Genomic DNA, 144,179 nt, shown 5'->3' with positions numbered 1-144,179 from the left:
CTCTGTAATGATACTTTGAATTCAATCCTGCATTTTCATGAAGATAGTCTACCACTCCTAAAAATTATTAGCAACTAACACTTCTGAAGATTTTGACCAGCATTTTCTCAAGACTTCCTGCCTAAATCATGGCAATAAAAGATCAGAGTGGTAACAAATTTAAAACTTTTGATAAAAACCACTTTTTGTGCAAGGGTTTTACTTTAAGAACTCTCACAGAGTTAGCAGATTTATCATTCTTACTCTTCTACCCCTAATTCCTTTGGGTCCTTCAGCTCCTGGAATGCCCTGATCTCCTTCTTCTCCCTGAAAATAGATTAAATCCAGAATTTATTGGAAAGGAGAAGAAAAACAGAAACACAGGCAACCTTTTATAAAGAAGAATAATGTAAAACAAGACAAAAATAAATGAAACACGCCCATTTAGTCATACCTCTGGACCAGGATATCCTATGAATCCAGATTCTCCCTATGAAAAGAAAGGACAAAGACTTCATAAGAATCTAGAACTTTGTGATCTGGTTAGTGTTTGATGCCTTTAAACAAAAAACATTTTCAAAATTATTCTCAGCTTTACAACTTGTCCGAGCAATAGTGGCTGCTACTCTGGTCTCGAATGACATAATTTTAGATTAATACCTTGTTCATCTACAGGAAGGGTATTTTAAGAATTTCTATCAGTTTCTAAATTTTTCACGACTATTCCAGTTCTCAAGTAAGTGTTTTATCATAACTTATTCACGTCCCCTAATAACATGCAGAGGAATTCCCATGTAGCATGCAAATTCAGATTCAGAACTCAGTATCTGAATGTAGCTTCAAAATTTTATACTACCCAGACTAAACAATGATACCATAATATTCCCTTGGCTTACTAGAAGTCAATTTATCAACTGTTTTCAGTTACTTCAGTTTCTAGTGTGTTCTTTGTTCACCCGTGAGAAATAGGGAAACTCTCACCAAAACCAATCAGAAGTGAAGTGGATCTTTTCTAAACACTGGAATTCACACTACTTATATATTTCCTTGTCCTCTTGTATATAACTCATGTGTAACCTATAAAACCCTGCCATCAAAGAAAACTGTTAGAGCTAAGAAGGTAAGAACAGAGATTGGAAAATAAGAAGTATCAAGAGCCACTTTACCAAAGAGCCATTTAAGAAAAAGGAGTTCATCTACTGGAGAGGCTCCTAGAAAGCCTTTCATATCTTTTCTGCAGCTTTCTGCAGCACTCTGATTCTGTCACAGAAAGGGAGAGTGAAACAGATGGGCCTACCAGTGAGATTCACTGGACTCTTTCTGTTTCACAAGCAACAAGAAGGGACTAGTGTTGTAATATTGCACAAACTCTTTGAAAGGAGATCTGCAGCTGTTTCCAATATCCTGACCACTTTGCTCATGGACTGATCCACTGGAACCATGATTTTGACTTCATACTTTCTGTATACTTTTTATTTTAGCAGAATTCTTGTACAATTTTAGAAAAGAAGGCATTTCATTACTTTTTTTTTTCAGCACTGTGAAGGGAATTATAAGAATTTCTTAACAATCCAGAGGTTAATCCTCAGATCTTACTGCTGACAGTAGGAACACAAGGAAAAAAATTCACACGAAAACAGTGAGGATGTTTGGAGAGTATCACCCCCACCTTGGTAGTTAGGGAATCCCTCCTCTGAAACAAGAAAAATAAAAGAGCCCATAGTGTCCAGCCCACCAACACTTGTTAATAGCAATGTTCAGTCAGGCAGGCTGAAGTGGGAAGAAAGCACTGTGCACTGCAAGTACAATCCTCCACATATATACATACACACATCAGGGAAAGAGTAAGAGTGAGTGGTCCTCAAAAGAATATCCTATGGAAGTATGTCTCACAACGACTGTGGTAATCTTGAGCCTCTCACTGAACCTTAGGAATGCACTTTGCATGTCTTGCATTTTTCTTTTTAATCAAATATGGATGATCCTGTTTGGTAACACAGTAGAATGGAGACTGAGAGGCTCTCTGACTTGAAGCACATACCTTTGCTCCTTTGCTTCCTTCAGGACCATAGACATCTCTGCCATCCATGCCCTGTGTAGGTTAAATATGCTATGAGTTAGCTTTTAATCAAGGATTAGGTTTATATCCAGTTTCATTTTGGAACTAAGATTGTCCCATTACAATGACTTGCCCAAACTACTAAGCTTCATGAAGTTGGACAAGCTATCAAAACACAATCTAAAAACACTAGCTAACAATGGCAAAAACTGTAGAGGAAAAACAAGGATAGTGGTCATAGTTTCTTTCCATGGTGTGTCCTTCCTTTTACATACTTTCTCTCTTCTGAAGAATTTGAGGGGAAAGAGGATACTGTCTCTAGCCCACAAGAAATTTGGTGTCTATAAGGAAACTGAGAACCAAAAGTGAAATAATTTTAATTGTATCAAATAGAGAAAATAGAAGGGAATGGACATTACTGATTTAGATGGATAGCTATTAAAATACAGGGGTCCTGAATTAGGGCAGAAAACTCACAGGAATGCCTCTCTGTCCAGGGGGTCCAGCTAAGCCCTTCTCTCCAGGGTCACCAGGTTCACCCTGTTATAATTGAAACACAAAAGACATTAGTTTGCCTCATTCAAGAGAATTCTTCTTTCTGAAATGCAAACCTGCCTGTTAAACTGAAGGGTGCCTATACATTTTATAGACTACTTGATGCTGGGCAAAAGTATTCTATTGCAGACCATGTTTCATGGACTGTTCCTGGTGGTAGAACTGGAAAGGACTTGGCAAATCAGAATATGCTAAGCATTCATGCAGCTAACCCCAAAGTTCAATAAAACTCCCATTGTAATACAGAATTACAAAGTGGGGTTTGGAAAAAATTATATTAATGGTAGCAGGACATATTCTGGAATTCTACCAGTCTGAAGCACCTATTGATAGCAAATTATATTTCTCAGGCAGGCTGTCTGGACTGTGCTCTTAGCCCTCTTGCAGGCTTTCTTTTCTTCAGTTCCACTTTTAGTTTTCACTTGCTAACTGAACATTTTTCTAACAAAGGCCCTAATATTAAATAGCACAAAACCAGGCTGAAAAAATGGAATGTATGATGGAAATTCCCATATATCTTCCCAATGTTAGTCACTGTTTTAATTATGTTTTCACACAGTGATTCTTTTCATGGCAGCACTTTGACCTTCTGATAGCTCTCTGTTGCTAAAGGTTCCAACCCTTGAAAGAAATGGAAAGACTTAGCTGGCTGGTGTTATTTGTGATTTTTAGATTCAAATATACAACAGCACCCAAATTTAGTTATTTCTATTAAATAAAATCTCATATATCAACAAACATAAATGAAAGGTAAGTAAGGATAACATTTATTATAAGTAAGGGAACTCCAGTGTCAACAACCTGTTATCATAAGCCTTTCTGTTTGCCTTCATGTTTATTCAGTTCTTCTCAACATGTGCATTCCTTCAAAATAGACACCATAACAGCAAAAGTTCCTTGGACTGGTTTGGAATCTTTAGAAAAACAAGATTAAAATAAACATCTATGGTTCTTTGAACTGAGAAGGTCAGATTGGACATTAGGAAAAAGTTCTTCACCTAAGGGTGAAGTCACTGATCCAGTGTTGGTCACTGGAACAGGCTCCCCAGAAAAGTGGTCATGGCACAGGGCCTGTCAGACTTCAAGCAGCATGTGAATGATCCTATTTATGGTTTAGTTTTAGGTAGTCCTGCAAGAAGCAAGGAGTTGGACTTGATCCTCATGGATCTCTTCCAAGATAAGATATTCCATGATTCACTGGTGAGTATTTTCAATGGATTGGACAGACTCTAGGAATCATCAAAAAACCACAAGGGTCTGCCCTGCCTTATTTCTGCTCCATTTTGTGAGAAGGCAGGTCCCATTCAGAACCATTACCACAAGAGCAATTAATGACAGTGATCATGGCAACGCTAAAAACTTCTTAGTGTAGTTCTGATATGTGTAAGATTACCCTAAGCACATCATTTGTCTTGCCATGCAAGTGAAAAATATCTTTAAAATGTAACATTTTACACATGTTTCACAGCACTGAACTAACTCTTTGTTAGTCCATGCTTCTTTGGTCTGTCTTGAATGAATGACACCATTAGATTGCTGCAATTAGATACTTTGAAAATCTTTACCTTTGCTCCTCTTACACCTAACTTTCCAACAGAGCCAGGTGAACCAGGCATGCCCAGACTACCCTGTAATAAGAAGCATCAGTTAAAAGGTATGCAATGAAAAAATCAAGGGCTCACTCACTCAAGGATTCATTGCCGCTTCAAATTACTATAGAAACAGTAAAAATATTGGGCTTTTGAGGACCACAAGTAAGAGTTACTGGTCAAACTATCATTCTACTTATTTCCTGTCATCTGTAAAACTGCCATAAAATTCTCAAAATTTCATCAAGTATGACATAAATGTTATTTTTCCATCTACATATATAGATAGCTAGCAAATACAGGCATATGTGTAAAAAATATTAATGTACATATATAATTGGTTATGTAAGCATGAGCATCATTAGTTGACTGAAACAGATGATCAAGGCTGACAGCATAGGACATTCAGTCCTGAGTTACAATGGTGTAATTCCAGAACAAGAATCCCCAAAATCAACAGCATCACAAAAGTGAGAAGTTCAGCAGACAGTTCAGCAGCTCAATAGTTGCAACCTCATCACAACCTAGCACTTGCTATTCACACACCTAAATTTATTTTCAAGGCTGTTATTTTACCATATGAGACTCTAAATCAGTTTCCTTAAGTATTACACCAAAAACCCCTGTTTCTACTTTTAATAAGCTTTTTGAAAACTCTTTATAAGAACAACCCATCACTGATAATGAAAAAAAGGGTAGAAGTGGAATATATTATTTAAAACTAACCAGAGGGCCTGGCATGCCTTGTGGTCCAGGAGGTCCTCTGATCCCTTGTGGTCCTCTTGGGCCCTGATGTAAAGAAGACATTGAAAGAAAAAGTCAGTTCAATGCTAACAGCCCTTCAATGACTATCATATTGCTGCAATGACCAGAACCCCAGTGCCTGTTTCACAAGCTTTATTTTACAGGTGAAACTTCTTGCTGTTTTGTTATAAGGATTTGCCCGTTTGAAGCACCTGAGATGGCCCGACAGTCTGATTCAGAGACCCACTGAGGTGTCTAAGGATACCAAGGGAGCCATAAGCAGCCTTCTATCAACCAGGCATGCTTTCTCCGTCCTAAAATGCAAGTTAAAAGCATCTTTAAACTTAAACATCTTTGAAAGTTAGAAGCATCTAAGAGCATCTTTAAACTCAAAGCTACTATAAGAAATCTATCACAATAATTCTGTTCAAAATTACTCCACCTAGCAAATATTTTTAATACAAGGCTTTTCTCACTGGTTTTGTCAATGGAATAGGTTTTATGTATTTATTGTTGGCAATTTCTAATAAATTCATTTTGACAATTTCTGCTTGATAATATTATGTAAGTTGGAGACGTGTTGGCTAAATTACTTTTTTTTGCTGCTCATGCTCCTCTTTTAATTTCACTAGAAGTTGCAGCTGTGTAACTTGTCACGTTTAATTCCTTAGGCTTACAGAAAAGATTTGCCAAGAAGGAGCCTTACTCATAACATTCATTAGTTGAAGTTAGCAAAGCTTTCCAAAACACAAACAAAACATCAAGGCAGAAAATTTATTTTCTCCATAACTAACATAAAAACAACTCAGAAGTTCTATTAGTTACCTGGGGGCCTGGAAGACCAGTTTCTCCTGGGTAACCTGTTTCTCCCAGATCTCCTTGCTCACCCTGCCAGAACAAAACCCAGGAAAACAACAGTGAACACAGACAAATTAGTATATCTCATTTGTACATCAAAAGATAATAATCTATATCTGTAGACCTCTATAATTGTACAGAGTAACAGTTGATAGAATGCTTTTCAATGCTCTCAAACAATTTTCAAACAGCTTCAAATTCCTATTAAAGAAAACTCAAATAAAAAGCAGAGGAGTAGCTTTTCTTTGGTTTTTTGGAGGGTGTGATGAATATAAAAGCTGCAGCAGAAGAGGTCAGTTTTATTTTGCTGAATACATTTATACCATGTCTCAGCAATATTTGTGCATTACCTTTGTCCACTGGGGAGACCAGAAGTCATAAAGCCAGGCCACAAGGCCAGATCCTCTTTCCCCTTATCCATTGGAAATGGCTCTGGGGGGAATCATGACTTAACAATCACACTAGAATTAGACCCCTTTTTACTCCCCATCTTTCACTCTGGTTATTCAGTGAGGCAAATAAAATCTGCTTTGATGATGGAAAAAATAATTTCCTGCTCCCATCTCAATAAAGCTGCCATCTGAGGATGAGTCAGTTTAGCTGATGTCCATAAGAAATACTCACTGACTTCTGGATTGAGTAAAATGGTGACAATTAGCACCAAGATATTACAGGCCTTGTAGATCCCCTTTCACTGGAGAAATCATAAACATATGCCTGAAGATTCTTGGGAAACAGATGGTTCTGGAAAGAATCTTCTGAGGAAAAATGAATTTTAAAGGCTGAAATTTCATGCTGCACCATATGAATGAAACAAAAGATAACAACAGGAAAAAAAAAAGCTGAAAGCAAAAAAGAATGTTAATTTATTGCCAGAGTAAGAACACTGTAAAATAGAACAACAGCAAGTATATGATACTGACAGATCTAAAGTCGAAATAGATTTCCACAAAAATAATTTTGACTATAATAAAAAAGGATACATATCTTAGGCACATTCTACTAAAATTCAAAACCAATTTAAAGTTTTCAGCTACTTAAATTTACTTTGAATCAAAACCCAGAAAAATTGCTGTCCTTTTTTTCTCCCCTGCCTTTTCCTCTCTCTCTTGCCTTTCTCTAAGTTAATCTCCTTTTTCTCTTCACTATTTTGCTTTATTTCCATCACACAGATTGCAGTGCTGTTCTTGTCTGTGACCAACACCTCTCTGATACCACATCACACCTTCTATTCCTTCTGCCTGCTGAGTGCTTCTGACTGTTAAGAATGGCTATCTGTGCTTCTTTAGGTTATTTTAACTATTTGAAAAAATTAGCCTCCTTTTATCACAGAAAGGCACAGACAATTGGAACTGCCAGTCCTGGGAGGAGTCCTTTTTAGTATATGGTGAACAACAGTGTGTTCATGCTGACTGCAAGAGAAGTTAATTACTTTGTTGATGAAGGTGTTATTTCAGTGCTTTTTATTAACAGCTGAACCTAAAACAAGTCCTTTTGTGTTAGGTGCGTGAATTCTGGCTCCCTGTCTCTAACTTGATTATTTGTCTCTGACTATGTCACCACCAATATCTACCTGATCTATCTATCTATCTATCTATCTATCTATCTATCTATCTATCTATCTATCTATCTATCTATCTATCTATATCTATCAATCTATCTTATCTACGTGAAAGAGGGATTCTTTTTTATCCCATTTCAGCACAAAACCTTCCTCCTCCAGAGGGACTGGCCCTATCTGATTTCCCTACAAAGCAGAATACTGTGCTCCACAGAAGGGCCCTTGAAAACCCCACAAATATCAAGACTAAATGGATCTGCTTCCTGGCCCAGGGACACCAGGAGAGCTTCACAGTGAAGCTCTCATAACTTCTGCTGATAGAGCTATGCCCTGTGGCAGCTTTGTAACATCCTGCTATGAAAGAGATCTCAGTGGATGGACACAACACCCACAGTCTCACCCAAAGATGGATGCCAGTGTTGTATTGCAGGGTTTACTGTTCCATCTTGCTTCTCCAGGAATGTGGAAGATAGAAGTGTGCAATTCTCTTTGCCATTTACTTTTTACAGCTTTTCAGTGATATCTACATTATCTGCATTTGATCATTGATTGTACCTACCTTTCAATGCTCAACTGACCCAGACAAATGTTTTTTACATGCTTTTACAAGTCAAAGCTGATCATCAAGTACTTGAATGAAAACAGTTTGAAAGCTCTCTGTTGCTGTGAGTTTCAGTCATTTCTCTTGTTCCCTGCCATTTTAGAAAAGTGTGGCTGCATGACTGGCTAAGGGGGCTTCCCTGGAGATGAAGAGGGTTGTCTCAACTAGGATTCAATTAGTTGAAAAGGTTCAACTAACTCTGTACTCTGTGAATTTACTAAACAAGCTGAACATTCTCTTTTTTTAACCACATAAGGTTCTTGTGCTTATTAGTACAACCAAGATGTAGTAAAGATCCATTCCTACTGACTTCAATTTTGGTCCTGTTACCAACCCATAGCTTAGTTGGACTACTTCTTTTTGTTGGCAGGTGACAGAATAATGCAAACATTCATGAGATATCAGCTGCAATCCAACAGGGAAAAGAAAAAAAAGCACCAAATTTCCTAATTACCCTAGAAATGGATTTCTGAGTGATCAAGCAAGGATTGGAATAATTAAGAGGCAGACTTGATGAATATTCTTCAATATTTTAATCTAAAATGTCTTCATAAACCCTGTAAAGAATTTCTGAGATAGAAATAGGAAACAACTGCAAAATGCTTATATTCTTTCTAGTTATGCTGATCCTGGCAATAGCCAAAGCATGGTGCTTTCTTCCTGCTGGCAGATAGAATCAAAATCTTCCAGTCTATTCCTGTCTGCAATGCCTCAGTGAAAATTTTGGATTCTCAAAGTGAAATCTAAATTGGGGCTTTCAGAAACCAGGTGGGGAAAAGGGTTTTGGCACATAGCATACATGTGTATTGCAAAAACCTGGGAAGTGACCAGACTGTAGTTTAGGGAACTTGTAGGACTCTCCCTTCTGACTGACATTTCCCAGTGAAATATTAATCTGAATCATTCTAAATGTAAAAAATCTGCATTATCTGGCTACCACACAGAGGAAAAATGTAATAAAGGTATAGCAAAAACCTCTAAACAGGAGAGGGACAGGAAGCCCAGAGACAAATCAAATACTGTGCTGCTGAAGAAATATTATTGCCATAAAAGACAGTACTTTTTCTTCACTGAAATTTATGTTCTATATTGCAATTTATGTTCTATATTGCAATAACTATGGTTATTCTTGCTATTATTTATTAACATTTTACACCTGACCTACTCAAAATACTGGTTGACACTCACTCAGAAGCTGCAACTCTACCCATTCCCCAGACTCAAACACACATAAGAACTTCAAGGTGTGTTCCATCCTGTTGGTACCGTACACAAAATTGCAATGTTTCCTTGGATTTATATGCACTAAGATAAAGAGGGAAATGCTGTATCATGGCATATACCATCTTCCTTATCTGTGTTAGCAACTTGGCAAAGAGATTGGGCCAAATGGGAACCACTTGTGCTAAAGCAAGGTTTTCTGGAACAATCATGTAAACTATACTTGAGAATACTTAGAATTTAATTTTTACTTGCACTAATCCACCCTTGAATATAGCTGAGTTTATATTTGCTTTGATAACTGTATTTTGTAATTCATACCCTGGAACAAACAAGTTTTCTTTTCCAAGAACATTATCTGGATCATCATTCAAGAGAATTGCAGTGATGTCTTTACTAAGTACATCTCAGAAAAGTTTTCTTTCATTTTGACTCTGTGGGGTATAAATTTAGGAAAACCAGGGTTACCACCTAACAATGAGAGAGATTTTGTCATCTCTCAATTACATGAGAGATTTTTCTACCAGAGGATCTTCCTGGAAAGATCAGTCAGCATGTAGTGGGTTTGACCTATTCTGTACATCCTATATTCTTCTAGATATTGACTTGGGAAATTATTTCCAAACTCTTGATTATGTTGTATGTTTGAGCCAATTGTCAGAGCTGCAGTTAACATTATTCTGAGCAAAGCATTGTGTAGAACTTGCCCTAATTCTATCTGTGCTGCATGTGTGTATCACACTTATCTCTGTGCATGCAGCAAAGGAGGAATAAACTGTCAGACTTTGCAGCCTGACTTCTCATGCTTGTCATCTTTAATGACAGTCTTTTCTCTAGCTGCATTCCCATACTTGCCCTAATAGTAAAAGTAACTGTCCTTTTATTTTGACTGTCCTTTCATCTCTTCCAATTCTAAATCCTTCAAGTCAGGAGGGTCTCCACTACATCCACCTGAGATTCAAAAGCTGCCTCGGCTTGAAATAGAGTTTTGATTGTTAAACACCTGTGTCTTGCCTCACAATGAAATTTTTCCCTAAGAGGAGCAAACACTCAGGCTGGACATGTAGCTGCATACAAATAGGTAGCAGCAGTGTCAAACACTCACCTTTATACCTGGAGGGCCTCTTCGACCTGCTGCACCCTAGGAAGGAGTGGCAGGAGAGATTACCTTCAGAATACTGATCAATATGTGAAACAGCTGTTTATCATAAAACACATTATGCATACAATAAAACCAAATACAGCTTAAAGAAAGCAGAGAATATTTCCACAGAAAGACTTAAGGTTAAAAAAATGAGAAAAAGGTGGATTTGGGACAGAAATTCTTACACAAGTAAGTCTTTTCAAAAAGAAAAAATATTTTAGATTCTTAATGAGTGCAGAGAGAAGACATTTCAACAAAATTCTGGAAAACATCTTCCCAGTCAATTGCCCTTTGGCTAAAATAAAGAGAACAAAAGCCCCCTTTTCCCCCTGTGAGCCCAGAGGTTTGCACCACCTCCTGCTGCACACTGCTCAGCAGCTCTAGTGAATGTTACTGCTAAACCTCACAAACTTAAGGAGGTCTTTAGGATGTTTTTGCAGCCTGATTGAGGAGTGATCATGCCAGACTTTAGCATTAGACACAATGCTGACACTAGAAGAGGGGCCTTCACAATTTCCAATCTCCAGTGAACTAAAAAGGAGCAGCTCAGCTGCCAGTGAGCTTATCTATATGCAGGAACAGACATAGAAAACTTGTAGTCTTGGGCAGAAAGAAGACATAGATTAATCTAGGGTGGAATCTTGAAGCATTTAAGGCTCATTGAAAAAGAAATTGAGTTTAAGGTTTGTTACTTCACATGAATCAGACCTGGAATTAACAGGAATGCAAATTCCTGATTTTAAAGAAAAGAAAACACATTGCAATATATATAAGCTACCAGAATTGAAGCCAAATGTGTTTCTCTTTGAAAACTTTAGAAGATTTTTCTTCTCTCTCCTTGCAGGAGTTTGAAGGGTAGTTTAAAAGGAAGAAGGCAAAAATTGGTTTTCTTGGTGGGAGCCCCACTGTGTGTTTTTATCAGTTATTTCCACCTCATATTGATTGTTATTCTTACATCTAGGCCAGCACCACCCTGCTCTCCTTGGGGTCCTTGTGGGCCTGGGTCTCCCTGCAAAGAAAAGTAATGACCAAGATCTTTTAACACTCCTTTTTCTTGTACATGCACATTATTTTTTATACACTCCTTTGTTTCTTCTTCTAAGTATTTTCATTGCAATCAGTAGTGTCATACTAAGGTTGATTCTTGCTTTTTACAAATCATTTATACTCAAAAATTATAAACCAGATAGATCATGTCTGTTTTGGATTTCCAGTCACTAACAGCCTATAATAAGTCAAGGCTTCTGTGAAATCATTTCTGTTGACTTCAGCCTTTCAATTGGACTACTTAAGATGAGATTTGCTTCCAAAGCATCATCAAAACCCAATTATTCTTCCAAAAGTAAACCTCTGAATTTTTCTACTGCTTTCAGCACATTCTGCATAGACATACATGTATGCATACAATCCTACTTGTTCAGAGAGAGACTTCTGAAGCAGTGGATTTTCCCCACATGTTTGCCATCCTCTTAAGCTTTCATTCACCATCATTTTTTGCTACTGTCCAACTACTTATCAGCTTTGTTTACTCTTTCCAAACAAATTGTAATGGTAATGCAAGCCATGCTTTTCTGTTACGCTTCTTTCCTCGCAGTTTTGCTAAAACACCTGTTAAAAACTCAAATATCACTATATAAGCACATATCCCAGCTCTTATATTCTATTTACAGATCAAAATGGAGTTTACCCACCACCCTGAGGCAATAGCAGCTCCATAACAAAATGAGTGTAGCCTGTTGGTACTCCATGAATTTTTCCCAGCACAATTTTTAACAGTATCCTTACAACCCATTACTGGAAGCCTTTCAGGCTACTGATGTAGATTTGTGGAAGAATAACATATTTATACTAAATCCATGTTTTCCATTATCTCTACATTGTGAGAATATTTCCATAGTCTTTGTAAACGTGTTTAATTTTTTTTTTCTTTTTTTCTTGTATCAAGCAGTTCCTAAAGCTTTCTGTGTTGCAGACAAACAAAAACCTCCTTGGTGATTGGACAGCCAGTAGAAATTAGTCATTATGCAAATTCTCTCTCCACAAAATAGAACAGCTTGCTTACCTGTGATGCTAGGTTTCCTTTTTCACCCTTAGGGCCAGTAACATTATTGTTAGCCCCAGGATCTCCCTGAAAAGATCAATGGGAAGCTCAGCATTTTCTGTTACCATACCTTTATTACTTTGACTATAGCAGAGGGATATAGAAATAGAATTAATTAGATTTGTAATTGCAGAGAGCAAGGAATAAAAAGCCTATTTTAAATGATGATGCTTGTAAGAGCTCAATATAGGAAGTTATGCAAAGTCCACCAAGTTCTTTTCCACAGGGATTAAAAGCAAAATGACTAAAGGACAACAAATTAAACTGAAAATGTGAAACTGTTCTGGTTGATTTGGTATAGTTAATTGAGTTACGATCATAAGTCATGACTTTCATTTGGGGCTTACACTAGAATGGAGTTCCATTTAGCCACTTAATGCTAGATCAGGTGAAATCCTGATCTCTCAAAGAGGCAAATTACCATGTCACTGGAACTCTTTTTTTTTTTTTCAATATAAACTTTAAAGACAGGAGTCAGCACAATATATGACTGTTTGGAACAAAGTATTTGAAATATATGTGAAAAGACAAAGCTGTGTCTTTTCAGGACAAGAATTGTGGTATCTGCACTGGAATTTTAGTCCAGGGAATGCATTTATGTAGATCTCTGAAACATGCAAAGAAAAAATGTGAATATAAAGAAGTAACTTGCCTTTGCATCATTAAAAATTGCTAACCAAGAGTCATTGCATAGGGCTTTCAAGTGATCCAGAATTCCTCTGTAGGGTGGGAAGAAACAGGGAAGACTGACCTAGTCCTTTTCTTTTCATCAGACTGTCTGGTCTAGTGTGAGGTGTCCCTGCCCATGGCAGGGGGGGTGGAACTAACTAGTTGATCTTTAAGGTTCCTTTCAGCCCAAGCCATTCTAAAATTCTATGATAAGCAGCTCCAAAAGGAGTTATGTCGCCTACACTGAAAACAAACAAACAAACAAACAAACAAAATCATAAACAAGCAGGAGTCCTGAGGCTTAAACATCTGCTTCCAAGCAACACATCAAAACACATCAGTCCATCTACATCTAAAGAGTTCAGGACTCCTAGAATATGCCATTCTTCTTGTAGGTACTGCATTTTCTAGGACTGTGAAAAACTCTTCAAATCCTCAAATATTTCAGACCTCTCCATCACAAAATTGAGGAGCAAATCAGTGAAATATAGTAAAACAGGAATGCACTTACATGATCTCCTCTTAGACCAGATTCTCCTCGTTCACCTGGTTCTCCTCTGGGGCCTTTTCTGCCCTAAATTCATAAAAAGAGCACAAACAATTCAGGTACAATTATAAATAGTTTCTCTGGCAGCAGAGGGCCAGATCTGTTGAAGTCAGTGGAGCTACACTGATTTAGAGCAGTAGTGACAGCATATTAGAGAACAGGCAGCTATTAAAAGCAACTCACAGTGATTACAGACAGCATTACACTTTGGAAAGATGTTTCCATAAAATGTAAACATTATTGTAAGGGGTACATCACCCATTTCCCTCTGCTGCCTTTCTCTCCAGAAGGTCCAGGAAATCCACGTTCTCCCTAGACTCAGAAAGGGGAGAAAAAGAATAAAAATTTATATTTGCTCTTTCTGCTAAATCAGGTTCTCACGTTTTTCTGGCAGAATCCAACTTCATTCAGATATACAATTCTAGACTCCCAACAACAGAACTACTGCTCAGCATTAGAGCCCATTCAAAGCACAAAATCTGTACCTTTGAACCCTGAGGTTGGTGTCTTTAGTAGCACTGCACATTTAAAGTAGTGTTTACCTGCTCTCCATCAGTGCCATCAAATCCACTCTCACCATGTTCACCCTGTAGGAATAAGGAAAAAAAAAAGCCAGTTAGCATTAATCCACTTGTCTGTTTGAGCAAAGAAAGTTCACCCTGCATTTGAAAACTTGAATAAGACCTGTGGTTTTAATGGTTACCAAGAATAATAAATTTTAATTTCTATAACACTGTCTAAAACAAGTAACTGTTAAGGATGCTAAATAAAAAACAGCTATTTAAATTTTAGATTTCCATCAGGATTTAAATTCTGCTTCTCCTTGTTTTAGCTTTCAAATCTTTTCCCAGCACCTTCAAAATCCAAATATATTCCAAAATAAATTACTAGTATTTGATCTATCATGCTGATAACCTTGTCATCTTGATTTCAGCCATCATATGTGTTTGTACTGTGCTTTTTTGCTTTTTTACATCATTTTATAACATGAACAGTGGATTTAAAAACCAGAAAGAATTGCCATGATGCCATGATTAAAAAATAATTACAGAAGACTGATCTTAGACATTAGGACTTTTTAAAGAAACTTCATAACTCTTTCAGCAAGAGTACATAAATACCAGGGCTACATGAATATCAGTCACCTTCACTTTCAAATTCACATTGTTTTTCTCTTCCCTTTGCCTGCAAAAATTATACACCCCATTTATGGAAGTGTATACAAACACGTATGGAAGTCATTTTCCTACAAAATACTCATCCCAGACTTAAGGAGTTTGCAGTGTTTACTTGTGTGAGGCATCTAAATAAAGTTATGACTGTGAGACTCTTATTTCATTTATGTATGCTCCACAATGTTTCAGACTCAGCCAAATAACAAACTCAGTTTTTACAGGATATTTTAAAACTTCTTCCATCTTTCTTTACTAGGATAAAAATGAAGGAATTAACTGTGCTGGCTTAATTTGTAGTGAAAAATTAATTTAGCAGAGACAAGTAACCAGGAAGCTGAAATGATATTCAACAAACACTGAAAGTGGCACAAGATAAAACCATGAGCACCCTCACTCTGATAGAGACCACAGATATAATTGCTTTGTAGGTTTTGATGCTAAATTGAGTTTGCAAAACCTCCTAGTTAAAGTTCCTGAGGAAGAACTTCTTTCATTTAAAACAGTTCTGTGCCTACTACAAGTAAAAAACAGCTGGTTGTACATTTTGATTAGATTAATACGTCACAAACAAGAATTTCTTGAATAAGCATTCCAGAAAAATTTTGAGCACTAAATAAGTAATCATGACTTTTATTGAAGTGTTAATTTTTCTATCAGCCATTTCCTACATCAGAAAACCTGAGCCAAACTTCGTACTATTAAACATTCAGCATTTTCTTTTATTCAAATAGCTACACTAAAATGCCTTCCAGACTTCAGTAACTTCAAAAAACTGCTTAAACCTTACTAAGCTGGCACAATTGGATCACTTTTTTATGTCCTGAAAGTTTCATATTTTTATTTTAAAAAAATTTGTGGATATAATGACACAACATAATGAAGATATTCATGTATTCACTGGATTTCAGTAGGATGTGTGCAACTGCTAAGACCTACTGCACTATTTAACTTTGACAAATTGAAATCATCAGCAAGTACTCTCCCTCTTCTATAATCAGACATTTTGAACATTGGAAGAAGGACAAATTAATTCAGAGAATGGAGAAAAAAAAAGGAAAAGAGAAACACATGAGAAGATTTAAAAGTTACTACAGAGTAGTACTTTAAATAGAGCTGAGGTTTCAGAAACTCTCTGAACTTTCTCCAAGCTGCTTAATTGTCGAGGCAAACATCTTCTGAATCTTTGAGGCTCATAATTCATTTTTAGAAGTGGTTTTGTATCAAAGAATTCAATACAAATTAATTTCATTTTAATCACTGTAGCTTGGAAGCTATTACTTCTATAGATAATTGTCTTCCAGGCTTCACTTTTTATTATCGAATTAGTGACCATATCTTCTTCATGTTTGAAAGGTTAAACAAGCAGACTTGAAATATCAACAGATGAGATGACAAACACAGCTTGAAAAGAAGTTTGGATATTGAAAACATGTCAATAATGATCTAGGGAAAATGATGTCCAAATCCCCAATAAGTATTAGTTACAACCTTTTTTTTCCCTCTGCTTCTCCTCACAATTAGAGTGAGATTCAGATAACCAGAATTACCACCTTAACAGATTATCAGACTAGTCAGTAAATAAATCCTTTTCCTGTCAGTTAGACTAATAGACTGCAATCATATAAAAATACAATTACGACTGCTGATTTTGATTAATGTGCTAGGTATCATAAATCCATCCTTATAGAACCATAGCAAAAGTAAATTGAATGCTGTTTTCACACTATTTTCACACTAAGTTGTTACGCTATTTTTACATTAAATTTTTACACTATTTGCCTTCCTTGTTGATTAATTTACAGGGTAATGTGAAAGGGAGCCAAACTCTGTTCTCAAAGAAAATGGATCACACATGAAAATACATACCTGACTTCCTCTATAGCCTCTGGCCCCCTGAAATTGAAAATAAATATAGATGAAATTTGGTTAAAGTGTTTTTATTGAGCTTGAAAAGCAGGGCAAAATAGCTTGTTGTGCAGAGGTATGCTGAGCTCAGTATTGGTAGTCCCTACTGTAAAACCTTCTACTGTCACATATGGGATTTCTTTTCCTCTGGGAAGACAGAACAGGCTTAATTTTCATTCCCACTCCATAAAGCTTTATAGCTTTAACTAAGGTCAGTCTGGAGTTGATGGTGAAAAAGTCATCATCAAGTTGTTTAGTCAGCAAAATCCTGAGCCATTCAACCATGCTCAGGTTACACAAAATACTTCTTAAAATTAGACAGCAAACTCTATCATTCCTACAGCTGGATCTTGATGTTCATCCATGCTTCAGAGAGACAGCACAGGGATTTGTTCCCACTACAGAAAACAGGTTTATGGGAAACAAATTAGGAAATGTTTCAAAGTTACACACTTGCCTTATGGCCTCTGACACCTGGACATCCCCTGTCTCCTTGAGTCCCACTGAAACCAGTTGGGCCTCTCTCCCCCTAGGAACAAAGGAAAATGTTCAATCTCATCCATACAATGATGATTACTGGTTAATTTATCACACAAGACTAAAGCAAGACAGAACTGCACCATTCACTGCACTAAGAACACAAATGCAAGTCCTCTGGAAAATTTAATTCAGGCCATAAGAGAATATCAATTACTAATTTGAGTTGCATCTGGTTCTTTGCTCTCACTGTCATGCCATGTTTATACTGCATTACCAATCTCTAACTCAAGCGTCTGTACTTGAAGGTGGGTTGGTTTTTTTAACTGAATAACTAACCCACTTTTGGTGAGTGGCTTTTTTAACTGTGTAACTATATATGGTGAAGTGCAGAGGCACAGAGAAACAGATCTGTCTATTTACCTGTTCCTCTAACACATTTTGGGTTAACATTGATGGGTATTCAGGGAATAAGTGCAGACAGGCTCAGGCACCAACTAACATCATCATAGCAGGAAGACAAATGTTTACTTACAATCCCACCTTCCTCACCAGGATGGCCAGGAGATCCTCTGTAACCTGTACTTCCCTGAAAAAGAAGAATTTAAAAGTAACACTGTTCTCCAAGCACACTGAGTTCATCTCTATCAGATTGTCCTGCACATAGAGATAGAAAACATTCCCTGAAAATTAGATCTGGTTATGCTAAGGAGGGCAGGCTCTCTGCATTTACACAGACACTCTGTACTGTCCTGTGTATCTGACATGGCTGGAAAAAAACCCCCAAATATAAACCCAAGAAAAGAACAATGGTTAATACACAGTTTCAGCTGTTATTTCAGGAAATTCTGTGGTGGCTTAACAAAGCTCATTGGGATACCTGGTCAAATTAAACATCTTTCTAGTGATTTGGAAAAGAAAGCATTACAGTAATGAAATTCTAAGGAGAAATGAAAAATATGTGGAGTTGGAAACTTGTTAGGACAAAGTTATTGCAATGCCTTGCAAACACATAGGAACGTTTCAACTTTATATTGGAAGTCATGCAAATATCATTACCCTTAAGGCAAAATTTGCACAGAGAGAAACTGGAACACAGGGAATTTCTAGTTGCAAAACAACTATGTTTACATTCTGAACTGTCTAAGCACCTTAATCTAGTCTTTTAGTAAAACAGAAAGGTATAATAAAAGCAACAAGAGCAATGGAAACAAACAATAATTTGGTTTATGAAGTATTAGAAGACTATACTTTTCTTAAGAGATAACCAAAACTTCATTTAACTGCAACCATATAACTGAAGAGTGTGAACTGCAGATATCAATTATCTCACATGCTGCTGGAATAAGTAGAAATAACGGAATTAATAGTAGTCAAATGGAGACTACATGTATTAAAAACTTTAATAATTAATTCCACTAGTATGCTGTAGAAGTAGTGGTATCTGTAACATTCAAAAAGGCTTAAAAATCCAATTTTAAATCGTAAAAGAAGTAATCCTTCTGGATCAAAACAGGCTTACAGAAGAGGACATTTGGAATAACCAGTCACAAAAGGATAAGGCACATATTGAGTGAAAAATTATCATTTTCTACTCTCAGCTTGTCAGTTGGAAGTTTCTCATTCCCAATAGATAATAAGCCTCTTGATTAATCAGGCTTACTTTTTTTTAATCCCTCTCCATTTTCTGCTGAATTGGGGCAGTAGAGTGCTTAATGATTTTTATATGTACAAATCATTTTCATTACAAAAATTTTTTGCACAGGAGAATGCAGCAGAGAAAGGATCACATTTCATGTTTCTCCTTCATCTGTCTTAACATTAAATGGTATGGAAACACGTATGCATGCTCTGAAATGCTACAAAAAGCCAGAAACACTTTGAAAAATGAAGAAGTTCTTATGTGATCTCTATCTTAGACCTCCTACCTTCCTTCCAGGATTTCCCCGGATACCATGATCACCATTTTCTCCAAGACACTTACAAATAACCTTACAGCATTTTCTCTCTGCAACAGTATCCTGAAAAATTACAAGAAACATTCCATTTACATATACTAATCATAAAAAAAGACTGATTTCCCCCTGCCTTTTATTTATATCACAGAAAGACTTACAAGGTTTCTCTGCAAAATGTTTGCAATATCTGCAAACCCAACACTCAGAGGTTCATTGTATCCAAACCCTCTGCCAAACTCTATTTCCCAAAATTCAGTCAAGTTCTGTGTATTGTCCAGGCCAACTAACAGAAGTGCATCAAGACCTTCAACATAAGAACAAATTTAAATTAGTGGATATCTGAAACATACAATTTAACCAACAATATAAACTTGAATAGCAGCAATCCCCTGGAAGACTTACATTTTATGTCTTCAATACAATATGTTAAAAGAAATCAAGCTATTGAGAAAAATGTGCAAGAGAAAAATCCACAGCAGTAATTTTCCAATTGACTTTTCTCCCCAGCTGTCACACCAGAATGTTACTTGGTGCCCAAACACGAGTTCAAACCTGCTTTTTCCTAGTGAAGTCAGAGTTGTATCTAACCTCTGGTGTTGTTCTCATCAGTGAGAAGGGTCCATCCTGAATTGCTCCAGCTGCTGGAGCTGGACTCCAGAAAATAGAACCTCTCCACCCCTAGGCATGTCTGGCATCATCTGCCATATAGTGACAAGTCAACATGTACACTGCTTCACATGGAGAAGCAAATACTCTCCCAGGGACTCCTGAGCAATTCCACATGAGCATGGAAAGGCAGGGTTAAGTGGAAAAGTTGCAATGGAGGAGCTGTACATCCAGACCTGCAATAGTAGGAGGCAGGAACATCAAAGTGGTACTGTCATACCTTTAAAGCGAAGTGAGTCTGCTGCTTTCTTCAGGTCTTCCAGTGAATCATCCAGCCCATCTGAAAATACTAACAGAACCTGGCAGGAAAGGGTGTAATGACAAGTCAATTGCAAAGAAATGGAAAGTTCAGTCTTTGTAAGAATTACAGCTCACATTGAGAAATGGCTATGAGATGGTCAAATTGCACTACACTGTGGTAGACCTGAAATGTGTGCTGAAAAATGGTAGTGAGGAACAATGAGAACAGAACACAAAAGCCTCTCTTCCCTGATAGCACTTCCATTTGAGGGATTTTTCTTGCTGAATATAGCATAGCCGTTATATTATATCTATCAGCTTAGCATGTGAAGTAGAAGACAAATTCTTTTTTAACTTACCCACTGAAAAACTTTCTCTGGTGTCTGAAGAGTTCTCTTATACATGAATATGGAGAAGAATGAAGAGCAAATTCTCCCATTTCTGCAAGAGCAGCTCCTGTTGGCTGTCAGCTGAGCCATACCAGGAAGTGCATCCTCTCTGGGTCTAATCCTCCCCCCAGGCAGATATTTATGTCCTTTTGTCCTTCCATATAGGCAGGTCATCACCCTTCTCTGTTCTCTGCCCTATGTTTGTTTCTCATAACATAAGGTTTAGCTCACTTCTGGATGCTAATAATTTGGATTTGTATTGGATACCTTTCCATCTTTTCAGGCCAAAGAGTTACAGTTCAGTTTCATCCAGTATGGAGGAAAAGCACAGTTTCTTCGTTCCCCTTCAAGCTGCCAGTCTCTTCCCATTTCTCTCCTCCTATTTTCTCTTCAAACCAACAGAGGACTTCTCAGGTCCCACTCACAGAGTGGATTAGTTTGCCCAGAAAGAAGCTTCACAAGTAAATTGTGTCCTATCACCAATGGCAATGACTTAAACTCCTCCTAAACTCTCTGACCAGCAAGTACACAAAGACAATCAGAGCTTTTTCCCCCCCACCCCTATTTTACATTCCCTATGCAAGGCACAGCTTCGACCAGTGCAAAACCTGTCACTTTGGTTAAGGTAAATTTTTCCACATGTGACAAAAGCAAATGAAGTGACTGCCACACCAAACATCCCACTTCTGTACTAAAGCAGTTAGGAGACAAGAATTTAAGCTGGAACTAACTGGTAAGTTACCAAAAATACAATATGGAGGCATTGGTACAAATTCTATGCTTGCTCAAACACTGTGTGATACAGTGGAGAGCTGGACCATGGATGGGTAAAGTCATCACATATTGTTAGAGACAACACTGTAGGCCTGGATTTGGCTGTTTTTTCTATGTTTTTTACATTTTAAAAACATGGGGAACAGGGAATGTGGGGTGTTACTGTGGGTGTTATATGTAAATATATGTAAAGATATGTTATTATGTTTACAAAGCATTTGTTTATATCAAGCTCTTGTTGGAACATATCCATTGTTGAAAATGCTGGAATTAGGTCCAACTTTTTTGCTGCTAAGCAAACATATAACAAAGAAAAGAAGAAATTCAACCAACAGATAATCATGGTCCCTGGTGAGTTTTATAACTAATAATCTTTACAGAACAAGCATGTTATTGCTCAGGATCCTAGGAAGATTAAATTGTGATTTCATGTACATTCTAAAGTCTTGTACTTTCAATTTGTACATAAACAGTGTCAGAGAAGAATATTAATCCACTGGTAAAGTGCTGAGATATGCAGCATATTTATTTATAATAATAATAATGCCTAAGCAGAAAGAAGCCTTTCTTGATGCTGATCTCCAGAACTGGCAATTAGGAGGGGAAAAAGCACTGCTTTTACTTTTATGTCAAACAAGTTCTTTCTCTGAGACTCAAAACAAGCAAAACCTTATGTGGTCATGTTCCCTGTTCAGACATTTTAAGAAATCTATGGAAAAAACTCATTAAATGTGCACTATATTGGTGCAACTTAAATTGGTAAATCAAACACACCTATGCAATTGCTGTAAAAAATAGAATGCCAACTTTCATCTGAAAGCAGAGGAGTTTGTCATATGGCTTCCTCACTCCATGCCAGATTAAAATTGGCATTTCATAAAAGCAAAAATAAAGTTGGAAGAGGAAACCCCTTATGTATGTAGCAAGAGCTAACCAGTCCTTCTTTAGTAGGAAGGTCTCCCTTCATGGAGACCTTAGTAAGTGCTGGTATTCAAACAGCAACTACAGGACATACTCAGTGCCTTATACAGTCAGTGCCTTATCAAGAATAAACTGTAAAGGCATTGACCCTGAAACATTCCAATGAGATCTGAATTGCTTGAACTCAAGTTGAAAGAATACCCATTCGTTTCAGGAGAGATTAGATGAAGCTTTATGCTTCTCCCTTCACTTCACTTCAAGATGGATAAATTCTGCATCTGGGCAGAATTTCCTGATCATCAGTTATCTGTAAGTAGAACTCAGCTTTGTGTTTTGAAATTATTTGACAAGTTAATGACATGAATAAATTTCTGTAAGCAAATTTCTCAGATGACCTTTTTCTGTGACTTCTGTTTCGATCTGTCACTATTCTGGAGAAAGATACAGAATCAGGAATAAGAAAGTAGTTTCCTTTTAGGAATAAGAGTTCCTGAAAGAAAACTACTTTCCACTCCCCAAAGTACAATAATTCCATGGTAGATATAAGAAGGTTATCTGTAGGAATACTCATCACATGTATTAAGCTAAAAGTTCTGGGTACCATCTCACTACAGGAGTGCCTAGGGAACTGGAATTGATATATCAGGTTACATCAGGTCAACAAAATAATGAGAGGTTCTGTATAAACTTAAGAAAAGACAAGGCGACTGAGCACTAGCATTGGCTGTCTGGAGACATTGAGGAGTCTCCATTCTTGGAGATACACAAAAGCCATCAGGACATGGCCCTGGACAGCCTGCTTTAATTGACCTTACTTCAGCAGAGGGATTGAAGAAGGTGACTTCCAGGGATTCCTTCTAATCTCTACCTTTCTGTGATTCTGTGTATTAGCATCATCTATTCCTGAACTTCTTTTTGTCTTCCTGGAGTACTCAGCATCAGAGTCTGTAAATATTACACTGCCTAATTTTTCCAAGATATATGTTCATACCATTAAGTTACCTTAACTTTAGCAGAAGTCACATTAAAGAAGTTCTCCTCAAGTGCCTGCAAAAAGTCTGCATTCATGTAGGTGTCCACAGTGGTCTGTGCACCTAAGAACTTCTGGATGATCTCTTCATTATAGTCATCAAAACCAGAGTCAAAGATTAATTGTTTATTCTGTGCCAATACTTGGAACTTGAACCCAATTTCGACTGGAGCATCACAGCTGGTATTTGGCAGTGACTTCATCTGGAGGAGAAGTCTGGGGAGGAATGCTTGCAGTCTCTGTTTCAGGAGCATTGTGGCTGCTGGCTGCACGCTTCTTGAAATATCAATTGCTATAGAAAGATCTATATTGCAGTCTGAAAAAAAAAAGGAAACAGGAGACTATAAACATACATGCTTTGTGATCTTCTTTTCTGTCAGAATCATGGAACTAAATTCAATATAGTAGATTTAAAGCCAGAAGAATTGGTAAGACAGATTTTCCATACAGGTAAAATGTCATCAGCCCACAGGTGGCTATATGAACTTGCAAATACGAAATTACTCGACACCTGCACATTCCCAAACTTCAAAACATGTCTGTTCTCCAGCTGCCCAGTGCCCTCAAAGGGATTAATCTTGAAAATGTCTCTATGAGTTTTGCTACCAACTGGGAATGTACCACACAAATTCCATTTGTGAAGGGAACCTAAATGACTGACTGTGCTTTGTCACTTTGTCACAAGACCAGGTGTTACATGCAAACATAGAACAGGCCATAGAAACAAACATGAGAGAGAGAGGCAGCATTGCCTACATGAAATGTCATAACCATTGTGAAAAACAGCTGCTGTAAGGTGATGGCTACCTCAGCTATAGAATTGCTTGCATTTTTTCTTGTAATAACAGCTAATAGTGTGACATGGTTAATTCTTCCCCCTGTCCCAATCATCTTGCCCTCATTAAAACCTCAGCTAAACCACATGGTTTTTTTCTTCTCTATCTTGATTATTAATTTCTCATGTTGAATTTTATTCTGTGATCCTAGATGCATTATTATTCATTGTTGTACCTCTGCAAGGAAGTCAGAGGCATGCAATTTTAGCTTTATAACAGCACTCTACTTAATTTTATTCTCTTTTCATTCATTGACTCTGAAACCCTTAGCAATCACAAGATTGCTTTCCGTGTTCACTAGTTTGGGCTTGTTCCTATTATTCTACATAATTTTTCTGGGTTTTCTCTCTCTCATGGAAGAGATAAATGTATTCAGTTCTTTAACTAAATACTTCTAGAAATAATTTCATCTCAGAGGGTCCAACATTATGTTTCAATATGTTCACTTGTGGTACAAACTGCCCCCTAGAGGGTGCGATCTGCCAGAAAGCATTGTGAAAATCTTTGAGTGTAAAAGGTCCCATTGAACAAGATTTTATGGCTAAAAAAATCTAACATTCAGACCTCAGAGCAACACCAAAAATCTATGTCTCTTATCTTTTCAGCTCACAACAAAACAATCAGTTAAATATATCTATACATGCATACAAGTCTACACATACATGTGAACACAAATCTAATGGATATGTCTTCCAGTATGTGTCGTTGTACAGGACACAGAGTGTGTGTTCACAATGAGATTCTTCTAAGACCTGGGTCTTTTTAGCCACACAGTTTGGAGGTAGTGTGAAGGGGAAGCATGAACTCAACAGTTTTGCCCTGACAATTGGTCATCCACACTGCTCAGCTCTTTAAATGTTCTCTGTCAAGTCCTCATTGCACCAGCAAGAACAACAAAACAGCAGTAAATAGTTCACTTTTTGTGTTACTATGTTGTGCATGGGAATGTGTAAAACATCTACTGGTGGGTATCCTATATCTTGTTGATAATCTTCATTTATTTTCAGGAATAAACCTCTCTGTGTAGCCAAACTCTTTTTCTCACCACCTGTTCTCCTACATACATCCACATTGTTAAATATTCTATCTTACTGCTGTAAAGATATCTTTTTTTCTGCTGCCAACATGCTGTCCCTGAAATGCAATTCTTTAAATTGAAAAATCTGTCAGTTTAAGAGAAGGTGACTGGAGACAAGGGAATTAATACATTTATTACAGGAAAGAAGGTCAGTGAATATATTAAAACAGATGACAGGACAAGATAAAACAGGCTTCACAGAAAGCTGATCTTCATTTTATGAGACAAATTTATGCAGATCTTAGCAATAAATATGTGCATCACTGACATGAAACCCAATATGCTTTCCTTAACTTCTCTCTCTCTAAACAAGCGTGTACCTGTGTGTATATATATAAAGTTTACTGCTGTATCTCCCATTAAATCTCCCTGTTCCCTGCCATGAAACACCAGGAGGTGCTACTGTGTCAGCTACGGTCATACTGTTCCATGGCAGCACACTCCCCTTCCTCAGCAGCCCTCTCTCTCTGCTTGCAGGGAATGCTTTTTCACCTGGGAGTCTGCTCAGCTCTTGATGGGATAAAGAGTGGGTGGAAGTACAGAGCTCATACTGAATCAGACCCAGCTGTCCTCTCTGCAAACTACCTGAGCAGATATAATTCACACAAGGTTGCTTCTGCCTTTAGGAAGCAAGTTCAGCTCTTCATTTTGGCCCCCAACACCCTGGCAAACACCAGCCAGTTTTGGGGTGTTCAAGGTCTCACTAGCCTGGGATGTTCAGCTGTTGTTACAAAACACCTTGGACAAGAGTGTGGTCATCCCAGTATTCCTTTCTGACTAAGTTTCCGATTACAAAGGGAACAAAACCTGGAGAACTGGGTTGGATCAATTTTATGGCATAACAAGGAGAACAAACATGCAAAATATCACATCTATGTGAACATAACACACAGGAAAACAACAAGGAGCTTGAAAGGACGGTCACAGTCCCTATAAGGATAAGCAAAGAGAGAAAAAATGCTCCAGAACTGTCTTTTCTTGCCCTACCCATCCAATGTCATGCACTTACACCAGTCAGAAGATATCAGCTTTTTGATTTGTCACGCACTCCATTTTCCTTTTTTGCAACTTAACAAACACATCTACAGTATTATCAATTATTATCAAATTATCAAGCTACATAGCTGGCATGAATATGTAATGTTAAAGAGCAACTGTGTTTGTTCTGTACTGCAGTCTTCCCACATGATAAGGCAACTGGTAATGCAGCACCAAGTTAGAATAAACTCAGACCCAAAACCAGTGTGTGATATTTGATAAAAGTTATGTTAACTGAGGCATCACTGAATCTTTATTTTCTCTGGGGTTGGCAGCCTCTCAGGCTGTGTGGCATCCAATCCATTGTTGTCATCTAAAAGATGTAGTAAGAGATACCACTTTCTCTTTCTCATCTAGGAAAAACTTTTGGGTAGCACTTCACTGTTACCATGGGTTTCTTATTCATATCTTGCCAATACCTCCTACAAATCCATGGATGGATTTTCTGACACACTCGCTGCACAGTGGCTTTGTGAGGCTTCAGTTTTGTTGACAGACAGTGGCTGCTGACAATCCCACTGAAGCAGTATGGTCAGCTGGAGATGGCAAAGCAGTTTCTAGGAAGTTCTTTTTAAAGTATCACTGAATTGCCTGTTTCCCTCTTGTTTATTAAGATACCTGCTGGGGGTATCTGCTCTGGCTCCCTTCAGACACTGAGGAACTATGAGGGCTTAATGTGAAGCACTGTCTTACTTCAGAAGTTATTTACCATAGGAAGGAGTGTGGTGGCTCTTGACTGAAGTAAAGCGCTAACTGCGAATTTTAAATGTGGGCAGTACTCTTTGGTAAAACAATTGCACTGCTGTGCAGTTAGCTCGGGTACTTTTATCAGGGACTGCAGAAAACTGTATGGATATTTGTCATTATATACCCAACAAAAGGTTTGTTCCTTACCCTGACCAGGGAGATGTTTGCATTAACAGACCTGATTGACATTATTTATGATGGTTTTCAGTGCATCAAGATTTTTCACTGTGAACTCTCCCTGCATCATCAGCTATTAAAAACAGTTCTCAAGGGGGATTTTATCATCCTTATGTTCGCTTCAAAGACATAGATCCCATTGCTCCTTAAAGCCATTGCTGCATCCTCTACCCTCTAAGCAGAGTGCTCACTGAAAAAGGCTTGGGACAAGCCTCTTTTTGGCTACCAGCACTTGCTATGAAGTGATTCTCTAGCACTGGAGGCTCTGCCCTGCTTTGGTGCCTTCTTCTTTGTAATGTATTTTTTGTATCTTCTATAAGGAATAATTTTTGTTATAAAAAGTGTTCAACAAGAATTCAGTGTATGTCACATCACTGTGCTGAATCACACCAACACAGATTTTGTCCTCCCATTGATCATTGTGCATGATCATGAAGTTTTGTCCCTGTACTCCAGAATCCATCTACCAGGAAAATTATGTCTGTCATGGAAGCTTTCCTGCTGACTGAAGAAATATGTTGTAAATTTCCTCTTTCCTTAAAGGTTGTGTAATCTAATAGAAAAGCAATTTTGAATCCTAATTGCTTTTCAGAATCCAAGACTTATTGGCCTTTAGCAGAAAAACCCTTCCATCTATTCTTCTAATTTGTTGTCACCCACTAGTTCCTTTTCCCCTGATTACCATACAGAGGGTCAGAAGATACATCCTTCTGCAACACCATTCATGGGAAAAGGAGAGGTGCTGAAATGCACAACAGGATTTTCATTCACAGTCTGCTCAGAACTTATCTGCAGTTAATGCATATTAAACACACCTGTATGTGAAACACAACCATTGGAATGTGTTGGCTTGCTCTCAAGAGTGCAAAGGAAAAGTTAGTCATGCACTTTGAGCTCCATTCTGCATGCATACATTACTAATCAATATTTATTTTCTGAGGGGAAAAAAATAAGTTCACATTAACTTAAGGAGTACTAAGCACATTTCTTTGTAGTAGATGTGAAACTCATGTGTTTCCACAAATTCCAGAAGCATATAACACTAGCAGAGCATGGAAGGAACAGTCATTATTTCCTCAAATCGACTGTCATGCAGAAAATATCCTGCAACTGGGCAGAACTCTTCTCAAATAGATCTTTCAGAAGACCTGACTACCAAAATGGAACTGCTAAATACTGTGACTTATCTTGCTTTTGGCAGTCTTACAACTGTAAGAGATTTATATTACTTTTGCAAATATGAAACTTTAGCATGTATGTACAAACAAAATGTAATGAGCTGTACCATTAAATTTGGCATTTTTAGGAAAACCATCCTATTGTAGTTATAAGTTTCATAAAAACCGACCACATTATCCCTAATTATAATTAATAGTTAGAAAAAATGTTCGCCAATTCTTCATTTCCCGTTGACATTGGTTGCAAATGTAGAAAAGGAATATTACTATTAACTTGAAGAGTAATTTCTTTAGTGTATTACCAGACTCCTCTGCCTCTGTAGAGAAGGTGAAAATGTAGAGAAGAAGAAGTGGTTTCCAGGCATCCATTTTGAAAACCTTCCTAGGGAAAAAAAAATCAAAGCAAAAGGTATAAGAAATACAGAGCATAATTCCCTAAAAAAGAGACTTTTAATTCTGGAGGAATGGGATAAGTGCATTTTATTCACAACATGCAGGCTTTCTAGCTGTATGCAATTCAAAGCAGTACTTTAAATTCATAATTTTTCCCCTTAGTTTTTAACATACAGGCTTTGAACACAGAGCTGTAGGAGTTTGACACTGATGTACAGCATATAACCCAATGGAACTGTTAAGTGCTTTGCTCTCACAATCATGCTTTGTTCTGATTCACACAGCTATATTTACCATGATCTAAAATTCAACTAAAAGCAAGCTATTCACAGTGCAAGAGTAATGGGAGTTATGCCTTTAAGATTCCCTTCTAGCCTTGAAATTTCCCATCCCCACATCAATTTAAAGGAAAACTTGGTGGTGTTATCTATATATGATACACATAGATAAGAACAAGCACTCATTTACAAATGAAATACACCAGTGGGCCAGTAATAGACAGTTGTCGTAGAAAAAATGGAAATACAGTATAAAAATCTCCCAAAAGCCAAAACTCAATGCTGTGGATAATGGGAATGAAAATTTCAGAAAATACAAAATTAAGGCATGCTGAGCTTAAGCACACTAAACAAATGAGAACAGAACAGCTCTGAATAGCTTTCTATTCTAGGACACAAGCACACTTGATTCTGACTTTAACAACTAATTGCACTGTTTATTCTGTGCCTTAGATCTGCAAAGACAACTTAGTAGAAAGATTACAGCTGGTCTAACATTACAGCAGGGGCCTCAGTCCAGGTTCTTAGGGTAACAGCATGTAATATTACCCTGGGTGTTGAAAATAACAAAAGGCAATGAATAGAAATTATCTGATTGAATCTATATTCTAATCTCAGGCAAGAGCAAAATTTCATTTCCAAGTATTGCCACACCAAGCTGCACTGAAGTTCTTGAAGAGTTCTTTGCAACCCTTAGGGGGAAAAGCACCACATTTCCTATATCTCAAGGCATTTATCAGATACTGGCAATTTTCACTTTCATTACAACTGCAGTAACACAGAAATTCCTGCTGCAACTGAGGTCCCTATGCAACCAAAGAGGTTCTAGGTATTATGTAGTCCTCAACAAGAACAGACAGCAATGCTGGGGTTGGTGCATTGAGAAAACCTCCTTCATGCCTCTGCACACCACAATTTTCTTGCATAAGCATTACTAACATAAAGGAAACTGTTTTGTAACCATTTTGCATGCTATGTCCATAATTAAATTTTATCTTGGATTTAATTAATTTTTCTGCATACATTCCTGAGAGTTAATAAATCTCTTAAGAGCTCCCCTTGATCACTTTGACAGAGATTTATCCCTGTTATCTATTTTCACTACTACACCTAATTATATGAGCCTATTTTTTAGATGTTAATAAGCTAAAACTTTATACTGAGAGACAACTAAATATTTTAATGGTAGTGCCAAAAAATAATAATGATTTCTAATTTGCATTAGTGTTACACAGTTCCTGCTTTGATAGCACAGTTATTATGCCAGAGCAGCATTAACACCTTGAACTCTCGTTTGAATAAATTGCACACAGATCTACAGACCCAGCTAGATATGTACATATTCAAAAGCAGATAAGTAAGTTGCTGCCAGTATTTCCAAAGCCTCCAATTAGTGTTTTGCTCTAGAAATTTCCATGACTATGAGTATGTGAAAAACTCAAGAGCACCAAATAGCAGCAAGCTTCTAAAGTATATGTGGCTGCTCATACTCAGATGAGTAAAATACAGTTGGTGTTTTAGCAAGGGGCTAGACTTTCCTCAAATATGCAAATATTCAGATATCATACCAAAATCTAGCTCTTGCCATCATAATATATAAAATAATCTGTGACTGTTTAGCCATGCATCTATTTCCATGCCTCCCCACAGCTGTGGTCTCTGCCTCCTTTAGCTTCTTCCAGCCCCACGACTCAAGAATGTTCCTTTAGAATGTTCCCAATTCTTCAGGTCAGATACCCAAGACCTGAAAAATCTCTCCCACTCTTCCTGAACAGTGCATGCAGATGGGAACCTATTTACCACTTGCTTTGGTTTTCCCTTAATTAGTCCCTACTGACATCAGGCAGCTTCTTTAAATATATATACAGAAGCACTGCAATTATATACAGAAGCACTGCAATTTAGAAACGTGTAGACTGATTTTCCTACTTGTACTATTTATTTTGCTTTATCTTCACGTACAAAATTCCAACCATGTACTACAAACTGCACAGACAGAGGTGCTTTAGGCCCTCTGTGTGTACTCTTCATTATTTACTAATGCAAAATGAGAAGTAATTTAAAGGAAAATTCAAATCATACAGCTCATAGATACTATGGATCAAACCTAGATAAACTCTCTCAGAAACATGCAGTGCTACAGAGCATTACACTGGCAATATCTTAATTCTAAAATGTATTTGAATGTAAACTAGTATATACAAGGTCTTAGCACAAGGTACTTATACATGCACATCTGTAGTTGCTTATATAAATATATATATTAAGCATAATTATGCAAGATGCTAAGGCAGCAATTCCTCAAAATCTAAGACATCTTTCCACTTTAATTCTATATTAGGAGATAAAAGTTGAAAATTATTGATAGTCCTTAGAAAACAGTATAAAATAATACATATTTTAAAGCTCATTTTACTGCCAGCATTTTTACCTATTTGTTCCCAGATATACACATATATATATAAATCTCAAAGGAAGAAAAATATCAACAGTACTCCTGAGTCCTTTAAATACTTCACAAAGATTACTTGCCCATATATTTTATTTTTGTTTTTTAACTAACTAATGTCCCACTCTTATCTTCAGCTGCTTCAATGTTTTAGGCAGGTAAAAAAGGATTTCTGCAGATTTTTGCTGCCAGAGCCAAATGCACTCTCAAATGATAATATGCTTCTTAAGCACACTGTCAAAAGCATGGAGATCTTGAAGCAACATCTCTTTTTCATATATGATTTATAAGCATCTTGCATACAGGATTCTCCCTGCACACCTGACTGGGAATATTTTCCTTTTTGTGTTGATATACAGTAACAGAAGGAACACAATTTTCCTTCTTTTAACTTAAACTCCCATCTCTACCAGTGCAAATAAATGTGATCACGTAGTTTTCTCCTACCTACTGAAGTACTCCAGTTAGATTACTTCAACTTCTACATGCTGATTTCATTCCTTCTGAAGTTTTTGAAATAAGATCAAGTCCTGGAATACAGGGGAGAGAAAGCTTCAAGTTACATGCCCCATTTAGTTATTTCTTTCCTCCACCATCTCCTTTTCTCTCAGTAAAGCAAATTTAATTTAAAGCCTGGTTTTAAACTGCAGAATTTCCTGGTTTCACCAAACAGTATAAGAGGAGGAGTCCATCCCACCCTACAACTCTCCTCATATATCCACGTATTGTACTTTAAACACTGAGAAATCATAGAACCAGAAGAAAGATAAATGTTGCTGTAAGCATAATGCAAAATACTTTCTAGGTGCCAGCTCTTTATGTAAAGGAAGAAATCTTTTTTTTTTAGTTATCTCTTCTCTACAGCCACATATTTTTTCCTACAAGTACATTCTCTTTTTGTTAGCGCTGAAATGTCTCAGGAAGAAAGTTGCTGCTTTACTCATTGCAGGTTTCCCACAGAAAAAGGAGTTTCCTAATGATTCCAGGTATAATCACAGGGCCAGGCATTGATTCAAGCAAGGAGCCCCTGGGTGACTTACCTGAGTTAAGAAGTCAGTGTGAACAACATGAGGATCAATATGGTTCAAGGAGTGGTTTTGCTTAGAAGGACATGCAGACACAGCTGGAAAGGACGTGGCCACCAGGACAGGAACACCCCCACGGACAGACGTAAGTACAGACAAGCACACAACCAGCCCATGAGGAGTCTACACCCAGTCTTACAAGGAAAACTGACTGACACTAAAAATCAGTTTCATTTACCATCAAAATCAGTGTCTGCCTGTCTGTGAGCAAATGGGATGGATGTTTACTTGCCAATTTCATTTTAAAGAATGAAGAGACAAAATGATTTTCCATTGCAGTATTTGGTGCACCTTTTATAAGCCTTCCATATCTGAGTAAAGCCTAGTAATTAGCATGTTATGATCCTTTAAGTAATTTCCTTATCATTCATATTTCTATATTCCTGATGGTTTAAACAGAACAAATTGCAATAAGCACACATTAACAAAATTTTATAAGTAGACCCTGGCATCCTGGCAGTCTCAAACAGTTCTTAACCTACCATGAAATTAAAAATAAAATTACAGTTTCTCTCTTCAGTCCAGAAGATCCCTCAAAAACAAATCTGTTAGAGAGTCCAGCTATTTTTGACATCTCCATATCTGAAGTAACCATACCAAATACCATATATATAACCATAACCATAGTGTCTCCTGAAGTTAAATGTGTTGAATGTATCAAGTACATATGTATATTCCCTTAGGATCAGGACAATTCCTTGAGAAGTCCTGAGCATCCTCTAAAAAAATCTTTCTCTATTTTACACCTTTCCTTTGCTCAGCATGAGCAACCTGCAACTCCCATAATGCATGATAATGAGACAGGCAGAGCTATCCTTGCTGCCTGCCAGGTGTCAGAACTAAAAACTCTGTAAGACTCAGATAACAAATTTTCTCAGTAAGACTCAGATAACAAATACGTTGCTTGCCCCAACTCCCAGTACTTTGCTTTCGGGAAATCTTCACTGAAAAGTCTGTGGTTTTTCCTCATAAAGCTATTTTTAACACAGAATAAAATAAAACAAATGGCTGAAAACCTCATGAGTTGAAAATTAAATCTAACCAGAATACTTACAACACAACATCTAAGACCACAGTTAGCTATTCTGAGAGCCTGATAAGCTTTCACTTCCTCATATTGAACACTCTGTAATTAGCTATTTACTAATCACACCTTAATTTAAACTACTATATTCAGTTGAAATTAATTAAAGCTTGCCTCTAAATGTATGAATTCATCTAGACTATCCCAAGTTGTCAGCAATGAACGTAACTATACACATTACTATGGCTTTAAACACTCATGTTTTAGTTTCCTCTAGAAAGAGGTCAAGATGAAGGTTACATTTCACCTTTCATCCCAGATGGGGGAAAGAATTTTAAAACCAAACCCATTAAATGGAGCCGTGAAACTTTAGAGTCTTTACTTCTTGAGTTAAATGAGTTCTTACTTAGCCATGACTCATTTTGACCCAGAACTAGTTCACTTTCAAACTCCTAAACACTCTGGCCTCAATAAAAGAAGAGCAGAAGCCTCCTATGACAATTTGGGACAGGAACCAATAACCTGTATATACATAGTTCACAGCAAGGTAATGTATCTCCTACTAAGGGATTTGTTAAAAGGGGTAAAGGAGGCCAAAAGAGCTCCTTCATATGGATGAGCAGTTTTCCCACATCAGAAAGTTCTCATGGAACTAGACATTTGTTATTGTTTCTCTCTCTCTTTTCTATCTGTTCTGGCCTTAGACTTACTTTGTTGTAGTAGCATGTCAGTGCCAAAGAAATATCATGGCAGTGCCACAGATCAAGTTTGTTTACATGCAGAAAAGAGTATGAAAGTGATCAATAAAAAGCATTAAAGCAGGAAACCAAAATCATTTCACAGACCTTGTAAAATGGGTCAGCTAAACCTGGAGGACGATACAAGTAACTTTTCGTGTCCTTGCTAGTCCCTTTGACTGAAAAGTAGACAAATGTCAACAGCATAAATGCAAAACCTTACCCACATGTGCTTCACTGACTCATTGAGTAGAGGATATTAAGTGAACTAAACACAAACATTTCATTCATGAAAGCAGCTTCTTAAAGCCAAAAGCTCTTAAGAAAACCAGCAGATGTGACTCTCCTACTTCCAGGAATATTGAGTGGGAAGGCATCCTATCCACAGGAGTAAGTACTCAAATTCATCTGGAACAAATTAATTTCATAACAATTCTTGTTTTAGAATAAAAATAGTATAAGCCCCCTCATGCTAAACGACCACAAAGTGGGGAATTTAAAATTGAGGACAACAGTTTGTATGCAGCGTTACACAATTTTTAAACCATCAATTATTCACTAACATATGCTGGATGTACCTTTGGGATAGGATTCTAAAAATAGGAGCTTCCTGGTGATGGCAAGATGCAGATTCTTGCTTTATGAAAACTTAATGCTAGAAAAATCTTATCTTGCAATAGTCAATAGGAGTAAAACTTCTGCCAACATACTTGCTTAAAAGTAAGTATTCTCATTTCTAGTACTGCAAATTATGCATTTTTAGCAGAATCTACCACTTTTGATGGCAGGAAAACATGAAGCTAGGTAGAATCAAGATTTTTGCTTGTGAATATCTTCACAAGACTACAATATCACCCATAATTAGTTTGAGGCTCATGTTGTCTTGTCAAATGAAACATCTTTGTAAAATGAACAAAGCAAAGAGACATACACATTTCTGAAGCATCCTGATATTATGACTAGGTGCATATTTTACCTTGAATCATTTGGAATAAATTTTGTTTATCCAAAGGCTCTTTTCTTATTCATTGACATGAAGCAGATTTGTTTGACTGAATGATACTGTATTTGGAAGAATTATGTAAATTGTATGCAAGCCAATTAGAGCTGAGAAACTTTGTGGCAATCATCTTTAAAACTGCAGCTGTTGTAAAACCAATGAAAATTAAACAGCATGTTTTATATATTGCCACACCAAGAGAATAATCCATAATAAATTCTGCAAAGCAAATGTGGAAATCTGACACTGTCTCGGGTGTCTGCATGCCTATACAGGTAACTTAGAAAATGTGTTTTGTGACACTCACCATGCACTAAAGTCACAATGCACCAGATAAAATGTAAGCTCATCCATATACAAACATTCATTACTAATCCTCAGAGATCTGCTATCTCACTATAGCAGATCTTGAAAAACAGTTTTGTGAGGAGGTAAGAAACTTAAAAACGTAGCTTCAGAAATCAATGTAGTACGGAATCAAAATAGGACCAAAATTCCAATTTTTCCCCTAGGTAAATAAATTTAAATACAATTTGGCACCTCTGAAGTGTTGCATTTTCTCAAAAATCAGTGTTCTCCAATTTATTTTTTAATGCTATAATAATAAGCTTTTGAATGCTGAAATTAGCTACATCATACTTGCAAAATGAGTGTTTGTCATATATGATTAGTCGGTACTACATAGAACTGTCTTGGCAGATGAAAGAATATCACTTGAATCTCCAAACTACTGCTGAAAGTGTTAGGTTCTCTTCCTTCAAAGCCTTGTCTCTGATGTTCCAATCCAGCAAGAATGGTGCACATAAACTCTTTCACCACATTTTTTATAATGACAATGCCCACTGAAATTCACTTTATGCACACACTGAATAACCTACATAGAAAATGTATTTTGAGATAACATACAATTAATAATAGTCATGGAATTTGGCCTGTACAGCATCATCTACAAAAAGAACCTTCTGTTTCCCTAGGACCACACAAAAGAAAACAAGTATAGCATCAATGTTTTTTTCCCTGAGCACTACTAACATTTCCTGGACAATGTTTCAGTTCAAGACTACCATATGCCTCTAATTATTTACTGATTAGAATTCTTGCATGAGCCATTATGTTTCTACATTCTAATTTTGCTTTGGAAGGTTGTAGGTTCAGTTCAGATGTAAAAGGGCTTCTAAACAAATGCTTTTACTTTGTCTGGCGTCAGAAAAACTAAAAATAAGTGGAATCTTGCACACTGTCCTGCACAACATACAGATAATTTAGCTGCAGTTTGGTCTCGTTTTTAAAACATAATAATTACTTCCAAGCACTACAACCAGACCTCCTGGGATCCTCTGAAAATCGACAAGTAGGTCAAAATACCACCCAGAGACATTGGCCTCAACAGACAGTAAAGCTCTCTTCAATGAGAGGGAGACAGCAACCACTATGTCACCAAATTCATCTGGAGTCGTTGTAAGCAAGAAAAATGCTTCTTCGTGTTACAGAAATGTTTGAGATGTCTCAAACTTAAATGGGAAAAAACCAAAAACAAACATGCTGAAAGCTCAATTGCCCACATCTGAGACATTGGGTTTTCTCTTCCCTTCAGGAGGGAGTCTCATCCATCTTTTTTTCTTTATGGAAGCAGTTTTGATGCAGGGAGTAGAGCAACTTAACCTCAGGGGCACCCCCAGGTAAGATGAATCATTATCTTTGTAATTGTTCATTTCCACTTGTAGAGCCTCACACCCATTGTGCAAGGGCATCTGGAAAGGGAGGGACAGAAGGCAAGAACACCTGGAAAAGATGGGATTTGTGCACATTCACGTTCCTTAGCTGGTCTGAAACCTGATCTTCTCTTAAGGGGCATTTAAGTGGCCAACTTCCCAGTCCCTACCTTTAGACTCTGGAATTGGGTGACATGACTGCAGCACTTGCTAGAGAGGACTGAAGGAAAAAATGTTGTCAAGTATCTCAGTTTTGTACCTGTCAGTCACAGACAGGTCCTGTTTCCCACTGATCAGGCAGGGTGCAGTCTCTTTCTCTTCCTTTTTTGTCCTAAGTACCTGAAGAAAAACTATTTGTTATTTTTAATTTCCCTAGCCAGGTTCAGTTCCAGATGTGCCCTGACTTGTCTGATTCCTTCCATGCACCCTGACTTTTTCTCTTCAGTATTTAATTTTATTTTCAATTTGCTTTAACCTTCAGTTGTGCCATCAGTTTTTTTGTTATTGTTGTTATTTCCCTAGGAAACATCATCTAAGTATCATACACTCTCAAAACCCATAAAATTTTTGTTCTGTTTTATAGAAATCAGGTGTCTCAGGAAAGACAGGCAGCCACTTTGCTTTTTTTTCCCAATTTATTTCCTATTCTACATATGCCTTGGGATAAAAATCAACAAAGAACCATGGACTTCATTAGCACAGTTTACAGTAGATAAGGATCTGGTGTACAGATGGGGCTTTCATTCCAACCTCTCCAGTAATGTCTTTCCTTAGAAGGAAAAGGAAAAGCTAATGCACTTGGACTGCCTAGGACAGGCAATGACCAGCTATTGTAACAGTGACTCTAGAGGTCACACTGCTTCAAGATACAAGAGAGATTTTTTGCTTTATTTCCAGTGAAAGATAGATTTAATAGGAAAGTCCATCCCTTCTGAACACAGTAACTGGAAAAGATGCAAAAGCTAAAGTAGGATGAGCTAATAATGCCATGGTAAGCAAGGCTAAACTGGAACAAAGATCACATGAGTAATGATTTGTGTGGATCTATCCCTGCTCAATCACAAGGAGCTCTATACTGTATGGACTACATCACACCAACTTTGGGATGGTTTGGGATGGTTTAGGGATGTAGTGGCTTTAATTCTATTTTTTTTTTAACCTTTTACTGAAAAACTGATTTCCAGCATCAAATACTGTAATGTTTTGCTAGTCTCTCCTACATTTTGGGGTAGGGAGCCCAATGGTCAGAAAATGAGACAGACACTGCTGAATGTTTGCCTGATCCATCATTCAAACTACACCTACTTGTAGAATATCTGGAAAAGTTTCTGGATCATCCTGATCCTGTAGCACATTCACATGATGACAGTAGACAGGTAGTGTATTTAATTCTGTACAGATAAAAAAAATCCTTATTTCCTAGGAAGGCAGAAATTCTTCATAAAAACACATTTTAAAAGCCTGACTTTGAAAACTTCTTACAAATATCTTGGTCTTAGCTTACAACCCTGCAGTGACATCTCATGGCTCCATAATAGTTCCAGCAGTGAACACATGCTGGCAGAGAACACTGACAGAACTGAGGGACACAATTATCTACATGTAGCAAACTGGGTAGCTGGCATTGCTGTGGGATGATCTAACCCCATTAGCTGGTAACACCAGACTCATTTATCCTCCCAAATGAACCTAATACAAAATACTGCCTGTTACATCTGTTTGTATACAGGCTTGCATCCATGTCAAGGATGCCAGTTTTAAGTAAAAGGATGGAACGGATGTGGAAAATAAAATTACAAGAAACTAGGCAGGGATTAGTGAAGTTAAGGAGCAGGGTCAGAGGAGCAGCAGTAGCCGCTGGAAAAATTGATTCCTACCCTTCCTAACACAGACAAGCTACCATGCCAAGAGGTCAATGCCTTAGGTAGCCACCTGTTTCAAGGGAAAAAAATAAAAGACAGTCTCTTAGTTTAAGAAGCCTGGAGCCATCACATGAATACCATTACAGGGAGCTTCATACTTGCATTGCAGAAGCCAGCAAGAGGTTAATCAATTCCATGTATTAATAAAGTTGACATTTTCTTACAAAGAAAAACTATTAAAATGCTCAGTCAAAACTGAGGACTAAACCCATTCCAGTCTAATCAATCACTGCATCTGTATACCTTTTCAAAATTTAATGCAAGATCAGTCTTTATTCCTTAATAAACTCAAAGCACAATATCATTTTCCAGGTCAAAAGAAACCACTGTATAATTTATTCTCTCATGATGAATAGCAGAGCTTTTAACTAGGTCTCTTGGGAACCTGTTTTGGGGGTTGTTTTTCCGGTGCTGGAAACATTAAGGTACTTCATAAATGGAAACAAACTGGAGAGGTAGAGAGAAAGAAATAGACAGGCTTACCTCATTGTAGCTGAGGGTAGCTTTTGAGCACAATACAGTTTTTGTGTCATTATTTTTAAAGGGATCAGACTCAGGCTTATGGTGAAAACTCCGCTGTCCCAGCATGCCACCCATGCATCATTCATTCTTTATTCCAGTGGCTTAAATCTTCATCATGTCTTCAGAGTCTTGATCTGAGTGTGTGTGCACTGTCTAGAAGAACACACAGTGAGCTTTAAATAGGCTCTATTTCTGTTTCATTAGTTTTGTGACCTACTACAGATATTGAAAATTCTGAGTATTTAAAAACAGGCAAATCAAAAATAGTAAAACCTCTAAAGTTTTAACACCCAAAGGAAATAATATAAACTTTAAGGTTGTAGATTCTGCATGATCTCTGCACTCCTGGCTTTTGACACAGGTCATTACTGAACTCAATCCTCACTGTGGCAGTTTTGGTATTGAGTGAAAATTACTTGGATTTCAACCAGGGGACACATGAAGAAAATCCTCAAAGACACCCCCAGCTTCCATGGAAATATGTTTTCCTCCTCTGGAAAACATCAGTTTTCATACAAAAGAAAGGAAATTAGAACATCTGGCAAAGTGAACTCTGCTATGTTCCTAAGAATGGAGAGTTCATTGAGATCTGTTTAACTGGAATACTTCCCACTTGGCTGGTACATAAAGATGAGATGAGATCAGTTTAATAAAATATGCACAGTTGCACTTTACTACTTCTCTTGATTTCCCTTTATTACTTCATAACACATATCATTGTCCACTAAACATTTGTTTTGTTTGGGTTTTAATTCTGTTCTTGTGACATACTGTTTGAAGATTTTGATCTATTGAAGAGCCTAACTTCACTGCAGGGATCATATGAGACACAGAAAGAAGCAGCAATGTTTGCATTTGACTGGACAACACAGACCCTTCAAGCCCATGTATTTCTTTTCCTGCTTTTTTCTCTCATATGATCAAGTACTCATGTCTCCATTGAAATAAAATAACAGTGTTTTCAGAGATCAGCAATAACTTAGCAGATTCATCCAGGCACAAAGCAGGATAAAAAGGATAAATGAAAGGTATGGAAAGACATCCAAACATAAAGTGACTATGCAGACTACTGGAAAAAAATAGACAAGTGAGTGCAGATATGATGGGTGTTTATAAAGCCATGAGCAACTTGGAGACAGTGGCTCTTCAGCAAAAGGACAGGATATCAACTGAAGCTAGATGCTGGCAGATTCACAGCAAGCAGAATGGAGACTCAAGTACTGGGTGCTTAAGTTGTGCAATGCTTAGCAGCAGGGTGCTGGGATTGCTAAAACATCAGATATGCACAAAGAGCCAATGAATTGAAAGTAAATTAATCAGAAGGCATTGAAAACCCACCTTTTATCTCTAGAAATCTCTGATCCTAGATCATTACTACATTTCTGCTGGGTTCTTTTACTCTTCTCTCACACAGACTTTCAGGGATAGAGGAAAAATTATTCTAAAAAAAATTTATGAACCAAGGATTGGCACAATTTTTTGAAGAAAATTTTATCTTCATACAGAACACAAGGATTCCTCTTGGGACTCAAGTTAAAGATCATTGCAGAGAGCCTGAAGTTAAGCTCTAACAACAGGATCCACTTTAAAAAAAGTGTACATACACGACTTGTAAAACACAGCAGAAAGACAATTTCCTGCAAGACACACTGGGGATTTTTTGCCCAAAAATGTTATAACTTCCAGGCTGCTCCAGTTCCAATTCTAAGCTGCTTCTTTGTTTCTAGGCAGCAAAACAGTCAAAGAAATGTTCACCTACCAATACTGTTGGAGGTCTAGTTCTGTTTTCCAGACAGTGCTCACTGCCAACTTCCTTGCCTGCAGTACTTTAAAAATAAATAAAGCACAGGAATTGTCTTAGTTCTGAGGGACACTTTCATATCATTATGCTATTCATTTGTCTGAGGCAGACACAATTTAGTTAAAAACCAAGTACCTTATTGCCTTTTAACCTGGAAAAATTCAATGTATAAGTAAAACATAATAAAAATGAGACCATCACATGCAAAGCCACTACTGCGTGGAAAGGTTATAGGATATGGCAGCCAGATCGGAAGTGACATTTCCAGGTCATGGTTTTCTGTCCTTAGTTCCTTCTGATTGTACTCAGCCATTTTATTTTGGCAGCTCAGAGCAGACATGCTGCAGCAATGCAGATTATAAAACCCACTACATCCTAGACTTTATTCAATATTGTTTTATCACACAGTTAAATCCTGTACAATGGTTCTACAGGACTAAAGGGAGACTCTGTGCAGAAGGAAAAAAAAAACAATAATTAGGTTTGCATTTGAAAAATGGACTAGATTTTTTGGCATGCTATTTTTTTATTAATATCTGGAGAATTATGGTTAGGTTAAAAGATTCACATGCAGTGTACCTACACTTTTCTCTTATTCCAGCTGTACAAACACTTATCTCCATGAGCAACTTAATCCTAGTGAAATTTTCGAGGGTAAAGTAAAAGTTTAGGATTTGCAATAACTGAATGAGGCCCACCATTACATACACATTGGTCTCCTCAGGACTTCTATGTCACTATTTTGTTCTGCTGCATTCCTATGCAATATAAATGGCATTATCTTAGCACTCATCATGGAATCTGCCTGCTGCCTGCCTAATAACTGCTTAGAACAATGTTTCTGGCCTCCTTTAAAAATGCAAACTCAAACAAAAAATGTAATTTGATGATTGATGAAATCATGTCATTTGACTTAAAAATGGAAAAAAACTGTAGTAAAAACTGGCTTGACTGAGCACAAGTGTATTTATGCACACAGGGAAAGACTGGAGAAAGCTGAATATGTACACTTGGTATCTACTCCAAATGTTATCAAATTTGTTCTCTGCATCAATTTATGAGGAAAAAATTTCTCAGAAAAGTGACAATTACCAAGATGGGTCAAAACTGTCTCGGAGCAATTTTACTCCATCCTCCCATCACAGTTATTCTGAGCCGTTTTTCCTCATTCCTTCATGTACATTTCCCCATTCCTTCATACACATTTGTTCTTTTCACCTAGATTATATAGATTAAGGACATGAAAATGTTTTTACCACAAAGCTATCTCCAAAATTCAGTCAGATGTCATTAGTACAGTAATGAAGTTCATTCATGAGGAAAAGGTTCTTCAAGCATCCAGTATCTTTCTCACCTGGAAGACAGTTATAAAGAATATGGTTATTTGATGAAATTCTGCAAGAACGTACTTTAATGAAGAAGCATTACTTTAATTAAAGCAAAATTTCAGTTTTTAATTAGAGTAAGCACATCAAGCAAAATAATAGAATTTTTACAGACCAACTTCATTAGCAGTATTGGCAGGAGGATAAACTACCCAGTCCTGTATCAAACCATCTTACTTAAAAGCCACAGAAGCCATTACTGTGATCCCAAGAATTTCCCCAAATAATCAGCCTCCCACAGTCCACTGAGCTGACCTTGTTAATCAAGTCCAATGGATGTGAATGTTCTTCAAACTTTCACCATTGTTGGGCATTTCCATACTAGGATGAAAGTTGAAATTTAACCCACTTTGATATATCTATATTTATTAGAACTGTTAAACTTGCTAACAAATCAGAGAGTGCAATCAGAACCCGAGTACAATGTGAGATTTGGGGGGTGGGTGGGGGTGTGAAGATTGTAGTCAAGAGAGACGAATCATGCAGCTGAAAGACACTTGAGAAAGTCTCAAACAAGGGAATGATACACAAGCAAAATTACTGTTAGGGAAGGTCAAGTACAAAGTCAGTGAACAGTTGCCCCATGTACATTATCCTCTAAAAGACAATATGCACAAAGCAGTTTTACCTTCTCACTGATCTCACTATTTAGTGTTGCTTTCACACAGTACTTGGCACAGCACAGCTGATACACATCAAGTTCAGAAATTTAATTTTGCTCATAAAATGGCAAAAAATATGTTCTTACATGAACCTGGTTCCAACAGGAGAAGACAACACTCTTAATACCCAAACCTTCATGAGAGCAGCAGCCACAGGAACATACAAATTGTACATGAAGGACAACCCACAGGAGCCATCTGTGGTTTCTGACCTCTGTCTCCTTGATCAGCAACAAGGATCTTCAACAAGGGTCTTCCCAGCCAGATTCAGCAATTATGAGCTGAGGCAGTAGGGATTGTTTCCTTCTGCAGCTGTGGATTTAGCTTAGCCCAGGGTACACCCTCTGCAAAAAGAAGAGGGTAACCCTAGAAAGGGAACTTGAAATCCATGTATCCTCAATAAAAAAAAACCTTCCAACAGATTTTCAGTTGTGCCTTACATATGTAATATCAAGCAGTAACTAACCCAGTCCAACTGACTGCCTCAGTTTTACTAAGTTGCCTGTTAAAAAATTTGAGGAGGAATATTTGTAATAATCTCTTTATTATGTAATAAAATCTTTATTTGTAATAATCTCTTCTTTCTCCTCAAGCTCATCTCTTTATGAATACACTGGGCTATAAAGAACTGGGTTCTAGTAGTGGTGGGAGGCTTGCAGGAGTGGTCTCAATGAAAAGAGGTATGGGGCTGCTTGTGTCAAAAACAGCTGAACCAGCAATGGACCCACAGCACAATGAAGGCGAGACAGACAAAGTTTGTTACACCTCTCCAAAAATATTTTTAAAAAGGGCAGAAAAATCTAACAGTGAGAGTACCAGTGTAAGGTGAGCAACAAGGTCATGGCAGGCCATCAAGTGCATGGACATGCACCAAAGCTCGCCCAAGAGATACCCATTGAAATTGCAAGATTTGGTTTCCCTTGCCCCCAGGAAATGAAAACAGAATCTTGTGAAACAGAAAAGAAAGGCTTAGAAACAAGCTGGAATGGAGATAGGATCAAATGAAATGCAATTGAAAAAACCCAGAAAATCAGGAGATTAAGTGCCTTCAAAAAATGGTTTCTGAGGAAATGAGGTGCAGTGCAAAGGACCAAAAGAGACCAAAACTAACCTCACAGATGTTGCAAAAGCAGGGGAAAAAATCAAGGAGGAAGACAACTTGGAGGGGAAGATATGAGTGACACGGCATGGATATTTAAAAAGAAAAAAAAAAAAAGAATCTTCGGTGAAGGGAAAGCCATGAAAAAGCATGGCATACCATCAAGTGCAGGGACATGCACCAAAGCTTGCCCAAATTGATCCCCATTGAAATCACAAGATTTTGTTTCCCTTCCCCAAAGGAAATTTCATTTCCTTTGGGGAAGGGAAACAGTATCTTGCAAAACAGAAAAGAAAGGCTTACAAACACTCTTACAAGGAGATAGGATTAAATGAAATGCAATTAAAAAAAAAAACAAAAAAACCCAGAAAATCGGGAGATTTAGTGTCTTCAAAAAATGGTCTCTGAGGAAATGAGCAGCAGTGCAAAGGTCTAAACCAGGCCAGAACGAACCTCACAGATGTTGCAAAAGCAGGGGAAAAAATCAGAGAGGAAGACACAATTTGGAGGGGAAGATAGCAGACACATGGCATGGATACTTTAAAAAAAATTATATATATATTCACTAATATCAAAGCTATGAAGACACAGCATGCCATCAAGAGCACAGACATGCACCAAAGCTTGCCAAAATTGATCCCCGTTAAAGGCTGAAGCAGAAAAGAAGGATTTACAAACAGTCTGGAATTGAAATACCATCAAAGGAAATGCAATTGCAGGAAAAAAAAAGAAAATTGGGAAATTTAAACACTACAAGAAAATGGACTGGGATTACATCAGGTGCAGTGCAAAGGACCAAAAGAGGCCAAAACTAACCTCACAGATGATGCAAAAGCAGGGGAAAAAATTAAGGAGGAGGACACAGCTTGGAGGGTAAGATATGAGGGACATGGCATGGATACTGAAAAAAAAAAAAAAAGGAAAAAAATCTTCCCCAAAGCCATCAAAAGGCAGGCCACATGCCATCAAGCGCAGGGACATGCACCAAAGCTTGTCAAAACTGATCCACATTGAAGGCTGAAACAGAAAAGAGCCACTCCAGGCTGGAGGAGGGACAACCCCAAAGGGACGAGTCAGTAGAGAACTCACACCTGAGCAAAGCACACAAGTAAACACAGGAGAAGAATAGAGAAACAAGGAGGAACAAAGAGAAACTTACACACTGACCTCTAACTCCTCCATCATACATCACCCTCTCTTAAAATACTACATGTAACTTGCACCAGTAACAAGAGGGGAGGGGAGGTGTCTGCAGTGAAGTTACTCCTCCAGAGTAGGGGGAGGAAAAGTGTTTTCACAAAGTGTTTAAATGTTTGTTATCTTTGTTTCCCAATGCCCAAATCATTAACTAAATGTTTATGTTAATAGGCAATAAATTAATTTAATCCCCAGCTGGAGTCTGTTTTGTCAACAGTAAGGGGTGAATGATTTCCTTGTCTTTATCTCGACTCATGAGTTTTCTCACTATTGTTCATCTGTTTTCTCTGTTCCTCCCCCAGCCCTGTCCTGTTGTGGAGGTAAAGTGTGAGAGCTTGGCTGCCAGCTGATGCCAACCCATCACGAAGAGGAATGTGTCTAGGATTTTAAATTTTTAATTACCTGGGAGCACAAATTTGACAGTATTACAAGCTGTTTCAGTAAAGGACTTCCTTGATTAAATTCAAGTTTCTTGCAAATAACATTATTCATGCTAATTAAAATGCCTTCGTAGGAAATGAGAAAATAAATAGCACCAAAGGGACCTTTAAAAAAGGCACACCTTGCACAATGCATGGAGTCTGAATTTTAATTTTTCTTCAAAAAGGAAATAAAATATCAGCCAATACTAACCCTTTAGGAGGTGCTTCTGGTAAAAATTTGATATCCTATAAAGAATAAGGCTTTCTTTACAGAAATGTTTTTCAATGGATGACAGAACCATTTGAGCATCTATTTTATAACTTTTCTGTCCTTGAAAATTGAGAAAATTAACGAGGGCTAGGTTAAATATTTTGATATATTATTATCAAGATATATTTCTCTCTTTTCTTCCCTCTTTCATAATAAGGATCACAGTCCCTGTCACCATGACTGTTTTGAAACAGATGCCACAAATTACAGCCCAGAGAGCTGAGAACCAGTGTTTTAAAAGTGTAAGGAGGAACATTTTGCTTTTAGAAAGTTGTATTAGTTTTTGCAATAAACTAACAAATAAATTTTGGAGCACTGCAATTATCTCTGCTGAAACTGTGTTACTTACTGAAAAAAATCTACAGAATCTTTAGTAAAATAATTTTGTATTTCATACTTTTATTTCTCTAGTGTTTGGGGGACCAATATTTTTGACCAGTCTGAATACTGGATGTTTGACTATAAAAACCAAATCTAATTCTCTGTGAGGGAGTCAAGAAAACTTCAAAACCAAAATTAACTCAAGCAACTTTAACCACACTCATAGGTAAATCAGAGTCAAACTAAGAATGTATTTTTAAAATTCCTGTTCCTTTAACCATACAAAAAATTCTAGCTTCAATCTAATCGTAGATGGACACCTAGTGGTATAATATAATTGATTCCTTTATTCAAATAGTTTCATAAATCCAAAGCCCTGTGAATAGAAGGGATTTCTAGCATATTAAAAATTAAAACATCATATACAATCTTAAAGACTTTATTTTCACCTATGCTTTTCCTGGCGTCTTATTTTCATAAAAGTACCATCTGCAGCAATCAGGGGTCTGGGTTCATATTCAGAAGCCTTCAATTAAGGCAAATTTAATTTTGTACCAAAAGATTTTAATATAATCAATAGGTAGGGGGTTCAGTCCCTAAAATAGAATACTTAGATAGCCTATGTAACAATAAATTTGTGGTACTTTGCACAAAAATAAGCCAAGATCAGTTAGTCTGTTAAAGAAAACATTTTATGCACTGGAGAATATAAACAGACTTGCTCAGAACAGCCAAGCAAACAATGCCCACAAATATAGATATAAAGAGTTGCTCCTACGTAGCGGAAAAATGTGGGCAAAGTTTCCCTAAATTATTGCAGAATCCATTTAACACTTGTGTATACACATTCAAGAAGCTATTGAGGAAACAGGTATTGATATTCAAAGATGTTCTGAACAAACAGCTGCCATTCTTTAGTGAGCTATTTTACCATCCATAGCTTCTTGTCACTTTTCTCCATTCCTCTAAGTCCTAGATCTCCCCAAGTCTTTAAAATATAAACCATTACAGATCTAAAATAAATTAACCTGACAAATTATGTATTGAATCAAACTGCAAAATACAAACCCACAATCTTTTTATGTAGGATAAAGAGATTATTCAACATACTTCAATGACTAAAATAATACAAAATACATTAAGTGGGAGGAGGCCAATACAGTGATTAGTTTTATTTATTTTAAAGTAGTGAAAACTACTATAATTTTACTGTACTTGGAACTAAAAAAAGGAAGAGAGTACCTATAGTCTGACTAGACATGAAACAGCATTGGAAACAATGAGAGAACACTGTCCTGGCTAAGCAACAGTGTCAAAATATGAACAGCATCTCAGGTAGAATGTTTGGAAAACAACTTGTAAAAGGAGAGGAGAGCACTTGGGAAAGGATGTCACTCAAAAGAGAGGAGAAATCTGGATGACAGCTCCATACAGGGGCACTTAAAAGCTTCCCACACAGTGCTCTTCTTTAACAAATAGAGGAAGAAGTAACCATTGGTAAAATATAGAGGATGTTGATTCTTCAAATGGTGAAGGGGGAGGCCCCTGTAGAACCTGAACACAGCATTTCCAACTTCTGTTTCTGAACAAGGTAGTCACCTATTGCAAAAATTCACAAGTCACCTAAAAATGCCAAGAAATAATAAGGTGAAGAGCCAGTGGTGCATTAGAGTATGCAATCTGTGAGAAAATAAACCCCCTTGCATTTCTCCTTGATCTCTAGTCCTCAGAGATCAGAGGTGCTGGGTGCAGGTAGGCTGAATTTCTGATTACAAACAGTTTGGCCCTGTAAGTCCAGTCACATTCAATAAGAACTTTCAAAATCACAAATTCATGACTGGTGCAGTTTATTGGAGCAACAGAAATAAAGATTTGGAGCAGCCATTGATAATTGCACTTATTGCATTTGTGATAAATATATCAAGGCCAGCTAGTGATTAATTAAGGTAAATTAACAACTCAAGCTAAAGCAACAAATTCAGCTTTTCACTATGCTTAACTTCACTGCTAACTAGCCTGGTTTCACCAGAGTATGCTCTGACACAAGTCAGAATCACAAATCTTACCAAAAAAAGCCCTACCAGTTTTGGGGAGGAGAGAGGAGCAAGCCCAACAACTTATCTATAGTAGGAGTCCTAGTAAAATGTATGTATTGTATAAGTGGCCTTGCCCCAATCCTAGTTGTTCTTGATGGGCTGCAGCTGTGATGTCCTTAATTGGGCTGCAGCTGTAGCTAATGAAGATAACTGGGATAAAAGGGGGTGGGTTGGCCAGTCAGGGAGAGCCTTGATGAAGAAGCAGGAACAACACTGCTGTGAAGAGCTGTGTGTGAAAAAACCACCCAGAAGGTACAGGACTTTAGAAATATGGTAACAATAAGAGAACAGTGAGTGGTGACCCCGACGTGATAGAATATAGGACAGCTGACAGCTGTGGCTCTAGAAATATAGCAACAACAAGATGTGGTAGAATGTAGGGCAGCTGAGAGCTGTAGAAGAACATGGCCTTTGAGTTGAGGAGCTGTGAGAATATGGCCTTTGAGCAGGGAGCTGTGTTTGTGTTGTAAATGGCCTTTGAGTCATGGGGAAATGTATTTATTGTACTTGAATATCTATACTGTATTTGAATATCTGTAAGTAAAAGAAAAGGGGGAAATATAGTAGGAGTCCTAGTAAAATGTATGTATTGTGTAAGTGGCCTTGCCCCAGTCCTAGTTGGATTCGGGCAATCCTAATCCTGCAGTTGTGGCTAATGAAGATAACTGGGATAAAAGGGGGTGGGTTGGTGGTCAGGGCAGAGCCTTGGAGGAGCCCTGATGAAGAAGCAGGAGCAACACTGCTGTGAAGAGCTGCTGTGAGAAAACCACCCAGAAGGTATGGGACTTTAGAAATAGGATAACAACACTTGTCTGTGAACTGGGATCAAATTTTCATCCTCTCCCTGGAGGATTCCAAATGTCAGTGTTAGACTTTTGGGTAAATGGGGGTGGGACTGTAGTCAAATATAATTGGTCAAATGTTGCTGCTGCCATAGGTGGGGGGGCAGCCCCTTTATCATTTTCATATTGCTGGGTGTATTTTTTCACATGCGAAGGAAGGATGAGGAGGGGCTTTTTGACCTTTGGTCAAGCTGAGCTATAGGACTTATAGATGAATGAAAGGCAGAATAGAACCTTGGCACTTCAGCATTGCTTCCTCTCCAAAAAAGTCAAAGCAGCAGCAAAGGCTGTCTGATCTCTGCCCAGTAGTCTGCTTCTGTCAGCATGTTAAAACCACACATCGTTGTCTCCTCAAAGGACCAGACACGCACTTCTAACAAGGCCTGTTACACCTGGGTGAGCAGGATTCACATCTCAGGGCCAACATCCCTGCACAGAGGTGTCTGTGCTCTTCTGTGCTTCACTGAGACAACATTGGGCTGGGAAGCCTCTGCTTCACCCCACACATTATGTTGGTAAGCCTTGCTCTATCCAGGTGCAAGAAAAAATGTCTCGGCTCACACTGGGTCAACCAGCCTCAACAGTTCTCTGCAGCAAGCCTGGCAATTTTCCGCAGCCAGTGATACAAACAGTCTGGTTTGTGAAAGCCTGCTAGAGAAAGTTGTGCAAGGATCTCTCCTGTGCATGTAGTAAACAGCCTGTGAAATTAAATGCTGGTAAGTCACAGGGGAAAAACCACCACATTAGGTACATAATGACAGATGCTAAACCATCAATCCTTTCTCAGAAAAGCTGAGTCATTCTGGAGAGTGCTCAGAACTTGGGTCAATGCTAAGCAGTGGTTAAAAGTGCAAACAGAGTGTTAGGAATCATTATGAAACAGAAGAAAACAATGCAAAAGGTACAAAATTAATAAGACAACTCTAATACTGCACACTATTCTAGTCACTCCATGTCAAAGGAAACATTGTGAGATTAAAAAGATTAAATGTGTGACAAAAATATAATGGTAGGAAGATATAGTAAAGAACATAAATTCATGGACAAAATAAAAGATGTGAGTGACAGGATCATAATTTTTTATAAGAAGGGGAGAAAGGGTGGGAAAATGCACTGAGAAACAGCATGGAAGTTGATTCATTATTTTGGGTTTTGGTTTGTATTTTTTTTAATGGAATGTTGTACAACAAATTTAAACATTCCCACAAAATATTTTGAATGCCAAAATCAAAATGTGCTAAAGCAACAATTAGACTAATTAATTGAAAATAAACCCAGCAAGCAGTATCAGAGACAATAATGTGAGTTCAACCCACAGCCTACGGGAAGCTGAGACAAAACACTACTTTGACTTTATCTTGTTCCTGTACTCTTCCAACAGGCACCAACTGCACTCCAGTCAGAGGAATAAAGGAGCAGAGTAACTCCTGTTCTGACTCTGTATTGCCTCAACAGAGTGAAAGTAACTGTGCAGGAACTCACAGACCAGATCATATCCAAGGTTTGTATCTTTGGGGTTTTCAGTGCCAGGGGTGGGGGAAGCACTGAAAGCTTTATAAAGCATGAAAAAGCTTTGGCTGCAGTCAAATGAAAATAGGTATGGCAACAGGCAAAATTTAGGTAAGAAGCATCATCATCATGCAAACATCTATCCTTACAACACATATTTGAAAAAATGAGGAGACGAGGCAGAGAAGCAAGAATCAAAATCAGGAGGCAGGGAGAGGAGTTGGGAGACAGCAAATTACAGCATTATGTGAGACAAAAGGAAAACAGGGATGAAAGTATCTTCAGAGGAAGAACAAATGAGAACGAACTGATTCTGTCTTGTTGGTAATGAAAAACTATGACACAGAAACAGAGACCTGAATTTCTTCATCTGATACTGCCTCTGCAAAAAGCCATGGGCTGGATGGAATTATATTAGGGTAATATACAGATCTATGATCTTCCCAGACAATATTGACTACAAAAGGCAGCCAGGAAGGAAAGAAAGCAAGCATTAGATGAGATTAGGAAGGAAGGCACAGAAGGCAAGTAAAAGGTGGGAAGTAAGGGATACTCAGAACAAATATCACCAAAGGGAAGAAAAACTGAGGCAGAAGAGCACCTGAATGTGGAATTGGGATTTGTGACAGTGGAAAAAGGGGTTTAACAATCTTAGTTAGTGGAAGTGGTTTTCTGCACAGTATCTTGGAAGGCAAGAGTTAACCATACAAAAATTTAAATATCTAGGATGTATCAACATCAATTGAAAGAAATTATTCTTCCTCATCTAGAAAGAAAACGGGCCAATTTTAATATCTGGCTCCAAAAGTAAAACACCACTACATGCAAAAGGCAAAAAATTTATATGTGTGAAGTCTTAGCTACAGCCAACACCTTCATAACTTACTGTACTTTCTGTACATTTAAAAGCCTTCTGTAGAATTTCAGACAGGATTAGTAAGAAACAGAAACACACAAGCCATTTATTATGTGAAAAGGGCCAATCATAGTGACCATCAAATAGTTAAAAAAAAAAATTCTTCAAAGTGCCATTTTTGAATCCCGATTACCTGGAAGAGGTCCTAGCTTATGCTACAGAACAGGTGGTTTGGGCATGTAGGTTTAAGTAAGGAACAGCATTATCTGTTGTTCTGCCCAGTTCAGCCTCCTTTGCATCATGCATGTCACTCTGAACACTGCAGAGTTGCATTTGATCCAGAAATGGTTTAGCCTGAAGCAAAATGATAAACATTGATACACATGATACACAAATTAATTTAGACTATGCAAGTTACACCACTATGTCTCAACATCAAATTGAAGCAGGCCTTGACTTAAACTCCTTTTTCATTTTCATGGTGCCATTAGGGAAATATGGAACAAATAGAGCTTTATTTGGAAAAACCCTTTAGCGTAATGTGAATCTTTCCTGTGCTCAGACAAAACCTGTAAAATATACTTTGAAAGAAAAAAGTAACTTTATAAGGAGCACAACCAAAAAGGAAAGCCATGAAGAACACAAGAACTTCCCTGTACCTGGCAGATCACAAGAACAAAGTTTCTTTTTGCACTAAACATTACTGTATTTATATAAATGCAGTCAGTAAAGCACAAAAGGGATAAAGAGAACAAGATGGATTGGGAACACTTAACTCTGCACTTAAGAAAATTACAGGGAAAATAACAGATTTAAGTATTTCAGTACCTAGTACTCCTGCATTTAGCTGCACCTCCAACTAAATCTATAATCAGAAAACAGGCTGAAAAGATACACACAAAAGAGAGCTGCGGAATAACTTGCCAGAGAGTATTTTTATATCTCATGAAAACAATGCCTTGCAATAAGTCGTATTTTCAGACAGAAATAAAAGCTTGTAGAATCATGGAATTGTCCAGGTGAGAAGGAACCTCGTACAGCCTTCTGTGGGAAGGGGAGCATAGATGAGACTAGCACCCTGCCTATACCCTCTTGGAAACCTCCAGCAATGTCCCCAGGGAGGCTGTTCCAACAAATGCCTTCTATAAAAATTTTCTTTCTTCTCACAAAATGAAATCTCTCCCAGTGCAACCTGTTCCCATTACCCCTTGCCATGTAGCCCCTTGAGCATGGACCCCACTCCTCAAGAATCCCACTCCTCAGATTTTCCCTGACTGCCTCTTATGGTAGAAAAAAAGAGAAAATCCTGAACATCCTAGCTAAGCAATCTAGGTTACAAAACTGCTAGCCCAATTTTTTTTAATGGGGATCAATACAATAAAACAGGGGTTTTTGTTTGCTTTCTATTTTACACCCATATGAAAAACAGATGCACACTGAAAACACTCTCCTTTAAAGGCTTTAAAGGCTAGAAAACCTAACCTCAGGGGATTAGCCGTGTCCACCTCTATTAAAAATTGAGAAATGGAAAAAAAAAAACCTACTCCACTCTGCAGCCCCTGGGCTCCACCTGCTTCCTTCACCCATGGCTGACAACCATGGGAGAGAAGGGATGGAAGAGAATCCAAGGAAGTGATTTTTCACCTGTACTCAGCCCTGGTCAGGCCATACCTTGAGTGCTGTGTCCAGTTCTGGGCCCCTCAGCTCAGGAAGGACATGGAGGTGCTGGAGTGAGTCCAGACAATGGAGCGATGGAGCTGGTGAAGGGTCTGGCACACAAATCCTCTGAGGAGCAGCTGAGGGAGCTGCGGGTGTTCGGCCTGGAGAAAAGGAAGGGAGCCTCTCCTCTCTCCAGGGAGACCTCACTGCTCTCTACAGCTCCCTGAAAGGAAGGTGTATCTCAAGTGACAGAACAAGAGAAGGTAGTCTTAACCTATGCTCTGAGACAGGTTGGACATTAGGAGGAATTTCTTCACGGAAGGAGAGATTAGACACTGGAATGGGCTGCCCAGGGAGGTGGCGGAGTCACCGTCCCCAGGGATGTTTAAGTCTGGACGTGGCACTTAGTGTCACAGTCTGACTGACACGGTGGTGCTCGGCCATGGGTTGGATTCGATGATCTCAGGAATCTTTTCCAACCTAACTCATCCTGTGATTTTGTGATTCTGTAATTTTGTAATTCTGTTATCACCGCCCGGCGCGCGCTCGCGCCTGACGCGCCTCAGGCTGGCGCGCGCCGTTCCCGCCCACCGCCCCACCGGCCTCGCCCGCCCCCGCGCGCCCGAGCACGCGCAGGGCTGCCGGGGCGCGCGGGCGTGGGCGCGCGGTGGGCGTGGCCAAACGAGGCGGACCGGGCGCTTTCGGAGCCGGTGGGCGTGGCCACATACGCGGCCGTGCGGGCGGGGGCGTGGTCAGACGTGGGGGCGTGGCCAGACATGGGGGCGCGGCCGACGGGCGCGGCGGGGTCAGGGAGGCGGGGAAGGCGGCCGGGCGGGCGCGGGGACAGGGACGCGGTGGGCTTCGACGGGAGGTGTCGCCGCTGCCGCCGGCACCGGGAGGACGCTGGCCATGGACGCCACGACGCTGGAGCTGGACGCGGTGAAGTTCGCGAAGCTGGCGGTGCAGCGGGACCAGAGCGGGCGCTACCAGGAAGCGGTCTTCTACTACAAGGTACGGCGGGGACGCGCCGGTTCCCTCGGGGCGCCGCCGGTTCCCCCGCACCGCGGGCCGCGCGATGCTCTTGAGCTGCCGGACGGTTCCCGCTCCCCCCTTGGCCCCCCGAGGGCCGGAGAGGAGTGCTCGGCACCCCCGCGGCCCGGCTCGGCCCTGCAGGCGGAGGGAGACGCGCTGGGTCAGCGCGGCCGCCCCCGCCCTCCCCCGGCGGGTGTGCCCGGGAGCGAGCTCGGCCCGGGGAGGGCGAGGCGGTGCCCGCCGAGACGAGAGCGGAAGGCCGTGCGTGAGCGTCGAAAGTTTGTCAGTGTTCGGAGGAGCCGCGTCCTTCAGGGCGGGTTGCGAAACGCCTTTTGCCTGCGTCCTGCTTTTAGGTGGGAACCGGCGCTGCCCGGGCCTGATGTTTACCGACAGGCTGTGGGGAAGCACTGCAGGTACTCGGCTTAAAAACCGGGAATGGGCGCTTCTTCCAGCTGCCGGAGACACAGCCCCTTCACTGCTGCTGGGAGGATTCATCGTAACCTAAAAACGTCTCTGCCCTGCTGGTTTGACACGTTCATTCCTGGCCTCTCCCCAAACCCTGCCAGGCCAGAAAGACTGATCAGTTTTATGCTGGGCATTTTGGAGAACCACAAGTGGGCATGCTGCTGCTCCTGGGTGTGCAGCTGGAAGCAACTGTCTTGTACAGTCACCAAATAGAGAGGTGTGTGATGAAATACAAGATGCTCAGCAGTAACACAGCTTCAGATCACAAGCTATCAGTGACAGGTTTTTACCTTCGTGTGAATACTCTTTCCGTTAGGGAAAAGATTTTATGGTTTCTGTAGAGTGTCAGGTTGGTGTAGCTAAGGGTATAATGAGGTTGATTCAGTGTCTTACTCCACATCTGCAGGTTTACTACTAATATTTAGTCATTTTTGTGCAACCATTAGGCATTTTTCACCTATGTAAATTGTTGGGTTTTGTGTCGTAAAGTTACATTAAAGTTCCATATCGCATTGACTTCTCACCTGCGAAAAGCCTCTTTGAAGCCTCTGTTTATCCTTATCACAGTAATCATTCCACAGATTCTGTTATCCTGACAAAGTGATTCTCTTCCAATTATTTGTTAAGGGATTTGTAGCTGGCCTTTTATTTCATGAGAACAAGGTGTCTGTGAAATGTTCAGAAAGCATAGTGTTAATGTCTTGGTGGCCTATTCGTGTAAGTGTGAAAGAATAGGAAGAAGAGTCTTTTTTTTCTTTTTTTTTAACCCGGTTGTTAATTTTTAGAGGGCTAAATTTATATATGTACTTTAAAATGCAAAAATTTTAGTTGCTCATAGTAATGCGGATAAGCTCTGTGTTCACCAGGAGCAGCATGTGTGCATGGTCTGATAACCATGTGCAGTACTGCTTTAGCACCGTATATCTCTCCTTTTATCTGGCAGAAATTAGTCAGTGCTATTCAGAATGAAAGTATCTTTTTGTGCAAATAGTCACCCCTGTATGCTTTGGAACATACATGTGTGTGGAAAATCTTTTTCACATGCTGTATACAGGTGATATTCTTGCTAAGTGGAAAAATGCACCCCTGGCAATCTTGGTGCACTTGAAGCTAGACGAGACTAGAGGGTAACCTAGATATGTTTAGCTTTCCAGATTTTGCCTGAAGAATCACTTCCATGTTAGATTATACAAAAAAAATTACAAAATGCCATTTATTATTTCAGGGATACTTTATTTATTTATTTATTCATTTATTCATTTATTCCGGCATAGTAGAAGTAAGCTCTGGCCTGTCACCAGCTTTCTTATGAACTGCTCTAAGAAGTTCAGAGCCCACTGGTGCAATTACTAAGCATGTGGGAAAGCTTGGGTACTGAACTGGCTTCTGCAGGAACTCGACCCTAAGGAGGAAATATGGAAATCGCCACAGTTGGTGCCATAGACAACACCAAGATGTGTGAATGGGGTTCCTATGGTTAGCAAGTGTGCTTGGCTTCCTGCTCCATGTAACTTTGATAGGTGCCATGGGGAGTGCTGCATGTGAGCCAGCTTCGGGCTGCTTGCTAATTAATGGTGCTCTGCAGAAATGTCAGGATCATATTTGGACACCGATGACTTCAGCCAAAACTGCTGAAGGCTGTTGCTAAGTCTGGCTGTTGACCAGCTGTTAGCAGCTTGCAGACTGATGAGCTGTAGTTAGCTTAGCGTGACTGTGGCACACTACTCGTGACAAACAGTAGTGACATTGGAGAGATCATAAATGTGAATTGCACATCCATCTGGTCACTGGAAACAGCTGGCATGCTGGCTCCACAAGCACTCTGTCAACTGCTTCAGTCCTTTGCAGATTTGCTTTATAAAAGACTTTCCCGTTATGTTTACATCTTAAAACCAGGCAAAAACAATTGTGCTTGAAATCACAGAAGAAACATCAATTATACACTGGTTTTGTAGCACTGGTTTGGAAATCCACATTTGTGCTTTGCATAATTTGTAGACCACATACCTTTGTGATACAGCACCTGTTTTGCCAGTCTGTACTTGCAGTATGTCACAGACAAATCTACCCATCCCTTGAGCACACAGCTGTAGTGCACTTTTTCCCCTGCAAAAAAATAGTTGTGTGCTAGATCTTAATGGTATTTAATTGCTACATATAAATGGTACTTCTGCTTACCCTTCAGTGGCTGTGGATGTTTTGTGTGACGTAGTATGGAGATGGATGCTGGCAGGGAGCATGCAGTGCTTGATTGTGTGATGTTTCTCACTGAAAGTATATCCTAGTAACAAATACAGGCTGTGTCAGGATCAGATTTAAGTTTGGGCAAACTAAACAGATGGATATGGGAGCAAACTGCTAAGCTTGACCAAAATAATGGCCATAAAACACGCAAGGGAGCCCTGGCCATGGGTCTGTGCTTGCCCTGTGCAGGGCAGCCTCTCTGAGCACCATCTCTGTGGAGCAGCTCTCCAGGTACTCTGGTGCTTTCTGCCTTCCTCTCTAGGTACTCTTCTGCTTTCTGCCTTCCCAGCCTGCCTGCTACCCCACCACCTCCTCTGCTCTGCTGCTGCTGGGAGGGCCAGAACTGCCACAAAACTGGGGGGTTTTCCATGTCCATAGTGGGAACAAAAGGTTTCTGTTCTCATTTCTGTGGGGTGACAAGTGTTGGTTCTCATTGTGGTTTGGAGACTGTGTCAGCTCTGGCTGTTTGTTGCAACCCTGCCAAACCTTAGGTGTTTTTCATGAATTCAGTGAAGGGATAGACAGCTTATGCAACTGAAGGCATTTTTTCTTAATAGATTTGTACAGGATGGAAAAAGCCTTAATGTGGGTAATGTACTGTGCTTCTGAGCCAGAGGCCTGTGCTCTTTCCTGGAAGCTGACTTTCACCCAGTATTTTGTGTATATACATTTTAAAAAACAAATTTGAGGAGCTAGGAAGCCTCATATTTGTAGATGTTCCAGATTGGATAGCTTTATCTGAGTAATAATAATTTTTAAAAATGCTTACTAAACAAAAATTCTTGACATTTGATTTTAAAAAGCTTATATATTTATTTCCTTTTGTTATTATCAGATTAAATGCAAATAACTGGAATAGCTACTTTTTTCTCCTAACCTTAAATCCTCAACTTTGAAACCAAACTGATTTCAGTGCATGCATGAAGAGTTTTACTTAAAATCTCCTATTTTCATACATTACTATATAAACAGGCCTAACATCTGATCTTACAGAAATTCTGAATGTTTTTATAGTCTTATAGGTTGTCCCAGATGTGAGAAATTAAACCATGATCTAGCTTATAACTTGAAACTTTTTCTTTTGAGCAGAATTTCCCTGCATCCACTGAGGCTTTTTGCAGATTTAAGGGCTTGCTTTCATGCAACTCATGGCTGCTGTAGGCCCTCTGTTTATGGTAATTTTCTAGGCAGCAAACATTAACTTTGTCTCCAATTCTTCTCCCTTCAGGAAGCTGCACAAGCCTTGATTTATGCTGGGATGGCTGGGTCCAACTTGGAAAATATTCAAGAAAAAATAAATGAGTACTTGGAGAGAGTTCAAGCTCTCCATTCAGCAGGTGGGTAAGGAGCTTTCTAATTAAACCTCTGCTTAAATTAATTGAGTGGAAAGTTGTTTGCTGCTGTGAAATACATATCAATGGTGTTTGCTCTGTTTTTATTATTCTGAGTTTCTTGTCCTTTGTGAAGAATCACAAATATAATGAGCACATCAGTGCTTTGAATTCTGATAGACCATAAATTAAGTGGAGCATAACTTTCTAAGGACTTGGGTGTGGGTGTTCTTTGCTTTTAAATATTCTGAGGAACCACATCTACAGAGCAAATGTGAGAAAGGTCATTAGTAAAGGTATTAAGTGAGATGGACACCGAAGTATATTATTGTAGGTGATGTATTTTCACAAATGATGCAATATCTTACATAATTAAACATCCTTGTTCTCCATCTAGTATGAAAGAGATTTTACTTACATTATTTCAAATCTGAAGTATCCTGAGAGCTAACCTCTGCTTCAGGAATTGTGATGGTGTTTCCTTGCCCTTGCATAGATGATTTTAGCAAAGTTTGGAAAGATTTTGTTCCCAGACAAGAAATAGACATTCCCCATCTGATTAGAGCTGCTAGTGTTTTGGTGACATGTTCAGGATGTTTTTCCATGTCTGCTGCTATAGAAGGCTAAATACTGTTTTTTTCTTTTAGTTCAATCACAGAAGACAGACCCTCTGAAGTCAAAACAACAGTTGGACTTGGAGCGTGCTCACTTCCTAGTTACTCAGGCTTTTGATGAAGATGATAAAGGCAATGCAGAAGAAGCTATAGAGTTGTACACAGAAGCAGTGGAACTCTGTTTGAAAACAGTATGTTAAGCTACAGGTTAACTTGGTGGAATTATGTGATGGTAAGAAATTCTTCCACTCTCACAAATGACTGACCCTTAAAGGCTGGCTTGAAAATGGAGTACCTGTATTTGTAAAAACTACGTTTTAAAATTTTTTGTTTGTTTCACTGGTTTTGGTTTGTTTTTTTGGTTTTTTTTTTTAGTGTTTCTTACAGTCTTTTTTATGTTCTATACAACACTACAAATTTATGGAGACTAGTCATTTATGTGGATTTTTTTTCTGAACTGGATTATACTAAAAGTTAGAAATATTCTGGAATATTTTTGGTGTTGATTTTTGCCCTGGAGCAAATACCACAGAAACAGAAATTAAAAACTGTTAAAAATGAAGATGACTTGCCAATGTGTCAGCTGTATTAATTTCTGACTACATTAAAGGAAGTCATTTAAGGGAAATTTGTGTGTGTAACATTTTCTGAAGATGTAACAGTCTACTGATGCCAAAACTATTACAAATACTACTTGATTACTCAAGTGTTTAACACTAAAGCTGTTATGAGTGAATTCAATTCACACTGCAATTAATAAGGATGAATTGGCCATTACATAAACAATGAAGAATATAACTACAGGTACTGCTTTTCTCCCTTAAGTCCAGTTGCCTTAACTAACTAATTACAAGAAGAGCTCACCATCATAATGTAACTCCACCAAGTCTGTTTTTCTTTTTCCCTTCTTTTCAATGTTATAATGTAAATATATTTGTGGGTTGGTGAGGGTGTTATGTTACTGTTGCTACATGCTTGAGTAAATCCTTTCCTCTGAATTATGTTAACAGGTTTTACCAAGGCTAAAACCGCTGGTGGTACAGTGTAACCAGACCAAGAGTTAGTAGAGCTGCTCTAGTTTTTCCACTTGAGCTTTTGGAGCAGAACATTTTCAGTCTATTACATAACATTTACTGCAGCAGCATGCTCCTTCTTCTCTGCTGTGTTCCTCCTTCTGTTGTGTCAGTGCATGCAGATATTACTGAAGTTAGTCTGAAAATATCTCATATTAACAGCTGCATTTATTGGGTATTTCATTAGGTACAAGATACTGCTGAAGTTTCTTCTAATCTTGACTAGCATATTCTTTTGTTGACATGACAGTAAGATTTGTCCCTTGGGGTGACCCAAAAGTACTTTCTTCTTCACAGGATGAAAGGAGATTTAAGGGACTCTGCTATCTTGAAGCTTTACTCCCATCTTTCTCTGCAGTATATTCAGGGGCAGAGATTTGTTTCTTCCTTACCCTTGAAGAACTCAGAGAGCAGCCATTACTCCTCTTCTGTGGCTGATTCCCAGATGAGTGTGCTGGTGTTCCATCTCCATTACTTACCTTCATAAATCTTTTAGAGTATTTTCCAACCAGGAGCCTCAGAGTGTTATTTCTTTGCAAATGAAATTAGTTGCTTACAGAGGGTATTTCTAGTTTCGTTCCTTGGGGTGAAAGTAGATTGCTTTTTGTATCCTCAGTTGACATCCCTGACCTGGAATAATTGGTCAAGGCATGAAGCTGGAACCTGAAACCTGCTTTTGGGTGCCACAGGAGAGGCAACACCTCTTGTTGTGCCTCCTGCAGGTTGTTTGGCTGCAGAAGCCATGCTTCATCTGTAAGGGAGACAAAAGTATAAACTGTCATAAATGACTTCCCAAATTGGAATGGATGTTAACACTGTTCACATCTTTGTCACTCTGTCCTAGGTTATTTTATGCTTTTGATTGCAAGTTAAAAATGTTGTTCTTGCACCACTATGTTGTTCATTTGAAAACACTTACGAAAGTAAACATTTAAAATCTTTTTCCTAAGTTACTATGATCATTTTAACACATTTGGGGAAAAGAATCAAAATGCATCCAAGCTCACATACTTGCATATACTGCAACATTTTGTTATGTCTTCTTTCTGCCAATAGTATTTGAATACAGTTAATTCTTCTGGAAATTCTCTTTGTGTGTGGACTGTTTTTCATGCTGAAGAATTTTAGACATAACTTCCATTCTATCAAAATTTCACTAGAACATCAAAATGGTATTTGCTTACATAGTATCTTTTTATGCTGAGTTTAAAAAAAGAAACTACAATAAACAAAGCAAAATATTTGCTCATTTCAAAGAGAGAGTTGGAATAAATAGCTAGTTACTCTTTGCTGTAATCTAGAAGTATGACAACTGAGCTAATGAAACATGTTGGTGGTTTTTGGATGTGTAGATTTTTCTTTAATTTTGCACTTTAGGCTACTGAAACCTCAGAAGCAGGACTCCAGTCCAAACTGAAACAGCTGGCTCGACAAGCACTGGATAGGTGAGTACTGCTAATGTTAGTAAACATACTAATGTTGGTAAACATACTTCCTGTCAGTTCTGAGTGCACCCTCTGAGTTGGACTCTTAGTCTGACCTGTCTGTGTGGATTCTGTGTAGACTAAGCTCCTGCAGAGTTCACCTTGGATGAATGTTCACTGAATGTGGCAGCTGTTGTGCCAACCCTCTGGGAATCTTGGGACATGCAGAGTTAGGAGAGGACTGTGTGCTTGTTAGAGCAAATGCAGTACTTCAGAGATATAATCCAGTGTACCATCATCATTGGCCTCTATAAAAGATGCTGAATTCAGGCTAGCATGAAGTCAAGGTGTCAGTGTCCCTCCATAAGGAAGACAGCTTGGAAACTGGGAAACATTTTTTTTTTTTACAATAGCAATCTAATTACATAGGGTGTGTGTATTGAGATCTCTGAAACAATTTACACAAGTATAAGGTCAATGTACACCTTTTTAAATCAGCTCTATGATGGTGAATCCCAGGCTGTGTTGGGCTAAGTTTCAGTATAAACTGGGTTTTAGCATTTCTCAGTCTGTGTTCAGAAAAAATCCCAATACTTTGCATGTGTGTGACTATACAGAAGCTTATTGCAGCAGTAACAAAATATGGCTCCTGCATACACAGTGTTCAAGCAGTTGAAAGCCTGGGTTGTGAGAATGCCCATGGGTTTTACTACTATTGTACCTGCTAGACAAAATAAATCTGGAAGGTATGAGAGGATGCAGATCAATTTTTTCTCTGTGTTTCAGTGATCTTGTTCTGAGATTCCACATAATGAACACTTACAGAAATTCTCCTATTAGCATAATTTAGAGGCAATAAAATCTAATGAGTTCTGTCAAAAGTAGTTTGTAAGAGTTGGAAATGCTGTACTTTAATTGATTCAAGAACAGAACAATAAAGAAGTACCAACATCAGAAATCAATTTGAGGTTTTTTTAAGAAAAAGTAGTGTTGGTCAACTGGGGCATTTTCTCATTCCATTTAACATATGTGGGAACATGAACAAAGAAAATCAATAATTGAACTGTAATTATATTTTTTTTATCACTGTTGTAAAGAAAATACATTCTTTATTTGCTTTAGAGCAGAAGCACTGAAGGAATCTATGTCAAAATCATCTCAGAAAGAAAAGTCAACTGCAGCCAAACCAAATCAGCCAGTCAGAACGTTCTTTCCATTGGGACCTGATTTTTCTTTAAATGATAAACCACAGACAATCAGAGCAGTACAAGCTAGTGAATCTCAAGGTCAGAGATACACTGCAGAGGAGATTGAAGTACTCAGGTAAGTCTAAGGTTTTCCAAAATGAGTTCATGGAAGGTCTGACTCTGAGAAGCCAAAGTGCAAAGTTGTTTTTATAGATTGTACAACTGCTACTTCACTGGAAATAAAAGGAGCATAATATTTTATATTACTCTGCCTTCTATTCCATCCAGTTCTTTTTACTTTGATTTTTATTATAGGTGAAATAAGCTACAAGTAATTTATAAAACCATTAACCTAAATTGTGACTTTTGAAAACTATCAAATATATAATGTTCAAGAGGTAGTGGTTTTGTTTTCAGAAGCACTGTGTATTTCTAGTTTTTAAAAACTTATTTCATTTTTACCTTATGCATGTTAATCTTCAGAAGATGATTGATAAGTTTGTAGCTCTTCTTTTTTGTTGTTTTTCTTCTGACTTGCAGGAAGACTTCAAAGATTAATGGCATTGAATATGTACCTTTCATGAGTGTTGATCTGAGGGAACGTTTTGCCTTCCCTATGCCTTTTTCGTAAGTATGCTTCAGTTACTGAACTTTAGTTTTGTTTTTACTTTCAAAACTTTTCCATATTTGGTATTTCTGTATTTTATTTTTCAGGGTTTAAAATAATTTACATAGGCTTTTAAGCATGATTCAGGCAGAGATATTTAAATACTACCACTTCCTTCTTCCACTTTGAACTTAAAACTTTACTGTAAGCTGATCCTGCTCTGTAGTACTTTTGCACTTGTGTCTTCAAGCCTATAAGGATAATATTATATTTGGCTTTTTGGATTATTGGGCTGGGCTGGCAGCTTGAGACTGTTTTCTGATGCTGCTCCATGCTAATGAGCTTAGCTCTGCTGCCTGTAAAATGCAGGTCATAGCTGTTTCTTCTGTAAAAGGGATATTCCAAGTAAGAGTGATATATAACAGCTAGATTTTCATCCATAAGCAATAATAATAAGTTAAGATTACACAGCCATAATAGACAAAGACATTTGTCTGTTATGATTTTTTTTAACGTTTTTCCTTTCCCCCCCCCTTAAAAATCACAAACTTCAAAGCAGTGTTCCTTGAAATAGTTTTACAGCTTTGTACTTGTTTTGTGCCTATTTTGCACCATCTATCTGACATATTTAAGACTGCACATACCATAAAAAGTTCTTCTAAACTGCTATTGATTTATTTCTACTTTTTTTTTCTCTCTTAAATCTAGTGATAAGTGTGGGAAGCTACCCTTATCCCCCAAACAGAAAGCAATGTTTGCCAAGTGGGTGAGACCAGATGACATAACAAATAACCCTACGATGATCTACACCGTATCAAGTTTCAGCATAAAGCAGGTAAATTGTTCCTAAGGAAAAATATGGGCTGCTAGTGTTTTATCATGGGGGACCTTGTTGTTCAAAAAGGAATCCCCAAATATGAGAGTGTTTTCCTTGGCCCTTATGAGGTTAAATAAATGGAAAAGAATTTGTTTGTAGGGGCCTCGTGTTGAACAAGCATACATTTTCTGCCTCTTTAATAGTGGTTTTGCTTCTTGGTTTAAATCCTTCCCTTTTGAAGGGAATTACTAACTGACTGTTTTCCTTCCCTCCACATACTGCATTCATCTCTCAGTAGCTGAATTATTACTAAATATCCTCACTGGCTTTCTTCTCTTTGCAGACAATAGTGTCAGATTGTTCTTTTGTGGCATCGCTAGCTATCAGTGCAGCGTATGAAAGAAGATACAACAAAAAATTGATCACGAGGTAAGTAGCTGTTGCTCTGCAAGATCTTTTCAGATTTAACACTGCCCAGCTTTTGCAGTATGTTCTGTGACAGCTGTACACAGCCAAAACCAGCGTTTGTTTCATCTCCCCTGGACTTGTGGTTTCAGCGCTTCTAAGCTGGAAGCCAACTTTATATTGAAACAAAGGGTTTTAAGTTTAAAAGCAAAAAGCTGTTAGACAAACATTCCTAATAAATATTTTGATCAATCAAAATTGGGAACAGATAATGAATTTATTCACCATAGACATGTTCAAAGAAACAACAGTTTTCAAACATTTATTTATGCTCTAATATCCAAGATTTTTTATAGATACTGCCAAAACTCTGCACAATTTATTGCATCATGGTATAGGTGTTTTTTGTCTTTTATTTCTACCAGAACATCTCATCTTTTTGTTTAATGGATAGCCCAAATTCTATCCAGCCAACCAGCACTTTATTAAATTTGCTGTCCTGGTTGGACAATTACCATTGATTAAGTTTTCTGGGGCGTAACAAGTCTATTAAGTGGCTCCCTTACTGTACCTGCAATGTATTAATTAAGGTTTTCTGGGGTGTATAGGCCTTTGACTCCTTAACTTGCTCAAGATAGCTTTCTTTTTCCATGACATCTTATTCATCACTAGTTATATAACTATTGAACAATTCTTTATTGAATTTTGTTCTTCAGCTGCTGATTGAGTTCTCTGAGAGGTATGTGTTCATGGAGTTCCTTTCTGCAGGTGCTGTCAGATAAATTCTCAGGGTTTTTTTCTGACACTCAGCCAACACAGATCTAAATCAAAGCCAGCTAAAATCACAGTCAAACATTCCATAACTAATTAAGCATAGTTCATGACAAAGTTTTTTAAAACTCATAAAACTCCTGTCTAAGATATAACTTGTTGTCAATATGGGTATGTATACAGAACTGGTGTCTAACTTCAGATGTGCTTTGACAAATAAGAAATAGTTTGGAAGGATTTTGTATTTGTTTGGGATTTTTAAAATATAAACTTTATTTATAATGCCCTCTGGTTTGATTTTTCTATTTTATTTGCTGCTGTGCAACAGGTGGTCCATTTTACAACTCATTGTGGAATTAATGTTAACAATACTCTCTCAGCTCCACTCAATTGGCATCCTATGATAAATTTGCCATGGATTTTCTGGACTTTGCTAGGATGCGCTTGCCAGACCAGTGTGTGATTGTTTTTGGATTGTTTTGTTTTTATCTGTTCTTTTTGGAGCTGAATCTGTATTCTTTTCAAGAGCAACAAGTTCTGCACTGCCTTCTCGTTCAAAAGTTTGACTTATCATTCAGGCAAATACTGTATTTATATTATAGATTTGTAAATACTGCTTGTTTAATCATAAGATAAATTTGTTTGTCTTGCTTCTGTTTGAGAAACAATTAGGTTGCTTATGTTCTTTTTGCTACTATATTAAGTAGAAAGATGCAACAAGAGCAAGGCCTGAAAAAATAAAACCTATTCAAACATGATTATTTTTACTAAATTTGAGTTGCTTTTCATTAAACATGCCATATTTCTGGTCAGTGTAAATTCTATAAATAGACTGTGTTAATCCCACTTTTATCTTTATAAGTCAAGTCATTTATATCATAATTTCCTCATTTTCTTTTTTTTTTCTGTTAACAGTATAATTTACCCTCAGAATAAGAAGGGAGAACCAGAATATAATCCATGTGGTAAATACATGGTGAAGCTTCATATCAATGGTGTTCCTAGAAAGGTAAATCTTTTGGGAGAACTTACTGCTCTTACTGCAAAAGTCAAAAAGTGTTTTAAAGGCTTGATCACCTTCACTATGAAGTGCTTGCACAGCAAAAACTTTAGGCAGGTGTTTTTGGAAAGTAGTTTTTAATTGTTAAACCTTTTTGAGATTCATTTTTGGTTTTGAAGTATGCAGCCACATACTTCTTCTGTCTGTACTTCTGTACTTCTATGGACATTAAGAGAAACAGCCTTACGTTAAATTAATGTAAAAAAATGCCTTATATTACTTAACAGAATTGTGAAAACCAAGTAGGAACAAAGCCTTGTATCCCCTATTTATGAATAAGGTGTGCACTCTTCCACTCCATCTTAGAAAGAATTAAAAATTATAGAGGGAGGTATCAGGAAGAGTGTAGATATGAAATGAGCATAGAGGAATAACTTGACTGATAATTTCAGCAAGGCCTTGCTCAACTACAGATTTTTGGTAAGAAGAGGAAATGCCTGAAGATTAAACTTCACAAAATCACAAACAACTTCATTTTCTATTCAGTGCAATGAATAAGAACATAAAATAATGTATTTCTCCACATCATACTTAACTGTAGCACAGATCATAGTGACTGATGAATGCTTACGAGAGTTCAGAAGTTGAGTGGTCATATTCACAGGGTGGGGAAGTAGGGGAAACTCCTCAAAGGCTCTTAATTGTTAAAATATAACCTCTGGGTCAGGAAGTCCTTGAGCTGCAAAATTCCAGAATTTGAATGTTCCAGGAAAGTATCATTTTTATATCTGTCTTGCTCTTAATACTCTTTCCAAAATATCTCCTAAGGGCTGCCTTTTGTTAGGATGAATGGCCATTTTTTCTCTTTTGAAAAGGTCTATTCGTTCCTGCACAGATAGGATTTGACCAGAGAATGGGCTGTGTTGGTAGCCTGTATTTGTAATGGACCAGTGCCAACAGGAAACTGAAACATCTATTCACAGAAACTACTTCAGATTACTGCAAATACGCAGTCAGAATCTGTAGTGATGATGAATATAGAGTACCTAATTTAAAGAAGAAATGTTAATGCTGTCAGAGCTGCTGCTTTGAGGTGTTCTTCCTTTTCAGAGAGAAGAAACTTAAATCTGGAACTAGAGGCTATGAAAGTGATATGACACAATTTATTCCCTTAAAGATAAATAAATATTTATTTCTCTGCTGGCTACCAAGCATTGTCCATGCTCTGATTCCTAATTAGATGAGGAATATTGTTAGGCTTTTCTTTACTTTTTATGCTTGAAATTGCATGGAAACTTTCTTCAAGTGCCTTTTGCAGTAGCTGTTGCTCACTTTATATGAGTATACTGTCACCATCAGTCAAGGCAGCCACTCACATGTCACCCAATTAGACCTGTGCAATCAAGAGCTGGCAGTGGAATTTCTTTTTGACTTTGGCAAACCACTGCAAGGTTAATAGGGGTGTCCAAATGTGAGAATAATGGTCAGGTCTGACTGTGTCTGAAAAGCTTTGTATTAATGAGGATTTTGTTTGATTTTCTGATTACTTTCAAAATGCTGTATTCATAATGCTTCATTCCTTTCACACAGGTAATCATAGATGACCAGCTACCTGTTGATCATAGTGGGGAACTTCTCTGCTCTTATTCCAATAATAAGAATGAATTATGGGTGTCACTAATAGAAAAAGCTTACATGAAGGTCATGGGAGGATATGATTTTCCTGGATCAAATTCTGTAAGTATGAGATTATTTCTAAGAGGAAAAAAATCCACTTAAATAATAATGGGTAAAATAATTTCATTCTAGTGAAATCAAAGTGAACAGCTTAGGGAGACAAGTATTTGGTATGACATTTTCTTAATTTTTTTTTCTGTTTCTTTCTTTCACAATTATTTTTAGCTGTACTTAATGGAATTATTCCATCAGAATAGAATGAGCAAGACATCTTGATGGTCAAAGTTAATCTTAGTTCTCAGATTTCAGTATTGATGCTTGTGGATAGGAAGTGTTTATATAGAATCTAGATGAACCTGTTGGGTGAAGTCAAATTCTATTTGCCCATATCAATACTGCTGATTTTGGTTTCTAGCTCTTTCAATAAATAGGGCAGTTCTCCCTCATCAGGTAATGGAGTCAGCTAGGAAAGGAACAGTCTAGACATTTAGGAGGTCTGTATAGAGGGAGCAAGTGCTTTGATCTGTGCAAGTTTGTTTATCAGATTGTTCCACTCATCTCCATAAATATGCATTGGGTTTCTATAATGTGGTTACTAAAGAAACAGTCAACATACATCATACAAGTGACACGCAGGTTATTCTTTAGGGAGGAATGGTTTGCTGAAATGAGTTGCCCACATAATTTATTACTTAGGAAGCCTTTGTGATTTAAACTTTATATTACTAAAATTTTAAATATTTTTTTTCATGGTGCTAATTGGTGTCTTGACAATCACATTCTTGGTGGTTTTACTTAGTAATCATCACCTCTTGAAAAATTGTTATGGAGACAAATGTGGCTTTGTGTAAGGGGTAAATGTAGCACATATTTTTAAGTGTCAGGACACTTAAAAATATTTGTTTTGAAGGACAAATATTTTGGTGAGAGTAACGATGTTTAATTCCCATTGTCATCCTCTAACTTGCTATCTGGAAAAACAGCTTGACTGGTGACATTTAATCTCCACCCTTCCTGCCCTCTCCACTTTCCACTGTATTCCAGCTTCCTTCTGTAATCAGAGTTACTTACAATCAGGCTGGGTTGTATTTGTAATTCCTCAAGTTCCCAGCCCCCAGTGGTGGTTATTGACACTTCAGGCATTTACAGTCTCTGCTTTTGCTTTGAGGAGTACAAAGCAAAAGAATAAGAATTAAGCAGTATTTCAAGGAGTTGGGAGATTAAAGCATCTTTTTATGGAAATACATATCAGTGTCAGCTTTACCAAAAAGAATAAAAAACCCAAACTCTGAGCTTTAGAAATGAAATATAAATTATTTAAAATGCATATATAATAGGAAGGTACCAAATAGTGCTTCTGAGATGTGCTTTAAAAGTCTGTAAATCAATGAAATAAATAGAACACATCACAGAGTTGAGCATGACTGATGATTTTGATATGCTTCAATTGCTCTGGAATTCCAGTTTATTTCATCAGTTCGCTTTCCAGCTTTTTTTTTTTTTAAGATACTTGGAAACGTTGTCCTTGTCTAATCAAAGAGTTTTTTGTTTGTTAGTCTTGATCCTGACCCTGTTACGTGTAGAGCTGTATTGTAACTTATGTGTACTTGATTTCTTTCAAGGTGTTTTATAAGTTGTGTACAGACTTCATATGTTTATATATGGATTATCTGTTCTGATTTCCTTTGAATACTTGCATTTCAGAATATTGATCTCCATGCACTGACAGGTTGGATACCTGAAAGAATTGCAATGCACTCTGACAATCAAGCCTTCAATAAAGACAGCACTTTCAGAATGCTTTATCAGAGGTAGACATTTGTTCTTTCCTAAGTAATTAAAATTCTTGCTGTGTAGTAGTTGTGTTACCACTTAAGAGCAGTAGAGTCACCACAGATGCTTCAACAGCAAACTGTGCTTTATAAAACCTCCATGTGGTTTCTGGAAGAAGAAAAATGAGGTGTTGGTGGCTTTGTTAAAACAGAAGATTAAAATACTGGGGAATTTTGTGTTGGAATTCTTCTTCTATACGTATGAATAAAAAAAAATAACCCTTTCGTTGATAAAGAAAACAGAATATAAAGTCAGAGAAGAGCAGTTTGAAACCAATATACCAGTTATATTATAACTGGTACTAGTAAAATATATACCAGTTAAGTGTTTAAAAAGAAGGAGGATATGTGTTCTGTGTTTCCACACAGCTCCCCAGAACTATATTGTATCTGCTGTCCTTGGCAAGCAGATATAATACAGGGTTTCTAATTGTATCACAAGGTTATGCCCCATCAGTAAATCTCCTGGAGGAGCAGCAAAAGTCTCTCAAAACTGCAATACTGGTTTTCAGACCTACCATAGCAGTTGTATGTGATGGTGTTAAGTGTACAAAGTAAATTATTATTTTATTTTGCTTATGGTGAAAGATACAGCTGTAACTTACAAATGCCAGGTATACCAAGTACTTTAATTTCTTTCCAAATGGTTTTGTGCAGCCAGTGTCTTATGTATTTTATGCAGTTTCTGTTGACTGAAACAACAGAAACATCCACAATAAAAGAGTCTTTCTGCAGAATTTTTTCAGTTGCTTAGGAGCTCTCAGAGCTGTCAGCAATTTTTCAGATGTTTTGGTGTTGTAATTTGAACGTATGACTAAAGTTAGGATGGGATCTAGCCATTGGAATATTGCTGTTGTTCACCTGGAAATGTGTTGATCCTGCAGTCCAGTGATCCTGTAATCTGTCCAGGGACACTGAGTATGAACTTGGATTTTTAGCATAGGCTGGAAACATGTTAGAGTGTTTTCACAACAGTAATTCTTCCAAAATTAACAATTGCTATTCAGAACACTAAACTTGAGTATAAACACCTACAAAAGTATAGAAGCATGAACTTCTTTTTCAGAATCCTGGGGGTATGACAGTCTGAATAATTTGCTATATGCAGTCATTGACTGAGTGGTGATGAAAACACATTTGTGCTCAGCTGTGGATTTGTGAAGAGTATCTTAAAAGTGACACAAGCTGAGCTTCAGGTTGATAAATGCTGAATTTTGTTTATGAAAATATGAAATTATATTTTAAAAATAATTTTTAATTTAAACTGTATACTTAATTGTGGAAGAAGAATAGTTCAACTTTCTCAAATTTTTTTCAGGAGTGATTACTGTTGACAAAAACCCCTATATCCCAGTTTTTATAAAGCAGGGTCATGCTAATGGGCAGTGTACAAACATGCTATTATGGTGTCTGGCAAATGTTAGATTGCAACTTGTGGGATTTAATTAAGCTATTTAAGGTATTTTTTCACCTCTTTTTGAACAGATTTCACAAGGGAGATGTCCTTATCACAACAGCAACAGGGGTGATGTCTGAAGAGGAAGGAGAAAAGTGGGGTTTAGTTCCAACCCATGCATATGCAGTCTTGGATATAAGAGAATATAAGGTATCAAATGAAGCTGGAGGTGTTTTCAAACTCCTGTTTGAAACTTACATGTGCTGCTAGGTTTACCCTAGATGGGTAGCTACTGGTTTTTTTGCTCTAATGGCTAATACATTGTATTTTGTCTTGGACTTGGACTCTACTGGGAAATTTCAGAAAATGTAATAATTCTGTGTTTTCGTGATCCATATAAAAGCACTTTCAATATGTAAAAATTACCATGACAAGCTGAATTGACAATTTTACTTTGTGTTTTTATTAGGGACTTCGATTTCTTCAGCTAAAAAATCCCTGGAGCCACTTACGTTGGAAGGGACGATACAGTGAAAATGATACACGAAACTGGACCCCAGACTTACAAAAATACTTGAACTTTGATCCCAGAACAGCTCAGAAAATAGACAATGGTAATAAGGCTTTAAAAGTCATTATCTTTTCAAATAGTACAGATCTTTGTGGTGAATCCCTGCAGGAAAGGAGTGCTTAAGCACAAGGAGATTAAAACAAATACTAGAAACTAAACAGTCCAAAATTTTAGGAAGTATTTGTGTATTTAAATCTGTCATTTCAGGTTTGTCTGGGGTTTAAGTAATCTAGACTGTTAAATATGTATCTCAAATTAATTGACAAGAAAGTACCTCCTTGGTTAAGTGTGTTGTGTCAGTATGTGGGAGTTCAGTGCAAAGAGAACATTCTGACAATAAGCTGAGTAATGCAGCTTTTTAATATGTGAATGGACTTTCTGTGGGGTTTTTTCCTTTCCAGCGTTTTCAAATATGTATCAACATGCTTACTCTAATCAGTATTTCAGTCAATCTTTCTTGTGCATCAGCTTCATTTTACTTTCAGAAAGATGTTTCTGATTTTTACTGTGTCTTAGTTGCTGCCTGCAAATCTCTGAGGGAGCCCCTTTGTTCAGTGCCACTGTTTTACAACACTATGCCTCCAAGTCCATTAGATTAGAGCATTTATTGATAAGCCTTGTGCAAATGCCTGATGAAAACTTGTGATTCAAACATAAAAATAGCAGTCCTGGATTTGTGACAGTTATGAGATAATAGTTTATTATTTATTTAACAATTCATTTAGTAAGTAATTTGTAGCATCTGGTTGTTAAAATTTTATATGAAATTACCTTAGTAATTCTAATGGAGTTATTTCTTCTAATTGGATTTACACTTTGGCCTTCTTGGTTTTGTGTAGTTATTATTACTGGTTTTTAGTGCTGCAAGATCTGCAACTGCCCATGCCAGAGACATGATTTATAAGGCTGCTACCATTTTAAAAGTTCATTCCACTAGGAATTTGTTGGCTTGAAGGCATTGTTGTTGGCTGGAGTTGCAATTAAGGGAGCTATGGAGAACTAGAATAAATGCATGAGAATGTTGCAAAGATACAGCAAATTTAGTGTGCAAAAACCAGTGACCTAGGTGTTGGATGAAGTACCTTAGAAATGCATTTGAAAATACTCACATGTTGGTTGAATACTTGATTGTGCTGGATGACTGCTGAAGTAGGTTGTTGAGTTGCAGGAACCTGTTTGACTGTGTATTTTATTTTTTTGCTTTTAGAAACCTAGGAAAGAGGAAATCAGGTCAGAATCACCTAATGATGTTTCTTTCAAAATAGCAGATTTTCTCATACCTTCTGCTTAGTGCTTGAGAATGGAAAAGCATTCTGACAGCTTCAGAAAGTCCCTGATAATTCGCAGAGACTAATTTGTTTTTTCTTGCTTTAACTTGGTTTGGAGGGCAAGTTTAAATTTTGCCATTTAGGCAGTGCAGACATTACTACTACATTTTGCAGAAATGTTGACTTACATAAGCTGTACCATTTGCTCAGAAAGAGACTTTTAAGAAACAAGTAAAATCAAGGTATCTGTAAAGAAAATAATAACAGCATTTCCTTTTCAGGCATTTTCTGGATTTCCTGGGAGGACCTGTGCCAGTACTATGATGTTATTTATTTGAGTTGGAACCCAAGTCTTTTCAAAGAATCTACATGTATTCACAGGTTGGTCCAAAAGATAAAATTTTTGTTTCAAAATCTCAGTAAGTGTTCTGTTGTGATGTTTCCTTCCTTCAATTCTTCCAGGTTATAGCTAGGGGCTTGAATTCCAACCCTGTTCTTTTGAGCCTAACTTTACCCTTTCTCGGCCCAGGCTTTGTTTTTGATTAGTTCTGTAACATCAGTGGAGCTCAGTGACCCTTGTGATGTTTCTGTGGAGCTACAGCTGTGTAACCAGATCCTGACCTCAGTCCCACATCTCCCTATCAGAATAAAAATCAGATTTTTGTGCAGTCTATCTCTAAGCAGGTCCCAGACAGTGCCTAAGTGACCTAGTTATTATTTGGAAATCATTTTTCTGGCCACTTGCAAGTGTTGTCTTTACAGGGTGTGTTCACTGACATCAGGGTGGTTTAACCAGTTCTGGATTTGAGCAGTTGCAGTTATCATAAATAATCTTCCTTTCCTGCTGATTTATTTTCTGAGTGTGATACCTGTCTCTTGCCAAATACCCATTACGTTCAGGGGTTTGTCTCCCAGTTTGAGGATGTGTGTGTATATGTGTCTCCATTTTGGAAAGCAAGGGTTTCTGTACTTTTCCACTCCACTAGACTGCACTTTGGCACTGCTTCCACCCTGTCCCTGCCTGTGTTAGCTCTGCACAAGCTCCTTCATCCACACTGTGACTGCTGAGCTTGTCTATAAAGGCTCCTTACATCTTTGCACTCCTATTATTTCTAAAATACACTGTGGTGATGCAGCAAGATGAGATAATGTGTCTGCTGTGTCAGAGCTCACCTACTGGTCTGTCTGTCCTTACATTATCAGTGATTGTCTTCCCTCTGTGTAGGGAAAAGCCTCAGCACAGTTGCAGTTGCCATAAAATGGAAAGTAACAATGGTGATAGTTTGGAACTTTTTTAATGCAGCCTTCCACACATGCTGTTCAGTTTTACAAGTGTGAGAGGGACAAGGAGACTTAGGAATGGCTGTATACACTTCTGCTTCCAGTGTGCCACACTTTGTGTTCAGTCATCAGCACTTTTTGTTTTTTCTCAGTGTATTTTTCTTGTCTAGACACTTCACGAGGCAGCAGGCAGATTCTGCAGTAGGGCACCTCAAAGATCTTTAACACTCCTGCAGGGCACCCTTACAAGCATGAAACAGGGCACATTTTAAAATAAAGTTACACCAGGAAAAAAATAAAAAGGAGGAAAAAAATTTGGCAAGCTTTTGAAACCAACCATAGCAGATGGATAGAGAGATGGATGGATGGATGGATGGATGGATGGATGGATGGATGGATGGATGGATGATAGATAGATAGATAGATAGATAGATAGATAGATAGATAGATAGATAGATGTTAGATTTTTACAGTTACAAAAGTGTAGGTGTGTTTTCATTTAATATTGGTGTGTGCAATCATGGCTATGGTTGTGTAGCCCAGGCTGCTTAAATGGTTCAGCTTTTTCTGTGCTTTCTGTGGTTGCAGTCACCAGTCAGGCTGTTTGTATTTAGCATTTTTCATTATCATACATGTATTGTGATGAACTCATTTCTAAACAAGGTTCTAAGATAATGCTTCTGATGTGACTGTGTTATGTAACCACTGCCATAGATTCCAGTAGAAAACTGGGCTTTGGTAACTTGTTACTGATAATATCATACTGTGCATATGTGTAGGATTTGGAGCTCGTTTCAGAGCACAAATTAGTTTCCTACTGGTCTAATAAAGTGTCTGTGTCACTTTCAGCACGTGGGATGCAAAGCAGGGCCCGGTGAAGGACGCCTACAGCCTGGCCAACAACCCTCAGTACAAGCTGGAGGTGCAGTGCCCACAGGGTGGTGCTGCTGTCTGGGTCCTGCTCAGCAGGCACATCACTGACAAGGTGCTGGCTCTGCACTGCAAGCTCTGCCACAGCTTCTGTACATCTTTCTGTATGGCTTTCTCTTGTTATTTCTCTTATTATTTCATAGGCAGTATGTTACTGCCTGTGTTCAGGTGTGTATGCCTGTATACGTGTGGAATGTTTTAATTCAGCAGGTACATGTACCTCCAATTGAAACAGAGTAAAGTTTGAGCTAAGTGATTCTATTCCACTGTAAAGCTTCTGAAGTAACTTTGAATCCTGGGGCCTGAATAAGTTCTGTTAGTGGATTACTAATAGAACTGGATTACTTCAGGCATTTTAAAAAGAATTCTGTTGGGCATCCCAATAAATACAAATATCACATCATATTGTGTGCTGATCAGAAGGGATGGTAGAAGGTGTTCTTGACTCTGATTAAGCATTCATGATGTTTCACAGAATATCACAATTCTGATTCGTGGTTTTTTGTGGTTTTTTTAATAGGATGACTTTGCACACAATCGGGAATTCATTACAATGGTTGTGTACAAGACTGATGGCAAAAAAGTTTACTATCCAGGTTAGTGTGCCTTAATTGTCCAGAAACTGATGTTATAAATAAAATGAAGGACACAGAATTTTGTGGAGAGGAAAGGCCCTTTTTTCTTTAAAACTAGATGCCTCATTAAGAAGTCAGTCTTCTTAAATCATTGTTTTACTCTGTTTGATCCTACTTAAAGTCTACACTGAAGGAATAGGCTATTCTAAACATGCTGTAAGCACTCTTTAGAGGTCTACATAGTCCTGCTGACACTTACTTTGATGCATCATTTTCTTCATTTTTTCTGGTTATTTTTCAGTGCCAGTAGTTAATGCTTAGAGAGATCAGATGCTGTGTGTTAGTTTCTCTGGTAGCATAATTATTTCCTATATTTGTGAAATTATTTAAAGCTCTACAGCTTCCACAGAATGAAAATAATCAGGATTAATTGTCCCATGAACTTGTCTTAGTACAATACCTAAGCAAGCTTATGAAATATAGGTGAACACTTCAACTTATTTCCAAGTATCAGGTATGGAATGTTAAAAATGTTCAAATTTTATCCAAATCTCTTGGTCATCATATGTCAGATTCTTGTCACCTTGAGGAGAAGTGGTTTGCTGTAGCTGTGAAGTAGCCAAGTATGCTTTATTTCAGGAGAGATAGCAGATCTGAGACACAGGCTGAGACACGGGGTGTAAAGGTAATGCCCAGGTTGAATGGATAGGCTGAAACTTTAAGGTAGAGCTAGTAAGATCATCTTTTTATTTATTCTTTAAGTTAAAGATTGCTAGAAGTTAAGTTAGAGGTTGCTGTTAAGTTAAAGATTGCTAGAAATATTCCTTGGAATTATTCAGTGAAGGTGCATTCTAAAACAAGTGGGATTTGGCCGGTTGCTTTTACAGATAGGAACCTCTTTAGAACCAGGTTTGCATTCAGGTAGCTGCTCATGCAACAACTCCCTCAGTAGATTTTAAAGCTTTTTTCACCAAAGAGTGGGATTTATGGGACTTTTTCTATTGGAATGGCTAATGAGCATTGCATTGTTTGCATCTGATCTTGTTCAGTGAACTCTGCTGACCAATTCCCCCAGAATCCAAGCTTCCCTGAGAACCCAAGTATTTCTGTGGAAAGATCTCTTGACACCTGACATCATCTGGTTTTGCAAGAGCTCCTCTGTGAGGAGAAGTAAATGCCCAAGTTGCTTCTGGTGTTCCTGGTGGTTGGAGCAGTGCTTATTTTACACAAGTCTCACTGAAAATGTCCTTAAGTGAGCAAACCCAAACACAAATGTATAGCAGAGGGACCTGTTCAGTTGTGCTTGAAGGAGACAGCCTAACAAGACCTGTACCAAAAACTGAACAATTTGTATGTTTTGTCTTGCTACACAAACTCTTAAAACCTTCTGATCTCACGAGCTCAAACTTGTTTAAAACCTTTTTCCATGGAAATAGATTGGTCAAGCTGCACTATTATTTTTAACCATCTGTTAAAGTGAGATGAGAACAAAGCGGTTTAATCCTTTGGCAGCAAGGCCGAGATTTCCCATTCCTAAGCTTCTTATTGTTTTATATTAATCCTTTCCCCTCTCCCATGTTGCTTTGTGGAAGAAAATAAAAGGACCTGATCCTGGGCCTATTGAAGTAATTGGCTAGACTTGTTCCTGCTTCACTGAAATTAAAAGAAGTCTGGAAAGAACCAATTAGAGGCCAAATAACAAATTACTCTGTCTAATTATAAAAGCAAACATTTGGCATCTTTCTAAGTACCACATGTGCATTGGTGCTGGGATGCAGCTACATCTGTGTAATGATCACAGGGATTTGAAGAGAGAGGGACAGAAAGTGTGTGTGGTTTAGTTAAAGGAATTAACATGTTTTGGAGTATTGTTTACAAGGTGGCCCAAGTTCTGGCAGCTGGCATTCTGGAACTGTCCAGCCAATGGAGAAAGAGCAGACACTTCAGAGATTTTCAAAGAGTGCTTAAACATTCATTATCTTTCTCTTGAAATTTCAACATAATTACAGAACTAAGTCTTCTTTGAGTAGTAGCATTGGTGGGAGATGGATAAGCAGTCCTTGCACATCTTGGGATTTAAGCTGTACTTTCAAGCACAGAATTTGTGTCTTGTCATGTGTGATGTACCTCTCCTGAAAACAGTAGCTGATGTTAAGACTGTCCTTTCTACATGTAAATCTTGAGGCTCTCATCTGTTCAGAGCACTCAGGTCTGTTCAGTCTAATCTGAGAAGTTTGCCAAGCTGGGAGTATTTTTGGTCAGGAAAAAATGTTCATCCTTTTCTTTTTCAGCTGATCCTCCTCCTTATATTGATGGTATTCGGATCAACAGTCCTCATTATCTGACCAAGATAAAGCTGACCTCTCCAGGTTCCCATACATTCACCTTAGTGGTGTCCCAGTATGAGAAACAAAACACCATCCACTACACCATCAGGGTATGTGCTTTAGTTTCATAATGAATCTAAGCAGTTAAACTGTAAACTGTCCTTTGTTTTTGAATTTGATAAAAAGGGTATTTCTGAATTAATATTGCTGTCTTGGGGAGGGAAGGTATGAGTGATGGAGCAGCCCCACTGGATGATGTGTTTGATAATGTTCTCCATTTGTAGTAACAAAATTTTAGTAATGAAGTCAGCTGAAAAATACTCTTACTTTCTAGAATAAAAAAGTATCTATGTACAGGCAGATCATGGGCTTTCCATGTATCCAAATTAAACCTATTTTAGATCCTGGTTAAGATTTAAAGGTTTTTGACTTCTCTAGGTCTTGACTTAGGATTTGGTTTTTTCTCTTAACTGCTGAGTCACATAATGATCAGTGCTAGATTTTTTTTTTCACAGAAAAAGAGTAAAGTGCAGATTGTTTCCATTTTGCTTTTTTTGTTGGTTGGGTTTTTCTGTTGGGTTTTGTTTGTTTGGGGGTTTTTTTGGGGGTTAGGGGGCAGGGTTTTTAAGTAGAACTAAGTCTTAGTCCCAGCAGTATTCTGAATTTTGAGTTTGACACAGGGTCATCTGGTTGGTAATACAGGCATGAAGTGAACAAGTATCTAAAAATGTTGTGGGGGCACTTCTGTTTTCTTTTAATTTTGTCATGATTTTGTTGAAAGATGCAAATTAAATGTGTAACCTGCTGCTTCTTTTACAATACAGGTGTATTCCTTGTGCAAGTTCACCTTTTCCAAGATTCCTACACCCTACACCATTTCCAAACGGGTAAAGAAACATTTTCTTTTATGCATCACTGGTTTTGGCTTTTCCATATTTGAGAAGTACAAGGTTTTAAAATATATTTTGATACTACTGCCCCACCTCCAGCACAGAGTGTGTTGTTGCAGCTGTGCCATTGCAGACATGCTGCAAAGCCTTTGTAGAACAGACTGGCCTTTGGAACAACAACCCATACCCTAATAAGTCATCACTCTGCAGAAATCAGGTTGTGCTAGTAATGGTGCAGAGTGAAAACCCCCCAGAAGTGTTGCTCATTTACCCTTGGGAGAATTGCATGATTTTCTTGGAAAAACTCTTGGCAGGATGGGACAAAATCAGCAATGCCAAACCAAAGGCACCAGTAGCAAGACCATAAGAAACAAACTTAGGATTGCAATATCACAGCACATTACCTGTTCCTAAATTTTTCAAAGATACCTCTAGGGTCTGTAACAATTGGAACAAGCACTCCCGTTGCCAGACAGGATCAAGGAAGTATATCCATTGTACACTTCATGAGAGTATAGGGGGAGAGTGAGAAACTTGACTGAAACCAGGTCAGAAGCTCAGGCAGTTTTGGGGCCAGTAGCCGTTCCTATTTCAGCTGTCAACATGAGCTGCAGTTACACCTTCAGCTGAAGTATAAATATAGCCAAGAGCTCACAGGATAAAGTAACTTGCATGTATTTTCATGTTTTAGCAGTTTTATCCTCAGGAAAGAATAAACCAGCAGCTTTACCTCCATACCTACCGTGCATTCCCTGGGGAATCCTACTGTAGTCAGAGGTCTTGTGTCCAAACAGTCACTTGTTCAGGAAGAGAGAAACAAGTGGAACAGTCCCTTTGCTAGGACACTTGTGCCTGAAGCAGGACTGCATTACTTTGTGTGCTCAGGGGGACATTGCTGACTTGCAGCTTGGCTCTCGAGTTCAGACAATGCTCCATAGCAGCTGGTATTTCTGGAACAGTCCCTTGAAACCTGTTCTAGAGAATGGTGAGTGAACAGAGATTCCTGGGAACAGCAAGATGGTTTGTTTGGTTCTTCCAGAAACCATTGTCCTATAGAGCTATTAAAAACTGGGCTTACTTTGAGGAAGTAAGAGGTCAAAAATATTCAAGGTGAAAAGCCTGCTTGAGGAGGGACATCCATTTTATGTTGTAATACGTTTGAAAAGAGAATTAAGTATGTAGAAAACTTCTGTTGACTATTTGAACATGTCTGTCTAGTATTCAAAAAAAAAAAAGGTATGTTCTATCTATCCAATGCCAGTTCTGTCTTTAGGATTGAATACAAAAAGTTAGTTACCTGTATTTAATGCCTGTTTGGTGATTGCTTAGCAGTCATCACACTCAAAAGCAAGCAGAGAACTAAATGACAGTTTAGCAGTAAAAACAAGTTCTGTTAGATGTCCTATACTGGAGTCAAGTGGTCACCTCTGGAGCTCACCAAGCCCTGATGTGATGCTGGAATTAAGTGCAGCAGAAGTGGGAAAGGGCTAGAAAGCTCAGCAGCACACAGCAGTTTTAGGTTCCTGGGTAGTAGCGTGGGAGGAGGAGAAATTCCCCTCACTTCTCTACTTACCAGGTTAGAGGGGTTTGGGCACTGAGTGGAGAAATCAAATCAAAAGGGAAAATGCTGCCCCTTGCTGCTTTGACAGAGACAGGAGAGAAGTAGCAGGAGAGATGGATCTCAGCTATAAATCTGTGGGAATGCCTGGCATGCCTTACGAGTCTAACCTTTCAGTTTGATGACTAGCAAGAGGAACTTGGAAACAGATGGGCTGCTTCTCAAAGTCTGAGCAGCATTTTTCCCCTTGAGTGTCATTATCTTTGCAGAATCTGTCCTTGTGGTTATCTTGTGGTCCTTGTCATTGCAGTGCTGGCTCTCAGAGTGCACAGAGGTGATGGACAGGGATGGAGGCAGGGATCTTTAAAAGCAAAGTTACAACACTATTGGTGTTGTACTCCCTGTATTGCTGCTGTTTCTCATATAATCCAACAGGGGAGTGTCTGAGGACAAAAAAGATAACCTGTGTAGTCTACTAGGCATGGGATAGATGGGAATGTGGGTCCTCTGTTAGCTGCAGTTTCTCACAGTCAGAAACAGTCACTCAGTGCTTGTTTCATGTAAGCTGGAAAAATACAGTACAGGGAGGGAATGTAAGGCTTTGAGGGGGAGGGGGAGCTGCACGAGACTTTGTGAATGCCTAACACCATCTGGCACTTCACTTTGAAAATTAGGAGACGTCACTAAAGTCAGTAACTTCCAAAGTGAGAGGACCCTCTAGTCTTGTTTGTGTTTATATATAAGCAATAGAAATCCTCAGGATCTGTTTTCTGTACTTTTGACTTCTCTCAGGTTAATGGACAGTGGAAAGGTCACAGTGCTGGAGGATGTGGAAACTTCAGAGACACCTACAAAAATAACCCAATTTATCAATTCCAGCTAGACAAGAATGGACCATTGCTAATTGAACTACGGGGACCGAGGTTTGTAGAAAATAATTGTGCATCAATACAGTGAAAGAATTGCATGCCAAAGATAAAGCTTTGTCACCATCCCCTTGGGGAGGGTGGGAAGCTCATGGAAAATCCAGAAAACAACATGTGGGAGTTTACTCAGATTTTGTACTATTTGTTTCTATCTTTACCATCAATAGTGGTTTAAATCTATACGTTAACTACTGAGGGAAATCCTTGACCTATAAGGAAAGCAGCAGCCTTCCTTTCTCTTCATGTTTTGGGGTCTGAGGAGAGCTAGGGAAGAAGGTATAAAGGATTTCTTCTTAAAACTAATTATGATCATAATTTCTTTTATTTTGTAGTAGAGCTAATATGCAAGATACTAACCCCTTATGGCTCTCAAACACCTCTGAAAGTGCATTTACTCTGCTAGTAGCAGGCTAGGAGAAGTGCTGGATATCAATGTCCCATAAAGTAGACTTAGGCAGGCCAAATTCCTTTGGCACAATTAATGATTACCTCAAAATACCAGTTTTCAGTACTTCTGAATAGCAACATCTCCTGACCTACAGTTAACTGTTTATCCTTTGCGAAGCTGCACAGTGAGCCCTACAACGTGACAGAACTTTTCTATCCCTCCTCTCCTCTTTGAGGAAACTCCTTCTCTCATGAAATGAAGATGAAGGCAGAGGTGTGGCTGCACAGTTCCATGAATTGAGCAGTTCCTTGCATTTTTTCCTGCACTTGAACATCATATTTGGGTAGTTTGAAGGACAGAGGCAATGGTGCCTGTCACATGCATTAACAGGAGCAGACAAAGTGTCCCAAGTTGTATTGCAACATGAGAAGTTCTGCTGAGATCACTGACACTGAGTCCTCCCATAGCAACCTGATCACACCCCAGGATCTGTGCCATGTGGCACAAGAGTGTGTCACAAGCTTAACTGCTTGAATTCTGCCTGAGTGCACAGGCAGCTTCTAGCAGGCATCTTCCCTGCAGTCCAGTTCTAAACCTGAACTGAGTTCTGTCTTCCTCCAAGTACTACATTCATGTCATGGTAAATTTGACTTTACATTTTTGCCACAAATGTGGCAAAACTTCTTGGTGTCTTTCAGTTATGCTGTATAGTTTTTAATAACTAGTCCTCTTCATGATAATCCTGATGAGCCAGGTATCTAAAGCAAGTCTGCCATGTCACTTGCAGGCAATACAGCGTTGGTTTTGAACTGGTCACCGTCTCAACAGTGGGAGATCCTGGTTCCTATGGCTTTCAGAAAAAAAGCAGTGGTGACTACAGGTAACACTTAATGCAGTCTGTACAGAGGTTTGAAACATACTTTAGATCTCATTTCTAACAGGTAGTTTTCTTTATCATAGGTGTGGATTTTGCTACTTGGAGGTGGAGAACACTTTTGCTGGAGTTTACAACATTATCCCCACCACATTCCTGCCTCAACAAGAGGGGCCTTTTTTCTTAGATTTTAACAGTACTACTCCTCTTAAGGTGTCACAGCTGCAGTGAGGAGACAGAACATTGCAGTGCTGTTTAAGGAGATGGTTTTGACCTGTCCTACAGCCTGAGAACAGGTGAAGAACCCTTATTACACCTGCACAAAAGAGAATTACATCCTGAGTTGCAGCCAAAAGCATGGAATGTCAGATTGCCAGGTAATTGTGGCAGGCAGTTAGCTGTGGATTTGCTGCTATGGTCCAGGAGTGAGCAATGTTCAACAGGCTTGGGAATAGGCTAAAATGCATATATTCAAATGAACCAGCAGAAGAAGAACTCAATTTATTGCAGTTTTTCCAAACTTTGAATCAAAGTCTAGTGAGTTACAAGAAAAACTAATATTGAAATTCCCTCCTCCCCACATACAGGGTATATGGGCTAAAGATTCTATTCTTAAAAGTAAACATATAAGAAAAAAATATTCTTGTGTATTCTGCTTATTCAGTCTCAGGACCAAATAGCTTTTATTACATATTTGTGCTGCTATCTATGGTTCTCCCATCTAAATGTAAATGTACTACTGCTGAGCCAGTAGTATTCCATGTGTCATCTTCCCTGGAATATGTATATAGGAGTACAGGAAAAGGAAGGTTCCAGCTTTAGCTATTTCTAAAAGCAAAGCAATTGCTTTGCTCATGTTATGTGTACCTTGAGAGCTGTGATTTCATATCTGTATGACTTTAGTACATAATACAGCAGGAGCTTCTGTGGTTTTCTTCCTGCCATCTGCCAGAGCTAGGTTGATCCTGATGATCAGGAAGGAGAGGAGGTTTTCCAGCACAGTGACCAGGCAGTGCAGCACAGCCTTCCCTGAGCAGCTGTGAAGGGTTTTCATCTGAAGATCCCCTGTAAGATTCACTGTATCTGCTGAGGGTACTCTCAGTCGCTGGTGCAGGGGGATGGGGAACTGCCCACCATCAGCAACTCAGCAAGTATTTTATTTTCATCACTTTTGTAAGTAGGTGGCCTGTAGGGAAGGATCATTTAAACCTTTCTCCCAATACACCACAGCTGCAAGGAATGCACTTGCTGATTCCATTATGCAAGACATCTTTGAAAAGATACTTTTCCCTTTTAAGCTGAAACCAGTGAAGGAATTGAGCACAGGGCCAGTGTCATCAATAGAAGCAGGGCCAGAGTTCTGAAGAAAATAGTGGAGGTGGGATTAATGCAGAACAAGTTATTTTATTAGAAGACCCCTCACCACGTGTTCTTCCTCTAGATCTGTATACATTTTATCTGAAGAGGATTCAACATGAGAAGTTTTTATTTAATACCAGCTGCCTCACAGATCCTGAAATGGATTAAATTTTGTCATTTTTACAAAATTTACAATATTTCACAATGGGGAGAGAGGGTATTTTTAAAAACAGCCATGGGAATTTTGCTGCCATTCACACTGGTTTGGCAGTTTTCCGAGCAAAAAGGTAGAATTTAAATCTTGCTTTAGGTTACAGGTGTCATTTGGCCATTGGGAAACTGAAAACATATTCTATAGTAGCAGCAGAAATAGCTGTGGGCTAAAATTATTCCCACAGAAATCTGCTATTAGTCCTCTCTAGAAAGTAGAAGAACCTTTTGTTTCATGTCCTTCATCAGACAGCTGCTTAACAAGTGTCTGGCACTGAAAGGGCAGGGATAGCTCCTGCCTTGGAGAACACTTGCCTTGCTGACTGCAGTTCTCTCAGAGGCCATCTGGGCTGGGGAATTCGTGACAAGTTTGCCACAGAGTGACTTACCTTCTTTTGCAGGGAAGTTTCTGATGGTTGTTGCAATAAATCAACAGAAGGAACAGCATAAGCACAAGCTGAGAATAAAGCAGATTAAGTTCTTTGTGGTTATACTTGGCTTTTGGAGTATGTGCCAAGGGAGTATCCACCCCTAGAATATGAAAGTTTCATTCAACTCCAATTTTCCCTACAGGTTTCTAAGTTTTTATCTGAGGCTAAACCAGAGTAGCAGTGAGGTCCTCCATGTATCTCATCACCTCTAGAGTTGGAGGTAGTGAGGAAGTCTCAGCTGAGCATCTTTTTGGCAGTATGAAAGGCAGATGCCAGAAATGCCAGCTTTCAGCACCAAGTTCTTGCACAGTCTCTGCTGTTTGAGATCAAGCTGGTAGACTTGCCTACAGGAAAATCTGTTGTTGTTCTTCAGTAGTTGGTTTCTATCCGGCAGGAAGGAGTTTTTCTTTCTCTTTCCCCCTGAGCACAAGTTAGTGCCAAAGCTTATGCTGCATGAAATGAGAGCATAAGGCTCAGCTTCCCTACTGTGCAGAACTTAAACTGAACTGTACTGAAAAGTAAGAAATGTACCCACTTTCCTAATGCCAGGCAAAGACATTAAGGCCAAAGGATCCTGTCCCACCATGATATGCCAATATTTCTTACACATCTGGAACAGTCAGTGGATTGGGCTCATCCCCATTAATGCACAGGACTTAAGTTTAGTATCAATCTTATCTATATAAAGTCTATTCAAATATTGCACCTGCATAGGGTACTGGAATGCCATCACTGTGCACTTCCCTTCAGATATAGGACAGTACACTCAGGTGAAGTATTTAAGAGGTACTACAAAATATCCATATAAATTGCAGCCTAGAGATTCTGGTTATGGCAAATTAATTTTACAATAAAATTTTCTTATCCTTTTTTCTTAAGAAAAAACATTGATGTAAGCATTTAGGATTTGCTTTAGTATTTTCTGTCAAATACATACTTTCATATATCTTCCACAAGTAAGTCTGAAAAACTTATTGCAAAGTGAACTGATCCTTAGATTTTAACATGACCTCAGGCCACTAAGTTAAGCTTTACTTTCCCCTGTACTGTTTAGCATTTTTTGAGCCATATGACAGAGAACATAGTTTGTTCTGTTTGTTTTGTTAGGAAGCACAGGTTAGCCCTTGGTTGATCCAATCCCTCAGTTCCCAAAGATTCAGTGAGACACAGACCATGGATAAATGGTATCAACAGCTTCCATCCCAACTGCCCCACACTGTGAGTCTGAGCTCAGTCCTGGTCTCCTGCTGCAAGCTTCATGTAACTATTTTGTACAGTAATTATGCATTTAACCACACAGTCTCTGCAGCCTTTGAACAGCCACCTCTTTAGAGCTAAGTTTGTGTGTACTTACAGTAGAGGTTTTCATTGCTTCATTTAAAAGGACACTGAAATTGTTTGATAATACCAAAGAGAAGTAGAACTCCTAGGTTAACATTTGCTTTATACATTCCCACATCAGGGCACATGAAGCAATCATGTATACTTTGATACACCAGAGGCTTATTTTTATACCCATGAAGGCAGCTACCATCATGTTACCCTTCAGAATCCATGAAGAGCTTAAGTAAAAAGTAACTGGAGAAAGCTTGTTCATTTGCTTGTACTCCATAGCAATGTATGTTCATTTAAGTCTGTCATATTTATAATTATGGCTTTTATGAAGTTTAAAATAAAATGAGTTTTCCATTAATTTATTAGACACACAGTTGTGCCTGTTTGCTTGCACCTTTGAAGGGAGATTTACCTGCCAAGTCTGGGGCTCACCAAGGAGAAAGGCTGCACCATGATCTTTCACCAACTCTTGCAGCAGGGTGATAGAACAGGAAGGGCAGAGGGGGTTCCACACTCTTTCAAACTTCCAGATCAATGGTTTTACCCAGCTGGGAACTGAACCCAATCAGGACATAGGCAAGGCAGCACACACAAAAATTAATTCATTGTGCCCAAGTGTGGGAAGCTTGGGTTTCCAGTCCAAACTGGCAAGACAAGGAGAAATTTCATTACAAGAGAGGTTAAAAAATAAAATTTTAAAAAAAATCACCATCAAAACAGCCATTCAAAGAACCCAGGAAAATATAACAGGTGTTGACTGGGAGGTATGCAGAAGTGAGATTCAAAGGCCTCTGCTAGTTTTCTAACTGAATGGAGCACAGACAACAGCTCAGCTATGACAGTTTAAGTAAAAACACTTAATACAATGTGGCACTCCTGTACTGCTTTTCATATTAAATACTGTCTATCCCAGCTTTTTACTAAGTCATGATCACATCAGAAGTTGGAACCAGAGACTTCTTTCCTAAGCATTTTCTGTGCCTGGGAACTGCTGGCAGTGAAAGATTTCAGCCTTAAGGTCTTCAGAAGATGTAAACATATAAATGTCTAACACAGTTACAGCTTAACAGCTATAATGTGAGGAATCTATTTTTCTATGAAAACAGGATTCCTTGCCTCCAATTCTGCACGGCTTTACAGCCAATTTCAGCAGCATTAAGTACAGAGGTCTTGTGTAACAGAATACCTCCCTCCTCCTGCACTAAGGAGGTTTTGGAGAGCCTGACTGAAGCTCTGGGCTTGTGGCACAGTTCAGAATAAAATGTGAGCCACGTATGCAGGGATTTGGGAGGCTGGAAAAAGGCACCACTTGCCCACGTACCTCAATGGATTCTAACACCAATGTGACCTCAGCCTGCAGTCTTCAGCTGGAAATGGACATTTGGAGGCTAAACTTGCTGTGGGAGAAGATTGGTTCCCAGCATTTGAGATAAACGTCACTTGCACAGACTCAAAATGTGGAAAACAAAAATGTTTACTGTAGTGTGAAGAATTTTACATTAACTTTGAGAATAGATACACAAGCTGTGGCAGGGATGAAATACAACAGGACTGCAAAAACAGAATAGAAAATACTTTGGGCAATACTAAGATTCCCATCAAATCAACAATATAAACTGACATTTTAGAGAAAATGGTGCTTTCAGAAATGCTTAGTCACCAAAACTGAAGAGTCCTAGGATTTTTACTACCACTTATTAGCATAATTATCAGACACTACTACTGCCTAACAGCTGCTGGCAAAACATGCCCCGTGCCCTTTCTAGTTTTATTGAACATTTTGTCTAGGGCATACTAAAATCCCAAGTCCCTTTAACAGTTATAAACCCCCACACAGTACAACCTACAGAGAAGCTTAAGAACACATTGTCAATCTACACTGGCAATTCCTTTTCTTCATGCATATTTCAAGGGCAAACCCCTTATCATAATCATCCTGAAAACATCTATGACTCCCATTTTTGAGGGGGAAAAAAAATAAACCAACAAAAAAACACTTAAAGTGCTGAAAAATAATTCTTCACTTCTCAGGGAAGCAGAAGGGCAAGGGGCCAATCAACTCTTTTTGGTCACTGGAATCACCTGCAGAGTCCAAGCCAGACTCAGGAAGGTGTCTAGAAAGGGCCTCCCACTGCTGGGCATTACCATCCCCTTCCTGTCATCCATCTGTTTTATAGGCTTTTAGAGGCATGACTCATTTTATTTTCTGTGAGCACCAAGGGAAGAGTGAAGGCTTTCAGACCCCCCACATGCAACAGCTTTCCTGTATACAAAATATTTCTACAGTTTCAGCATAATAAAGACCAATACAGATGTTTAAAGATTATGCCACTTGTACTCAAGAGACTGGTTGTATCTAAAGAGCATTTCATTCTACAAAACCAAAGCCAAACCACTCTCTGCAAAAGTCTGGCTTGAATTTCAGACCCCTGACTGGCATGAATTTACATGGGAACATTACTAGTTATTGCTTCAGCCAGGCTGCTACAAAACAATTTACAAAGTCTGTGAAATATGAGCACAGCTTAAACATTTGATAACTTGTCCGGCCTACAAAGGATTTACTGAATAAAAACTTCAGCCCTCCACATCAATTAAACTCCTTAGTGCATTCTTAAATTCTCAGAGTAAACGCTTAAGATTTGGCATATATTATTGGCACAACGTTCTTCAAACACTTAGAAGTTCATGTATAAATATTTAGACTCCCATTATTCAGGATGGGGCACGAGAAGGCCTCAGCCAATCTGGGCAGCTTTCCTGCCAGCACAAATTCCCTCCTTGATTTTCATGCACTGCAGGGAGAGCTGCTTCATTCGGTTATCCAGAGCCAGCCCTTCCGTGGAGCTGCTCCTGGTGCTGCTCCTGTTCTTGTTCGCTCTGTCGCTTGTCTTGTTCTCAGCCCCTTCTGCCCTATCCCCTGCAATGAAAGGATTAAAGTGCACGTTAAACCCGGATTTCGTTCTGCAAGTTAAGCTTCAAGCAGGTGCCTCTGCAGCTTCCTTTGCCAAAGCACACAGAAATTACAGGAGCAGGAGCAAGATGCTGTAATAAAACCAAGTTTGCCTTCCAAGCCGTGCTCATCTTGTGCACGGCATCAGCAAATTAGTGAGAACAGTCTTAAAATGGAGCAGACAAGGACAGTGGTAATCCTCTAGTCTGAATTAGTCAGCCAGGGCTGGCAGAGCCTGCAACGAGCTCCTTCTGGCATGTTATTTTTTGTGGGGATTTTGCTTTGGTTTTTTTTTTCCCCTGGAAAGCAAGCTTTTCAAAAAGCAGGACAGTAACTTAAATAAATGAACTCAGATTTTCCTCCAAATAAATGTACCATGAGAATCCCACTGATCACTTATTTAGTGAGAAATCTCAAACCACTGCACTAAGGCAGAACTGGGGAAGGTTCTCAGCCAGGAGAGCAGTAATTAATACATTACAGAAATCACTGGTAACTCTGACACACAGGGTAACTCTTGACACACAGGGCCTTCCACAATTGCCTTCCCCAGAGAAGCAGCCAGCAGCTCTGAGCATTCCCTGGCATTTGCCTAGGGGAGCTGGGAAGGTTTTCCTGCTCCCTTTATGAGGCTGAAGAGCACTGGCCCAGGGTGTACCCAGCTGTGCATACCTCTCTCAGCTTCACACTCGGGGGAGGAGGCCCCGCTGCATTCACTGCGGGGGCCCAGGACAGGGAAGATCATCCCGAACTCGGAGAGGGAGACGGGGCTGGGCAGGTCCAGGCTTCCAGGCCGTGTGGCAGGAGGAAACTGAGTGGGCACCTCACAGGGACTCGTAGGACCAGAGCTGAAGCTGGACACTGACTGAGTTTCTGAATCTTCTTCGGACACAAAGCTGCTGCCGTTGTCATCCTCAAACACTTCTGAAGCCACTGCAATGTTCAAAGAATATTCCAGTCAGTAATTCAGCCTCCCCTCCTGCACCTTCCCAGGCAAAGGCAAATTTCAGGTTTGCATCCTCCATACACAGACACACTGCTAAGCCATGGGCTGCCCCCTCTGATTTTCTGCTCCCCTGTGCAAAGCCTTGGCCTGGTTCTGCCCTGGGCAGCAGCACACCTGCCAGCCAGGCCATGCAAGGCCAGCTCTGCACTAGCTACTGCTCCTCATGCCAAGGAGCTCTTGGATTTTTACCACCCCTGCTGGCCTTGTTCATTTGTGGTTTTCAGTAGACAACTTAGGTTAGAGCCTAATTCCCTGTGTCTGCCTCTCCGGCACTATCTTGATCCCTGTGCAGTCTCCTGGTTATTTAAGGTGCTAATCAGAAAGACACAGGTCCCAAGATTTCTTTTTGAATGAGGATCACCAAACAACAACAAAATAAAACAAAACACAACAAAAAAAACACAAAAAAAACCCACAAAAAAAAAACCACAACAAAACATATTCTTTTCCCTGCTTGTGTTTGCTCAGATCTGAATTCTAATTAAAGCAAACCCGCTCCAAACTGTCTGTCTGGGTTAAGCTGCAGGGTCCTTATGAACAGCCAGAGGAGAAACCCATTAAAGAAAGCTCCATTTTCTGCAACACAAGGGTGTAGATTCTGCTGAAATTCAACACACTTCAGAGGCTCATTGCAGGTTGGGGACCAAAGACTTCTGCACACAAGCAGTCCCACTGGGATCAGAAGGTTCTCTACACACATCAGCCTCTACACCACACAAGAGTGTGCTGGAATCCCACTGGCCTGAAGAAGTCTCAGACACAGCAAGACATCCACAGTGACCTGAGGTTATCTCCAATTCCTCCTCCTGGTGACTCCTGCCATTGTTAGCCAGGCTCAGAATCGCCTTGGAAGAGCAGCAGGAGCAAAGCAGAGGCGTTAACAAAATGGCTCAAAGGAGAAGCTTCAAAGAAGTTCTCCTGTCACCTTGGCAGCCTGGGCCTCACAGACACCACTTGGACACAAAGGTGCCAGCAGAGGCTGTTCCTGTCATTTTTATGGCAGAGATGTTCACCCTCCTTCTGCTGGACTTCCAGATTGCAGAACTGCACTTACAAGTTGCAAAATTCACCCCAAAGGCTTCAAACATAAAATGGATAACAACATTATCCACCTTCCTGAGTCCTCTCAAGGGCATTTCATACTCAGAGACAGACTCTCTTGTGGTTTGGATTTTGTTGTTTTGTTTTTAATGAAGTCAAAGCTAAGACTGCAGCGGGGCCTTTCTTCTCACTTGCTGTGTTTCACCAATATATGGTAAGCAGTACAGATAACTTTGTGGGGAGAAAGCAATAAAAGGTTTGGCAAAAAAGGTGTTTCCAATTAGAGTCCTCTGCTTGGCAAGAAGCACTGACATCAGGCAGTCTACACATGGCACAGCTAAACTGTAGCTTGCTTTTCACTGTTTAAATTCACTGTAATGCACAGGAGCATGTGCAAGGGCCAAGAAACTCTTGCTGATGACAAGGTGTTATCCAACTCCAGCAGACAGAAATCAAGATACAAAAGGACCTTGGTGGAAAGCTCCCCCCACATTACAATGAGAATTTAATCCAGGCTATTTTATTATTTAATCCAGTCTACTAGTCCTGCCCTGTCATAATCCAGTTCTGTGTTGGCACCAGACAATCTGATGTCCTTCCACTCTTGTCAGACTGTGCATTCAAAGACAGGGATGAGCCCATGATGCTGGTCCTTGCCTGCAGCCAGGGGAGCCAGCAAGTAATGTTACCATTAACTTGCCTGGCTCTTTCTGCCCCTATATCCCATGTCCCTGAACTCCTTCAGCACAAAATACCCTAAAGCTCAGTTACACCTAAGGCTTTCAGGAGGCCTTCTGCATGAGGAGGGGGACTTGTGGGTATCCAAAAGAGGCAATTCCTGCCTAGGTTGGAAAGGGTCCACCTCAGGAATTAAGGGTGGCAGAAGATAAGCAGCCATACTGAAACTTGGCTGCAACAGATGTCCAGACACAGCCCTCCCTTGCTGCTGCAATCTGAGGTCCCAGCTGCACAGCACTGAGCGAGAGCTCCAACACATTGTGCAGAAATTCCTGCCATTGCAGAGGGTGGAGGCCAGCCCAGGCCTGCTTCCCAGCTCCCAAGGCTGTACCACGGACCTACAAGGCCTCAGTGCCAGTACACATTGGTGTCTATGGGGAAATTGCATCTTCTGCCTTTGGGCACCAGGGTTGTGCAATCACCAACTCCTGCAATCCTGACCTAGACTTTCCTCTGTAGAAACGAAGCTGAAATACAATTAAACTGGAATTTGTGGGACTGGGCAGCAAGAAAAAGACTTTCTGCCTTGAGAAGGGGGGAAAGTGTCCAGGAAGGAGGCACAAGTAGGCCACATGTAATGTCCATCTATCCACTTTCACCCAGAGCCAGAACAAATGCAAACTCACCATACAACAGACCTTGGTAGCACATGGGGACCTTGTCCTGCAGAGAGCAGAGGTTACCTTGCTTGTTTGGAGCTTCCTTGGAGGTTGTTGCTGTCCCACATTTCTCCTACAGAGCGCCTCAGCACACTGCAGCAGCATATTGCTGCTTCTTCCCTTCCCTAGCTCACAGCACACACGCTCTGCTGAAACCACACCTTGGCAAAAGACTCTGCAGCACAAAGGAGCTTATCCTTACATTCTTCCCTGCGAGCATCACACCTTTCTCTACTACTGTAGCCACAACTTCAGCTCCCTGTGCCACAGGCCCAGCACTGGAAGAAGCCCCTGATCCAGAAGGTCTGTTCCCAGACTGGCTGAATGATCTGCCACAGCCTGCAGCCTCCCCAGGAGAGTCACTGCCAGCAGCACCACTGGTGTAGAATTAGACACAAGCTTTGGAGTGTGTTCATTTTGCTCCTTTCATACAGCACTGTGCAAAAAACTACAGAGATGTTAAGGGAATGGCTGATGCACTTTAACTCATTACCCTTTCCCTTGAAAACTGCCTATTAAAGAATGCAATCAACTCCTGCAATAACAAGAAGCATCACAGCTTAGCCACAGACCCACAGCAGCCAGCACATTTCAAAACTGCAGAAGACACAGAGCAGCCCTAACATCAGCATTTCCTACGATGCCCACGGGATGTTCCCAGCACAGAGTGCTCTGTACTCACTGGAGACGGTGTCTGGCTCTGGCTTACTCGTTGCCAGGTCCTCCACGGAGGCGTTGCTCCCCTCGGCACCCACGCCGCACCCTCGGGGCCCCATGGCAGTGGACCTTCTCCTCTCATGGATCTCATCTGAGATCATCTCCAGATTTTTCAAGGCAGTCTTGTACTCTCCCTTTGCCAGGGCCAGTTTGGCCTGCAGGTCATCCACTGTTTTCTTCAGTTGCTAACAAGGGAGACAGCGATTAGATGGACCTTCGCTACAAACGAGGCACAGCACACAGCTCCCTGTTACACGTCCAGGCAAGCACAAACTGGGCTGGTATCTAGGGGATGGCAGAGCTCAGAACACAGAAGCATCCTGGCCCAAGCAGTGCCACTGGTGAAGGAGACAAGAGGAAATCAAACCATGGGAGCCAGGGCCTGGAACTGCCTCTGGAGTGAGGTCATGGCCCCTGGCTAGGCACAGAGCAGGGGTCCCGTTAACATGGGAGCATGCAGGATCTCTCCTTAACAGGAATGCAGCTCTCAGCCATGCCACTGCTTATCCCAGAGCCACCCCCAGTCTGCAGGGCACAGCAGGGCTGGGGGCCACCCCTGAGGGGGCTGAGCCTCATTCTCTGCTGAGCATCAAACCCATCACTTTGCTCACTCAACCTGCAGAGCAGAAAGCAGCAAACCTCAAACCCTGACAGCTGTAACACAGCAGTTCCTGTGTCCCCAGGCACAAACACCACCCTACAGCAAGGGCAGAAGTGTTGTGCATCCTATTTCCCAAAGGGAAAACACTGCTTGTGTGTCTGTAGTTCTCTCAATGCTTGCTTTCAATGCACAAAAAAACCATCTGTGCTTTTTTCATATGGTTTACACAATCACCTTGCTTCAGGAAGGCACTGAGCAGCTGCCATGGAGAAGCAACAGGCCCACAAAGAGTGTGCCATGCCTGTGGAAAAAAGGGAATTTCTCAAAAGATGCTTCTAACCAGCAGGGATTATTGCCTGGCAGCCAGCCCAGGGCAGGCAAGGGCTCGGCTTGATGCAGCAGCAGCTGCAGGCAGGCAAGGCAGAGGAGGAGAGAGCACCCAAGCCTGGAACCTGGCAAGGAAATAGGTGCACACCAGAGTCTCTGAGGCTGACAAAATGCTGCTGAATCTCAGGCAGGAAAGGGCTCACAAATCCTTTGTGGGATATGCCTTGCACCCCAGACAAGGAATGGGAATCCTTTTCTAGCCAGGATCCAACTGACCCCACACCCCACTGGAGCCTTCCTGTACCCATGGCCAGCAGTCCAAGGCAACGTGCTCCACTCAAAGCCTGTGCCCATCCCACACAACAACAGCACTGGCCACCACCCTGCAACTGTGAGGAGCCACAGTCCCCCATTTTAGGGGCCACATGCAGCAAAAGTCACTCAAGTAGAAAGAGAGTGACTCCTGTATTTGAATTTGTAGGGCTGCCCTGCCTTCCCATCCCATCCCTGGCTGTAACAGCAGGGATTAGCATCCCACACAGCACTGCCATGCCTGGCCCAGGGCCGCTACGTGCTGTGCCCAAGCACTGGCCAGACATTGCTGCACCACACAGAATGCACTGCAGAGATGCCAAAAAGCCCTGGAAGCCCATCCAGCCAAACCCCAAATCCCTCTTATGCCAAACCCCAAATCAGAAATTCACATCTGCATGGTATTGGAGCACTGCAAGCAGGTTACTTATTCTGTTAATTGATCCAGCCAGTGAACATAAAAGAGCACCCCAAGTACAGTTAAACAGTCTGAAGCATAAAACATAGGGGGGAAAAGAATGAAACCCACAACAAACAAATAAATCCCAGACACATTAAACTACAAGAAGAAAGATAGTCAAACTCTACTCTTTTGGTTCTGACAGAGTTCAAACACTCCTATTTCACACAAGGAAACAAAGACTCTCTTAGTCTTTTATCTTTAAAATGTGCTTAGCAAATTGTTTAAGAGGTTTTGAATTGGTTTTGTGTAGAAACACAATATAGTTGTCAGAGCACTTGAGATGTAATTTCAGTATTTACTGTAAGCAGTAAAGAGTTTCAGATGGATGTGAATTACATACGTACCTCTAGCTGAACATAGTACTTTGCCTTCAGTTCAAAATAAGGTCTGTGGAAAAACAAAGAAGAGTTGTTTACAATCACTGAGACTGAATGCCATGTACTGGCGTAGGAGTTGCTCTCTTTGTAGCATTAACACAGCTATGTTGTGTATCACTGCAATCCCAGGAGACCACATCCAGATGATGGAACACCTACACATGATCTCAGTGTCTCTCTCTTACTCCCTAATGCATCTATTCCTCTTGGGTCCTTTGACCTAAATACAAATTGCAAAATTCCAGTTTTTGGAGTTGACAGCATAATTCCTCCAGGCCTAGATTCTGCAAGATATTTACATGTAACATCCAACTTCAGGCACAGGCATCCTCTCTCTACCCAGCTACTTTCTGAGCCCATGGCACATATAAATTCCTACAGAAGCTGAACCTTCTCTGTGCTCAGGTGTGGGGGGTGGAGAGGCAGTTCTTGGGTTTTCCAGTGAAGGAGAGGGTGTGAAGGGAGGCCAGAGCACCCCACACAAGGGCACAGCATCTCCCAACAGTGGCCCACCAGGCACCTCCCTAAACTTGCTTGTAAGGCTGCAAGAGCACAGGGGTACAAGAGGTGCAAGTACAAAGCCTAGAAACCACTTTCCACCCTCAAAATTTTGAAGCCCACAAGCCAATATCATCTGATACAACTCTGAGCAGGGAAAAAAATAATAGCCCAGTTATTTAGCAGGGCTCACTACCCTCCTCCCCTCTCAGAAGCTCTCCTGGAAAGTAGGGGAGAGATAAACAATCAGATATGGCTTTACATGAAAGTAGAAATGTGAACTACTCCTGTTGTGTTTCTACCCTGACAGCAAGGCCCTTCTGAGCTCTAAGCCCTACTGCAGCTGCATTTTGGACTGTGCACTAGAATTCAGGAGTGTGAAACTGTGGCTTTCTGATCCTATATTCTTTGAAGGGTTGAATTCACTACACGGTCACAGAAAAAATAACTGAGTGGTGCTTCCATGAGAGTAGGTGATTTCCAGCTCTGATATTTTTAAGCACCCTCCCATCATCACCAGGAGCACACAGCCAAGTCTCAATGCTTCAATCCAGCCAAAATGCACTTCAGCCTTCCCTTAGTGGGACATCACCCTGCCAAAGGCTACACAGATGCACTGCCAGGCCAAATGAAACACTGCAGCTGAGAATTTGGGTCCAACAGATAAAGGACTCCTACAGCCCTACCTCAAAGCAATGGTAGCACACAGATACTGACAGAGTGCTGTTGCAGGGAAACATGCACAGGGAAACCCACTCACCTCAAATGACCTGATTCTCACCTTCTGTACCCTGGTGCCAGCCGGGAGGGAACAACCAGGCTTGAGTCCTAACCTCCCACCAGCTTCCACAAGCCTTGGGAAAGGTCCCCTCTCTATCAGTGACAAGCACAAGTGTGTGTGCATGGTGTGAAAAAGCAATCCACACATGCCCATGTGTGTGTGTGTGTACACAAACACATCCCTGTGCACACAGGAGCAGGAATGTCCCACTGCAGCAGGCGAGGGAACCCCAGCCCAGCAGCACAAGGAGAGAGACCACGAGCCTGGTGTGCAGGAGCTCACATGAACACTCCTGCTCACTCATGGCTCACACACAGCTGGGCACCTGGTGCCAGCAGGAACCAGGGCACTGCCAGAGACACTCCCGTGTCCCAGAGTCCCTTCATTCCCTGACATCCATGGCCCTGCAGCCATTGGGGCTGGTCTGTAACTCAGCAGGGCAGGGAGCTGCTCTCTGGTGTCCTACAGCTGAGCCCAGGGCACTGCACAAAGTGCTTTTAAAGGCAGTGACAGGATGAGTGAAAGGCACTTTGCCCAAGTCACCAGAGCAGAAAGTGACTTCCAAAAACCAGCTAACACAGGCAAGTTCATTATCCACAGCTCAGGGGCACTGAGCCAGAAGATCTGGTAACTGTTAAGAACATGCAGCCGTATGCACATTCATAGATCACAAGCAAGTAAGCACCCAAAAACTAAACTAAAAGCAAAACCAGAACAAAACTATCCAATAATCCTTTGCTCATCAACTTTACCCAGCAAATAATCTAAATTACTTTCCTCCAGGATGCTCCAGTCTTGCTTTCAGAACAGTAATGCTTTAAGCATCTTATTCCCAACTGAAGCAAGCAGCAAATGCAAATAATTTTCTGCCCAAAAGAGCACAAATCATCCAGTGTGTCTATCCACAAGTTTAAAAAGAGAAGATGAAATAAAGGCCAGAAAGGCCAAAGTGTTACAGCCAGTGCTGCCACACCTCGCAGGGAGGAGGTCAGAGCAGGATGCTGGTGTTAAATCCCCCCTGAGGAGCAGCTAGAGGCCAGCTACACCCTACAATACCAACAGCTGCAAATTCAGCAGCCTCATTTCCCAGTTTCTGCAGCCACTTGACAGCACTGATGTTTTCAGCTCAGCTGCAATTTTCCTTTATGTGAAAATTGCAATGCTGGGAGACAACTGACCTTTCCAACATCCCCATGTAGCGTAACTTCAAAGACATCCACGACTGTTTGTGCCACCAGGCATCTTTCACATCAGTACTAGCTTAGAAGTGGCATTTCTGTACACCCTTTATTAAAGGATCTCCAAAACACCCTACCTAGATGGTTTATGCTGCAATCAGCCCTGCTGTGAGACAAAAGAATACACTGGGATCCTTCCACAGAAGTGGAAACCAGCTTGGCCTGAGGACACTGACACAAGACACCCCTCTGAGGGTAGATCCAGCAAAGAAATGAAAACTCAGAGGTACGTCACACAAGAGGCAGCTGGGAAACCAGGCTCCACACCATGATAAAAAGCTGTGTAGGACCCCACTGACAACTTAATCATGGTCTTTATTTTAAATCTTATTGCAAGGAAGGAGCTCCTGGCAGCCCAAACTGTTCTCAGCTATTGCCCTTATCCAGAGGGATCTGTCAGTTAGGGATCTGATGATGGTTTTCACAGCCCTTGTGCACTGCTAGACAAACAGCATGCAGCTCATTCTAGAAGTCACACCACTACACTGTTTCAGCAAACATGCTTGAATCTTGCTTGAGAAGTGCTAATCCTTTCCTGAATTGAGCAAACACCAATCAAAATAGATTTTTAGTTGACCGATTTCACCAAAAAATCATTTTTAGATGGAGGGGATTAAAAGCTAAATACAGCAAGCAGATTGTTTAGACAAGCCACAGTCTGGAAATATTAGGAAAAAAAAAAAAAGACCGTGAAATATAAAGAGGATTAAGAATTGCTTGTAAACAGGGCCAAAATTTTAAACAGGTTCTGAGCAAAAAGCTGTTTCACTTCTCTGCAACAGAGCCAAACTGCACAACAAATGCAGACACAATTATTAATGACACAAGCTGCTTAGCTATGCCCTCTGAAGGGTGTTTCCCTCCCCAAGAACAGCCCTCACACAGCTTTGCCATGGCAGCAGGAGGAAGTAAACAAGCCTCGTGTTCAGCACCTTACACCCGTGCAGTCTCGCACCTTTCAGCTTTCTGCCACTTGCTTTGTTGCTCTCCTAACTAAAAATAAGAACTGTGAACAATCCTAGGCTGTGAAACATCGCCACAGAGCTCTGCAGACAGCACTTGTGTGGATCCCATGTGCCTGTTCCTCAAATCACACACCACCACGGAGTTCAGTGCGCTAGAACAAGACCAGGATGCTGCTCAGAAAAGGTTTCTTATCCCAGTTCACCAGTCCATTCAGTCAGGTGTTTCAAAAGACACTCAGAAGGACAACAAGGACAAATACCAGTGCCAATTGTGCTGTGAGGCTGCTACACACAGAGAGGAACCCAAAGAGCAATACACTTCCACAGGTCCAAAAACCCTGTAGGACAGGTATTTCCCCCAAGCAGTTTCACCACTAAACTCCTCTCCAAACATAAAACATACTTGGATTTATTGATGGCTCTTTTCAGCTTCTTCTCCAGTTGTTTCATCCTTCCCATGGCAGCATTGTATTTGGCTGCAGTCTCCTTGTGAACCAGCTCGCTTCTCGTTTTGGTCTGTTCTGCCTCCATGACCTTCAAGAGAGGGATAAAAAACAGGTTCAGCAGCAAGACACAGTGATCCACTCCTTATCATTTCAATTAACAGCAACTTCATAATCTCTCCTATCAGCTCATGTCAGGAAAGTGAGGGCACAGAAAAAATTACTTCCAGTGAACATACTTAAAAGCCTTTCCCAAAAAGAGCAGCAGGTCTTCAAATATTGCAATTTATGACAAATAGTGTGTAAATTATGACAAAGGTGTCACAGCTTTTCACACAATCTCTCTTACAGGAAGTTTAGAAGACCCTCAGCTTTTGGGAACATCAATTTTTTAACCCAGTTAGATATTCACAAGTGGAGCAACACTAGCAGAAGTCACCAGTCACATTCAACAGCAATGTTTGTTTTCCCCTTTCCCCTGCTCCTCTCCCTCCCTGACATTCCCAGCAGAGAGCCTGCTGGTTGCTCAGCTCCCAGCTGCAGCCCCACCATTCTGGAAAGGGCTGGACACCAACCACAGCAGAGAGAGGACTCAAACACAGTTTGGCCTCAACAACCAGTCACTAGAAAACTGTGTCCAAGATGGCTCTTCTCTGAAAAACAGCTGACATGCCTGAAATCACAGTTTCAACACTGAAAATGCCAAGGTTCAAGCCCTGAGCTGACACTCCCACCATGCAGACAAGGAGAGTTATGCTGATGACCAGCCCCCCATCCTCATGTATCAAGATATCTAGAACACAAGTCTGATAAGGAGCAGCTGAGGGAGCTGGGGGTGTTCAGCCTGGAGAAAATGAGGCTCAGGGAGACCTTACTGCTCTCTAAAACCTCCAAAAGGAGGGCGCAGCCAGGTGGGAATTGGCCTCTTTCCCCCGCAGTAACAAGCTACAGGGAAGAGGAAAGGGCTTCAAGTTGCTCCAGGGGAGGTTTAGATTGGATATTAGGAAGAAAACTTTCACTGAAAGAGTTGTCACAAGCATTGGGAAAGTAAATGTCTCTCCATTAGCTGCACTGCTGGTATCCCACAGCCACACTTTGCCAGTAATTTTATCCAGGGTATTTTATCGTTCAAATTTGAGATGTCAGAGGTGTACTGTAAGCAGTCTTTACTGCTTACAGTAAATACTGAAATTACATCTAAAACACATTTTCTGTGTTTTATTTGGTGCACTAGCAGTCAAGATCCAGGCAGGGAGGTGACTGATTTTTTTGAAGTCAGGAGAGTGGTGACACTTCTTTGTTGGTCTGTCAATGAGGGGAAAGCAGGTGGGGTTTTTTTAAGCTTCCTGTTTTGCAGCTATGAAGGTATTCACACAAAAAATGGCAGGACTTGATTCTCTCCAGTACTGGATCCTGAAATGCCTCAGCTGTGATTCCAACTACTCCACAACTTCACATAAATTTCCTCCACCTGCCTCCCACCACCCAACTACATCTGAGCTCACATATGCAGAGAGAATATTCAAAATATCTTGATTTTAAATAACCTCACCCACAAAGCTTTAATTTTTATTTTTTTTTAAGGTGTGCTAATCCTCCCAGCCCTCAGGCTGAACTGAGCAAGGAAAAGAGATGTCCAACTCTTTCTCACTGGGATCAGTGTTCCTCTCAGGAAAACTGTCACATTGTCCTTTCTGATGCTCAAATGAAAGAGTGAAACTGCCAAAGCCATCAGCATCAACCTGGAGCTCTCACTGCCACACTTTTTGCTCATCTGCACACACCACTCATTATTAAAGAAAGGAATTCCTAGAGAACTTTATGAGAAATAAGTTTTTCAAAGGATCTTCTGATCAGATATAAAATAATATACCTAACCCCCAACACCCTTCAACTTTCTCATATATATAAGGCATCCATTTTCAAAGAAAGAGGAAGAAAAAACCTATCAGGCTTATGACATATTCTTTCTTGCATCCTGAAAAATAAACTGCAGCCTCTTATCTCAAACACCTGTTTTAAAGTCAGCTGGTGCAAAGACTTGCCTTGGTGAAACATGTCAGACAAGGCTGGTTTTAATGTGGAAGTCTCTTAAATCAAACTGCAGTCTCCAAAGACTGCACAGAAGGTGGCTCATGGCTCATCTTCTTTCTAGTGTGGCAAGGAAACTGCAATTTAAAAACGCCGTAAGCTACAAAATAATGGAGCAACAGGAATTTGCCAATGCTCAGTTACATGTCAGTCCCTCACATCCTTTCTTAGGGCAAAATCAGCATAAACTTTGATATCTGGGATAAACCACATGATAAGTATGACCAACATCAGGGTTGTAAAGCAGGTTAGGTGTCCAGTACTGTGCTGATTTTTCAAATGTCTCATATCAAACATCACAGAAATGCTGAACGCTGCAGAACTGGGATTTGAGGATGACACATTGCAAACGCCTCAAAATATCTGACAAAACGTGGAATTTGCTACCAGCCATATACACCCACGTTCATTACCTTGTTCAGAAAGAAAGGGGGGGGAAAAAGGCTATATACTTCATGCTTTTGAGAAATCAGTGATGTAAGAAAATCTCTCTCCTCACGGCCCCACAGCCTTGTTTTCCTGTGGGAATTCTGTTCTCCTGCTCACATTATCCACCCAAGTCTGCAGAGACTGTCTGTCCCCTTTTCCTGGGACAGCAGCTCAAGGTACATGCCTGAGGCTGAGGATAGGATATGACCTGGGGGATTGTAAGTTACCTCTGCAGAGATCCATCAGCTGCCAAAATGCATTTAAGCACTTCATTCAAACAAGAAGAAGCAAGAGAGATCATCCTCCCTTCCAAACAGCCTCTAAATGGAGAAGCTGTCCATCAGGGCTGGCAGACAGAAACAAACTGCAAATGATGCTGCCACCTCTGCAGCTGGGAAGTTCAATGTAAGACCAGCCAGCCAAACTCCTCATCTCCTTAAGAAGGCTTAGAAATAGACAGACAGGCTAGTGTAGGAAAGAAGTACTTTTTATTAGAGCTAATAATATATTTGGTGAAAAACTTGCAGTGTCATATGGACTTGTAAATAAGCTCTCAGTCACAGCTGCCAAATAAGCTGGTTTGTCTAACCCAAGTGCTTCTACCACCCACCCTGCCTTGCAGATGCTCCTCAGCCAGCACAGATGCAGCAGCATCACTTAGAAAAAGGCAGAAAAATAAGTGAGGATGACACCTCTTCAAACAAAGGCTGCTCAAGACACATCTCACCTCCTGGCATTGGATCTGCCCTTCAGCTCACCCTCGGGGTCAGCAGGGGTCACAGTCTGGGACAAAAACACCAGGATGGATGAACTTCCAGGATACCCACACACCCACCAGACACTCCTGTAGCTCTTGCCTGTCCCTAACTACTGAATCCCTGGATCACCTACCCCAGGCAGAACTCACTCTCCCAGGCAGCACAGGCTGTAAGATACAAGGAATGGGAAACAGAGCAGGCAAAAACCCCAACACAGGGACTGATACTGATCAATTCCTCTTCTCTCCTCCCCTACTCTCTATCTCCTACCCAGCTGTCTGGAAAAGGAAGGTCAGTGTAGAGTATATATTTACCCTCAATAAATCTGTACAAGTAGCTTTGTTCCACCCAAAATGTTCCCACAATCAGAAGTAAAAATGGACTCCAGGCAAAATTTCAGTAATAATAACAGATGGAAAAGAACAATTTTATCAGTAGAGCTGAGCAGAGCTGACCATCTAAGCAAGAGATTTACTCTGAAGGACTGTTTCTTTCACAAAACATTATTCGTTCTTCTAGGGGAAGAATTAAAAATAAGAGAGGAAAGAGACAATGCATTATCAGTAAACCAGGAGAAGGGAATCGACAATAAGAGGGATCACAAAAAAATCACTGCATTTCCAGGATAAAGTGACAGAGAGATCGGGACAAGACAAGATGTGGTTTGTTGTTTTTTTCATAGACTTTTCTTCTCCCCCTTTTTCCTTTAAGTTTTTCTAGCTGCAGGAAGTCTCTCTCCTCTCTACATCATGAAAGCACCCACACATTTTACACTGACAGATGGTACTTCACTGTGTAATATCAAAGGGAGCTTCACAAGCCAAATTAATCCAAGAGGGAGCATGCCTCCTCCCTCTTTACTCTCCCCTCATCCTCTCTTTTTTAAAATGTCTCATGATCAAGAGCCAAAACATTTCTTCTCCCTGCCAGAATTTATGAACTCAACATATCTCAGGAAAGACTGTAAAAGCAGAACCTTTTTAAGACTGCAGATTGCATCAGCAATTAGAAATTAGCAATTTCTCTTGAAATTCATGAAGCATCTTCCTTTCTGCTCCAGCTTATGTCAAACTAGATGTAACACATCTGTCAATACTTTCCTTTTGTACATCTTTATGAATTCTTTTCAATAGGAGCATAAATGTGAAGATCTTTTTCCTCCATCCCTCCAAAATTCAATATCCTTTGGTCCTGTCTCTTTCATAGCCCTGCTCTCTGCACCCCAAACTGCAGCATTACAATTCAAGGTACAAACAGGCTGGTACCACTAGCAAAAACATCATCTCCAAATTTTAAAGAGACACTGCAGTTACCAAAATCCTGATAAGCCAATGGCTAAGAGTGAACAGTACTCTTCCTCCCAAGGCAGCTTTAGAGCTCATCAAGCCTGTCTACATTTCCATTCTAATCAACAGAGAATTTATCTTTTAATGAACTTGCCCCTCTGGTCACACAAATTGCTCTCCAGACACCACTTACTGAGCAGATCATCTTTCATCATAATGGAAATTTGGCAAGTAATGGTGATACACAGCCAGGTTCCAGACATGACACTGTGAGCTAAATTCCAATCTAAGTGTCATTTCACTTCCCAGATCTCTGGAAAAATGGACATTTAAGAAAAAACCCCAGGACTTTACCCCAAAATACACATCAAGTTAAGTGCAGAAGTGGGCAAAGCAGCTGCCTGACTTGCAGGATTGCACCACAGTCCAGGGCTTCTCTGTGGTGAACACTTAGCTCAAGCACAGACATTTGCAGGGATCAGCTGCATCTTCACAGGCAGGTAGGCAGGAATCCAGCTCCTATTTATGCTCCCAGCCTCCTTTGGAAACATAGCTCAAACTGTGATGTGCAAAGAAATTTCTGAGTGATAGCCTATACTCCATGTACGTGTTCATGCTGGATCTGCCTGTTCCATGAATAGAATAATTTTCCACACATTATGCTCCCAGCTCACCCAGGAAAAACAAAATTTCAGTAACTGTCCCATTTTGCATCAGCTGAATTGTATGATTTTCTAGATCAGTGGCTACAAAAGTCTTGTCTGCAGAAGCCCAATAGCTCATCACATTAAAAATAGTGTTAATAGCTTTTCAGACTATCAAGACAACCCTTATCTCTATTTCCTCCCAGTGAGGGTCTGGAAACAGCATTTCCTGTTTGGTACCCTGGAACCCAAGTCTTTGTCTATATCCATCAGGTCAAGTGCAAAAGTAACCCGGCAGCATTTCCACACATAGCTGTATAAAAAAATCAGTTTCTTGTTTGTTCTCTCGCCTACCCTTTTCTTTATGCTTTCTGTTTACAGTGTTTGTCAGCTACCAAGCTGCTACAGGGCTCAGGTTTGGCTCCAAGTTTCAGATTCATTCAGTAAAGCCTGCTTCCTCTGCCTAAGAACAGCAAATAAAAACACTTGACTCTGGCCTGACATTTCTATCAGAAGAGAAACAAATGAATCAGTACCCACTTCTAACATTTAGCTCAGAGGTGCTTTTCTGCACTTGAGTCCTCACTTGTAAAAGGCTTGGAGCAAGATTATTCTCTGCCCACTACAACTGTAAGCTAAAAATGCATGCAAAAAAAGCTACAAAATCCAAATAACCAGAGTGCAAAAGCTTTCTCCAAGAGCAATTTTATATGTGCCAATAGAAGATGTCTATTTCTTAACCCTCAGTCTTCACCCACAGAATCAGTTTTTTCCATGAGTGATTTCTAATGTAATTCATAGTTAATGATCTGAGTTGTCAGCAACACTGTGGCAGTCAAGGAGAACTTTTGTTCTAGAAGATTTCATTCTCTAACCTCTTTTCACCCATAGCCTGGTAGGCAATGCCAATGTTTCCTCCTCCCTGAGATCCCAATCATTCTGTTTGCCTCACTGAACACTGAGCACTTCATTAATTGCATGCACTGAACCCAAGGGAAGCTTTCACCCCACTCTTAGAGAAGACACAAAACTCAGTCAAGCACTCCAAACAAACTAATACTGAGTGTGCTCAGTCAGGACTTTCCAAGAGCATTTTCACCCTTCTTGGCTCTGGCCTCAGCCTTAAGACCTCCACCACAGCCAATGAAAATCACAAGACAAACTTCCGTGGAACTCTCCCAAAACCTGCTGCACCATGGAAAGGGGCAGATGGGTGCTTTCTGGGAACTGAGTTTGCCCAGACTATTTTAAGCACTGGGGATTGCTGCTTTCCAAGTTTTCCATTCACGGAGCCCTCAGCTGCTCTACACAGCCCACTCAGTGCCCAGGGGATTTTACAGCTGCAGTGAGTACACCTAAGCACCCCATTTACTGCTCAGCTGTAACAACTCAGAGGCACTATGGCTTGAGCCAGCCCCCCAGCAAGGAGCTGTCCTGCAATCACTGCCAGCACCCACCAACACCCCCAGCACAACTCCACCAAACACTGCCAGCTGCTGCTCTGGATCACTGGGTTTGCTCGTCTCAGGTGCACACCTCTCACACACTGTCAGGGAACCATCAAGGGTTGTAGAAGGACACAGGGATGCCTTTGAAACAGCCAAGGAAAAGAAGAATTCATTTGTACCCTCAGGCTGCCATTGTTTCTTTTGTCACCCACCCCAACACCAAGTTTTTGTTCTGCCAGCTAGAGAGAGGCAGATGTGATTGCTGTCACTGTCCACCAAAACTCAGCAGTTTAGCAGTCAGGAGCTCTAAGCAACTCCTTAAACACTTCTGGTTTTCTCATCTATCAATTCTGAGAATCAAAACTTATCTATTTCTGGACTTAGTTCATATGGAGCAGGAATTACAGCCAGGAAAAATGACAGCTGGCACACACACACTGCAAAGGTGGGGCTCCCCTCATAAACACAGAGGTCACCACATCTGCAAATACCAAATTATAGCAGGGACAATAACACAAACAGTACCCTCGAGTTCATTTTCTCATTGCTATATACCAGGTTTTCTATCTCTCCCTATCCTTTCTGTTCCCTTTTTCTTCATCAGGCAGCTGGATCTTAAAATTCACTCTGAAATAGAGGCTTTCTTTCAACTGAGAAGCTTCTGCAACAGAACAGAGCAACTGTTGCACTGAGGGCTGCAAGACAATATGAGCATTGTATGGCATGATAGCATGTTTGGAATAGCAAGCTCAGCTTCACTGGCATATTAAGTACATGCAGAACAAAGGTTTTTAACTTGGATTTTTGGTTCTTTTATGTTTAAAAAAAAAAAGGCAGAAAGGTTTATTTTAACAGAGAGAAGACAAATGACAGGAAAATTCTTCCTGACATCTGCTAGAAAGAATACTGTCTTTCTTTGTTAGTGCATCTCTTCTGTAGGTTTAAGAAGACTTTACAAAGGAGGCAGGACCTTGTCTAAATTCCAAAGTTAATTCAGGATAAAGCAGCATGCAAGCTTAAAATGCAACACACGATTTTGAGTAATTCTACATTCAAACACACATTTCTGAAGCAAAGTGACTCGTCCAATGTAGTCCATACAAAGAACAGGTTATACTAAAACTGAAACATGTCCCTGTTTTGCCAGGGTAAACACTTCCATAGCACACATATTCAGAAATAGGCATCCCCACGCAATTATTCTGGCACAACTCCAAATGCAGACATGCCTTAAGACATTGTTTATCCCTGTAAAATAGATGGTAATAACTTTTTAAAAATTTTCTGTAGAGAGCTACTCCACTAGTTTAGCACCACCAGGCAGAGAACTAGAGTTGTCCCAGAAGCAGCCAAGGCCCAGACCACTCAGGCTTAGGCTTCACCATTTCCATGGCTTCATTCCCTACATGTCAGGTATCTGGACCAAAAGGAAAATCTGGTCTTTCAGAAACTGGGCCTCATACACCACAGGGGAACACAAAGCCTGGAGAAGGCAGGTGCTGGGGCAGGCTGGTGTTACCCTCTGAGTAGCGTGGTTGAGCATCTCCTGCCAGGCCGAGTCAAACTGGCGCTTGTCGTCCTCCAGCAGGCGCTGCTCCGCGAGGGAGATGGTCTCCTTGGCAGCACGCAGCACTTCCGTGGCCCTCTGGAAGTCCTGAGTCGCCCTCTGAGCCTCCAGCTGAGCCTAAAGGGGGAAAAAAATGTCTGGGATTAGAGACAAAGGAACTCTCACAGTCACATTTAGAAGATCTATGACACAAATCCCAAGACTTTTACGAAGAGCCACACCGGCGTCACTGCTTCCCAAACTTTTATTTGAAGTGACAGATTTCTCACTGCAGTAAGTCCTGCCAAAGCAGCACTTCCCACCCAAAGAGGTCATTTGCCAAGAAGTTTAATTTGTAGCTGATGGCCTACAAATAAGCACCTGGCTGAGAGATAACACCAAATGATGTGGGTTTAATCACTGATGAACAAACCAAAAGAAAGTGAAATAGCCAACTAGTGGCATGGCAAGAATACACTGAGAATGGCACTCCCTGAGTTTAGTCAGGGTGGATTTTTATCTGATATGCCATTAATCACGCTGAGAAAATATTTTGGAGTTATTAGCTTGCTATAAAGAACAAACAATTCTCTGAGATGGTGATTGCTTAACTCTTTGGGTGTTTTTTTACTTCACTATCGCTGGTACACAACTGGTACACTAAGTCCCCAGCACACAGACAAAAGAACAACCAAGGGAATTTAAAAAAATCTTTACCTGATTTTTCTACATTATGTATTTCACAGATTCTTATTTAAAGGAATATTTTTGAGCTATTTTGCTCAGAAATACAACCCTTCCAATGTAAGCCTCACACACAATTAATTGAACATCCAGCACTGTGTAGAGAGTTCTCATTTACACTTCAATGATTTTTCAGAAATAAACTGGAATTACCCAGTACATACCTATGAAAAACGTCTTTGACCAGACATAACTGACAGAACAAAATAATGAATAAAACTTTAGGTATCATGATATGCACAGAAGGAGTCTGACAATCAAACATGAGAAAGGACTTTATCTTCCTCAGTGTAGTATTCTGTATGTCAAAGTCTTATGAATAAAGGAGGAGGTTTTAGCTTGAAGAAATGGTGATCATTTGGGAAGTGACTAAAAATCCCTGATATAAAATAAGTTGAACAACAGTGTATTTCTCCAGCAAACAGCTGGCTACACCCCCTCAATACCAGTTGCAAACACCTCCACACTTCAGACACCACAGTTATTTGTAAAGGTAATGGAAAAAACCCTCCCTCCCTGCCCCACGGCAGGGGAGATGGACTCCTAATTTAAACACAAGTCTCAAAAGGAAATAAAGCACACTAAGTTTCCCTCTCCATGTCCTGAAATAGCAGCAAGCTCTTCTTACTTCCTTTCCTCTCTCACATGGAGGTACTTCACCCCAAGGTAACCATGCAAAAATAGGAATTATGTGTCAGAGGTCCTTCACTTACAAGCTGGAGAAGGAAATAAAAATCATCACAATCAGAGCAGCAATTTCCTTCCAACCAAGGTCCCTGATGCATTTCCTTCTGAAGAGGCTGGTGACGTTTTCCACAGAGAAGTTAATCTAAATATCCCCTTTGTTGTTTTCCAGCCAGTTTACACCATATCACCCTGCCTACAGCCTTTGTGAAGAGCCAGGGCACTAAAAGTGTTAATTTCCATGCAGAATTGCACATTCCAAGCACACAGATCCTTTGGGCCAAGGTTAGTGCATGCACAGCATCCTGGTAGAAGTTCAATGACAACATTACCTCTTTTCCTCTCTGAAAAAAACCCACATGTTGCACCTCCTTCTCACCCCAGTCACCAGTTGCCTGCTTCAAATATATTAATACATTTTATAAATTCAGAATAAGCCTAACTGTAGAATGTTTTATTTAGCCACTAACTTACCTTAACCCAGCAAGCACAAAAATTCGCCAATACAAAAAAGCCATCTGAGGATCTTTAAAACAAGGCTCAACCTGGGCTTCCAGAAAAGAATACAGCAAAAAGCCTGAACACAGCAAAAAGCTTGAGTGTAGTCCCCAAAATATCTACTAAACTTTCTAAAATCTCACAACTTTCTTTTTTCTGTCCAGTAAGTTTGACCTAGTAAAGGAATCAAATACAAATTAAAGGCCAAAAGTTTCCAGAAAAGTAGTTTGAGATGGGATTTTAAGATAGGAAATAAAATGCAAGACTCCAGTGAGAACCTGCACCAAGTACTGCAGAACAATGCTGAGGATGCCTGGAGGAAGAGCAAGACCAATTTTCATGGAAGACTCTACAAGAGGGAGCCAGGTCCCAGCAGCTTCCAGCAACAAGGCTGTGAAGCTTCTGCTGCATGAGCAGGCTTGCCCATGTGAGAAATGAGTTACAAACACACAAAACCAGACTGGAGACCCATTCCAAGCACAGCCAGAACCTTCTCAGCAAGCAACTGCTTTGGAAACTCAGTACAGCCAGATCCCAGGGGCAATGCAAGCACAGAAGTGCACTTTTCTCACCGTAATGCATCAGCACTTGGAAGTTTCTGTTGGCACACGTACCTGGGTCAGGGAGCAAGATATCTGAGCCAGCAAAAAGCCTGCAGAGCATTAGGAGCTGAGATACTTAATCCCCATGGAAAACAACACTTAGTGGTAGCTTGCAGTACTAGCAGCCCTTCTGATGAAGGCCTTAATGGCCAATTGACTCTAAAACAGGAAAACTGTCTTTATGATAAAAAAAAACAGAAGCCAAATTTACAATTTAGTTAGATTTCTGCTTGCACCTGGACCTGCAGGACAGTGACAGCTGGAGCTGTTGACAGGCAAGCCCACAGCTCTAGACCCATAATCCATTCCGATTCACGCCCTCTAACTGGGTGGGTAAATGGAAAACTGAAACAAAATCACACCTAAGCACTCCCTCCCAGCTGCATTTGTTGAATACTGTTCTGCAGTGGCAATTTGGAAACACTGTTTTGTTTCTGAGCAACATAGTAGTCCAAATAGCAATTTAGCTCCAACAGTTATCTGAAGTCAGTCTACAGTCTTTAATTTAAGCAGCTTCCTGAAAGTCTGAGAAAGAAAAAAACAAATGCTCGGGTAAAGAATGATACATTTGTCATTAGGAAAACATCAACAGGTTTGTGGCTTTGCCAATGTGAAGAAGAATATTCAAACACTTTCTTTTGTGTTCTAATACAGTTAGCCAATAATTAGCCCTCATTTAAAACTGCCTCCAGCATGTACAAGTTGTTCTGCACCATCACCAAGAGGTTGCTCTCAGTCCTAAGCCCACAGGCCACTCCATTTGATGGAAAAGAGAGTAGCCATGTTCTTCATGAGATTTTAAAACCACAGAGAAACCAGCAGGAGCCCACCTCTCCATCCAGCCTCCTTATATTGCATATAAACTTCACTACTTTAGACAGTGGCTGTTTCTCTCAAGACTAAAATCCAAAATTCAAATGAACGGCTGAAAACTAGGTTGTCTTCCATCACAAACTCGTGTTTGAGTTGAGTGAGGCTTAGCCTTGGGGTAGAATGAGAGAAAATGTACTAGGGATGAGGACAAAAATTGCTGAGGGAGGCTGGAGGCAAGTAGTATGCCAACTTTCTGCCTGTCATCCATATCACTGGTGCTTGATGGAGTCTACCCAACACAGAAGTGAGGATCTCTTTCATTATAGTCAGAAGAGCCAGCCCAGTGAAACCTCTTTTTGAAAATGAGCAAGTGCTGACACCTTGGGAACTGGGGGACATGTGCCCCAGCTCCCACTGCCAGGGTGACAGTGCTCTTGTGGTTCATGATCAGTGCTTTCTGCCAGGAAACTCAATGGAGTGCCTTCACCACTGCAGACCCTTCCTGCATCAGTGTAAAGCATAAAATGGGAGTCCTAAAGGAACACAATCAGGCAGCCACAGAGAATGAAGCTGAGGAGAATCCCACTGTCACAGCACACCTGTCACACACTGTCAACACAGAGCATCAGCTCTTCCTGCCATTCTGTTTGTCCCTCCTCTGCAACTCAGTCTTCTACAAGCAACCAGCTACAAACACATCTCCCATGACAGTAAATCCCTTTTTGCACATGCACAAGTCCTGCTCTGCCCACTCAGCCCCCTCCCCATGGCCAAGAGCTCTCTTTACACTGCTCTCCACCCCGTGCTGTTCTGCTCATGTGACCTCCTCTCACCAGCTCATCCTTGTCCCTGATCTCCCTGGCTCTGGCAGGCACAGCCCTGAACTTCCCAGCAGCTCCCAAAGACCCAGAAGTGACATGCAGTAGCAGCACTCACAGAAGCAAATCCTGCACTCTGGTATAAAATGTGTCAGCTTAGAAAATAAATTATGCAAAATTAAAGGGGTACTGGCAGGATTCAAAACTGCAAGCTATTAATATATTGCTGAAAGATGCTCAGTCCTGACAAATCCCTTTTGGGGGATAAAAGCTGTATCCCCATAGGCATTCCTCTGCTTAGCCCACACAGGGCCTTGCACAGAAGGGAACCAAGCACAACAGACAGATTTATGTTGTCAGCTAGAAATGAAAAAAACACTAGGCCATGGCAAGCTAACAGAAAACAAAACCAGGCACTTTTTAAATGCAGTCCTTCTGGAACTGCCAGCAACATACTGACATCTGCTTGTCCACTTTCAAAGCAGAAAAGTGTGCACTCTAATTATGAAATACAATTTTCTGATTAGTCTACATTAGCTTCTATTGACCCAAACTCTCTTTGTAGTCAAGATCTTGCCCAGTTGCTAATAGAAGATTTTTCCCCCACCTTCCCATATATATCTGGAACCTATGACATATCTCATATTTCCTCTCATCTCTGATTTTTGTTTTTGTTTCTGCACAGTATCACTGCCACTGAAACATGGTACAACACAGCTATAGCATTCCTCTGAGGTTAGCCAACATCTAATGCACCCTGCTAGGCACAGCTCAGCCCCTGACACGTGAGCACACCTGCACACAGCTCACAGCCCAGCCAGGCTTCCCCAAATAGATGCAGAGGGCTCATTTTGTGGAGGCAAGCCTATGCAGAATTCCTCCCCTTGGCCAGCCTCATCAGAGGACCAGACCTCAAGTACAGATATTTAATGAAAAGGACATCACAACACAACTAGAAATTTTCCCATTAGAAACATCAGTCAGCAAAGATCAGATATTTTCAAAATTGGCTTGTCATTTATCCAAGTGAATCTATCCCATCCTGCACTGCCAAGGCCTTGACATCCACTTTATTTCAGCATCTCTGAGTTATTGCCAATGAAAGACAGGAACAATTTCTGTTTATGAAATCACCATAAGCTGGAACATGGAGGGAACACACAGCTGCTGGTCAGAACCAGGCAGCAGCACCCCACGTGCCAGCCCAAAGCCTTTGCTCTAGAAAGCACTTGTTTGTTACTGTGAAACCAATGTTTCTCCCACTCATTAATCTTTAAAACAATAGTTCAATTGCTACCAGCAAGCATGTACTTGCTTACTAGCAAATAGATAACGATTAACTGTGTTCCAGTCCCACTCTTCAGAAGGAATCAAGTTTCAAATGTTTTCATTCTGGCCCCCTTTCCTTCTTGTATCAACATCCCACGTTAATTTGCTGTGCAAAGTACAACAGGGAGCGTGTTTTGAAACAGGAACTTTACTCCATCAATCGCCCACCAGAGCTGCTGTGGCACTGCCTGTCTTCAGGGATCCCTCTGAGTGCAGGGACTGCACCAGGGCACTCTGCACAAGCTTCTGGCAGGAATGGGGACAGCAGGATCACCACTCATGGACCACAGCATCCCCATCTCACCCAGCCCTGCAGCAGATTCAGAGATTCAGAAGCCCGAGGTGAAGACAGCTGAGTGCTCACTGCACAGCTCACAGTAACCAGCCACTGAGGGCTGCCACTTCAGCTTCAGTTTTCCTCAACCTGTTTCAATTCAGCTGGCAGGCAGGAACAAGAGCAGCAGCCCAGATGTCAGCACAAGGGCTCACCACGCTCAACACCCAAACAAATAACAACAACCTTGGCACTGGCACAGCTCCATCCACAGCAAAACTGCACATGACACCAAGCCAGAGGAGGTGGCTGAAAAGGCAGAACTTCGGCCTAGATGGACCTTGGGAAGGCTGATTGGGCCAAGAGACACTTTACAAGGGGACCTGTGGAGTCCTGCACTTGGGGTGGAACAATCCCACGGTCAGCCCTGTCAAAAGGACAACACACTGCAACAGGAGTCAGGCTGAGAAAGCTGAGAAGGTGCAGTCTCCCTGGGAGTAATGCAAACCATGTCCTAGGCTAAACTAAGAGGGCATGGCTGCCAATCCTGCAGACAGGTTACACAGAGAGGTTTCAAATCCTCATCTCTGGCAGTCTTCAAGACATGGCAAAGCCATGGCTAATGCAATCCAGCAATGTGACAGTTCTGCTTTGAGCAGAAAGTTGGGATCTGATGACCTCCAAAGGTCCTGAACAACCACTATTTCAATCAAATACCATAATATTTTTCCTAGTTTCTCAAAATCTGAAGAACATTTCTACAAAAACTCTGCAGTGGTGCCAAAAGTTCTCCTAGATACTCAGATACATTTATTTTCCTGAATAAACAGACTAGTGGTGCAACTGTGGGGGAGGGGGGTGTAAGGGTTCTGTTTGCTTTTTTTAAGGACCATGACCTTTCCTTCCCCTCTCCCAACAGCCTAAAACTCTGATCCAAACCAGAACTGAAAAGTAGTAAAAACACTCCAGAAACCCCTTCTTGCTATACTTTTCTAAACAACTTCTAAAATCCAAGGCCATGGGAGTGACCTCATTTTGACACATCTACAAGGCCTGAGCTATATAATCTATGATGACTGTTTATATCAAAATGTACAGTCTCTCACGAGTCTGAAATACTCTTTAGTTCTTTAAGTAGTTTATTATAAAGCTATATAATTGAACATTAGTTAGAATTTGTTTTTTCAAAAGTAGATTGAAAGATTTTTAACTGGATGGAGAAGGCAGAGGGGAGGAAAAGGTGAAAACAAGCCTTGCTAGAGTTTTGTGAAACACAAACCATTTCCTCCCTGCTGCATAACTAGTGAAATGTCTATGGAACACTAAAACCATGTGAAGTTTAGTCTCTGCTTTTGATTAGGTGTTTTATTCTTATGCTGGGCTTTTTAGTCCCCCACATGCATCCCACCCCTTCTCTTCTAACAGCCAAATTGTTGCAGAACTGACCTGACTCCTGGTTGTGTGCTACATTCCTATGCAGTCTATAAAAAGGCTCAGGAAATAAGAGCAGACCTACAAAGCATGCTTCCAGAGACATCTAGCTCTGTGCTAAAGTTAGGTGGTATGTGTAACTCCTTTAAGACAGGATCACGAGTGTGTTTGAAGACCCAGAAGGTTCAGGGCACAACCAAGAGCTCATTCATTAGCTGCTGCTTTCACCAGCATGCAGACAGCTGGACTCCTCAAGGCAGAATCCCACCTCCCTTCTTTGGGAGCTGTGGAAGGAAATGGGAAAGAAAATATCTGAACACACAGTTCCCTTCAAACACTGTTAAGGCCAGTCCTGAACTGGACTGCACAATCAGCTGCCAGCCCTTCTCTGCTCTCTGGCAGCTCCCATCTAGGCTGTAACCAGGATCTTGTGAAATGAGGGCAAGGATATCCCCTCTGAGCTGATCACTGCCACTGTGCAGTCATCTGAAACCTGCTGGTCTCCTTGCTGGTTTTCATTGATGTAGCTCCTTGCCTTACAGGAACAGGGAGGTGATGCTCACCTGGGTGCAGAGATTGCATGGCAGACACTACCCCAAGCCTTCTGCCCCTCCTTTGTTTTTCATGTGGTTGTTGAGAGATGCTGGTGTGCTTGGAGTTACTCACACTAATTAGCAAGTCTGTGGCACCAGAGCATGACAAATGGCTCAGTCTAGTACCATCCAGGCACAGCCTTCTTGGACATTCAGTGCCATCTGCTTCTTAGTTGTGCAGTTGTTTGTGGCCAAAATTATCAAGCTGTTGCTTTCTGGAAGAAGGGATGATAGAATATGTCCAGGTTTTGATTTCAAAGGTAAACAATCTTATTAAGAGAGAAAAACACTGAGGTAATCCTCCCTGCTCTGTGCACCTGCATTCTGAGAGCTTAGGCAGTGAGTCAGCGAGTCCAGGGCTGACAGCTGCCTTCCAGGTTTACAGAGGCTCCCCATGCTCATCTGCACCTGGCAGCAGCCTGCTTTGCTGGAATTAAATATAGAAGCAAGGAACAACTCCCATGAATACACCCTGGAACAGGGACACCGCCTGCATTAGTGGCTTTTTTTAATTACCCAAGATAATCAACATTCAGCAGACACAGATGCAACAGGCATGTTCAGGAGAAACACTGGATCCTTGTCTCGTGCAATCACCACCAAAGCAGCAAATGTTTTTAAGTAGAAGTTTCCAGAGTGCTGGCAAGGGACTGGCAGGCTGCTTCTGAAAGCACATCTTGTGCATTCATACTGGCATAAGCACAGACAAGGCATGTGGGTAGGAGTTTCACCTGGCTGATGGGCTGTTCTGGACACGTTCTCCCAGTTCCCAGAAAGCCCCACACCCACAGCCTGTCCTCAATACCAGGAACACGCTCTGGAAGAAAGTTCTAGGCTGACCTTGTCTGCCTTTGTACCCTCACAGATACTTTTTAGACAGTCATCCTCCTAAGGGACATGTTGAAGATAACTCTTGACCCTTCAGCATTTTTTCTAGTCAAATTGCACAACTCCACAGCACAGGTGAATAACACCTGCTGCACGTAACCAAAGAAGTTGCAGGCGGTGTCCTGGACTAATGAAGGGCTCAGTCCATTCCTCGAAGGAAATAGCCTAGGTAGCAGCAGGAATAGGGAATATGTCAGTTCCACTTCACAGCAAAGAAATCCTCCTTTGAGAACAAGCCATTAGCACTCTTCACCAAATTAAAAGAACCTACCACGACAAACCAAACAATAACAATAAAACAGAAACCAAACAACCAGACACAGCTAAAAGAGGTGGACATTTCTCCCACATCCTGGAAGCAAAATTTCTTGTTGAACAGTACAACTTTTTGTTTGCTGCAATTGAGATGTATTTCTTGTAGAAACTATTCATTGTAGAAACTACAATGCAGAGCCATTCCCACATGCTGATTTCCTAATACAGAAATTAGAGTATTCAGATAATTTTTACCAGCAAGAACAGACAAAAGCTGCAAAATTCATACTGTTTTACTAGAAGTCATACCAAAACACATCCAGAAGGCAGTAACCAACATCCATATCACATCTGTTTTGGCAGCAGACCTCAGCATGAGCATTTATCACTCCAAAATAAACTCCCACCTATTTAGACCACTGTACACAGGAAACACTTGGTTGGTTGAAAAAATTCCCCGAAGTGGCAAGACTTGTGCTGCCTTCAGCAGTCATCCCTGAGCAATTATCACACAAAACAGGTAGGCAGGATATCACCCTGACCTCAAGCCACCCAGGCTCAAATGCCAACTACTATTTTTAACAGATGATCCTGTCTGTGGTTTACAATCTCTTGAAATAGACTGTACTAGAGGCCAGACGAAAAAAAAATCAGGGAAGAAAATGGCGACAGACAACAAAGCAAAGCAACCTTTTTCCTTTAAATTGTTTTGGGTTTTTTTTCCTGTAGATCAGTGTTCTGGCAATAGCTGTGGAAGTGCTACAGTCACACAAAGGAATGCACAACCTAATCCCTCAGGTTTTTCCAAAATAAAGAGGATGCAAAATGATGTCACTCAAATCTTCATGCAACAGCAGAGGAAAAAGGGATTCTGTTCTATTTTCACATTCCAGGACTCTTTGAGAGCTGCTTACACCTTCCTGCCAGTTCCAGCATCTGTTATTGTATCTGTGTCTAAACATAATAGCCAGACCACCTGTATCACTTCTTCCTGCCTAAATCAGCTGTCATCTGCAAAAAAACCCAAATTTTTCTGCACCAGCCTTCTCCTTGTTACTCCAAAGAACTGAGGGTATTTCACATCAGCTTAACCCAGTATTCCATTACTTCAGACCTACTTGCACAATACTTTAAGTATTTCACAACAGAAAAAAAAAAAAAAACATTCTTGAAGGTAGAAAAATAATTAGGTCATTTGATTCCCAACAATTAATGGAGAGAAGGTTGAACAGCTATCTGGCTTTGAGCTACTGCCATCCACTATGGCTGATGGAGGCTTTGTAGGGTTGGAGAAAGTGGGAGAAAGAGACACCAAAAGAGAGTAACTTTTTTCATCTCTCCTAGATAAATTCTTCAAAACAGATTAAATTGTATTTTCTTCTACTTCTGCAAAGAAAAGCAGAAGAGGGAAGAATCTCTAATTTACAGAGCAGAGTCAACAAATCTACATGATGGAGCCCTCCAAGGCACATCAGCAAATAACCATAAGAAAACACTTTTTGTATCAATAGCTTATACAACCATCCTTCAACAGGATAGTGCTCACACAAACCATGAAATGCAGGGTGTATGAATACCAACCTAGAATAACTAGACCCATATACTGAGGCACAGAGGCTCAGAGAGATACAGGTGATCTAACTTTTAGAGAGGGACATGCACACAGAACTTACTGACACAGGTATTTCAACAAGCAAGTGGTTAAAATTAGTTCCCACTATCCAAATGTGCCAGGAACATTGTACTTGCAGATGATATTGTTACACATGCCACCTCCTCTGCAGGAAATAATAGCAACAGAGCACTAAATTTGAATCAGGTAAGGATTTTTTTCCGTTCATCTGAGAAGCAACAGTTGTCAGTGCTCCCAAACATGGGACAGATTAAGAGGGTAAAAATCTGCCAGCCACACTGACCTACTGTCCTATTGGTAAGGTTGATGGGAAGACAAACACATTAAGGAGCTTTCTTCAAAGATCAGATCTCTGGCATAACTTTCCCAAGCCAACCAGGCAACATCTGTCATCTTCTCAGCAGTTTAAGGACACCCAGTTTGACACACTCCACTACCACACTCTTCAACCAGGTGACAGAGCCAGAACACAAAAGCCACATTAAGTCAGGCTTTAAGTAAATAAATAATGTTAATAAATCAGCCAGGCAAAACCTAGCTTGTTGACCCAGGTAAGTGACCCTGAGTTCCCTGCTTCCTAGGCTTTGTTGCTACTTTGGCCTGAAGGAAAATGCAACAGAACCATGATTCAAGACTTAAAATACAGTTTTCAGGTTCTAAGCATTCAGGAGGAACAAACAGGGCACACCAAGCACAAGCTCTGTGCAGCAGCAGTGAGACACTGAGCACTGATGGCAGGGCAGTGGCTCCCCACACGCTGCTCACAGGGTTTCAGATCCCAACTGTGCAAACACGACAGGAGACACTCCATCAAACTTTGAGCATGGCAAAACATTTGCTTGACTGAATCCAAAGTACATCCTGCCTTAGAAAAAGCTTACAAAATTCAGTGGGTTCCCTGGTGAAAGTCCAGGAAGTGACTCCTTACCCTCAATAATAAAGTTACAGATTCCCTTGCTTGGCTTATGCCCCCTTCAGCCATGCTTTGTGTGGGAAGGGAGATTACTACAGTGGGAATGCCCTTTGGGATCACAGCAGCGGGAACTCCACATTGCACCACAGGACTGACGTCACATCGACACGGTTTCCCCAAGATTTAATGATGTGTTTTGTAATAAAAAAACCAAAAACATTGCTGGGAAGAAGGGGTTCAGACCCAGAGCAGGCCCACAGGGAGCAGAAAGGTAAAAAGGACACACAAAACTTCACAGGCAAACAGGTACAACACACAGCCTCAATGCTCCATACTTTCAGGCACTTCTTGCACAGCTCACCTACGTTTCCTTCCCTTTCCATTTCTTCACAGCACTGAGCTTCCTGACTGCTCACACAGCAAGTTCCATGTCTCTTTTCCCTTCAGAGCACACCAGCCATCTGTTCCCAGGCAAGGCCTGTGCCAGCCTGCCTCCCTCCCATGCCTGCCACAGCGCCAGCCGAGGCCATCACATCAGCATCCATCCCACACACAGGCTCCACAACCACAAAGCCCCAGTTCAGGAGGGGAGCTGCTCCCCTGCCTCTCCACCAAGTAATCTAAAAATCACAGCCATTCCCACATGGCTGATTTACAGGCCCAGGGAGTGAGCTGCCTCTCACACCATGCACCCCACCTTCCCCATGCAGGCATCATTCCCTCCCATCTCCCAGTGCCAAGAGGCTCCCAGAGAGCCACCAGGGCAGCTGCAGGACAGCATCCTCAGTTCAAAGGGCAAACAGCACAGGCAGGGCACAAACAACACAACCATGCCAGCCTAGACTGCTTAGTGCAAAAGGCCAGAGCAGCAACAGCCATCCAAAACACAAATAACACAAAATGCAAAACAAAAATGTCCTAGTGATCAGACAAGGGGAGCATTTTTAAATTAAAAGAGGAGAGATTTGGATTACATGTTAGGAAGAGATTATTTACTCAGAGAGTACTGAGGCACTGTAACAGGTTGCCCAGAGAGTTGTGAATGACCCATCCCTGGAAGTGCTCAAGGACAGGATAGCACGGGCATTGAGCAACCCAGTCTAGGGGGTGGCACCTATGCCCAGGACAGGTGGGCTGGAACTTGTTGATATCTAAGGTCCCTTCTAACCCAAACCATTTCATGATTGTATGATTACTTAAAAACAATAACAGCACTGAACTACAGCCACAGAAAGCAGTCAAGTGCTCTGGGCATTTGGTTTTTTCCTTAAACAATTGGGAGAATTTGCAGAAGGTTTGTCAAAGTTTATTTTCAAGTCTCTCTATTCCTTCCTTTCAAAATGTGAATCCACATTTTGGATAGTTATTTGGTTTATGAACAGTTAACCAGAAACACTCCTTCAGCCAGGAAAGGTCAGCTGGTTGCTTCACTGTAACTGTGCCAATAATTTTGCTTTTTACTAGCTCCATGGCAAGTCTCCAAACAGGAATGCAAGTCTGTCACAGTTCTGCTGACATTTAATTTTTGCTTCTCAAGTTCCTTCTCCCTCCACCTATTTTTTTATTTTTTTTGCCAAGATAAATTTACCAGATTAGACAAATCAGTCTTAACTCCTTGTTGCCCTAAACATGAGCATCAGGACTTCAGCTCCTAAAAGCAGGATGGAGAAGGAGATTCCTTCTCCATTCTACTTTTATGACATGGGAAGTCAATATACTGATGGATAACACATTCAGTGTCTAGGAACAACAGGGAAAGACCTGGATATCTACCACTGCTGGAACTGGACCCAGGAGCTGCCATCCACACCCAATGCTGCCCTCCTTCTCCCAGCAGAGCCAGCTAGTGCTGTGATCCCAGTAGCTCTCCCTCACTGAGTGAATTTGGATACAAAACTTGGGTGCTGTGGGAATTGAACTGGCAAGACATAAGTTTCCAGTTCCTAATTAATCTTTAAGGATGCTCAGCAGTTTTGAACCTTCAAGTTCAAGTTTTGAACCTTCAAGAATTTAAAAAGCTTTTGTTTCCTGAGCTCAGGAATTCACCATCTGCAACTTTCCACACTTGCCACACTACCTTCAGACATCTCAAGCTGAACACTTAGCAGCTGAGATGCAATGGCCACCTCAGAAAGCTTTGTTCATTTACTGGCTTGATCTCTACAAAGAAGGGTATCAGTCTCATCTGCTGAGGAAGACTCTTCCAGGTAGGTAGGTGAGCTCTTATCTGCTTACACCCCTCCCACCTTCACCACCAAGTGGCTCAGTTCCTCCTCCATTCCTGTTCTGCAAGATTACAGCAGCTACTTCTCATCCTGACTCACTAAGAATAAAAAATTCACTGAATCACATCAAAACGCACATTTGGGAGAGGAAATAATTTCCCAGTGATAACTTGGCTCCCCTAAGTTTTGTGAAGACAAGCAGAGTGGAGGTGCAGGATCTGAACATCTGAAAGCTCACCTTGAATAATTCTTTATTCTCTCAGCCGGTTTCTTCACACAGATGTGGCAATCCAGTTATAAAATATTACATGAGTAAAAGATTATTAGTGAGGTGAGAGAAAGGAGTTCTACAACATAAAAAGTTGCAGTGAACAGGATGGGACAGCTGTCCCTACTTGTCTATCAACTGCACTTCCTCTTGGGTATGCCTGGACACCAATGAAGAACAACCACTGTAAATACAAATTCCAGCAGATTTTTCCAAGCCTTTTCAGATAAAAGAGTGCTGCTTAAGTATGCCAACAACATGAAAAAAATAATTAGCTGTAAAACTTAGAAGACTGACCCAAGAGGAAGCAGAACATGGATATCCTCCAACATATTGCTGTAAGAACACATGGTACAGGTGGGTACTAGTTCCAAGTTTCTATCTTTGCTAGGTATGACCTAGCATAGATCTTTCACCTATTTTTGCCTGAAGTAAGTTTTCTGACACTTATTTTAAAAGCTAAATGAGGCAGGGGGCAGAAGGGTGAAGGGAATATCACAAAGCAATACCATGCCTCTCCCAAATAGGCTCAATACTGAAGTTCAGCAAAGCTTCCTCACTCCCAATCTGAGCCAATAAAACATAATCCCTCACCCTGCCACAAAACCAAACCAACCAAACCAGCCCACCACCAAGCAAAAACCAACCAACAAAAAAGAACCAAAACCAAACCAAAACAATGCTGAAGGTCAATTAAAAACAATACTCCCAGGGCTTTTAGTCAGGTTAGGATCAGTAAAAATACATGGATTGTTTTATTTGTGGGGGTGGGAATACACTTTTCTCAGATTATTTTTCCAGCAGAAGCAAAGCAGAAAGGCACATCTCCTGCTCAATTTGTCTATGGGCTCACAAGTGATGATGTATGGACAGCAGTGTTTAAATGGCACCTCTCACCCAGTGACCCCAAAGTGCTTTTACTTCCCTTAATGAACTCAGCTTCACAGCAGCTTGACAGCTTCATTTTACATGGGAACTGAGAGAGAGATGAAGTCATTCATCTGTGCCATGCTGCAGCACAAAATCAGCCCCTGCCAGCCCAGTGATCTATGCATCAGACCACGCTTGCCTTTGCACAGCATCCTGTCACCAGGGAGGTAGCACACTTCCCATCCCTGTCACTGTGAACACCATTGCATAGGCACTTTTCAGCCCCAGCCCTGCAAAATGTCAAGTCAAGAGTGGCTTAAGACACTCCTTACCTCAGAGACTCAGCACTGCTCTTTACATTATTGATGTTTCCTGGCAACTTCACCCTTCTTCCCCATTAGCTTTGGGTAAGAAAAGTCTCATTCTTTGACTAGACAACTAGGGAAGCAGCTACTAGTGAAAAAAAAAAAAAAAACTAAAAAAAAAGAAAAGAAAAAAGAATAAACCACCACCCAAACCAAACAAACATGGGAAGTTTGATTTTCTGAACATTTAGAACCTGGGCCATCTTCTGGATTACAGGAATTTCATATTGCTACAATGTGGGCATTGCTTGTGTACTTGCACAATCCTCTACATGCCTAGGTTCTTCCATTGAACATGGGCATTACTGCTTAAGTTAAACAACAACATGAAAAGACAAAAATGTTCTCACAGCACAAGTACTTCAAAATTTGATTTAACAACAAATTTGGATCAAAATAAGTAAGGTTTTGTCTGCAATCAACACAAAAGGCCCACTGTTGTACCAAATGAGGAATTACAACAGTTCTGTCTTGGCAGAAGTTACATGAAATCTCCTTGAACAAGAATATGAGTTAGATCTCACTTGAGTCTCAGCATAAACCAAATATTACTGCTTTGGTACCAACAGACAGCATCCTGACTCCCTGTGCCACCATTTCAGGAGGCAAAGTACTCAGACTAACACCATGGGACCAATGTTCTGGTGAAGCAAAGTTTCACCCTGAGACAGGCCAAGCCATGGCTCTCTTGGCAAACATTCCACAAACAAGATCCTACAGGACCTTTGCATAGGAGAGTTAATTTGCTTTGAACTCCCTATCTTCTGCCAACACAGGATTGCACAAGATGGGGATAAGGGTGAGTAGACAAAAGGGCTCAAGATCCTAAAGCTTCTCCAGTGTTAAAACTTCAGTTGGTGACCTGGTTTTTGGTGACCCCACATCACTGCCCTCATAGGTTTTGAATGGGTTTTATCTTAATAGATGAAACATGTATTCATGTATTTCCAAAAGAGACTTGTGCTGGTGCCATGTGAAAGCAAACTCCTCAATGTGACTTACTACAGCTTGCATTAGGTAACTTACCCTGCAGCTGACACCTTAAACCCAAGTAACTCTGGACAACTCCTGCATTTCTGCCAAACTAAGAGTCATCAATTATGCAATTCTGTATTTCCAAAAGGCTTAAAATTTACAAGGTCATAGTTTTACTTCCCTTTAGTGAGAACAACAAACAGGAATTTACACTTCCCTTTCTCTTACCAGTAGAGTCACTCATTTTTCCCCTATTGTTTAATTAAAGCTCTTTCAGCCCTCAAGAACCTTGTTCCTGTATTTCTGGAGGCAGTCTAATGGCTCTAAAATAAGTGTAAAGAAAAGAGGAGGAAGACAATTCTTCATAGGCTAGATGGTATTATTAATTTTAAAAAAATAATAACAAGCTCTTCCCATGATTCTTCTACAGTTTAGCAAATCAAAGTAAAAAGAGAAATACAAACTGCCACCTAACCATGTTAATACTCTGGTACATTCCTTCAGTTTCATATTTCCCTACCTATTCTGCCCTTCTTCATACTTTATTATAGTGGATTTGCTCCTAGTTATGTGGAATTTTCTAGATTAAATTAAAACTAGAAAAACTCTTTAGGCAGATGCTTTACTGATGACTGGCACCAATCTTTCCAATCTTCCAGCTTCCAGACAGATTCACCATCATTCGATGCTTGCATTCCTCTTGGCCCTCACATTTTCCATTTTAAGATGTTATTAGATAAAGGGCAAAAGGGAAACCAGAGACCATCTTCTATCTCTGTCTGCTGAACAGACACAAAGTAAGAACTCTGTTCCATGACCAGATTCATTAAACAAAATGAAAAAAAGGAAAATGAGTGATTAGAAGGGCAAGCCCTGCTTTAAAATAAAATGCTGTCGAGGAATTAAAACACAAATGAATGTGAAGCATTCATAAATGGGATAAACAGCATTTAAATCTAGCTAGTGACAGAATGGATTGGGGAAAAAAGTACTGTTCCCTCTAACAAGCCTACTGCTGGAGCAGTGATTCTACTGATTTAAGGAACTTCAGGAGCTTGGGTTTCTTAGTGGTCTTGCAAAGTACCTTTGAACCAGAATGACTGAATGGATTTCAGGGGTAGCAGAGACATAACAATACAAAACTCCATTTCCAGAACATAAACTGCTGCCAGCTTCATGGCAGAGAGCAAAGTTTGCTGCCCTGAGTTTGTGATGTTACAAACCTCAAAGTCAATTGATCTTCTGATGTTTTATTTTTGTACTGCAAAGTGTGTGCTTCTACCATTAACTCTTCCAAGTGTAACTCCTGAAGTCCTATGCATGCTGTGCCTTACCCAGCTATTTATAGTAACAGAAGTATAAGATCATGCTCAGGGCAGGGTGGCAGGGATTGTTTTTCCAAATTGCACATAGTAGTTTACACAATCACTAACTCTGTAGCTCACCACTGCTTTATCCCTAGACACACCATAGCCCTCAAGAGCAGGGTTTCAGAGCACTTACAGATGAGAGGCAGATACTTCAAAGCACAGCAAGCAGGGCAGTTTACCTCTTTGCCACGCTGCTTCTAGTCTGCAGGATTAAGCCTAATACTCCCTACACCTCATCCCCATCACCTGAGACAGTGCTCCAGAACAATGCTATGCAATTTAAAACATCAACACAGTCACATATTACCTTGCATGCCACATCCCATCAACCCAGTTCCTCCTTCACCAACTTTCAAGGAAATGAAGCTTGTTCATTCCTCCCTTTCCTGTCACTGTTCTGAGGACACATTCTCTTCCCTCCCCTTCTCCTATCCTGAGAGTTTACTCTGCCTCCTGGCACACACCTACTCTACTTTTCTCATCCCTCTACCTACTTCTATGAACAAAATCCTTCTGCAGTTTTCCCATATTTCACAGATGCCACCCCATCTCTCACTCTCCCCTTGAACACAGTCACATCCCAGCTACCCAGCCACAGATGCCACCCCACACATCCTTCCAGCCAAGCACAGAAGTAGCAGCTCCAGGCAGTTCTTCCTGACTCTTCCTGCCTCAAGAGAAAACAGAAATAGCAACCAAGAACATGCTTCCCTTGGGGAAAAAACCAAAAAGCCTCACCCACCAGCAAGCCCCACCACCACAAACACCCAGCAGAAGCACTGCCTAAGCCTCCACACACTCAACTCTCTGCAGCTTCCTCCCTAAAATGAGATGCTGCCTGACATGTCACAAGCTTTCTGGCTTTCTCTTCATCCAGCAGGTCACACTCTTCCCTCCACACTTCATCCTTCCCTGAGCTCCACAGGCCTATCAGTAATCAAGCAGTAGTTGGGGCATGGGAAGTAAGGCCCTGATGACAGAGAAAGACAAGCTCAGTTTGTGCCCAAACCAAAACACTTTAGAGACACACTTAGCACTTTCCTACTTCAGCACAACCCAATCAGCACCAGACCCTGCCCCACTCCAGCCTTTTTCCCTGCAATGGCTTCCAGCTGCAGCCATTGAGCTGCTGAGCATTTTGATTTAAGAAGAAAAACCACATACACAATGTCTACACTGTATTTTCAAATAAGTACAACTACTGATAGGACAGAGCTCTGAAAGGCCATTTATTATGAGAGAAGAGAGCTAGTCTTTTGCTATTGTGTCTGCTGTAGCTGTAGTGGGTTTGAAGAGCATGTGCAGCTGTGGCTGTGAAGAAATCCATTTTGCCACTGATTCCCATGCAACTGAAGGCACAGCCCAGGGTCAGCCAAGTGCATGTGCCGAGGATGTTATTAATAGCAGGGAAGCAACACCACCAGTGTGTGCCCACAAGCTGACAAGGCAGAAAGCTCTTACCTGCCTGGCCACCCTCCGAGCTTCCCAGTAAGGTTTAGAGTCTTCTACAGCTTTTCCAATCTTCTTGACCAGCTCATCCAGTTTTACTGTGGCCTCCACCAGCACAGAGCGGAACTTCTGGCGCGCATCCTTCAAAACGGTGCAGGAAGGGAAGAAAGGACAAAGGCAGATTAGAGCTTTAAAAGTTATTTCTACCTGTTTGTTCCTACCTTCAGGTTCCTCTTTAGATTCACACAGGAGCTGACACATTCAGAACAGTCACTGGCATTTGGATTAAGGCAGAATTTTTCAGCAGAGGAACCCTGGAACCCAGAGCCAAATCCTAAAGCTGGCATCCTGGACACCAAATCTTTGTTTTTCAGTGACAGCTTTTATACAAAGCCTACAACAGCCTGTTCTAGATGTTACCTCTGGCAGGGTTTCTCAGAAATGAATTGTTTGTATATTACTCACTCTGTGAGGAGGTAAACAGCAGTGAAACAAGTTCTGAGAGGGACTTCAATGGCAAAGACATCTCACATACATAAAGCTAGAATGCTGCTAGCAGGCAGGCCAAACCCCCACAGCAGGCTGGCAAATCAGCTGGAATTGGCACAGAAAAACCATCTTTTCAGCTGTGGTTTCTATCAATGGAGAAGGGCACCTACATTCCACTTCACTATTAATATTTTCTATATTTAAAAAACCCAGCTACTTCCAAACAGGATGAGTTGCACTCCTTACATGATTAGCTAAAGCAATTAAAATATTTTCTCTGCTCCGCTGAAATTTCCACGCATGTAAGCAAAGTGATTCTGATTTCAATCTCAGAATCCACCACAGACTCTAAATATATGAAATTATTGCAGATTGATGCAAATTCAGGCTGGGACCTGGCCCAGGATTTAAGGAGATGAAGAGGAAGGGCCATGTGAGCTCTCAACAAGGCTTGTAACTCTAATTAGAGTGCAACATTTATGCAGACTGCTGGAGTGACATGTTGATAATCAGGAAGCAGCTGGCTTCAAGAAGTGCCCTAATTCAGGAGGGTTTTGTCATTATTGTTGACGATTTCTAGAATGCAAAACTGCTTATTCACTGGAAGATTTAAAATACATTGCAAGCTGCCACTATGCTCTCAGAAGTGGAAAAAAAAATGCAACAATACATCAGTTTTTGCAGAAAAAGCAATATACTTCTGTAAAAGCTTCTTTGCTTCCTTTTCAGTGTTATGTAAAACCTGAACCAGCATCAGCATTATCTTAGACCAGGCCAAATAGCTTTGGATTCTTAAGGTACTCCAATTTATTCTAAGGAATTATTCAAATGGGTAACAAGGTCAAAAATGGAGAATTAAATGGACATTAACTTATTATTTCATTAACTCAAATCCAGTCAATAATCTCATTTCTCAGTGAAAGCCTGAAATGTATCATTTAAACAATATTTATCGAGTCAATGATTTTCTCAGTGAGAAAAATTTGAATATTTCCAATTAAGTTACTGGACCATACATGGTTCACTGCTCAAAATGAGTTTCATAAGTAACTGAAAAAAGACTCCAAGCATGATGACTATATTGCAAGAAAAAAAATAAGTACTGAAGTATATTTAATAAAGTGAAAAATTCTTTGCAGGTGTAGGAACAGAATTAAAAGCTCATTTCTAAATGAATGAGCCAGAAGATTTCACTCTCTTTGTGAAAGCTGCATTTAAGGATATTAGTTAGGCAAAATAATTTAAGTGAAAAAATCCTAATGCAGTGATTCATCCAGAAGTTCAGTTCCCATGTTTGTAAGATCACTTGGAACAAAGAAACCACCACTACAAATCTGTGCTTGGAGACCTACCCCAAATTTACTCATCTAATAATTATACACAGTCTTATCCCATAGGAAAAAGATGACTAGTCCCCACTTGGAGTTTAAAAACACAAAACAAAAGAAAACAAAGGACACTAAGAACAAAGCAGTCAAATTAACAGCAACTTCTGTACCCATTCATCTCCCTTGAACTCTGAAGCATATACAAATTACTGAACTCCAAGTGCTCCTCTAGCTGGTGCCTGAAGCACAGGTCTTACAAATGGTGAAGCAGACATTTGCCCACGAGCAAACTCCACTCCACAAAGTCGTTAGGGAGCTTCAGCAGAAAAACACACTGTGTGAAACCCCAGTTTATCATTTTCCTCCAAAGATGACTGGCTCTTCTTTTAAGGCTTAATTTAGGTCTGACCACCCTCATTCTTGCAGCGAAGAACAACAATGAAAACCAAAGCACCCCAGAACTTTGTATCATCCATCACAACTTATTTTAGTGACATTTATTCTCCTGTCTGCCAGGACACAAGCCTGCAGGCTCCAACACCTTCTGCATGACAGAACAAGCAGATGCTCAGTTCTCTGCTGGGATGAGATCCCCACCAAAGGTTTCCAGCCATCCCCTTCAGTGGTTCAAAGCTATAAATCCTCTTAACAGTGTTTTCTGTGAGGACACTCACATCAAAAACTCAGAGGCTCAGAACAGCACATCAGTGCAGCTCATTTGTGGTGCCCAGCACAGGGTAAGTCCTCCATCCATGTCAGAAAGACAACCACAACGTTTTCAGGCTACTTATCAAATCCTCTGGTGTGACTTGCCCCTCCATGCAAGTGTTACTATTTAACTGCCAAACTCTTGCTTCATTTAGACCTTTATCATGCACACACCGATAACAGAGAAAGGAAAATATGTCAATTCCTGCAACTTGCTGTCGTGAGCAAAACCAAGACAGCGCAGCATATGCCATAGAAATTTTCTAGCACAGTCCTCAATCTCCAGTTTCTGTATTTCAGCTTCTTGAAAGATAACTCATTCCAGCAGAAATGTTATTCATTGATAACAGCAGCCTTAGGTAACATGTGAGTCACACTCACCATTTCTGGGCCAGTTTTTATGTTTTGTTTTGGTTTTTTTTTCTTTTTTAAAAACACATTTTGTTTTTCTCATCACTGCACTGAACACGTACACAGACTCTAACAGAAGCAGTGCAACTGACATAAAACATCTCAAACAGCCTGACATTTTTAAAGTGTGTTTTTCCCCTCTACTCACTCCTAATCCTCTCTGATCATTTTTAAGAACACCTTGCTTCTGATTTCAGAAATAGAAAGGTGACATTGAAAATGTTAGCCAGTCAGCTTTCAATGTTTTTTCCCCCTCCTATTTGCTCAAATGAGATGATGATAAACCTTTTACAAGCTGGACAAAAGCCGATTAAGGCATTTATCCTCAATGTGTGTTGCAAGGTAAAAAAAAAAAAAAAAAAAAAAAAAAAAAAAAAAAGTAGCAGGAGAAGCTTCTTATTTAAATTACAGCCTTAACAAGGAGACTCTCACTAGCTAGGTGTTTGTCATACACACACTCCAGCAGGCAGAGCATTTAGTGTAGCACGTGGACAGCTGCAGTTTACATTTCAGCATCTTGTTCTATGGCTGCAAGAGCTCCATGCTCATCAGCTTTCTTTCTGGAAATCCTTAGCACTTTTCTTTCAAAAGAGATTTCACTAGTGTTGTCTTAAGGAGCATGCCAGACCTCTACCCCATATATGGTTTTGCTGCAATAGCCCATTATTAAAAGCAGACTTTGCTTTGCTGCTGGGCAGCTTTTTGATACTGCACCAGAAAGAGGGACCACACTTAAGGACAGGTCATCCTTACAGCAGCATTTTGAAGATCCATTCTCAAATGTGGGGAAAAAACTGAAAAACTAAAATACAATTTTCAACCCATACTGCACCTGTCAGAGGAAAAAATGCAGGCCTGTTTTCCTCACTCATGAGTGATGGTGATGAGCTGGTGTTAGATGCCAGATGACAAGTAAATAACTATTTCTGCCCATCAAATGAAACATGTATTTTCAAACAATTCTATTTTTAAAATGAGCTTTACATATCAACCATGTCTGAATCATCCTAGTACCAAGCACATCTAAATTTCATTTACAAAGGCTGTCTCGTGACCCTTCTGCCAGTCTGGTGAGCAGAACCTCTGGCAAGCACGGGAGGTGCTTGGAAATGGAACTGCTGGCTGAGAGACAGCCTTCATCTATTTCCAGGAGGCTGACAGGATCCGTACCATCTCCTCTGCTACAAAGACCCAGCAGCTGCCAAAGCTCACCTCCAAGCTAAACCAGCATCAGCATCACACATCCACACCAAAACAGATGCACAAGGTATGCTCAGAAATCCACCTTCAAGCATCAAACTAGTTAAGGACGCTTTAAATGTCTCTTTGGTACCTGAGCAGCTCAAGTAAGCCAGACTGGCAACCAAATCTTAAAAACAAAGTGCAAGGAAGGGGAAAAGTAGTAGTATCTCCATTTTTAAGGGATAAGAAAAGCCTTCCATTTGTTTTTTTTTTAGGCAGCTACTATTTTGCCATCTAAGAATAATTAAAAAATCAGTACCTGAAAGCTGCTCTAATCTCCTGCTTGCAGACAGTGACAAACTGAGACTACCAATACTTTTTACTACAAATGTTTTTAATTCTCTCAGAAGAAGAGAGAAGAAAGCAGGCATGGGAGGGTGAGTGCTCCTTCCAAAGCAAGATTTCTCCACCTAACCCTTCCTCTCTCAGACTGGAAACCCGTCTTTACATCAAGAACATGAACCAAGTAAAGCCCTTTGACTCACTTGGTTGACAAAATTTTTCCAGAGCCACAGCAGAGGAAGAAGCCTTCCCTTGCCCATCCTTGGATGAAAGCAGAAGGCAAAACAACAAGGAATTCACACACAGGAGCCATTTCCTATGGAAGCAAGTAGATCACAAAGAAATGTGGAAAGATTTGTCCTGATAGTGCTGGACAAATCCATCACACATGTACATGCTCCTCCCAAAGCCAGCAGGAACAGCAGCCAGTGAGCTGCTCTGCCCTTATCTCTGCATTCTTTTGTGGACACTGGAAAATGCTGCACAGGGATACTGATAAGGTGGCGGATGTTTCCACTGATAGATGTTTCCTCAAGCCAAGCAGGCACGCTCAGAATGAGATTCCAGACACTGAGAGGTCATTTGTCTAAAACCTGAAAGATGGAGGATTTTTCCTTAAAATCTACTTACATGTTTTATATGTGACAGGGTCAACAGCTCAAGTTTTTTTCCTAAAGCCAAGTATTTTAGTGAAGAAGTAAGAAGCAATTCTAAATAACTGGTGAATATCTGCCTGCCAGTGGGAAGCAGAGAATTAATTCCTTGTTTTGTTTTGCTTGTGTGTGCAGCTTTTGCTTTACTTAACTGCCTTTATCTCAACCCGTGGGTTTTCTCACTTCTACTCTTCTGCTTCTCCCACACCGACAAAGAGGGAGCAAGGGGCTATGTCATGCTCAGCAGCTAGCTGGGGTTAAACCATGACAAAAAGTTCTTCCCCTTCTGAGAGGGGCTCAAATGCTGACAAGGCTCACCAGTGAAAGAGCACCACAACTAATAAACCCCTTCCCTTATATCCAACAACAACCCAGGGTGACCTTTATGATAAACCCAGGACTAAAAGTAACACAAAGTGTTGCAGATCAGGACTAGGGGATCTAGGCAAGCACACAAGAAGGATGCCAGCCAGGCCCTCTGATAAGGAGCATGGCTGAAAGCAGCACTGTTCAGCTCCAGTCTTCCTGTGCAGTATCTGAACAAACACTGGCAAGCTCGTAGCTCCAGCAACACAAAAAACTCTCTCTAACAAAAACCACATTTGGGATCGCTGGGATTCCAGTGGTAACTTTCATGGTACGTGCTGCATTTCCCCTCCCCACAAGGCTGCCAGAGGGGTTAATTTGTTACAGCTGAGTTGTACTTTCAGCGCCAGTCCAAGCCCTCTGTGAGCTGGCCGGACAGACAAACCCTGCACATTCGCTAAGGACATTCACAGCTCCTGATGCGAGCTCATATGGAGATGCACTTCCAATAAACAGGAAAAACCTCTTGCATTTGGCCAAAGCACACTTGTATCTCGCCTGCAAGGCGTTTCCCCCAGCCCTTCACGGACACTTGAAACATAAACAGGGACATTAGCGAAGTCAAGTGTTAAATCCCTCAGAGAACCATTACCACCCTTCTGCTGTGTCAGTACTCAGTGCTGCACTTAGGATGAGCAGCATTATGGATTTTAAATCAAGTCTAATCAAAGATTCATTAACAGGCAATACATTAACGCAACATATAACCACGAGCCACTCGGTGCCCTTCAGCAGCTCCTGAACATGCAGGGAGTGTCAGCAGGTCAGGATGTTTCTTCAGGGTTTAATAGGATAGGTCAAAAGAGCAAAAATGAGTAATTCTTCCAAGTAAAAGAATATATGCATCCAACTTCAATGTATCTGCTCAAGCCATGCCATGCATGTATATCCAGTGCTCTCACAGGCGGTATGGGTGCAGAAGTTATTTTAAAAGATTAAAAAACCCAGGCTGTTCAACTTAGAAACAGGTCATATGGCAGTGGCAGAGCAGAACTTAAAGAAGTGGCAGGCTGGTGAACTCAAAACAGAATTCCCCATTTTATCACCTCTGTAAGCAGCAGACACCAGTATTTTCTACATTGCTCAAACAAGGACATTCCTGTGGCTACTCCAGGCCAGTGCAGCCTCAAAATCCTAGAAGCCTCGACTGAATTCAGCCCATAACATTTTCCACTGGGCAACACAGCATTATTACTTCCACTCTGCAGATGCAGACCTGAGGCACAGCAAGAACAGAAGCATGGGTTTAGAAGGATTTAACAGCTTTTTTTTTTCCAGTTAATGGGAACTGGAGACAGCCAGAATTCTCACTTAGAGCAAGTCACACAAAGCTACATGCAGGAAGTCCAGAAAAGTCTCGCAGAATTCAGATGCCACAAGGTTACCCTTCCTGCTTATCAGAGAGAACATCAAGTCACAAAAACATGGGTGTCTTTTTCTGAACTTCCTTCAAAGAAATATACCTTCTACTCAAACACTCCCATTGCTTTTCCAGATTATTCTGGGGAAAAAAAAATCAACAGTGGGAATCTATGGACCACAAAGTAACATTACAGGAAGCTGGCCGTCAGCAACTTGTGCTCTAAATAATGCAATGATACATCTATGTTCCCATTAAAGATATTGGAAAGATAAAGAAAATTATACTAGCAAAACAGGATAAATCTAACTCCATTGTCTGGTTAAAAAACACCCACACAAATCTCTCTTCCAATGAAATATAGCAGGAACACCACAAACTAGGAAGGGGCAGCAAGAGGGACCCAAAGCAGCTAATAAGAGCCAAAAGTGTAAATCTTCAAAGGGAAACTCAGCATGGCTCTCCCAGAAGCCCACATTTTCAACAGCATTCATGGATTTTGGAAGCCTTTGAAGCAGAATGATCCCAGTTCCAAACTCCTCCTTCCAAACTTTCCTATAAGTAAGGCTGCTTGGCAAATTTTTCTTTTCTTGTGCAGAGTATGAATGCAGAGATTTTCTGCTAACCACAAGTGTTGGGTGTCGTGGGATTTTTTATTCCTTTCCCCTAGAAAGGTTTTAAGTCCATTTAAAATGCATTTATCAACATGGATATAAATTAAGCATTGCTTACATCATCCAAACTGCATATTTAAGCAGATAAAATGTAATGAAAATCTTTTCAGATTAAAAATTATGCAGTTGCATGATACCACAAACTGGCACCCATCCAATAATAAGATTTTTGGATGAAAAGCAAAGAGGAAACATTCAAGAAAGCATCCTCTTGGTGGTATTTCACCTTAATTCCATCAAAAACTGCTTACAGTAAGTAGTACAGATAGATCTGCAGCAAACACTTAATGGCAAATGCAGAGAATGATTATATGATTTTCTACCTATCTAACACCTGGTATTTACCAGGCTGAGCAAGCAACAATGTAAGACCAAGTTAATGTGGAAATTCTGCTCCTTTATTTACAGTTATATTTCCAGGAGCCTTTCAGCCTCTACAGCTCAGCATGTGCCACACACACAGCAGCTACAAATCTGCAGGCTCCACAAACACTTGATCACATGAATAATTTTAATCAAGCAGCAAAATCCCATCTTAAAGTCACTGGGATTTATTTCATGAGGATGCCTTTGCATTATTATTACTATTCCATCTGCTTCATAACATGTCCTCAGTGCAAGGTTATGACAAAATTAATGAAATCCAGGCAACTATCCATAACACCATCTTTCAATTTCAGTACCTCAGCATGAAATAAGGAGACTGAAAAGATACATATGATAATTTTTTTCAATATATCTATATAAAGATTCCTGAAGTTCATTTAATTGCTTCTAGTGCAGACTAGAATACTGATTTTTAAAGTTCACTCATAAAATTTAAATCATGCTAGTGCCATTGAACAGGTCTCACAGCAAAAATACTGTTTCATTATGCATAACAAACAGTTCCCCATTTAACTAAGTTTATTAACCAATGAATTCATAATCTACATGCCACAATGACAGAATATGCATACAAGTGGGGATAAGAAAAAACCTACAAGACAAGGCTTGTCCAAAATCACAACCCCATTTTCTGTTCAGTGCTTTCAGTGGATATTCCAGTATTTTAAAATTATACCAAGAGCCACCCCATGCTTGAGGTATCCATCTCATGACAAGACACCCAAGAGGGGAAAAAAATTAAAAAGAAACAAACAAACCATACTTCGATATTTTGAAGGTACAGACAGAAATCTACAGATGTATTTCTATAGCATGCTCCTCACTGCAATCTCAGAATGTTTTATTTAATACAATATTCAAGATTTTGTAATGATATCAAAATTATTCAGAATGTAAAGTCATATTTTGTGCCAGTTTTTCTTTAGCACATATTTGTCTTACACTTCCATTGTGTTTATCTTCTTTGTTTTGCAAACAAAAGAAAATTCAGACACACACACAGGATAGTTTGTTTTGCTTCACTATTAGATCAATAATGCTGAGCCTTCCAGAATAACTAGCAAGTAGATGAAGCTCAAATTTGGGGATTTAGAAACAATTTCTCTAGAATTTGCTTTAGATTTTTAAGTATCCCTGAAAACCTCTCTGTATAAGCAGGAAGTCTTTTATTCCAACTTTCCTTCATCACCTTCCTTGCTCAGGAAGTGATGACAAAAAAGGCAAAGATAACAATCTAAAAAAACCCCAAACAGCCACCAAAGAGAAGATCCTGGCAGACAGAAACCTCTTAACCAAATAACTTTCCCTGTCTATAATCAACAAACACAAAACAGTGACTTGTGAAAATAAAACTTGTCTAAGCTTAGTGTCAAAACCTAAAAATAAGTTCTGGCAGTGGTTGTGTGTGAGGTTCTCCACACAGGGTTTTTCCACTGTCAGAATACCTCTACCTTTCCCTGTTAGGTCAATTCATACCTTTAAAAACATCATCACCAGACTCTTGCTGCAAAATTACCATTCAGGATGCACAAATTAAGGAGGCAACGCACTCAAAACCACTGTCCTTTCATTCACACAATCCAACATGCACAAAAGGAAAATGCAAGGGTAAATTCTGTACCTCCAGCTCCGTCTCTCTGCGGTTGATATCATCTGTAGATTGATTCAGTTTTTCTAGCTCCCCCTAGAAGGAAAGAAAGTCGGATGCATAGTAAGAAATCAGGGGAAAAAACACGTCTGAGAAGGCTCATTCAGCATCCCCACTGACAGCTCCCAAGGGCTGAATTTAGTGAAAAGAGGAAACCTCGAGATGCCCAGCTTAACTTTGCCACTGGTCTTCTACTTTACTACTTAAAAGAAAAAATAATAAGAGAAGCTCTGTAGTTTTATGTCAAGGCAACAGATTTCCTATTCCGGCTACTTCTTCACTATTACAAATAAACAGAAGGTACAGTAAGCTCTGTCTCATTAATCAATGTAGTCAATATCAGAGAGGTACTTGAGAGACAGACACACCCACCCCAGAAGATCAGCAGTTTGTACTCTCACAGGAGACACACAGTGAAAGGACAGAACTGATAAGAAACATATCTTGCCACATGAGGATCATTTTATTTTGGATTTTAGCAAATCATTTCTTAACCCAACCAGTCCACGGGACATATACAATTATGTTTACATAATTTGCCTTCCTGCCAACACTTTGATCCCCTAACAGCAGAAAAAAAGGTGTTAAATCCCTTGAATAAATACGTAGTAGAAGTGGTGTTGGCATGAATGAAGTTACTGTAAAAATAAAGCTCATTCTTACTGACTTTCTTACCTCAAAAAGCAACCCTTAGGAAGAGATCTGATAGCTTTCTTTATCTGGGCAACATGATTACTAGATTTTTAACAGGAGTGTTCTCCAATTTAAACGTTATTTAATCGTCAACCAGTGTAACAGAACACGCCTGGAAATGTTTTGCTGTACAAACCAAATGTTGTAAATTGATTGTCACTTGAGCAGCTTCCCACTGGACTACAAGAATGACTCTGGTTACAACCAGAAAGGAATTCATTACAACAGTTTAGCTCTCTTATCCCCAGCAGTCAGATTTCATTTCCTACTCCTAGGACTTGGAAAACACCTACTTGGTTATCCATGTTGTCTGAAACAAACACTCATCCAAAAATTACCTAATTGTCTCTTACTGTAAGGCTCAAAACCTCATGGCTCTCACGGAAGCAGACACAGCAGCCTGTTTTTCAAACCAAACAGAAAACTGAACAAAAACAATTGTTTTGCCAACAATTCACAAATCGTATACGTGGAAATGTGTAGCAAGCTGAAGAACCTATGGCCAAAATTAGATCAATAGACACCAACCAAGCTCAGCCTCTTAAAATCAGGGCAGTACCAGGCTAGCTTTTGGCTGAGGGCCTCGCTCTGTGTAACCATGTTTTGGGAATTTTGCAATGGCTCTGCACAGCCCTGGAAAACAAAATGCTCGCGATGGAGAAAAGAATGACAATTACAGCGAGCAGGGACCTACGCCAAGGATCCTCTCAGCAATGTACACACGTGTTATATTCATTCATGACAAGCAGTACCAGCAATGCTGGAGGCAAAAGCCATAAATCTGCAGAGACCTAAAAATACATTTCATTTCAGGGACCACAGCGTGCTGCAAGTTTGCACCGTGCTATTGGTCGAGACACGATTTTGGGGAGAAAAGCTTTGTTTGGAAACCATGCAAGAATAAAAACCATTGCAGAAGGCATTCACTGAGAGGAAGCACCATATTCCACTAAAGCTCCCTTTTACAAGAAACAAGAAAATAACGATAAAAATAATGAGACAAAATTTAAAACCCCATTTTCCCGCATTTATGAATTTCTAAGCCCCGCTCCACAAGCAAGGTCACGCTGTCATGGTCAAAACTAAAAAGGGGATGGGGGGATTTCGGCAGCAGGAGGAGGAGAAGGAGGGACGGCCAGGAGAGCCGGGCGGGAGCGATGCCCGGGGTAACAAAGGGCTGGGGCGCCCGGGGGCGCCGAGACACCCGGGGGGAAAAAAAAAAAAAAAAAAATATATATATATATATATATATATATATAGACACACATATGTGTGTATGTATGGATGTATGCGTGAGCGTATGTATGTACATATATATACATATATATATATATATATATGTATGTATGTATGTATGCACATACGCAGCAAAAGCAATGAAATAAAAGGCAACCATTATTACATACATTACATTACATTGCTTCATACAGCCATAACGCACATACTAAAACGAACTTAAGGAAGCGCAGCCGCCCCTCGGCAGGCAGGCAGGCCCTCACCTGGATGCGGGGATCCACCTCCTCGTCCTCGGGCCGCGCTGGTTCCTCGGCGGGGCGGCCCCGCCGGCCCCCCGGCTCCATGGCGGCTCCCGCTCCCTCAGCCTCAGCCGCCGCCGGCGCCTCCCGCTCCCGCTGCTGCTGCTGCCGCCGCTCCCGGCCCGGCCCCGCCTCCGGGGGAACCCCTCCCTCCCCACAGCGCCCCCGTCTCTTTGTGCCTTCGCCGCGCAGCCAGGAGAGCAGCGCCGAATTGCGGGGTTTCCTCTTTTTTTCCCCCTTCTTCTTCTTCTTTTTTTATTTTTCTTTATTTTTATTTTAACGCTCCCTCACGCCTCGTTTTCCTGGCCTGCTAATTCCTGGGTCCCCCCCGCAAGGGCGCTGCGTGAAAGAGGGATGAGTAGTTCCAGGTGCAGGGAAACGCTGAGGACACCTTGCTGGCTTTTTTAATTTATTTTTTTCAGCCCCCCCTTCTTTTCTTCTTCCCTCTTTTTCAAGCTCTGCTGGAGGCTGACATGCCCATGGAGAGAAGAAAAAATTAGAAGAGGAAAATACTAAAGGCACTTTCAACAAGCTTGAAAATTCAAATGAAACCCAGATTTCTATTGTGTGGCAGCTAAGCGGGCAACTATTGTGCCTACTGCATGCAGTAGAAAAAGACATACTGAAGACACATCCTTTTGTTGTCAGTAAAAAGGAACTTTGTGCAAGAAATATGTACATGCGTGGCCCATGTCTAGCAGAGCACTTCAGATTAGTGTCTCCCTAATCACAGGGGTGGATAACAAGTTATTTTGAACAAATGAGGAATATGTTTCCACCTTTAAACTACCACTATTAATTTAACCCAATTTTTTTGTTAGAAAAATCCTCAAAAGGTAGTAAAAAAAAAATGGAAAGTTTAGATGTGGTGAAGAAAGGAGCATCCTTTGTGAGACTGAAGGTGAAAAAGAATCTCATATCTCTTTATAGGATAAAAATAAGAGGGAGGTAAAATAAGATGATAAAAATTAACATTGCTAAGGTAACTAAGGTAAAAAAGGAGGCAAAAGAAAACCAGTCAAACTCTTCCAAATGCTATAAAGCAACCAGGGGGGGAAAAAAACAAACTATGGGAAGAGAGTGACATAAACATTTGAAAATAGTATAAACATGCAAAGTGACACCAACAACCTAAAATAATCAAGGAACAGAGGAGGTGTTGCAAAAACGCAGATGGGTTGTTTGCAACATCTTCACTGCTCACAGCAGAAAAAAATCATGTTAAGGAGGGGGAAAAAATAAAAACAAACCAAAAACCAAATTAGCCAAAGCCAAGTGTTTGCTCTTACTGCTGTCTGTTAAGGGATTCCAGTGAGTACACACAGCCAGAGGTTCCCAGGACCTTGGTGTTTCTTTTCCCTGGTGTGCTGTGGCTCATGCCAAGACTGTAGTGGTCAAATGTCCAACACTCCCATCATCCTAAAACAGCACAGAAAATGCAAAGCTGCACATTTAAGACTTAATGTGGACAGTCCTGCTGTTACCACTTCGATTTCTAAAAAACAAGACCATATAAAAGGTTCACTGCAGCCATGCCCTGCTCCTCCAAAACTGCACAGGCTGACCCATGGCAATGTCACAGAAAGCACTGCCCACTGTTTGGGGTACAGAAGTGCTCCTGAGCACAGATGCTCTCCCAAAGAGACTTGTTATGTTTGCACAAAGGACCCTCTTCTTCCATTGCCACTGTGACAATTCCCATAATTATTGCAGCTCGAAAAGATCCAGCCAAAGTCCTCAATCTGCCACACTCAGAGCAAGCTGTCTGTCTATTTAGATTCAGAAAGTTGGGAGAGCTGCCTGCAGAGCTTAGCACTGTGCAAGAGATGATGTGGATACACAAGCCCCTTTTCCCACGAATCTGAAATCTCTCATAGAGCCCTGAGGCCATTGAGATCATTTTATATCAAGCCAATACATTGGGCAGATCTGGATATAATAAAATCACTGAAGAATGCACGTCTGTCACTACTGCAGACATCACTAAGGCATTAACAGAAAAGTGGCCTGAAGGAAAAGACTTGACAGAACAGGGAAAGGGAGACTATGCAGTAAAATAAAGATCAATAAGAGACTCAAGGCTATTATTTACATGTTCATTTTCTTCTCTTCGCCATGGAATGGGTTTTGTTGAAAGTGCTGTCCTGTGCAAAGGGCAGCAGGACCCCAGAAATACCTGAGGAACAAACCTGTGTATCACACGTGGGCATGGTCTCCACAGGTTTGTTGGTGACACCAAGCTGTGTGGAGCTTGTGTTGGTGACACCAAGTTGTGTGACAGCTTGGAGGGAAGGGACATCATCTGGAGGGACCTTGACAGGTGTGAGAGGTGGGTCTGGGCCAACCTCTTGGAGTTCAACTACGCCAAGTGCAAGCTGCTGCACATGGGTTGGGGCATCCCAAGCAAAAATACAGGCTGGGTGGAGAATGTACTGAGAGCAGCCATGGAGAGAAGGACATGAGAGTGTTGGTTGACAAGACCAACATGATTCAGAAATGTGTGCTTGCAGCCCAGAAAGCCAACCACATCTTGGGCTGCATCAAGAGAAGCACGAGCAGCAGGTAAGGGAGGTGATTCCCCCACTCTGATCCATTCTGGAATGGCGTATCAGATGAAGTTCTTTACTGTGGGGCTGGTGAGGCACTGGCACAGGTTGCCCACAGAAGTTATGGATCCCCCATCCCTGGCAGTGTTCAAGGCCAGGCTGGATGGGGCTTTGTGCACCCTACTATAATGGAAGCCATTGATGCCCATGGTTAGAGGATATTTCAGGTCCCTTCCAGCCCAAACCATTCTATGGTTCTATGCTCTCCTTAGGTCAATCCTGTGCAAGTGAGCTGCAGTAGATGGCCTTTGGGTGTTATTTTTGTCCAATCATGAGTGATCCCATCCCAGCAAATCCCTCCTACACAATCTGTTGAAGGCCAGAGTGCTCCCCAGCCCCACCGCACTCCCAAAAATCCAGTCATGCTGACCTTTTCCTTCCCCCACAGGCCCTACGTGCGCCAAGGCGTCTGAGCAAAGCTTGCACGAGGCCTGACCGAGACAGTCTGTACTCTCTCCTGTATCAATATTTCAAAACCCCAGTCCCAAGTATTCAATATTTGAACAAAGCACTCTGAAGTCAAGGCAGGAAGAAACCACTTGCTCTTTCACTAATGGGATTCCAGAGTGGCCACAGCAGAGAATTAGTCCAGACTTGTCAGGCTAGGCTGCAACTTAACATGAGCTGTGCTGAAGAGGGTACAGCTCAACTAAAAAGCACAAGGAGAGGTTCTGATGAAGGAAAAGCCACAGTCCAAGCAATCCAAGCTGCTTCAGCAACCAATTTAAGTGGATCAGGCAACACCTCTGCCTTACATTACAGCAAGCATTTAGGGTGCAAGCTTTATCATTAACATCAAGCCCTGGAGCACAGAAATCCCTTGGCAAGGGTGATGTTCTGGCTGAGAGTACAGCTGCAGCTCTACTTTTGGGGTAAGCTGCTACATAAACACATTATCTAGTCCCACAGAAATCCTCAGTGTACAGGCAAGGGAAAGATTTGGCAAGGGAGAGATTGAAATGTCTGTACTTTGAGGAAGGAATTCAGAGAAGAATTCTCTTCCTCATTCTGGAAGATGGTTTGTAGATTCGCTATTACATTGCTGAATAACCATGGGGAACTAGAAGTTGCATTTTAAATAAAATCAGCTGGGAAGAAGTATGCATCAGTGAAGAATTGCCTGAGGAAACATCCTAATGACTATAGTTAATTTAGGGATAAAATTCAAAGGGAATGGATAGTGTAATTTTACATATATTTGATAATGGTAGATTCTGAATGGATTTTAAGGAAGATTTTTTTCCAAATCTCATCTTACATTTGAATTTCTGTTCATACTTGCCCTCAAAGCTTGCTTCTGCCCCAGCACTAGAGGCAAGAGCTGAAAACACCAATCAAAAGTTGCATTTCCTTCCTCATAAACATGAATCTTCTCTTTCTGAACATTGATAGCAAATTAAGCAAAGTTCAGGACTAATTAATGCACATTTGATTACTGAAGACACATTTCAGCTCACGGAAGTGTTCCAGGAGAAAACAGCCTAAGAGACAGAACCCTGCTTACAGAATACTGCCCCTCTCCTCACAGGGACTGGAGAAACAGTTCTGCTCTGAGAAATTCTTCTGCTTCCCTTGATGATGGTGCTAGAGGCTAACTTTCAATTGGCTTCAAATGTTGAAGGGATGTTGTAATTGAGTTTTAAATAATTTACTAAAAAACGAACAGAGAAGTATAAACAGTCCAATTCTAAGGAGTAACACAGTCCCCAAAATACATTTATGAGCATAAATTCTACCATGTAGCTTCTTAGCTGAATTAACCCTGAAGACCAGCTTACTACACTGACTTTTGCAATGTTACACCAGAAATTAGTTTAACTCAGGGAATGTCTCATTTAAACACTGAGCCACCACCTCTATTTTCCAACCTGCAGCAAAGACATTGCTCTGCCAGTGTTCAAATCCCATGTACTTTCCTGGTTTTCCAGAAGTCTACTGCACATGTTGGAAATATTTTTAAACATTAAGTGGTATCTCACCCACAGTTATTTGAAGATCTGGGCCTCTATCACTAAATCTCTTACAGGCAAAATTTTTATGGAAGGTATGCGCTTGCATTTATTGAAGATTTTAAATTTCTTGGATGCGTATGCAGGGTATTAAATATTAAGTGGTCAGAATCAAAACTTCCCCCGGCTTATTTCTCAATAAATTTCATGCTTCCATACTCACAGTGGTTGTGGCATGTTTGTGCTCTGCATTTTAGAAAGCACTAAAAATCAATTATCTCTCCTACACCAGTCTGTAAGATGGTATTGCCTTATGAACTTGCACACAAAGAAATATTAATGGAGCTTGAGCATCTGTGGTACAAAAAACTTGTAGATTTCCCCACCTACAAGGAATGTATTTAAAGAAAAGGCTACATTCCAAAATACCCTTTGATTTCACTTCTCTTTAACAAGCACAATTTAAAATTAAAAATAACCTCCAGGCTTCTCATGGCTACAAAGAAAGGAGGCACATTTTAAAGAGGTACAATCTATTTTCAAGCCATACTAATCTTAGTATCTTCCATAAAAATTAAATACAAAGATTATTAGCAAAATTATCTGCCGGGCAATTTTCTATTGTATATACATTTATCTCCCACCATATCATGAGTTACTTTTCTCATTATTTTGAAGGCTGAAATTGATGATGCTTCATACAGAGAGTGTGAGTGCAATATAGTTTTTTATACACACACATAGACACACTCACATGCGCTATGCTATATATATGTGTGTGTGTGTGTGTGTGTGTGTGTGTGTGTGTGTGTGTGTGTGTGTAAAAAATGCGGGACTAACAGCTTGATGGATTTCCCTGATGGATTTCCCTGCTTGTTCTTATTTCATTGGGAAAGAACCACCATCATCACAGGAAATTTTCTCCTCCTCCAAGCTGTCTTTTGGCAAGGCTGGTGGTGGTGGAATTTCCCACTGGAAAAAACCATCCTTGCAGCAGTGACACTACACTTGCAGCAGTCCTGCTGCTCCTCTGGCCACAATGCAGAGTGTGCTGCTCTTGCAGATTTAGAAAATAACAGAGTAACATGAGCCTCTTCCTCAGATCTGCTGCTGAATGATAAGGAAGATCCCTTTTACAGTTCTTCATACCTGAACAGGGAATAACCCTATAATGAACCCTTTTAAGTTGAATATATCCACCTAGGTTCCCAGTCCTGCTATCTGCTTTCCTTGATAAGCAGCCTCACATCAGTTTCAGTGGCAGCAGGATCAA

General features: G+C 40.4%; 2 protein-coding genes across 4 annotated transcripts; one reads left to right on the top strand and one right to left on the bottom strand.

The window, feature by feature from the left end:
* The first annotated feature begins 54,305 nt into the window (after positions 1 to 54,305).
* Positions 54,306 to 87,521, top strand: CAPN7 (calpain 7). 3 transcript variants are annotated; one of them, XM_058020339.1, is made up of 21 exons: positions 54,306 to 54,470; positions 58,429 to 58,537; positions 59,179 to 59,336; positions 61,596 to 61,663; positions 62,765 to 62,965; positions 63,370 to 63,456; positions 64,145 to 64,271; positions 64,597 to 64,682; positions 66,345 to 66,438; positions 68,020 to 68,166; positions 69,811 to 69,917; positions 71,424 to 71,544; positions 71,804 to 71,948; positions 73,455 to 73,554; positions 75,304 to 75,439; positions 75,905 to 75,980; positions 78,251 to 78,396; positions 79,111 to 79,173; positions 81,527 to 81,657; positions 82,836 to 82,928; positions 83,009 to 87,521. In XM_058020339.1, the coding sequence occupies exons 1-21, from the start codon at positions 54,369 to 54,371 to the stop codon at positions 83,151 to 83,153; spliced, it is 2,442 nt and encodes an 813-aa protein (XP_057876322.1). In that variant the 5' UTR covers positions 54,306 to 54,368; the 3' UTR covers positions 83,154 to 87,521. The 3 variants fall into 3 exon arrangements, with proteins under 3 accessions (XP_057876322.1, XP_057876339.1, XP_057876330.1); XM_058020356.1 differs by lacking the exons at positions 75,304 to 75,439; positions 78,251 to 78,396; XM_058020347.1 differs by lacking the exons at positions 54,306 to 54,470; positions 58,429 to 58,537 and having other exon boundaries at positions 59,254 to 59,377.
* Positions 87,522 to 88,900: 1,379 nt separating this feature from the next.
* Positions 88,901 to 138,446, bottom strand: SH3BP5 (SH3 domain binding protein 5). Its single transcript, XM_058020368.1, has 9 exons — positions 138,316 to 138,446; positions 136,097 to 136,159; positions 126,588 to 126,716; positions 107,552 to 107,716; positions 99,337 to 99,467; positions 95,419 to 95,461; positions 93,337 to 93,556; positions 89,883 to 90,143; positions 88,901 to 89,177 (listed from the first exon to the last, which is right to left on the bottom strand). Exons 1-9 carry the CDS (start codon positions 138,394 to 138,396, stop codon positions 88,996 to 88,998), a joined length of 1,275 nt encoding a protein of 424 aa, XP_057876351.1. The 5' UTR covers positions 138,397 to 138,446; the 3' UTR covers positions 88,901 to 88,995.
* Positions 138,447 to 144,179: the final 5,733 nt, after the last annotated feature.

The sequence above is a fragment of the Melospiza georgiana genome, chromosome 1 (genome assembly GCF_028018845.1).
Source record: "Melospiza georgiana isolate bMelGeo1 chromosome 1, bMelGeo1.pri, whole genome shotgun sequence".
NCBI classification, from domain to species: Eukaryota; Metazoa; Chordata; class Aves; order Passeriformes; family Passerellidae; genus Melospiza; species Melospiza georgiana.
Note: the sequence above shows the minus strand (reverse complement) of the source record. Positions and strands in the feature narration are given on the sequence as shown.

Excerpts from the sequence above, each read along its gene's own strand:
- CAPN7 (XM_058020339.1), top strand. The coding sequence starts at position 54,369 with ATGGACGCCACGACGCTGGAGCTGGACGCGGTGAAGTTCGCGAAGCTG. Across the intron at positions 71,545-71,803 it reads TGGATATAAGAGAATATAAG|GGACTTCGATTTCTTCAGCT; the intron begins GTATCAAATGAA and ends TGTTTTTATTAG. Across the intron at positions 81,658-82,835 it reads ATTGAACTACGGGGACCGAG|GCAATACAGCGTTGGTTTTG; the intron begins GTTTGTAGAAAA and ends TGTCACTTGCAG.
- SH3BP5 (XM_058020368.1), bottom strand. The coding sequence starts at position 138,396 with ATGGAGCCGGGGGGCCGGCGGGGCCGCCCCGCCGAGGAACCAGCGCGG. Across the intron at positions 107,717-126,587 it reads CTCGGAGGGTGGCCAGGCAG|GCTCAGCTGGAGGCTCAGAG; the intron begins GTAAGAGCTTTC and ends TTCCCCCTTTAG. Across the intron at positions 95,462-99,336 it reads AGAGCCATCAATAAATCCAA|ACCTTATTTTGAACTGAAGG; the intron begins GTATGTTTTATG and ends GTTTTTCCACAG.